We start from the raw sequence: 120942 nt of genomic DNA, 5'->3' as shown, positions 1-120942 counted from the left end.
CATACCTTGTCGGGGCGCATCCCCCAGCTGCGGGTTCGATCCCCAGCCGGAGGCGGGAGGCAGCCAATGGATGATCCTCTCATCATTGATGTGTTGATGTTTGCCTCTCTCTCTCTCTCTCCCTTCCTCTCTGAAATTAATTTTAAAAAATATTTTAAAAGCCCAGGCATTGAGGGATCAAGATGAGGAATATCTATACAAAATAAATACCAGAAATCGGTGGCGCCCTGGCCCCGATTGGAGTGTCCTGTGCACCGAAAGGTTGCCTGTTTGATTTCCAGTGGGGGCACATGCCTAGGTTGGGAGTTCGATCCCGGTGGCGAGCACATACAGGAGGCGACCAATCACACCCATCAGGCTGGTACAAGTAGGCACTCATCCCCATGTTTCTTCTTCTCTCTAAAAACCAGTGAAAACATGTCCTCGGGTGAGAAAAAAAAAAGGTGGTATTTTTACACACCAATAATGAACTATCAGAAAGAGAAATTAAGAAAACAACTTCATTTACTATTGCAACATAAAAAATAAAGTACCTACCCCTAGCCGGCTTGGCTCAGATAGAGCGTCAGCCTGCGGACTGAAGGGTCCCAGGTTCAATTCGGGCCAGGGGCACATGTCTGGGTTTCCGGCTCGGTCCCGGTGGGGGGTGTGCAGGAGGCAGCCAATCAATGATTCTCTCTCATCATTGATGTTTCTATCCTTCTCTCTTCCTCTCTGAAATCAATAAATATATTTAAAAAATAAAAAATAAAGTACCTAGGAATAAGTTTAACCAAGGAGGTAAAAGACCTGTACTTGGAAAGTTATAGGACATTGAAGAAAAAATAGAGGAAGATACAAATAAGTGGAAGCATACACCGTGTTTATGATTGGAAAAGCTAACATCATTAAAATGTCCATACCACCCAAAGCAATCTATAAATTCAACGCAATCCCTATTAAAATACCAATGGCATATTTCACAGAAGTAGAACAAGTATTCCAAAAATTTATATGGAACTAAAAAAACCCTTAATAGCCTCAGCAATCTTGAGAAAAAAAGAACAAAGTTGGAGGGATCATAATGCTTGATCTCAAACTATACTACAAGGCCATTAAAAAAGCCTGCTACTGGCATAAGAACAAACAGATAGATCTTTTGAGGCATAAATGAACTAGTATGTCTGAAACTGGTTTTTCAACTGTAGAAGAAGAGCAATATTAAAAGTTTGTATCTGTCACCAGATACAGACTGTGCACCATAGCCAGTTTCTTATATTCATTTTTGTGTCCCTCTATTAGAGTATATAGCTTATAATACACATTTAAAACATGTGTTTATTTCTCTTTTTTTGGAGGGGGGGGACGTTCACCTGTTGTTCCATTTATTTATGCATCATTGGTTGATTCTTGTATGTGCTCTAATTGGGGATCGAACCCGAAGCCTTGGTGTATCAGGAGGATGCTCTAACCAACTGAGCTATAGGCCAGGGCTAAAATATGTTTCTTAAAGAAGCTGGGAAATCCCAACAGGCTGGGAACTCCCAAGAACCTGGGCTTTCTTCCTCTTTCCATAGTGGCAGGGCATGGGACATAAACAGAACACAGCAAAAAACCTGCAAGTGGCAGCTCTGAGAGCTGGTGATCTAACAACTTGCTGTGTCTAAGATATTCTATGGCCACCCACAATCCCCAAATCCGTCAAAACCAACAGTGCACGTGTAAAACTGAAGGTGTATTGTTTGTGTATCACAAGGGGCTATGTACAGAAGTGACATAGTCATTTTGAAAGTATGTATGTCAAAAAAAGTGGCCATGTGGTATTTGTGAAGTTTGTTTTTACACTCCCCCAAAACACTTTTCTTTATTTTTTAAATATATTTTTATTGATTTCAGAGAGGAAGGGAGAGGGAGATAGAAACATCAATGATGAGAGAGAATCACTGATTGGCTGCCTCCTGCAAGTCCCACACTGCGGATCCAACCTGCAACCTGGGCACATGGCCTGACCAGGAATTGAACTGTGAACTTCTGGTTCATAGGTCAATGTTCAACCACTGAGCCATGCCCTCTGGGCAATATGACATGGTTCTTGCCCTTTAGGGAGCTCAACCACCATCACAGGGGACATAAAACGGACTGACAGTAGCCCTTAATTTCGTGTAGTGAATTGTATCTAACAAAGTGCTTTCACTTTTCATGGTCTCTTCACAGCAATCACCTGCAGAATATCATTATCTTTGATGAGAAATGGAGTATCAGAGAGGTTAAAGTGACTCTGGGCAAACACATCAAAGTTCTTTGGAAATAAAACAAGTTTTTCAGTTCCCTAACCTTCAATTAGGTTGCTTGCTGGGGTGTGAACCTCGGCTCCACTTGTCAGGACATACACCAGGGTTTGTCTTTTAGTTCCACTTGTCTGAATCCAGGAACTTCAGGAGAGTGAGGAAGATAAGCAGGCAAACTGCACAGTAAATGCTTATGTGTACAAATTAAAGTTTTATATACGGAGAACTCAAGTTCTGAAGGGACTAAAGATACAGAAGCAATTCAAATTTTTAGCTTGAAATTAGAAATCACAACTCAGAATCAAGAATTGACTAGCGTCTGGCTGGTGTGGCTTGGTGGTTGAGTGTCGACCTATGAACCAGGAGGTCACGGTTCCATTTCTGGCCAGGGCACAGGCCTGGGTTGTGGGCTCGACCCTCAATGGGGTTGGCGGGTGGTGTGCAGGAGGCAATGATTCTCTCTCATCATTGATGTTTCTCTCTCTCTTTCCCTCTCCCTTCCTCTCTGAAATAAAAAAATAAAATTTTTTAATTAATTTTTTAATTTTCTTATATATTTATTTTTTATCTTTAAATTCTTTATTAGTTAAGGTATTACAAATGTGTCTGAAAGGGCGAAGGTTAGGCCCTCCACCTTGCCCCAGGGTAAAGGCTACACCCTCCATCTTGCCCTAGGGTAAGGGCTACGTCCTCCATCTTACCTTGGAAGACTCTGCTAGCCACACCCAGGAACAAGACATCGACTTGCGCCTGGCCAATCAACAGAGCACAGTCCTTTCTCCTCCCCTTACTCCAACCCCCCCTTTAAAAACCATCTCTAGGCGAGGTTCTGTCTCTCAGCCACTCGGTTTGCCGTGGTGTTGGTGAGTCTGGTGGATGGGGAGCTCAAGCTAGCTTGAAATACAGATTCTTATGCTTTTCCATCGGATTGGCTGGCTCCCTGATGTGGTTTCTTGGGGATCTTGAAATCTGGGCATAACAGTGTCCTCATCTCCCCCATTAACCCCCATCCTCCCCCGCCCCCCACTCATGCTCTCAAACCCCTGTTGTCCATGTCCATTGGTTTGGCTTATATGCATGCATACAAGTCCTTTGGTTGATCTCTTCCCCTTATCCCCACCCTCCCCTACTTTCCCTCTGGGGATTAATAATCTGATTGCTGTTTCTCTGTCTTTGGATCTGTCCCTGTTCATCAGTCTATGTTGTTCTCTATATTCCACTAATGAGTGAGATCATGTGGTATTTATCTTTCTCTGACTGGCTTATTTCACTTAGCATAATGCTCTCCAGTTCCATCCAAGCTGTTGCAAAAGGCAAGAGTTCCTTCTTTTTTACCGCAGCGTAGTATTCCATTGTGTAGATGTACCACAGTTTTTTAATCCACTCATCTGCTGATGGGCACTTAGGCTGTTTCCAAATCTTAGCTATGGTGAATTGTGCAGCTATGAACATAGGGGTGCATATATCCTTTCTGATTTGTTTTTCTGGCTTCTTGGGATATATTCCTAGAAGTGGGATCACTGGGTCAAATGGGAGTTCCATTTTTAGTTTTTTGAGGAAGCTCCATACTGTTCTCCACAGTGGCTGCACCAGTCTGCATTCCCACCAGCAGTGCAGAAGGGTTCCTTTTTCTCCACATCCTCTCCAACATTTGTTGTTTGTTGATGATAGCCATTCTGACAGGTGTGAGATGATACCGCATTGTCGTTTTGATTTGCATCTCTCGGATGATTAGTGACTTTGAGCACGTTTTCATATGTCTTTTGGCCTTCTGTATGTCCTCTTTCGAAAAGTGTCTATCTAGGTCCATTGCCCATTTTTTGATTGGATTATTTATCTTCCTATTATTAAGTTTCATGAGTTCCCTGTAAATGTCGGAGATTAAACCCTTATCTGTGATATCATTGGCAAATATGTTCTCCCATGCAGTGGGTCTTCCTTGTTTTTTGTTGATGGTTTCTTTTGCTGTGCAAAAGCTTTTTATTTTGATGTAGTCCCATTTGTTTATTTTCTCTTTAGTTTCCATTGCCCTAGGACAGCCGTGGGCAAACTACAGCCTGCGGGCCGGATCCGCCCGTTTGAAATGAATAAAACTAAAAAAAAAAAAAAAAAAAAAAAAAGACCGTACCCTTTTATGTAATGATGTTTACTTTGAATTTATATTAGTTCACACAAACACTCCATCCATGCTTTTGTTCCAGCCCTCCAGTCCAGTTTAAGAACCCATTGTGGCCCTCAAGTCAAAAAGTTTGCCCACCCCTGCCCTAGGAGCATTATCAGAGAAGAAATTCCTTTGGCATATGCTTGCGATTTCGCTGCCTGTGGATTCCTCTAGTATTTTTATGGTTTCCCATCTTACGTTTAAGTCTTTTATCCATTTTGAGTTTATTTTTGTGTATGGTGTGAGTTGGTGGTCTAGTTTCATCTTTTTGCATGTATCTGTCCAATTTTCCCAACACCATTGATTGAAGAGACTGTCTTGACTCCATTGTATGCTCTTGCCTCCTTTGTCGAATATTAATTGGGCATAGTGCTTTGGGTCAATTTCTGGGTTCTCTGTTCTATTCCATTGATCTATATGTCTGTTCTTGTGCCTGTACCAAGCTGTTTTAAGAACAGTGGCTTTGTAATACAGTTTGATATCTGGTATTGAGATCCCATCTACTTTGTTCTTCTGTCTCAGGATTGCTGCAGCTATTCGAAGTTTTTTTTATTCCAGATGAATTTTTGGAACGTTCATTCTAGATCTGTGAAATATGCCGTTGGTAATTTAATGGGGATTGCATTGAATCTATAGATTGCTTTGGGTAGTATGGACATTTTGATGATGTTGATTCTACCAATTCATGAACATGGAATGTTCTTCCATCTGTTTATGTCTTCCTCTATCTCTTTTTTCAGTGTCCTATAGTTTTTCACATATAAGTCTTTTACCTCCTTAGTTAAGTTTATTCCTAGGTATCTTAATTTTTTTGTGTGTGATGGTAAATGGGATTGCTTTTTTAGTCTCCCTTTCTGTAAGTTCACTATTGGTGTAAAGAAATGCCTTAGATTTCTTGGCATTAATTTTGTATCCTGCTACACTGACGAATTCATTTATTAAGTCTAATAATTTTTTGATGGAGTCTTTAGGGTTTTCTATGTACAGTATCATGTCATCTGCAAATAAGGACAGTTTTACTTCTTCTTTTCCAATTTGGATGCCTTTTATTACTTCTTCTTGTCTGATCACAATGGCTAGTACTTCCAGTAGTTTAAATATATTTTTTAAAAGGAGGTCCAAGTTCAATTCCAGGTCAGGGCACATGCCCAGGTTACAGGCAGCCAATCAATGATTCTCTCTCATCACTGATGTTCCTATCTCTCTCTTCCTCTCTCTGGTATCAATAAAAACATATTAAAATACAAAAAGAAGAAGAAAAAAGCCACTTGTTGGTGTTTTTTTAAAAATATATTTTATTGATTTTTTACAGAGAGGAAGGGAGAGGGATAGAGAGTCAGAAACATCGATGAGAGAGAAACATCGATCAGCTGCCTCCTGCACACCCCCCACTGGGGATGTGCCTGCAACTAAGGTACATGCCCTTGACCGGAATCGAACCTGGAACCCTTCAGTCCCAGGCCGACGCTCTATCCAGTGAGCCAAACCGGTCAGGGCAACTTGTTGGTTTTTGATTGTGAAAAATCCAGCCTACAAAAAGGAAATTAAATTCCCCATGAACTTGGCAAAGCATTTAACCAAGATTTTAACACTGCAATATTGACTTTTAGTTTTATCTCTCTAGACTAGTAACAAAAACAATGTTAACTAATGTGTATTTGGTGCTTAGGATGTCCCAAGCACTGTGTTAAGCACAGTACCCCCCTCTTTAATTTTTTGGGAGAATTTCTGTGAGTTTATTTGAGCCAAACTGTTGACATATCCCCCCTTCTTTAATTTTCTCACCAACCCTGTGAAGCAAGTACCATCATGCCTCTATTAAGAAGTGGAAACTGAGGCTGAGGGAAGCTAAACAACTTGCCTAGAGTTACATAGGCAGGCAGTGGTGGAGTTCTCAGGCAAATCCAGGCCTGTCAGAGACAGCAAGATATTGAAAACCTATTTCAAGAAATAATGGCAGAAAACTTCCCCCACCTGGTGAAAGAAATGGACTTACAGGTCCAAGAAGCGCAGAGAACCCCAAACAAAAGGAATCCAAAGAGGACCACACCAAGACACATCATCATTAAAATGCCAAGAGCAAAAGACAAAGAGAAAATCTTAAAAGCAGCAAGAGAAAGAGGCTCAATTACCTACAAGGGAATACCCATACGACTGTCAGCTGATTTCTCAACAGAAACTTTGCAGGCCAGAAGGGAATGGCAAGAAATATTCAAAGTGCTGAATACCAAGAACCTACAACCAAGATTACTTTATCCAGCAAAGCTATCATTCAGAATTGAAGGTCAGATAAAGAGCTTCACAGATAAGGAAAAACTAAAGGAGTTCATCACCGCCAAACCAGTATTATATGAAATGCTGAAAGGTATCCTTTAAGAAGGGGAAGAAGAAGAAAAAGGTAAAGATACAAATTATGAACAACAAATATGCATCTATCAACAAATGAATCTAAGAATCAAGTGAATAAATAACCTGATGTACAGAATGAACTGGTGACTATAATGAATCAGGGACATAGAAAGGGAATGGACTGACTATTCTTGGGGGGGAAAGGGGAATGGGAGATTCGGGAAGAGACTGGACAAAAATCATGCACCCATGGATGAACTCAGTGGGTGGGGAGTGAGGGTGGAGGGTGGGGTGGGAGCTGGAAGGAGGGGAGTTATGGGGGGAAAAAGAGGAACAAATGTAATAATCTGAACAATAAAGATAAAAAAAAAAAAAACAAAAAAAAAATCAAAAAAAAAAAAATCCAGGCCTGTCAAACTCCAAAGCCCTGTATTCTGGGTGCTCCACTGAATTATTTTTTTAGACCATTCAAGTCTGGATAATTTTCTATGGGATAATTTTCTATGGGATCAATGTTCCTAATCCTTGACTCCTCACTCCCCACCCCATATCCTATCAAATTCATAATACCAAGACTTTCTAGTGTTAAAGATACAGGGGCTGTCATTCACTGCTGGTGGCGAGTGCATATTGGCAAGCCTTTCTGGAGAGCAACTTGGCAGTGTGTATAAAATGCTTAAAAAGATGAATTTAAGCCTGCATTTTCACTTCTAGGGATTTATCCTAAGTAGATGATAATGGATTGAGTTGCATAAACATAAGTCATAAAGATGTCTATTATAATCTTATAATAGCAAAAAGGAACAACCTAATTGTCCAATTGCTTCTAAACACTCCCTCCCCACAAAGTAAATACTATCCCAGTTTCTATCGCTACAGCTTCATTTTGCCTGTTTTTAAACTTTAGAGAAGTGAAACATAAAATATGTACTTGTTGGCTCCTGGCTTTCATTCAATATTATGTTTGTGCATTCACTTAGGTTGTCATGTGTCATAGCAGACTATTCATTTTCATTGCTATGTACAATTCCATGGTGTGAATCTACCAGAACTTTTTTATCCATCCAACTGTTGGTGGGCATTAGTATTCAATTTCCAGCCGTTATAAATAAAACTGTTCGTCTCTTGGTGAACACATGTCTACATTTGTTAGATATAAACCTAAGCATGAAGCTGCTGGGTGACAACTAATTTTTTAAAATCTGGACCAGGAGGATGTTTGCCCTGAACAATATGACCCTCAGCCCATTACGTGACGGGCATGGTTAATAATGTATGCATATGCCCTTGCTCACTGAGTTCATTTTACTCTTGTCAGTTTGGCACAGGTCCTGCAGGACAGCAACTTCCCTTAGATTTCTGAACATTATGGGGAAGGGATGTAGGCCTCAAATGTTATTAACAAGTTATTCTGGACAGGAACCAGTGGATTCAGCTGCTTTGGTCAACCTAAATCAGGTGTTTTACATGAAACATTTCCTTATTTTTTTACAAACGCTATTTTCCTCTCTAGTCAGAGAACAAAACAGGTGACTCCCCAGAGCACTTGCACCTGCCGCACCTCCCAGGGGACAGACACACACAGGTCAAAGCCCTTGCTCAGTAAAGCTATGCTCCCACCAAGGGCGTTCTGGGGTGAGAGCTCACTTAGGGGCAGGGGAAGCTACCTTTCCTAGTCTCCCAATTTGCAGCCATTCAATCGTTTTGTTGTTGTTAATCCTCACCTGAGGATATTTCTCCATTGATTTTTAGAGAGAGTGGAAGGAAGGGGGAGAGACAGAGAGAGAGAAACATATGTGAGAGAGACACACGGATTGGTTGCCTCCCGCATGTGCCTGGGGATTGAGCCTGCAACTGAGGTATGTGTCCTTGACCGGGAATCAAACACGGACCCTTCGGTCAAAGGACCGGCACTCTAACCACTGAGCAAACAGGCTAGGGCCATTCAATGGGTTTTTAACTACATGAAACCATTAAAATACAGAATTCGTTTCCCGACAGTCTGATTTCTCCAAAGGAAAGGACAGGGTCATCCCATCTCTGCAATCCCAGTACAGAACACAGTGCTTACATATGACAGAGGCCCAAGAGATGTTAAAATGCATACTGTTCGAAATGGATGGAAAAAAACCTACCGTACAGGACAGATGGTCAAGAGTAGAGTCAGTTTTTGAGAAATAAAGTCTTTCTCTGTGGAACTGAAACGCAACTTATATGTCCATCATTATAGCTAAACAACACCCACTATCGAATGTTCTAACCACTGAGCAACAGCAATGATATGGAAAATGCTACATAATTATTAGTTACCCCCCAAAAGGACAAGTCCCAAACAATTTGTGTAAAATTTTACCATTTATAAAAGAACAGTACCTACAAGTTTCAAGAGACATGGTCTGTATGTAAAAGTAGAGGAAAAGGCCTTGGAGGCTGCACACTGCACTGATAACAGGTACCCATCTCCAGAGAGAGGTTGCAGATGGTATCAAAGGGATTTAGCTTTAGCTGGAATATCTGAGCCTTTTTCAAGATTGTATTTGTGTAACTAAGTTGTGTTAAAAACTTAAGCGAGCCCTAGCCGGTTTGGCTCATTGGATAGAGCATCAGCCTGCAGACTGAAGGGTCCCAGGTTCGCTTCTAGTCAAGGGCACATGCTCGGGTTGTGAGCTTGATGCCCAGGTGGTGGGCTCGATCCCCAGTAGGGGGCGTGCAGGAGGCAGCAAATCAATGATTCTCTCATCATTTATGTTTCTCTCTCTCCCTTCTCTGAAATCAATAAAAAATTATTAAAAATTTAAGCGAATTTCTCTTTTTTTAAATAAAATAACTTATTTTTCCACTGATTTCTAAAGAGAGTGGAAGAGAGAGACGAGAGAGAAACATTGACTGGTTGCCGCAAGCCTGCAACCGAGGTACATGCCCTTGACCGGAGTCCAACTGCAACCCTTCAGTCCGTGGGCCAAGGCTCTATCCACTGAGCAACACCGGCTGGGGCCCAATTTCTCTTCTACCTAAGACTGCACTATTCTTGAAGGGAAGAAAACTAGACCTCTCCCTGGCACTGCCAGTAGAATTATCTTCTAAGCCTTGACACACGACTACTCTGTCTCCCTCAGCATCATGAAAAATGTAGGGAAAGGAACACATAAAAGTTCCTTAAACGAGTCCTGGCCGGCAGCCAGGTTCTCAGGAGGGCTTCTGTGAAGGAAGGCCAGGCGTCAAAGCCGGGAAAGATGAAAACATTTAAGAAAAGCACGCTCGCCCTAACCGGTTTGGCTCAGTGGATGGAGCGTCGGCCTGCGGACTGAAGGGTCCCAGGTTTGATTCTGGTCAAGGGCATGTACCTGGGTTGCGGGCACATCCCCAGTGGGGAGTGTGCAGGAGGCAGCTGATCAATGTTTCTCTCTCATCGATGTTTCCAACTCTATCCCCTTCCCTTCCTCTCTGTGAAAAATCAATAAAATATATTTAAAAAAGAAAAGCACGCTCATCTCAAGTAAAACTGGAAACAGTGAAGAATGTGCGCTCTCAAGGCCTGCGCACATTGCGGGCGCTGTAGGGGCAGAGCAGGGCGCGAGGACCGCCAAGCACCGGCCGGACCTGCTTTAATGAACAAGATTCAAGGGAACAGAAACAGGAGGGGCACACACGCTCCGCCAACAGAGCCTCACAAAGAAGAGGTATGTGGTGTTGGGATATTCTTTCTCTTACAACATGGGGCTTAGGCTAAATTCTGCCGCTAATGCGGGTGCGATCTCCGACCCCCCGCGCACATATCTTTGGGTGTTTCTGCTCCCCCCTCGGTGACACAAAGGGGGCTGACGAGGGGCTGAACCCAAGCGCAGCCGCTCTGATTTCTACCCCAAACCCAGGGCAGCTCCATACCAACCGGCGGCGAGCGCCCCTTCGGCGAGGCTAAGAACAGAGGCCGGCCAGTCCCACCCGGCGCCAGGGATGCCCCGGTGACCGGAAGAAGAGCGCCCACTCGCCAGGCCCCGTCACTCCCCACTCGGCAGCCAGGCACCCACGCGCGGATGGAGAGGTCCCGCGAGCACACGGGCGGGCGCCTGGCCCGTGACGTCGGCCGGCACGTGGCTCTGCCCTGGGCCGCCGCGGCGGACCAGGAGGGGCGGCGGCGGAGGGGCGGGCAAAGGACGTGGCCCAATGGAGGGGAGGGGCGGGCCTAGACGTGGCCCAATGGGAGCGCGCGGCGGGCGGTGGGGGCGGGGCCCGGCGCGCGGCGCAGGGCGGCGCGGCGGCGGCTCCAATGAGCGTGCGCCGCGTCCGGGCAGCTGGTGCGCGAGACGCCGCGGAGAGGTCGGTGGCTAATGTAACAGTTTGCAAACCGAGGGGAGTCGTGAAGGGCGCGGGTTGGGGCGCGCTGCCGGCCTCGTGGTTGCGCCCGCGCCGCGTTTGTCCCAGAGCTGGGCCCGCTGGAGCGGAGGCCGAGGTAGAGGTGGCGGTGGCGGTGGGGTGGGAGGCAGCGCGAGTGGGTCGGGAGTGGGAGCGAGGGCCGCACGGACACTGGGGCGCTTGGCCCCCACGGCTTGGTCCTGGGGCGCCCCCACGCCCTAGGGGTGGGCAGGGACCGGTTCCCGGCGCGGGGAGCCGCCGCCTTGGCCGGGTGAGGCTTAGGTGGACTTCGGGCTCGCCGGACTCGCTGAGCGAGGCACCTGACGTCCCCGCACAGCGTCCATGGCGGCGGCGGGCTGGGGCGCGACCCGAAGGGATGCCGAGGAGTAGGCAGGCCCTCGAGCATCCCGGCCTCCCTCAGCGTCACCGCCTCTCCGTTCCCTCCAGGCCCGGCCTGGCGTTCCGTCCGGCGGGGAGCTCCAGTGTGGGAAGGCGCCGGTGCGGGAGGTGGTGGAGCCGGGGGCGGGGACCTCTGGCCACAGCCCAGGTGTCAGACAGCAGGACCCGTGCAGCGGGGCCGCCGCTGCTGCCTGTGCAGTAGGAAGGGTCTGGGCCCCGTGTCCTGTCCTTGCTGGTTCACCTGGGGCTTTGGGCCCTTCCGGGCGTGATGGGCGGCTTAGTCCTCATCAGGGGGGAGAGGAGGGCATGCAGGCTGCTCTGCCCCGGGTGCGAATGGAGTGGGTATGAACCTTAAAGCGTCTCTGGGGATGAGGTTCTGTCTCCTTCGCTCAGAGCATCCAGTTACAAGCGTTGTTTTTCTACTCCCCAGGGGCAGAATGGCAGCCACGGGCAGGACGCAGAGGAGGCGAGCTGGTTGGGCCTTGATGGCTCTGCTCTTGGCGGACCTGTTGGCACTGAGTGGTGTGTACCCGGCAGCGGGATGGAAGGAGGAATAGATGAGTGAAGGGTGAATGAGACATGGTGGGAAGGGCCGATGAGGACCCAGGCCTTTCCTTTATGTCTTTTACTATCTCACCTTCTCCTTGGAAAAGTGTGCGCTTTGATGAGAGGCGCCTCAGGAAGTGGGGGGGCGGGGAGAGGGACTAACTGACAAATGGATTTCCCCTTCAGACATGCTGGCAGTGATGTCAGTGGACCTGGGCAGCGAGTCCATGAAGGTGGCCATCGTCAAACCTGGAGTTCCCATGGAAATTGTCCTGAACAAGTGAGGGCAGCCCCAGTGCCTCGGGGGTGGGGGAGGTGGGGGTGTGGGGAGTGTGGGCTCTAAGCTGCTGTGTTCTTCGAAGTGCCCACAGCAGACTTAAGTGTGTGAGTGCTTGTGTGTTGTTGAGGCTCCTGGGGCCACACCCTGCTAAGGGAACCTGGGCCCAATGTCTGTTCCTCAGAGAATCCCGGAGGAAAACCCCAGTGACTGTGACCCTGAAGGAAAATGAAAGATTCTTTGGAGACAGTGCAGCAAGCATGGTGAGCTGGCAGCCCACTCCCTTCCCAGAAGTGGTGAGCAGAGGGGAGGAGGTGACAGACCAAGGCCATTCCCTTATCAACTCTGCTGTCAGAGGGAGGTGATGGTGGGCTTGGAGCCTAATGCTCTGCTCCTTTTTACTTCCTCTCAGGCCATCAAGAATCCAAAGGCTACGCTGCGTTACTTCCAGCAGCTCCTGGGGAAGCAGGAGGATAACCCCCATGTGGCCCTTTACAGAGAGCGGTTCCCAGAGCATGAGCTGGGCTTCGACCCGCAGAGGCAGACTGTGCGCTTCCAAATCAGCCCGTGAGTGCTCTGCTGGAGAAGCGGCCTTCCCTTCGTGCCTGGCTGTCCTCGCCTCTAACTCCCTCCCTCCCTCCCCCAGGCAGCTGCAGTTCTCGCCTGAGGAGGTACTGGGCATGGTTCTCAATTACTCCCGTTCCCTGGCTGAAGACTTTGCAGGTGAGCAGCCAAGATGAGGCCAATGGTGGCCAGGTTCCCTAGGGTCTCAGATGGGGACCATTTTGTCTCCCAGGGAACATTTGGCTCTGTCTGAAGACATTTTTGGTTACCCAACTGGGGAGCTGCCACTAGCAGTGAGTGATTCGAGGCCAGGGATCCCGCCAAACACCCTACAATGCACAAGACAGCCCCCACCACAAAGAATTATCCGTCCAGTCCAACATGTCAGTCGTTCCAAGACTGGACAACCCTCGCCTAAGGGACGAAGCTGGTGGGAACCTTGCTCTGTTGCCCTCTGTAGAGCAGCCCATCAAGGATGCAGTGATCACCGTGCCAGCCTTCTTCAATCAGGCCGAGCGCCGAGCTGTGCTGCAAGCTGCTCGCATGGCTGGCCTCAAAGTGCTGCAGCTCATCAATGACAACACTGCCACCGCCCTCAGCTACGGTGTCTTCCGTCGGAAAGACATCAACACCACTGCCCAGGTGAGCCAGGGAGGAACTTCTGACCAGACTGCAGGGTGACTTGCTCTGAGGATGGAGGCCACATCTTGCATTTGTTAGCACAGACCTACTCTGCTCAGCCCCTGTTGGAGCCATTGGGTTTTTATTTTTCCATTAAAAAAAATATATATATATTTTTATTAATTTCAGAGAGGAAGGAAGAGGGACAGAGAGATACAAACATCAATGATGATAGAGAATCATTGATTGGTTGCCTCCTGCACACCGTAAGCTAGGGATAGAGCCCACGACCCGGGCATGCGCCCTGACTGGGAGTCGAACCGTGACCTCCTGGTTCATAGGTCGACGGCTCAACCAGAGCCACCCCAGCCGGATGGAGCCATTGGGCTTTTAGCTGAGTTGGTGCAGCCCCATGGAAGCAGGCAGCACCCTGGAGTTGGGTAAAGTTCCTGTGACGATTGATTTGATGTCTCTGTAGAACATCATGTTTTATGACATGGGCTCAGGCAGCACTGTGTGCACCATCGTGACCTACCAGACAGTGAAGACTAAGGAGGCGGGGACGCAGCCACAGCTCCAGATCCAGGGAGTCGGGTAGGTGGGCTCTGGGAGGAAGGCTGCTTGCTGAGAGACCCTCAGGTCGGGGGGTCTGCTTGGAGGGGCAGTTGCCTCACTTTCCTGCTCCTTGCAGGAATGCTGTCTGGTTACAGTGTTGTCAGTCATTGTAGGGTACTTCTGCCAAAAAGCACGGGAGGATGGAGGCAGGGAGGACAGTTTGGGAAGGTTGAAAGGCAGGGAACCTACTGACTTCTAAGAAGACACAAGGCTGTAGACCATATGTAGGATGTCAGATTCAGTCTACTCACTGTCTTACCATTCCAGTTTACTTAAATAACTTACCACTGTCATTACCTTATTTCTTGAACCCATCCTTTTCCGTCCATCTCTACTACTACCATCCTAGTTCAGGCTACCATCACCTCTAACTTGGAGCATTCCAAAGACCTTCCAGTGTGGGCTCCTTCAGTTCTTCCTCCACATTGTAGCTAGAGGGCTCTTTCCAAAAGGCCAACCTGATTATAACACGTTGCTTCAAAACCCCTTCAGTGGCTTCAACCTTTACCTGGGCTTCTAAGGCTGTGCCAGCGCGCTTGTCTCTAAACCCGAGCCTCTTGCTCTTGGAGCTTCCGCCATACTTGCCCTCGCTGGGAATTGACCATGCTCTCAGGGTCTTTCCCAGGCCGTTTCCTGTCTAGAATGCCTTTCCTCTTCACTAGTTAACTGAACCATCCTTCAGGTTTCAGCTTAAGCTCACTTCTTCACAGAACTTTCCCCAACATCTCGAAATAGCTGAACTTGCTCATTATAGATTCTAACAGCGTTGTCTGCCTCTCCTTTAAAACACGTGGAATGATGAAAATTTCACATTTATTTGATTGCTAGATTGTATACTCCTTGTCTGCAGGAACCCTATCTTTCTTCTCACAATTACATCCCCTGAGACAAATACATAGTTGATGCCTCATAAATGCAGTTGAATGAATGGGCGGGTGAACTGTCACTGAGGTGTCTCCTGTGGGAGAGTCAGGTCCCTGTGTAGGTGAAGGGGTCCTTGGGGGGCTGCTCCTACTTGCTCCTGTTGCCTTTCCTGAGCAGGTTTGACCGCACTCTGGGAGGCTTGGAGATGGAGCTCCGGCTGCGTGAGCACCTGGCTGGGCTCTTCAATGAGCAGCGCAAGGGCCAGAGCGTAAAGGACGTGAGGGAGAACCCCCGTGCCATGGCCAAGCTGCTGCGTGAGGCTAATCGAGTCAAAACTGTCCTGAGTGCCAACGCTGACCACATGGCACAGGTGCCCACATGTCGCTGGTTGAGGGCAATATTCTTCACTCAGAGGGTGGAAGACCCACTACCTAGCACCAGGCTACTTGTGCCTGGCATGGCCCAGCCCTTCTCCCCATGTCTCCTGCCATCCTTGGGAAGTCCCGTTCCCTGATTCCTGCCTGCCCGCCCAGGAAGTGGGGCCTGGGTGAGAACTCTGACATGCCTGTCCTCTCCAGATTGAGGGCCTCATGGATGACGTGGACTTCAAGGCAAAGGTGACTAGAGCGGAGTTCGAAGAGCTGTGTGCAGACTTATTTGAGCGGGTGCCTGGGCCTGTGCAGCAGGCCCTCCAGAGTGCCAAAATGAACTTGGTGAGTGGGGCATGGGAGGCGGGCCTGGGGCAGGAGGCAGGTGGGATAGTGGTGATTAGGTGGTGGGAGGAGGGAGCAGGAACATTAGAGGCAGAGTCAGTGCTGAGGAGGGAGTCCGTTACTTGCTATCCCATCTCACATTCTTTCTCCCTCTGCAGGATGAGATTGAGCAGGTGATCCTGGTGGGTGGGGCCACTCGGGTCCCCAAAGTTCAGGAGGTGCTGCTGAAGGCTGTGGGCAAGTGAGTCTGGGGCTAGGACTGCAGGGCTGAGAGGAGGGAGGCCAGGCTGGGAGCTACAGAATAGACGGTCCTGATGCTCGGGACTTCGACAGGGAGGAGCTGGGGAAGAACATCAATGCAGACGAAGCAGCCGCCATGGGGGCTGTGTACCAGGCAGCCGCGCTCAGCAAAGCCTTCAAGGTGAAGCCGTTCATAGTCCGAGATGCGGTGATCTACCCTATCCTGGTGAGTTAGCCTGTGTGCTTGGCGGCAAGTCCCCTTCCCCTCTCCACGTGTGATCTCCCCTTCTGCCCACTCTAGTCTGTTTCTTTGTTTTTCTGCCAGCCGCTGTTTCTCACCCACCCTTATCCCCAAACTTCTTGGCTTCTCCCTTGTGCCCCCTCTGCTTGCTGTGTAGGTTGAGTTCACGAGGGAGGTGGACGAGGAGGCTGGCATTCGCAGCCTGAAGCACAACAAGCGTGTTCTTTTCTCCCGGATGGGGCCCTACCCTCAACGAAAAGTTATCACCTTTAACCGCTACAGCCATGATTTCAACTTCCACATCAACTATGGTGACCTGGGCTTCCTGGGGCCTGAGGATCTTCGGTGAGGGGCTGGGGCAGGGCAGGATGGAGCTGGTGCGGGGGGAGGACTGGGGGCCTACAGGGCTAGCCCAGGGTTGGGGTTGGGGTAAGCATCTTCTCTAGAGGGTGCTGCCTTTCTCCTGAGTGTGTCCTAGGGGAGGGCCTCAGCATCCTGTGCCAGGCTGGGTGGGTTCCCCTGAACTGCTCTTTTCTCCCAACCAGGGTGTTTGGCTCCCAGAATCTGACCACAGTGAAGCTCAAAGGTGTGGGCGAGAGCTTCAGGAAGTACCCCAACCATGAGTCCAAGGGCATCAAGGCTCACTTCAATCTGGATGAGAGTGGCGTGCTCAGCTTGGACAGGGTGCGCGCAGGGGTGCCGGAGAGGCCCAGCCCCCCAGCCTTTCTAGAATATGAGAAACAAGAAGGGTTCGGAGTGGATGAGTCTTGGCTTTAAATGAAGTTAACCAGGCAGGGATGTGGTGTAGCCTTTCTTATAGCCTGTAAATGCTTATGGGCATTGTAAATGTCAGGGTCTGTACAATAGCCGAGAAACCCAGTTTTGAAGAACAGTTCTGAGGGCTAAGATCTTTCTGAGCATACATAGTGTGGAAACAATGGCCATTCTGTTGTCCAGCGGAGAAGTGCAGGCTCGGGGCAAAAAGGGACCTGTGTTCAGAGGACCCATAATCCAAGTGGGGCCGGGGGCTTGATCCAAGAGCCCTTAGAAGAAGGTCGGTAGGAGAATAAGCCAGCACAGCTACGAGTCATAGATGTGCATCACAGACCTACCAAGGCAGGAGGTTCGTGGCAAAAACACATGTGTTTCTTCCTGTTGAACCCTCTTTTCAGGTGGAGTCTGTGTTTGAGACACTGGTGGAAGACAGCCCAGAAGAAGAATCGACTCTGACCAGTGAGATGCGTGTGTGCGAGTGTGTATGTGTGTGTGTGGGGGGGGGGGGGGGGGGGCGGGAGGGGGAGGAGATACTTGTGTGCATGTTGGGGAGCTGAGCACGCCTTGCCTTTGAGTGAGGAGGCAGGGTCACTGCTGGGGTCCCCTTTGAGTCCTTGGGCTTTCTTACCCCTAGAACTTGGCAACACCATCTCCAGCCTGTTTGGAGGAAGCACCACAGCAGATACCAAGGAGAATGGTACCAGCACCATTCAGGTAAGCCCAGAATGGAGCAAGGAGAGCCTGGGAGCTGGTATGTGGGACAGGGAGTAGGTGGGTGTTCTAACTGCCTAGTGTGATAGCTCTCCCTCTCCTTAGCCCATGACCAGTAAGCATATCCTACTCTGCATTCTGAGTTGTCTCTGTGCTCAAGGTCTCAGCCCACTTCCCTCATCTCCAGACCCTCTCGTCTGACCAGGTGGCTGCAGTTGAAGCAGCGCAGTGCCTGTCTCCCTGCAGTTGTCCTGTCTGTCTTCACACTGAGAGCTCTTCAGAGCCACGGGGCCTGGCATTGGGAAGCTGATCTTTCTCCCTAGGTCCTGACTGTCCTCTGTGGCTTGTGATTTTTTTTCCAGGAGGAAGAGGAAAGCCTTGCTGAGGGGAGCAAGGATGAGCCTGGAGAGCAAGCGGAGCACCGGGAGGAAGGAGAGCCCCCAGTGGAGGACACCTCTCTGCCCCCACCCCCTGAGCCTAAGGGCAGTGTGGCCTCTGAGGGAGAAAAGGCTACAGACAAAGAAAATGGGGACAAGTCTGAGGCCCAGGTAAGCTCCAGGCTGGACCCAGAGGCGAAGGGAGCAGATCTCTGCCTGTTTCTCTTCCCCTGGATTCCTGGCTGTGGAGATAGAAGGGTCTGAGCTTGTCTTGACATCTTCATCTTTCTCCACAGAAGCCAAGTGACAAGGGGGAAGCGAGGTCTGAGGGTGTCCCTCCAGCCCCAGGGGAGGAAAAGAAGCAGAAGCCTTCCCGGAAGCAGAGGATGGTCGAGGAGGTCGGGGTGGAGCTGGTTGTACTGGACCTACCTGACTTGTCCGAGGACGAGCTGGCCCACTCGGCACAGAAGTAAGTCAAGACTGAGTGTGTGTTTGTGGGTGTAGGTGTGTGCCTTCGGAGGTGGGCAGGATGCACAGTGGTGCCTCCGGTGTGCATGCCTCTCCCCCTGCCTATCTCTCCATTTGTCCCGCAGACTTCAAGACCTGACAGCCCGAGATCTAGAGAAGCAGGAGCGGGAGCAAGCTGCCAACAGCTTGGAAGCCTTCATCTTTGAGACCCAGGTTGGTAGGGTGGGAGTCACGCTTGCCCTGGGTCCTGTGTCTGGGAGGGTCTGACTCAGCCTCCCCCTCTGTTGGCTGCACGTTTGCCCTTGGGTGCACCTCCCCAGGACAAGCTACACCAGTCCGAGTACCAGGAAGTGTCTACCGAGCAGCAGCGTGAGGAGATCTCCGGGAGACTCAGTGCCGCTTCCACTTGGCTGGAGGATGAGGGCTTTGGGGCCACCACAGTGGTGAGGGGTCTCCCAGGGCACGGTGGGTGGATGGGAGTCTCCTTCCAGGGTCGGAGGAGGTCAGAAGAGCCGGGGAATGAGGCCACACGGAAGGTTGTGGGGCTGGCTTCAGGGCTATCCTTTCAACCCCTTTCCATCAGATGTTGAAGGAGAAGCTGGCCGAGCTGAGGAAGCTGTGCCAAGGGTTGTTTTTTCGGGTGGAAGAGCGTAAGAAGTGGCCTGAACGGCTGTCTGCCCTTGATAATCTCCTCAACCATTCCAGCATGTTCCTCAAGTGAGCAGCTCCTTCGCCCTTTCTTCCTTATTCAGTCCTGCCACGCCCACTGACCTTGTTCCCATCAATTTCCCATGACCCACGCCCACTCCCCAGGCCCCACTTCCTCCTGAGCTGATTGTCTCTCCTCTGGCTTCCAGAGGGGCCCGGCTTATCCCAGAGATGGACCAGATCTTCACTGAGGTGGAGATGACAACCTTAGAGAGAGTCATCAATGAGACCTGGGTAATCCCTGTGTAAACACTTAACTGGGTACTCACCTGGCAAAGCGTGCCGTCCTGGGCAGCATGGGGGTGCGGAGAAGTGGAGGCTCGGCAGGCCTCTGCCCCCAGCTTAGCAGCCAGTTGGGAAGGCAAAGATGTTGCATTTGAGACCATGTCTGATTGTCCTAAACGAGGGTTAGAGCCAGGAGTGGTCAAACTGGAGGAGCAACAGGGCCCATTCCTGGGAGGTTAGAGAAGGATTGCTTGAGGAGCTAGGGCATGAGCTGGACTCCAAGAGTGGCCCGGGGTTTGGATAGGTGAGAAGGATTTGTCATGTGAAGAAACTTTTGGGTGTGTGGGGACATTTTTTGAACCAGAGCCCAGAAGTGAAGAGACGAGAAGGGAATAATCAGCCCTAGCTGGTTTGGCGCACAGTCGGTCTGTGGGCTAAAGGGTCCCAGATTCCATTCTGGTCAAGGGCACATGCCTGGGTTATGGTGCTTGGTCCCCAGTAGGGGGCATGCAGGAGGCAGCTGATCAATGATTCTCGCTCATCATTGATGTCCCTATCTCTCCCTCTCCCTTCCTCTCTGAAATCAATAAAAAATAATATCTTTTTTAAAAGAGAAGGGAACAATCAAGTGGTTCAGCTGGAATTACAAAGCAATAGGATATGAGACAGAAATGTGTAGTGTGAGACTCCCTTGTGGAGAGCCTTGAATGCCATTCTAAGGAGTCTGCTTACCCCTGTGGGGCTGATGACCAAAGGTGGCAGAGTGATGAGGTCCAAGGGAAGAACCTGAGGCAGTTGTGGGTCATCTGGGACAGATGTCTGCTATCTCCATTGTTAGCTCTGAGCTGTGCTGGCCTCATCCACAGGCCTGGAAGAATGCAACGCTGGCCGAGCAGGCCAAGCTGCCCACCACAGAGAAGCCAGTGTTGCTCTCCAAAGACATTGAAGCCAAGATGATGGCCCTGGACCGTGAGGTGCAGTATCTGCTCAACAAGGCCAAGTTTGCCAAGCCCCGGCCCAAGCCCAAGGATAAGAATGAAACCCGGGCAGAACCTCCACTCAATGCCAGTGCCATTGACCAGGGGGAGAGGGTCATCCACCCACCAGGTGAGGCAGGGTACCTGGCTCCAGGTGCTGCTGGGCAGAAGAAAGCCTTTCCCTCTGGAATCACATTTTTACTCTTGGTTTTCCTTCAGGCCAGACTGAAGATGCAAAGCCCATTTCAGAACCTGAGAAAGAGACTCGTGAGTTGGGGAAACTGGGAATATGGACATCGCTTAGTCTAGGGGTTGGCAAACGGGCAGGCACAGCCTGGTTTTGGACAGCCATGAGGTTATTAAAAAAAAAAATGCAGAGACTGAGTGTGGCCTACAAATCCTACAATATGTACTCTCTGCTCTTTACAGAAAAAGTTGGCCAACCACTGCTTTAGCCCTTTCTTTCTTTCTGCAGACACTAAACTGTTCCTTCCCTTAGCAGGCGGATCTGAGCCGGCAGACATGGGGCCTCTGGAGTTGGAAGGCTCTGGAGCAGGTGAGGATGGAGTGGGAGGTGCCAGGAAGCCGGGTAGGGTCTGGGGGAAATATCTGCACAGAACTGGGGCCAGTGACCTCTACTTCATCTGCTGCTGTTCCTTTGTCTCCCCAACTCCCAACAGAATCTGAACAGAAGCAGCAGCCTACAGGACAGAGGCCAGCTCTGAAGAATGATGAACTATAACCCCCACCTTCCAGTTCCACATTCCTTCCCATCCCCTTCTCCTACCACTATTTATTAAACATCTCGGGTTGGGGGAGGGCTTAGTCCTGTCCTCAGAGGCTTAAGTTCCTTTCTTGCACCTGTGACTGGAGGTGTAGATACGAGGAAGGAAGAGACATCTATCTCACCAGTTTCTTCCAGAGTAGTTCTGTGGTTACAGTTGAAATTGTTCTGTTCCCCAGTCTTATCCCCTGGTTCTGTATCTACCCGGGCCCCAAATTGGGAAAAGTCACTATTCTATCTTAAATCTTTGTGGGTAGGTAAGAGAATGGTCGTCAGTGTTGGCAGACCTGGTAGGGGAAGGAAGGATGTCCTTGGTTATTAGAGTCCCCCGTCTTCTGTCGTCACCCCTGCTCTCCTTCCCCTTCCACACGCAATCCAGGTCACACAGCAGCCAGTGTCTGCAGAGCCTTGGTTCCCAAGTTTGCTCTCTGAGTGCCTGTTCATGCTCTTTTCTCCTCTCCGCCCTTCTCTTTCCCTAAACCTCCATGCTCACTGGCTCCTCTTCCTCGGGTTTCCTTGGCTTGCAGTTGTAAGTTGGGCAGCCTCCTGCCCAAAGCCCTTCCGTCTGGACTTGCTGAAATAAATCTAAGTCAATTCTCCCGCACGCACAACGCCTAGTGGCCAGCGTAGACGGAGAAAGGGAAGGGAATCCAGCCACTTCTCCAGGACAGCCCTGTGAAAGCCCTGTAGCTCCCACCTGTGGACTCGGCCAGGAATGCCAGCATCCTTCAAGCACTGTCAGTCTGCCTCTTCGAACTAGCCTGGTACTCCATATCCCTTGACTATGTCCTCCCCTTTCTCCTCTGCCCTCCCAGCCTTTCCCTCACCCCCTGACCCCTTGGGCTGACCAAAGTGTGCTTTCTACTGTGAGTCCCTATCCCAAGACCTAGGGAAGGAGAGAACATGGTGTGAATGTAAAAATGCCACCTCTCTGAGGCAGGCCTGCGGGTGAAGGGAGAGGCTAGGATGGGGGCCCTTTACCCACTAGGCTGATGTTGGGAGCCTGGCTTCCAGTGTTCTGTCTGTAGCAGGAGCCAGGGCCGCCACCTCAGTTCCTAGATCGAGGGGAGCCTGGTTGTGTGTCCCCCCACCCCCTTTTTTTTGCCACATTGGCAGAAATGAAACCTAAGGGTCCCACCCTGTCCTGTGTGTTTGAGTTCTTTCAATAGCAGTTGAGGCTGGTTGGGCGGATTTGAGTCAAATTGTACTTTTGCTCCATTGTTAATTGAGAAACTTTCAATAAAATATTATTTTCTACAATTTTTGTGCTGTGGTTTTTAAAACTTTATTTACTGAATATAAATAATGGATATTATAGAAAATTTGGAAGTTAGAAGCTTCAATAATAAATTAAAATTATCACTAAAACATTAACATTTTGGACTTCGTGGAGATCATATATAAGTTCTTTTTGGAAGACAAAATTGGGGTTTTATTTGTCTCCTGACATTTGGACCACTTTTTTTAAAAAATAAATCTTTATTGTTCAGATTATTACACTTGTTCCCCCTTTTAACCCCATAGCTCCCCTCCACCCAGTTCCCACCCCACCCTCTGCCCTTACACCCCCCCCCCCCCCCCCCGCACCGTCCTCATCCATAGGCGTACGCTTTTTGTTGTGGGGTCAAAGGTCATACACATGGAAAATGTAGCTATTTCCATCCGAGACATGTCCCTGTGTTTGGAAAGGTCTCTCACAACTTGTTCACGCTCTACTCAGAAAGAGTACGGAGCCACGTAACGGCTTTTTAAAATAATGGGTCCTCTTATGTTTAAAATGAGGATTTTGCTACCAAAAGTGAGGAGAAAGCAACACTACAGCTGTTCTCACCCCTCTCACCCTTCGGGTGATAGTTGTGCGTGGGGCTGCGTGCTGGTTCTCGGGCCGGCTTCCCAGGGACCGTCGCAGCCTCGCAGGGGCCGTTGCAGCCTCACGCAGCCTCATAGGGGCCGTCGTAGCCTCGCAGGGGGCGCTGCATCCCACGTTGGGGGTGAAGGTGCGAGACAGAAGCTCCTCTCGCTGTCTCTCCTGCTGCTCCCTTGCGTATCGCCGATGCTGTAAGTCTCTGAGAGCAGTCTGCAGGTGCTAGACATCATACTTTAACTGGTCAACACGAAGTTTGGCATTCTGTCTTTTGTTGGGCGGCTCCTTGCTGGACAAAATCTCCAGGTGTTCTTGCTGGCTGAATATCTGGTATGCTTGCTTGGATTTCATTTTCTACTAAGTGCACAGACTGCTTGTCTGCCTTCTCCCGGCGTCCCATGTGAGACTGGATCTGATGAACCTGCTTGTTCGTTTGCTGGTACAGCGGTTCCATGTCACCGGCCCAGCCGGGTCCGGCTCCGGCTTCCTCCGAACCTGATTCTGCTTCTTGAGTGTGTCCCTTATGGATGCGAGGAGTTGAAATCTGCAGTTTGTTGGGTTGGGCTGCAAAAGCGCAGGTGGTTCCTTTTGTGCCACTGCCATAGCTTGGGTGGGGATGTAAATTGAGTAGGGCGGGGTCTCAGGTAATCACCAGGGTGGAGCAAACAGCAATGGCGTCTCCACGACTCCTCACCTCTCTGCAACTCCGCGTCTCCGAGTGCATCCCCGAGTGCCGGGCGAGCAGCTCCGCGAGAAAGCCACCCTTGCTCTCCAACCCGCTGCAAGGCTGTCCCACCTCTCCCCGTAGGGGTCTGGGACCTCAGAATCCTGCCCCAAATAAGCTCAGTGGATTCGAGAGTTTGAAACCCCTTTCGATTGAAAAAAACCACACATCCAATTGCAGCCCGCCTGGCGCACAACTCCGTACCTCTGTTCTTGGCGCCTCTGCATATCCTACTCAGTTTCAATGCTCTTCTTTCTTTCCTTCCAGTTGTAGAACTTCCACTGGGCCAGCTTTCCCATGGTTCTGAATGATAGCTGTTTTGTCTTATAGTTGGTAGTTTCAATGTTGTTGTGGGAGGCAGCACGCACAGGTCTATACCTTACGCTGCCATCTTGGTTCTCTCTGGACCACTATTTTATTTTTAATATATATATTTATTGATTTCAGAGAGGAAGGGAGAGGGAAATAGGAACATCAATGATGAGAATCATTGATCGGCTGCCTCCTGCACGCCCCCTACTGGGGATCGAGCCCACAACTCAGGTGTGTGCCGTTGATTGGAATCAAACCCAGAACCCTTCAGTCCACAAGGCAAAGCTCTTACCAACTGAGCCAAACCGGCAAGGGTCACTTTTATTTTTTAGGTAACTTCCATTTTAAAAATAACTGCATTTTACAAATCAAGAATTCATAGCGATTCAGTAATTTGTCCAAGGAATTAGGGGTGTTAGTGCCTCACCTAGGTTTGAACTTAATTCTGAGCTATTAGTTCTTGCTGTTACTACTCTGACACAGAATGTTGACACAAGATTTCCCATTCACAGCACAATTAATTTGGATTGTCCATCAGTTGTGATGGAGTCTATTTTACCAAAGGAAGATCACTCCAGTCAGTCATTTGCATGTTTAAGCAGTTGAATAATGACTATTAAGGTTATAATTTTCTCTAAAGGTTGAACAGGTCAGAAAAGTTTTGAACCTAAACATTTTTTTTAATATATATTTTTATTTCAGAGAAGAAGGGAGAGGGAGAGAGAGAGAAGCATAAATGATGAGAGGGAGTCATTGATTGGATGCCTTCTGCATGCCTCCTATAGGGGGTTGAGCCCACAACCCGGGCATGTGCCCTTGACCGGAATCGAACCCAGGACCTTTCAGTCCGCAGGCCAACACTCTATCCACTGAGCCAAACTGACTAGGGCCTACAAATCTTTTTAATAGACTGTTTTTTAGGTTCACAGCTAAATTGAGCAGATAGCACAGAGAGTTTGCATGTACAGAGTTAGGAAAAGGTTTACAGTTGTGAGCACAAGAGTTTGTTCTTATATTATTTATTGTATTTACGTTTTTTTAATTGATTTCAGAGAAGGGAAGGAAGAGAGGGATAGAAACATCAATGATGAGAGAATCATTGATCAGCTGCCTCCTGCACGCCCCCTACTGGGGACCAAGCTGCAACCTGGGCATGTCCCCTGACTGGGAATCAAACCAGGAACTCCTAGGTCTACTGGGGGATGCCAACCACCAATCCACATCAGCCAGGGCAATAATCATAGTAAATTTCATTTTTAAATACATGTTTTAACTGGGTATTTTTAGAGAGAGAGGAAAGGAGAGGGAGAGAGGGATAGAAACATCAATGTTGAGAGAGAATCATTGATCAGTTGCCTCCTGCATGCCCCCTACTGGGGATTCAGCCCCAAACCCAGGCATGTACTCTCACCAGGAATTGAACCAGTGACCTCTTGGTTCATGGGTCAATGCTCTACCACTGAGTCACACAACTGGGCATCATAGTGGATTCTTTTTTTCTTTTTAATCCTCACCTGAGGTTATTTTTCCATTGATTTTTTAGGACGTGGGCCAGGGAGGAGCCTGCAACCAAGGTACATATCCTTGACCAGAATCGAACCCGGGACCCTTTGGTCCACAGGCTGACACTATCCACTGAGCCAAATTGGCTAAGGCATCATAGTGGATTCTTACGCACGGTCTCCACATATGAGGTGTGCCAGCTGGATGCCATTTGGCATAACTGTTACACGTTTGGCACGACACAGGCTGGTGTCTTCAAAAAGGCCACCCAGATAGGCCTCCTGCACCTGCGAAAAGCTGCCCTCTGGAAGCACAGATCTGTTTGAAGTCCTGAGCGATTTATCACACCAGATACTGGAAGGGAAGTTTGCGAATCAGAAGTTCAGTGGACTTCTGATAACGTCTAATTTCAGGGAGTGCTGAGGTTCCAGGCCTGTAAACATGAGGTTTCTTCACCCCTCCAGTAGAGGGCGCATTCTGGGAGCAGCTTTGTACCACCAATTGATTTGTCTGAAATCTGCTTTCTCAGAGCCATGGTATAAAGATTTCTTTAGCCCTAGCTGGTTTGGCTCAGTGGGTAAAGTGTTGGCCTGTGGACTGAAGGGTCCCAGATTCCATTCCCGGTCAGGGCACATGCCTGGGTTGTGGTGCTCAATGCCTGGTGCGGAGTGTGCAAGAGGGAGCCGATCAAAGATTCTCTCTCATCATTGATGTTTCTATCTCTCTCTCCCTCTCCCTTCCTCTCTGAAATCAATAAAAATATATTTAAAAAATAAAGATCTTCTTAGTTATCCACCTTCTCCTTGGGGGATGAACTTGAAGAGCAATGAGCAGTGCTGGTGTTAGAGAGGGATGGCAGTGCTGTAGCTTTTCAGTCTGTCTTTGATATACTGTATTGTAGTTTGTTTATATTTCATTGAATTATCTCCATAAGCTAAAAAGACTAAGGTCTTTTTTAAATTTTAATTTATTGATTTTAGAAAGAGGAAGAATATCATCTATAATTTTCCTTCTGAATTATTATTCTAGTGGCCTGGTGCACGGATTCGTGCACACTGAAAGGAAATTAACTAGAAGAAATATTTTAATATCGCTATTCGCCCTTTCTCTATAATAGAAGTGTCAGAGATGAAAGAAAATTAGTAAAATATATATGAAAATAATATATAAATTGATTAATAAATAAACAACAACATGATATAACAAAGACATATAACAACAAAAACATGTTATAAAAAAAACACTGATTAAAACAATGACTGATAAATTGATTAACCTTATTCTAATATCTCCCTGTATACCACATTAAGAGTAAAAACACTTTCAGAGTGCTTGACTAATTTCCCTTGTGATGAAGCATTTACAACTTTTTTTTAAATTTCTTTATTGGTTAAGGTATTACAAATGTGTCCTCATCCCCCCATTAACCCCAAACCTCCCCCCCGCCCAACTCATGCTCTCATCCCCCTGTTGTCCATGTCCATTGGTTTGGCTTATATGCATGCATACAAGTCCTTTGGTTGATCTCTTCCCCTTACCCCGACCCTCCCCTACTTTCCCTCTGGGGATTGATAGTCTGATCACTGTTTATCTGTCTTTAGATCTGTCCCTGTTCATCAGTCTATGTAGTTCTCTATATTCCACAAATGAGTGAGATCATGTGGTATTTATCTTTCTCTGACTGGCTAATTTCACTTAGCATAATGCTCTCCAGTTGAAGCATTTACAACTTTAACTTTAACATCACACGCTGTTCGAACTCGAGAGAAAGCAACTAACTGACCATATCTGAAAACGGGTTCAGGTAGGAATATTCCTACTCTGTCTAGAGCAGTGGTTCTCAACCTTCCTAGTGCCGTGACCCTTTAATACAGTTCCTCATGTTGTGGTGACCCCCAATTTCATTGTTACAAATTGAACATAATTAAAGCATAGTGATTAATCACAAAAACAATATGTAATATAATTATATAATATGTATATATAATATGTGTTTTCTGATGGTCTTAGGCGACCCCTGTGGAAGGGTCGTTCGACCCCCAAAGAGGTTGCGACCCACAGGTTGAGAACCGCTGGTCTAGAGTTTGTCCTTGTGATTTATTAATAGTCATCACAAATGCTGGCATCACAGGAAACTGTCTTCGAATTAATTTAAATGGAAGGCCAGTGTCAGATGGGGACAAATCAATTCTTGGAATCAGAACAACTTCTCTTTCTGCAGGTCCTGTTAATACTTCAGCTTCGATAATACTAGGTTGCAAACTTTTGATAATAAATCTAGTACCATTACAAAGACCCCATTTACTATTAAGATTTCTCAGCTGCATGATGATTGCACCTACTTTCAATTTTAATTTATGACATGTCATTCCCAAAGGAGTAATACTATTAAGAAATTCGATGGGAAAATTTTCCTTTTTGGCATCATCTGTTGAATAGATGGAATCATCACTCAAATAGGTGTGAAAATTTCCATCAAGTATATCCAAAATTTCTTCATTTAGTTTATAAACATGCTCATTTTTAGGACAAAGAATCGCACATCATGGCCATACTTCGTTACAATTGCCATAGCATCCTGATATCACTGCTGCATATTTCTGGGACTACCCTCAAAAGATGACGTAAGTATTATCATTTTACCAATTGACACATTGTCATTTTCAGATCTAGATGTGAGATAATCCATCAAGCCACTGTATTTTTCAACTCTCAACTTAGATTGCTTTGCTTTAATAAAATTTATCCTATTTGGCTTTCATTTTTGAATATGAATCAACAATATGCTGTTGAGTTAATTTTCCTCATTTAAAATAGGATTGAACGTATCCTAGATGGGTTAGATGAAATCCATAATACTGCATTTGTGTGACTCGCATACTTACATTTCGTTTGGTGCTGGGGTCCAGCCCCAGTGGTCCAGGAGTTCCCAAAGGTGTGGACGGAGTCGGTGAAGAATGTTTTACACGGAGACAGCGTTCAGAACTCTCTAGCTCTCTTTAGTCTCCGTGGATCTTCCTGTGCCTGGCTGAGGCCACAGAGAAAGATCCTGAGGCAAACTGAGCCTTTATTTTTATAGTCAGAGGTAAACAAGGTAGTGGTTACCAAAGTTACACTGTTCTTGTGAGTTTCACTTGTTTACACTGTTCTTGTGAGTTTCACTTGTTTTTGTTCTTGTTGCACTTCCCTCAGCCCATTAGCTTCCCAGGTAAGATCTAGGGAGCGTTATAAGGTCAAGCCTAATTATGCTTAAGAGGACTGTGCCCTCTAAGCTGGGACTTGTTTGTGACTTTGCCAACAGGTCAGTCCGAGGCTTAACCCTATAGAAGCTCCCCACAGTCTGGTATTATTGTCAATTACACTGTCGTCTCTGAGTCTTAATGCAATATCCGTTCCCCAGCCTTTTTCACCATGTGGAAAAAGAATAGGATACATCATTGCATCTAATGTTGGAAACAGGATACTGATTTGTTTCATTTTAGTGGCATTCGGATTATTCAGATCTGGTTTACAATGAATGAACAAGTCCCTTTCAAAAGGGGTGTCAGCAACAGCTTTATATGCATTGTGCATGTGTGTCAACGTTTATTTTTAAATTGCCAGTGCACGGCATATGTACCGGATGGTTGGTCAGATGGTCGTATGGTCAGATAGACATATGGTCAGTCACTTAGCCTTTTATATATATAGATTAGGGGCCTGGTGCACAAAATTCGTGCACTGGGGGGGGGGGGGGTTCCCCTCAGCCCAGCCCGTCCCCTCTCACATACTGGGAGCCCTCAGGGGATGTCCCTTGGGGAGCGGGCCTAAGCTGCAGTCTGGCCTCCCTTTGTGGGAGGAGACCGGGTTGGTCAGGGGAAGGCACCAGCCCCATCACCCCACTGCCAGTCACTGCAGCCACCAAGGTGTTTTCATCAACATGGACTCCAGTCCCTTCACCATGAAAAAATGACAACTTTCTTTAGGCATTTTCAAGATGTGTCTTTCTTTCATAGGATATGACATTTCTTTCTTTCTTTCTTTCTTTCTTTTTTTTTTTTAACCTCACCTGAGGATATGTTTCCATTGATTTTTGGAGAATGTGGAAGAGAAAGGGAAAGACAGAGAGAAACATCAAAGTGAGAGGAACACTTTGATTGGTTGCCTCCTGCATGAGCCCTGACCTGGGCCCCAGCCAGGGAGGAGCCTGCAACCTAGGTACATGCCCTTGGTCAGAATTGAACCCAGACCCTGCGTTCGGCAGGCTGAGGCATTATCCACTGAGCCAAACCAGCTAGGGCAGGATATGACATTTCTTAGCCCTCCAGCAACGGACCTTCCTTTTTTTTCTCCAGGAGTGTGGTGGAAAAACCCTAGATCACCTTTTTGGATTCTTATTACCCAAGTTACTAAGAATATTACCAGTGGCATACAGGGAGCTTAGCCAATGAGCAGTCAGAAAAGGTGTTTCCTCTGTAATTCACACCGGTCGCCAGCTCGGCCCCTGCCCAGGCCTAAAGCCTCGGGGTCTGGGCAGGGGCCCCCTCAGCTCTGATTGCAGGCTCGGCCCTGGCTCAGGCCCTTCCTACGCTGCTCAGGGCCCACACGGGGCCTACCTCGAAGTGACCTGGGTGCCGATGATGTTCCCGGGACCCAGGCTGCTGGGCGCCTATGTATGCAAATTAACCGCCATCTTTGTTGGGTTAATTTGCATGCTAATCTGATTGGCTGGTAGGTGTAGTGGAGTGACACCAATTTGCATCATGGGATAGCATGGGACCAATCCTCTTCCAGAAATGAATAATCTGAGCTTGGGGATTCTGCAGTACCAAACACTGTGTCTTCGCCAGACCCAGACGGTCCCCGGAATAACCTGGGGAATGATGAAGCTGATGACAGAGGCTGAGCAATTATTGGAGCCTACTCACACTCCACACATCTCAAATAACTAACCATTGCTCTTTTGTTTTTCTTATAGTCTGTAAAATTGGAACTGGTGCAGTAAATGCACTTTGTGGACCCTGACATTCCAAAGCAAAAAGTTCCTCACCTCCCTCTGTCTTCTACATTAACCGTTTGAGTCCCATTGCGCTGCTTGGTATTTCTCGACATAAAATAAAACAAGCGCTATCACGCTGTTTGGGTCTTTTCGTACTCATTTAGAGAAAGCGCGGTTGCGCTGTTTGGGATTCTTCAACAGTGTTTTTTTAATACCCTCTGGGACTCAAACGAATCGTATGTTTTCTCGACATAAAATCTCAGCAGCGTGATCAAGCTGCTTGGGACTCAAATGGTTAAGCAAAACAAAAAAGGGGGATATGTTGGGGAGCACATGAGACTTGGTTAGAAAGTTTGTTTATCAGCATTCTGAATTAGGGGAGTGCCGAAAGCAATGCCCCTAATTATTCCTTGACCTTTCCAAACAAGTCTGTGCATGTGCAGACCCCTGGGTGTTCACTGGAATGCATATGCTTAATCTTTGGGTGTCCTTGCTTAAAGGACCCTACAAATACATGTGTCCTCCCAATATTACTTACCTTACTGATTGTATCTAAAAGATGAACTTTATCTCAAACTGCTGCTACAATAAAAGCCTATCGAGAGGGCAATTGGGGCTGTCTGATTCATTTAGCCAGGCAATCCCTTAGCCCTCTCTTTCACAGCAAATGTTATGTCAGAATAATACATTCATCTGTCACTCAGGGTCTGTTGGTCAGCCCCGGCACACCGGCCAGGCTAGTTTTATTTTTTGAGAAACCTCCATAATCCTATCTAATAAAGAGGTAATATGCAAACTGACCATCACTCCAACACACAAGATGTGGTCAAAGATGGCCATCCCCATGTGGACACAAGATGGCCACCACAAGATGGCCAGCAGGAAGGGCAGTTGTGGGCCATCAGGCCTGCAGGGGAGGGCAGTTGAGGGGGACCAGGCCTGCAGGGGAGGGCAGTTGTGGGGAACCAGGCCTGCAGGGGAGGGCAGTTAGGGGCAACCAGGTTGGCAGGGGAGGGCAGGTAGGGGTGACCAGGCCGACAGGGGAGGGCAGTTAGGGGAAACCAGGCCGGCAGGGGAGGGCAAGTAGGGGCAACCAGGCCTGCAAGGGAGGGCAGTTGGGGGCAACCAGGCCTGCAGGGGAGAGCAGTTGGAGGTGACCAGGCTGGCAGGGAAGGGCAGTTAGGGGCAATCGGGCTGGCAGGGGAGTAGTTAGGCATCAATCAGGTTGGCAGGGGAGTGGTTAGGGGGTGATCAGGCTGGCAGGCAAAAGCGGTTAGGGGCAATCAGGCAGGCAGGCAGGCGAGCAGTTGGGAGGCAGCAGTCCTGAATTGTGAGAGGGATGTCCCAGATTGGAGAGGGTGCAGGCTGGGTTGAGGGACACCTCATGTACCAGTGAAATTCATGCACCGGGCCTCTAGTGTTTTTCATAATGGCTGTACCGATCTATATTTCCACTGTCATGTAAATGTGCAAGCATTCCCTTTGCTCCACATCCTCATCGATATATATATTTTAATATACTTTTATTGATTTCATTGAGGAAGTGAGAGGGAGAGATAGAAACATTAATGATGAGAGAATCATTGATCAGCCAATTTGAGCCCGCAACCTGGGCATGTAGCCTGACCAGGAATCAAATGTGACCTCCTGGTTTACAGGTCAGTGCTTAACTACTGAGCCAGACAGGTTGGGATTCACTGATACTTTTTGATAACAGACATCCTGAGAGGTGTGAGGTGATATCTTGTTTGTTTTTTTTTTTATTGTTGTTACTCCTCACCCAATATTTTCCCCCATTGATTTTTAGAGGGAATGGAATGGAGGGGGAAAGACAGATAGAAACATTGATGTGAGAGAGACACATGGATTGGTTACCTCCCGCAGGCACCCCGACCTGGGCTGGGAATGGAGTCTGTAACCAAGGCACGTGCCCATGACCAAAATCAAACCCAGAACCCTTCAGTCCACAGGCCGGTGCTTTATCCATTGAGCAAAACTGGCCAGGATGAGGAACCAAGATGGCAGCATAAAGTATAAACCTGTACATGCTGCCCCCCACAACCACATTAAAACTACAACTAAAAGACAAAACAGCTATCATCCAGAGACATGGCAAAGCTGGCCGAGTGGAAGTTCTACAACTAGAAGGAAAGAAAAAAGTGCATTGAGACTGGGTAGGAGGTGCAGAGGCGCCAAGAGCAGAGGTACAGAGGCAAGAGCGAGGTGGGCTGCACCTGGGTGCGCAGTTTTTTTCAATCGGAAGGGGATACAAGCTCTCGAATGCACTGACTCATTTACTGCGAGACTCTGGGGACCCAGACTCCTACAGGGAGAAATTGGACTGTCTTGCAGCGGGCCGGAAAGCAAGGGTGGCTTTCTCACAGAGCTGCTCGCAGGGATCGTTGTTGCTGTGGAGGCGCGGGACTCGGGGGTGCAGAGGTACTGGGGGACGCAGAGACGTGCGAGGAGTTGCGGAGATGGCTGACGACAGCCATTGCTGTTTGCTCCGCCCTGGTGATTCTCTGAGACCCTGCCCCACTCAATTTACAACCCCACCCAAGCAGGGCAAAGGAACCGCCTACGCTTTTGCAGCCTAACCTAAAAAACTGCAGGTGGGTCAGAGAGCTCCAAAACTTCCAAACCCCAAACAAAGAGGAGAAATCTGCTGATATCACTGTAGCTCCTGCTGGGTGGACTCACACAGTAGTTGACTTGGAGATCCAGGAGCCAGGGTACCCAGTGGTCAGATACCAGATTTCAGCTCCTCACATCCATAAGGGACACACTCAAGAGGCAGACTCAGTGAGCACCAAAGCCCCACTGAAGCAAGTCCTACCCCATAAGGGTGTCTCCAGCATAGCAGTTCTTCCACTATAGACACAGCGGGTCCTCACAGTCAGCCAAAATGCAGAGACAAAGAAACATGTTACAAATGAAAGAAATGGAGGAAAGCAAACTACTGGACATAGAGTTAAAAACCACAGTGATACGGTCACTCAAGAATCTTCTACAAACCTCCGAGGAACTTAGTGAGACCTTCAAGGATCTTAATGAGAATGCCAAAAAAATGGAAAAGGACCAGTCAGAAATTAAACATACACTGACTGAATTTAAGAATAATATACAGAGATCCAACAGCAGACTAGAGGATCCCAAGAATCAAGTCAAAGATTTGAAATATGAAGAAGCAAAAAACACTCATCCTGAAAAGCAAAAAGAAAAAAGAATCCAAAAATATGAAGATAGTGTAAGGAGCCTCTGGGACAACTTCAAACGTACCAACATCGGAATTATGAGGGTGCCAGAAGAAGAGAGAGAGCAAGATAATGAAAGCCTATTAGAAGAAATCACGGCAGAAAACTTCCCCTACCTGATGAAAGAAATAGACTTAAAAGTCCAGGAAGCGAAGAGAACCCCAAATAAGAGGAATCCAAAGAGGACCACACCAAGACATATCATAATTAAAATGCCAAGGGCTAAAGACAAAGAGAGAATCTTAAAAGCAGCAAGAGAAAAACAGTTAGTTACCTACAAGGGAGTACCCATACGACTGTCAGCTGATTTCTCAACAGAAACCATGCAGGCCAGAAGGGAGTGGCAAGAAATATTCAAAGTGATGAATAGCAAGAACCTACAACCAAGATTACTCTACCCAGCAAAGCTATCATGTAGAATTGAAGGTCAGAGAAAGAGCTTCACAGACAAGAAAAAGCTAAAGGGCTTCATCACCGCCAAACCAGGATGATATGAAATGCTGAAGGATATTCTTTAAGAAGAGAAAGAAGAAGAAAAAGGTAAAGATAAAAATTATGAACAACAAAGTGACAACAAATAAATATCTATCAACAAGTGAATCTAAAAATTAAGTCAGAATAAACTGGTGAATATAATAGAAGCAGGGGCATAGAAAGGGAGTGGACTGACAATTCTCGGGGGGGAGGGGGTGGGAGGTGCGGGAAGAGATTGGACAAAAATCTTACACCTATGCATGAGGACAGTGGCGGGGGGCGGGGAGGGTGTAGGGCATGGGGTGGGATGGGAACCAGGTGGAGGGGAGCTATGGGGCGGGGGGAAAGAGGAACATCTGTAATAATCTGAACAATAAAGATTTATTTTTTTAAAAACTGGCCAGGGCAAGACATTTATTATTATTATTATTATTATTATTATTATTATTATTATTTTAAATATATATATATCTTTAATATATTTTATTGATTTTTTTACAGAGAGGAAGGGAGAGGGATAGAGAGTTAGAAACACCAATGAGAGAGAAACATCGATCAGCTGCCTCCTGCACACCTCCCACTGGGGATGTGCCCGCAACCAAGGTACATGCCCTTGACTGGAATCGAACCCGGGACCCTTCAGTCCGCAGGCTGACGTTCTATCCACTGAGCCAAACTGGTTAGGGCTATTTTAAATATATTTTTATCGATTTCAGAGAAGAAGGGAGAGAGAGAGATAGAAACATCAATAATGAGAATCATTGATCAGCTGCTTCCTGCACGCCCCCTACTGGGAATCAAGCCTGCAACCCAGGCATGTGCCCTTGACCGGAATCAAACCTGGGACCCTTCAGTTCCCAGGTGGACGCTCTATCCACTGAGCCAAACCAGCTAGAGCTGTTTTTCTTTTTAAGAAAATTTATCTTTATTGTTGAAAGTGGTAATACCAAAAAAAAAAAAAAGAAAGAAAGAAAGTAGTAATACCGATGTGCCCTTCCCCTCCCCACATTGACTCGCTCCACCCTGACCCTACCCTTCAATTTGTTTCATCAGTGTTTTGTAGTTTTTAGTGTACAGACCTTTCACCTACTTGGTTATTGTTAAATAGATTATTTTCTTAATTTCTTTTTCACAGCTTGCCTAGTGGTCCTGGCAGATCTGTCTCTTGCTTCATGCTTCAACAGTGTTTGGACAGAGAAGACCTGGGGACTCTCCATCTTCCAACCTTCTCTCCAGTTGCAACCTCCTGGAACTCTTCTCAGCTATCCCCTTACTCTGGGATGAGACAAATCCATTTTGTGTTGTGTGTTTAGCCCCTTATTGCTGACCAACCCTGAGCCCTCAGATTCATCACAGTTATTTCCCTGAGATGAAGAATGTTGTCAATTGCCTGATCAACCTGCATCCCCTGGCCTCCAAGGCCGCCTTCTTTCTCTTGGCTTCTATTTCCATGGCAGTGGTGTGACTTTGGAGGATTTGGGCCACCTCTGCGAGTTGACCAAGAAGAAGTAAAAGGGCTCTGAGCATCTCTAGAAGAAGGAGAACCAGCCTGGTGGCCATGCTTTCTTCCAGGGCTTACAGAAGCTGTCCCAAGATGAATGGGGTAGAATCCACCAGGCCATGGGAGCTGCCATGGCTCTACAGGACAACCTGAACCAGGCCCTTTGGGTCTTCATGCCCTGGATTCTGCCTTCATAGACCCCATCTTTATGGCTTCCTAGAGAGCCACTTCCTAGATGAGGAGGTGAAAGTCAAGAGGATAGGCAATTACCTGCCTAAACTCCCCAGGCTGGTTGTCCCTCACTCTGGGATGGGTGAGTGTCTCTTCAAAAAGGCTTACTCTCAAGTACTACAAGGAGCCTCCAGAGCCCACCAGCCTTTGAGGGGCCCATCGGCATCCCCTGTGTTGGGACTTCTTTCTCAGCCTCTCCCAGCAGCTATGAGGCAGCTTTTAAAAATATATATTTTTTTATTGATTTCAGAGAGAAAGAGATAGAAATATCAATGATGAGAGAGAATCAGTGATAGGCTGCTTCCTGCACGCCCCACACTGGTGATGGAGCCCGCAATCCTGGCATGTGTCCTGACCGGGAATTGAACCTTGACCTCCTGGTTCATAGGTTGACACTCAACCACTGAGCCATGCCAGCCAGGCTTAGGCAGTTTTTTAAGCACTCTGGAGCTGTCTCCCAAGCCATGGACCAAGTAGAAACAATAAAGCTTTTTGCAGCCCTAGCTGGTTTGGCTCAGTGGATAGAGCATCGGCCTGTGGACTGAATGGTCCTGGGTTTGATTCTGGTCAAGGGAACATTCTCAGAGAGTGTGCAGGAGGCAGTGGATCAATGATTCTCTTTCATCATTGATGTTTCTATCTCTCTCCCTCTCCCTCCCTATCTGAAATAAATAAAAAATATATTTTAAAAATGTTTTTTGTTGTTGTTTAAATTAACCTTTTTAGTTTGAGATAATCGTAGATTTACATGGATTTTAGGTAATAATACAAAGAGATCCATTTACCTTTTACCTAGTGTCCCCCAGTAAATGTCTTGCAAAACTGTGGTACATGATCACAATCAGGGTATTGACATTGATACTGTCAGGATACAGAACAAAATAATGTTGCATTTTAGACTCACACTCTAGAACAGGGGTGGGCAAACTTTTTGACTCGAGGGCCACAATGGGTTCTTAAACTGGACCGGAGGGCCGGAACAAAAGCATGGATGGAGTGTTTGTGTGAACTAATATAAATTCAAAGTGAACATCATTACATAAAAGGGTACGGTCTTTTTTTTTTTTTTAGTTTTATTCATTTCAAACGGGCCGTAGTTTGCCCATGGCTGCTCTAGAATGTTATATATATGGAATTATACAGTATGTAAACTTTGGGGATTGGCTTTATCTTTTTTCACTCAGCCCATTTCTCCAGAAATTCATCCCACTTGTGATACGTATCAATAGTTTTGCTCCTTTTCACTGCCACGTGGTATTGTGTGGTTCTTTTTGGTTTTGAACTGGACCATTTAATAAATTATGCTGGCCAAACTGGTTACCTATGTGAAATAATTTTTTAAAAAAACATTTTTTTCCCCATAACCATAGGCAAAAAATAAATTTCAACTGTATTAAAGGCTCAAGTGAAACAAAGCTGTTTTACAGAAGACCACATATACCATAGTTAATGTCACCTTCTGAATAAGAACGAAAAGTCCAAAAAACACAAGGGCACTTTGGCTAATCCCATACAAACAGAAAACATTTGGTAAAATACGTCAACATAGAGATGACATCGCTCGAAAATAATATTTCTAATAAGGTTCATTTCCAGACCATATAAAAAATTCATACAAACCAACAAGCCATTTGAAGAAAAAAAAAAAGGTAATCGAGAGAAAGGTCACCACAGACAAAGCCAGGACAACCAACAAACCCACAGCATTGGCGACGGCGCCTCCCCGAGAACGAGGACGCCTGGTCCCTCTGTCCTCTCCGTCACCATCGCCGTCGCCACAGTAACAAACCCGAGGAAACCTGACACTCACTTCCTCAGACGCCTGACAAGATGAAAGCAGGGCCAGGCCCCGTCACCGCCCCAGAGCGCACACGCCATCCCTCCGACACTGCTAACGGCGCCGCCCGCCCAACACGTGGACCAGACCAGTTGCCACAGCCGCTGGCACCTGCAGGTGGGCGCTTCCGCCCTCCAGATGGAGGCCTGAGGCGCGGGGTAGGCCCCAGGCAGCTCTGGCCCTTCCTCTCCGCCGCCCCAGGCGCTCCCGCGGCTGCGGACCTGCCAGGCCGCTTGACCTACCGGAGCCCGTGGACCCTGAACTCCGCACAGGCCCCGGTCCGCTCGTCCACCGTGGTGTCCGGGCCAACGCACACGCTCAGGAGGCCCCTGGACACCAGGCGGCTCTTAGCCCTGAGGAGACCCCGGCTGTGAGGGACCCCGGCTGTGAGGGACCCCAACTGTGAGGAGACCCCGGTTGGCTGTGAGGGACCCCAACTGTGAGGAGACCCCGGCTGGCTGTGAGGGACCCCGGCTGTGAGGAGACCCCGGCTGTGAGGGACCCCAACTGTGAGGAGACCCCGGTTGGCTGTGAGGGACCCCAACTGTGAGGAGACCCCGGCTGGCTGTGAGGGACCCCGGCTGTGAGGAGACCCCGGCTGTGAGGGACCCCAACTGTGAGGAGATCCCGGCTGTGAGGAGACCCCGGCTGTGAGGGACCCCAACTGTGAGGAGACCCCCGTTGGCTGTGAGGGACCCCAACTGTGAGGAGACCCCGGCTGGCTGTGAGGGACCCCAACTTGAGGAGACCCCGGCTGTGAGGAGACCCTGGCTGTGAGGGACCCTAACTGTGAGGAGACCCCGGCTGGCTGTGAGGGACCCCGGCTGTGAGGAGACCCCGGCTGTGAGGGACCCCGGCTGTGAGGAGACCCTGGCTGTGAGGGACCCCAACTGTGAGGAGATCCTGGCTGGCTGTGAGGGACCCCGACTGTGAGGAGACCCCGGCTGTGAGGGACCCCAGCTGTGAGGAGACCCCGGCTGTGAGGGACCCCAACTGTGAGGAGACCCCGGCTGTGAGGGATCCCAACTGTGAGGAGACCCCGGCTGTGAGGGACCCCAACTGTGAGGAGACCCCGGCTGTGAGGGACCCCAACTGTGAGGAGACCCGGGCTGTGAGGAGACCCCAGCTGTGAGGAGACCCCAGCTGGCTGTGAGGGACCCCAACTGTGAGGAGACCCCGGCTGTGAGGGACCCCAACTGTGAGGAGACCCCGCTGTGAGGGATCCCAACTGTGAGGAGACCCTGGCTGTGAGGGACCCCAACTGTGAGGAGACCCCGGCTGGCTGTGAGGGACCCCAACTGTGAGGAGACCCCGGCTGTGAGGGACCCCAGCTGTGAGGAGACCCCGGCTGTGAGGGGACCCCGGCTGTGAGGGGACCCCAGCTGTGAGGAGACCCCGGCTATGAGGGGACCCCGGCTGTGAGGAGACCCCAGCTGTGAGGGGACCCCGGCTGTGAGGGGACCCCGGCTGAGGAAATCCCGGCTGTGAGGCGGGAAATGGCAGGCATGGGTGCTGAAGCTAGACCAAAGATAATTGTTTTTTAAAAGTTTTGAGAGCATTAGGATTGTTTATTCTGTTTGCAAATTTCTATAATGCCTGGCTTAAAAGAAGACCATTAGCCCTGGCCAGAGCAGGGGTCCTCAAACTACGGCCTACGGGCCACATGCAAATACAAATATTGTATTTGTTCCCGTTTTGTTTTTTTTACTTCAAAATAAGATATGTGCAGTGTGCATAGGAATTTGTTCATAGTTTTTTTTAAACTATAGTCCGGCCCTCCAACGGTCTGAGGGACAGTGAACTGGCCCCCTGTTTAAAAAATTTGAGGACCCCTGGGTTAGAGTGTTGTCTGGATACACCAAGGTTTTGGGTTCCATCCCTGGTCAGGCAAATACAGGAAAACAACCAACAAATGCATAAATAAGTGGAACAACAAATCGATGTCTCTCTCTTTCTCTCTCCAAATCTACACTAATAAAAGAGAAACATGGTAATTGGCGTACGACCGCTACCATTCCCATTGGCTAATCAGCGTATCCTTATGCAAATTAACTGTCAGCCAAGATGGCGGCCGGCAGCCATGCACTGAAGCTGCTCGCTTCCTCCAGGAACTGCAGACTCCAACGTTCCCGGCCTCACTTGCCGGACTCTCAACTGCAACTCTAAGCAACTATTACTATGTTGCAAATAAGAAGCTAAACAAAACTGGCTTTCAGTCAGCCCCGGACCGCAACATTGTATCCATGTTTTCAGCAGCGAGGCCTCAGAGCTAAAGCTGGCCCAGAATAAAAAAAAAAAAGAAAAAGAAAACAAGGAGCGATTGGGAGCTTTTAGTCAACTGCCAGCGGGAAAACAGCCCTCAGCCCCTCAGCCAGCCTGGCCAGGCACCCCAGGGGGACCCCCACCCTGATCCAGGACACCCTTCAGGGCAAACCAGCCGGCCCCTACCCGTGCACCAGGCCTCTATTCTATATAGTAAAAGGGTAATATGCCTCCTGGCACCGGGATCAGCGGAGCAGTGAGGCTCCCGGCACTGGGATCAGCGTGACAGGGGGCAGCGCCCAAACCCCCTGATCAGCCCTGCTCTGTTCCTGATGGGGGGGAGCTCCCCAATCCCCCGATTGCCCTGCGGCTCTGTGTTTGACAGGGTGCAGCGCACCAACCCCCTGATCGGCCCTGCTCTGTGTGTGACAGGGTGTGGCGCCCCAACCCCCCGCCCCTACGGGCCCTGCTCTGTGTGTGACAGGGTAGAACCATAACCTCTCCATTGGCCCTGCCCTGAGTGTGACAGTGGTGGCGCCCCAACCCCCTGATCGGCCCTGCTCTGTGGGTGATAGAGGGTGGCGCCCCAACCCTCCTCCATGGGCCTTGCTCTGTATGTGACAGGGTAGAGCCATAACCTCCCCTTTGGCTCTACCCTGAGTGTGACAGGGTGCAGCGCTCCAACCCTTGATCCACCCTGCTCTGTGTGTGACAGGGGGCGGTGCCCCAGCTCCCCTATCGGCCCTACTCTGTGAGTGATAGGGGGGAGCTCCTCAACCCCCTGATGGACCCTGCTCTGTGAGTGACAGGGGGCAGCGCCCCAACCCCTTGATTGGCCCTGCTCTGTGAGTGACAGGGGGCAGCGCCCCAACCCCCTGATGGGCCCTGCTCTGTGTGTGACAAGGGGCAGCGCCCCAACCCCCCTGATGGACCCTGCTCTGTGAGTGACAGGGGGCAGCGCCCCAACCCCCTGATCGGCCCTGCTCTGTGAGTGACAGGGGGCAGCGCCCCAACCCCCTGATCGGCCCTGCTCTGTGCGTGACAGGGGGTGGCGCCGAAACCTCCCCATTGACCCTGCCTTGAGTATAACAGGGGGAGGTGCCCAACCCCCCAATCAGTCTACCCTGAGCATGACTGAGGGTGGCATTGCAACCTCCCGATCCGCCCTGCTCTGTGCATGATGGGGCAGCGCCCCAACTCCCCAATCGGCCCTGCTCTGAGCCTGACCAGGGGCTGCACTTAGGGATTGGGCCTGCCCTCTGCCACCCGGGAGCAGGCCTAAGCCAGCAGGTCGTTATCTCCCGAGGGGTCCCAGACTGTGAGAGGGCACAGGCCAGGCTGGGGGACCCCCCCCCCCCCCCCCCGCCGAGTGCACAAATTTTTGTGCACCGGGCCTCTAGTTAATAAATAAAAAGTAAATCTATTGGTCTATCTTGCACTTTGGATCTCTTACCTATGCGTGCTTTTTTTGTTGTTAATCCTCACCCAAGGATATTTTTTCCATTGATTTTTTAGAAAGAGTGGGAGGGAGGGAGGGGAAGAGAGAGAGAAACATGGCTGTGAGAGAGAAACATCTAGTATTGGTTGCCTCCCACACGTGCCCACCAGCCAGGGAAATGCATGCTTTTTTAACTTCATGCATTGGTCATTTGGAAAAGACCATTGCATCAGAACTTGGTCTTTCTGTTGAGTGGTGATCAATGAGCCCACTTGCTCAGTTGGGTTACAATTTTGCTGTTTAACAGCTAACAGCAAAAGTCAGTTGATAACTTGGTGCTTTGGTTGCTGTTTGATATCTTCCAGCACTTATTTCACATTTTGATCAGCAGTTTTATTGTTACTGGCAGGAGGATTGACCTGAAAAATTACTAGAAGCAAAACATCCTTGATGACCTTGTTTTTTCTAATATTTTTATTAATATTTAAAAAATATTTTGGGGTTATTTTAATATGTTGATTTTAACTCCTTGTCCCACCAATGTACCTTGTCTATTATAGGCTGTTCAATTTGTTTAATTCATTTTTGTAATGATTTCTTCCTTAAGTTGTCTAGACTTTCCCCCTTGAGCTCATATTCCCCTGGGATATTTGCCATCTTGGCTGGCAGACTTGTGAGGAAGGGCTAATGCTCAGGTCCTAGCATGTGCCCCCCCTGAAGAATTGGGCTTCTGTATGAGATATAGATCAAAGATTTTTCCAATGTTAAAATAATCCACAGTGGTACAACTCCCTTTTGGGGAGCTCTCTTGCTAGCTTAGAAGCATTTTGCCTTTCAGATTTTGAAGTGGCAGAGTAAATGCTAGGATCCAGGCCATCTGCCTGTACCTGTGTTGAAAGTTGATGCCCCAACCTGTTGACATTCAACTGGTTGCTGTTTTCTGCCCTTAAGTAGTAATAAGGGCAAGCAATGAACTGTCTTACGTAATGATGTAATATTGAGGGAGAGCGAGTTACAGACCTAAAAACTCTCCCCTTCCCTATTTCCTATCCACAGTTTATGGCAGTGATGGCGAACCTTTTGAGCTCGGCGTGTCAGCATTTTGAAAAACCCTAACTTAACTCTGGTGCCGTGTCACATACAGAAATTTTTTGATATTTGCAACCATAGTAAAACAAAGACTTATATTTTTGATATTTATTTTATATATTTAAATGCCATTTAACAAAGAAAAATCAACCAAAAAAATGAGTTCGAGTGTCAGAGGTGATGTCATCTCATTTTCTTTCCTTATTTCTCTATATCTTGGGAAATAGAGAGTGAGAAAACTAGCATGTGAGTCCCTACTATGACCTGATCATTAAGATGTTTTACAATGTTTTCCTTCTCCTTCTCCTTCTCCTTCTCCTTCTCCTTCTCCTTCTCCTTCTCCTTCTCCTTCTCCTTCTCCTTCTCCTTCTCCTTCTCCTTCTCCTTCTCCTTCTCCTTCTCCTTCTCCTTCTCCTTCTCCTTCTCCTTCTCCTCCTCCTTCTCCTCCTCCTCCTCCTCCTCCTCCTCCTCCTCCTCCTCCTCCTCCTCCTCCTCCTCCTCCTCCTTCTTCTTCTTCTTCTTCTTCTTCTTCTTCTTCTTCTTCTTCTTCTTCTTCTTCTTCTTCTTCATCTTCTTCTTCTTCTTCATCTTCTTCTCCTCCTCCTCCTCCTCTTCATCCTCTTCCTCCTCTTCTTCTTCCTCCTCCTCCTCTTCCTCCTCTTCCTCCTCTTCTTCCTCCTCCTCCTCCTCTTCCTTCTCTTCTTCCTTCTCCTTCTCCTCCTTCCTCCTCCTCCTCTTCAGCTTTTTTACTTCATTTTCATAGCTATGCTGAAGTGGGTTATATAATTCATATTTTATTTTAGGGAACTTAAATGAGAGAAGATAGGCAAATAACAACATAAGCTGTGGCTAAGAGGAGGTTTGATTGTACCTAAGTTGGTACTGCAGGTATGAAGCACTGCTAAACTCTGTTTCTGGGCAATTTTCAGGGCCCTTGTCAGGTGTCTCTGCCCTTAAACTGTGGCTGAGGGAAACTCCTCCAGACTTTCTAGATCTGGTTGATGTCAATTCTGAGATCCACTCCCTTCCCCTCTAGCCAACTAGTAACATCAGCAGTGGCTCAGGCAAGATTCTATATTCCCATTGTCTCTCTCTACTAGAAAGTTCTCTGAAACTATAGCTCTGTCCACTTTCTGCTCTGTCTTCCATCTATTGCTCCTCAATGGCAAACTAATTTGTAGCAAACAGCATTTTGATTGTTTCACTTTCCTCAGCTCAAAGTCCTTAACTCTGTAAAAATGTTTGTGTAGCCCAGCTAGCATGGCTCAGTAGTTGAGCATATGAACCAGGAGGTCATGGTTCAATTCCCAGTCAGGGCACATGTGGGTTTGATCCCCAGTGTGGGACTTGTAGGAGGCAGCCGGTCAATGATTCTCTCTCTCATCATTGATGTTTCTATCTCTCTCTCTCTCTCTCTCTCCTTCTCCCTTCCTCTCTGAAATCAATAAAAATATATTTTTAGAAATGTTTATGTAATAACAGAAAAAAATCAATATATAAAATGTTTATATGATGTGAGTGATTGCTCATCTACTAATTTACAGAGTATTTGTTCTGAACCAAACATTACCTATGTAGAGTGGTAAAGGGGCCACAGTCTATCCTCATGGAATTTATGTAATTGGAGAGGCTGACAACTAAATGGAAAACTTCAAGTCAATGGGAAAGATTATATTTATATATTCTAAGATATATATGTACACACATATGTATACACAAAAGAATAAAATCAGAAATGCTCTATTATAAGTGGCAATCTTCAACTGGCATTTAAAACTTCTTTTTGGTTTTTTCCAAGTTTATGCTAATAATAATGTATAACATGAATGATGGAAAACATTTAAAAGCCCAGCTGGTGTGGCTCAGTGGTTGAGTGGTGACCTATGAATCAGAAGGTCATGGTTCGATTCCCAGTCAGGGCACATGCTGGACATGTGGGCTCGATTCCCAGTAGGGGATGTGCAGAAGGCAGCTGATCAAGGATTCTTTCTCATCATTAATGTTTCTGTCTCTCTCTCCCTCTCTGAAATCAATAAAATATTTTAAAGTAAATAAAAGTTAAACATATAAGGACTCCCACTGACCAAATGTGAGACAACTAGAAGCCTGGTGCACAAAATTTGTGCACGTGTGTGGGGGGTCCCTCAGCCCAGTCTGCACCCTCTCCAATCCGGGTCCCCTCAGGGGATGTCCGAGTGCCGGCAGTCAGACATACCTCTTGCAATCCAGGACCGCTGGCTCTACCCTTGTATTAGTATAGATTTGAGCAATAATGTAGATAATAGTGGCCACAGATTACAATACATCAAATACAATGGTACTAATCTTTTGTTGTTGTTAATCCTCACTTGAGGACATTTTTTTCACTGTTTAGAGAGAGTGAAATGGAGGGGGAGAGACAGAGAAAGATAGAAACATTAGTGTGAGAGAGACACATAGATTGGCCTCTGGCACATGCCCCAACCAGGGCCAGGGATTGAGCCTGCAACCGAGGTATGCGCCCTGGACTGGAATTGAACCCAGGAACCTTCAGTCTGGGGGACAATGCTCCAACTCTTGGGCCAAACTGGCTAGGACAATACGAATCTTTTTTTTTTTTTTTTAAGAATTTTCTTTTAAGTCCAGTTGCTCTTTTTTTTTTTTTTTCTTAAGTATTTTTATTGATTTCAGAGAGGAAGGGAGAGGGAGAGGGAAATAGAAACATCAATGATGAGAGAGAATCATTGATTGGCTGCCTCTCGCCCATACCCGCAACCCGGGCATATGTCCTGACTGGGAATTGAACCGGTGACCTCTTGATTCCTGGGTCAGCACTCAACCGCTAAGCCATACCCGGCTGGGCAATACTAGTCTTTTTAAAGAGAGGAGGGGGAGGGAGACAAGCTCTTTACAGAAGATTATCAACTCATAAATATAGAAGGAATAATATATTGAGAAAAATCCCCATTTGCAACCACCATATTAATAAATGGATTCAGGGCGACCGCGAAGGCTGTCAGAGCTGGTGAGTGGCCAGGCTGAGCTGCCATGGAGCGACACCGCTGGCTGCCGCTGGAGGCCAACCCCGAGGTCACCAACCAGTTTCTCAAACAATTAGGTCTGCATCCTAAATGGCAATTTGTTGATGTATATGGAATGGATCCTGAACTCCTTAGCATGGTACCAAGACCAGTGTGTGCAGTATTACTTCTCTTCCCTATTACAGAAAAGTATGAAGTATTCAGAACAGAAGAGGAGGAAAAAATAAAATCTCAGGGACAAGATGTTAAATCGTCAGTATATTTCATGAAGCAAACAATCAGCAATGCCTGTGGAACAATTGGACTGATCCATGCTATTGCCAACAATAAAGGCAAGATGCATTTTGAATCTGGATCGACCTTGAAGAAATTCCTAGAGGAATCTGTGTCAATGAGCCCTGAAGAACGAGCCAGATACCTGGAGAACTATGACGCTATTCGAGTTACTCATGAGACCAGTGCCCATGAAGGTCAGACTGAGGTACCAAATATAGATGAAAAAGTAGATCTTCATTTTATTGCATTAGTTCATATAGATAGGCATCTCTATGAATTAGATGGACGGAAACCATTTCCAATTAACCATGGTGAAACTAGTGATGAAACCTGGGCATGTTTCCTGACCGGAAATGGAACTGTGACCTCTTGGTTCATAGGTTGATGCTCAGCCACTGAACCACACTGTCTGGGATTTTTTTCTTTTTTAAATGGGAAACTGCTTTCTCTTTATTTAGGCCTTAGGGAGAAAATTCACTTTGATCACATATTACCTTTTTAAAAAATCTAGTTTTACATAGATAGGATCAAATGATCAGAGGCATAATTTCTTCTGTAAAAACTGGCCTAATTAAGCTCTGGCTGCTGTGGCTCAGTTTGTTGTCCTGTGCACCGGGACAACAAACAGATTTTATGTTTTTATTTATTTCAGAGAAGACGGGAGAGTGAGAGATAGAAATATCAATAATGAGAGAGAATCATTAATAGGCTGCCTCCTGCATGCCCTCTACTGGTGATTCAGCTGGAAACCAGGGCATGTGCCCTGACCAGGAATCGAACCATGACCTCCTGGTTCATAGGTTGACACTCAACCATTGAGCCATGCCAGCTGGGCAATGTACTACATCTTCTTTTATCCACTCATCTTCTGATGGGCATTTGAGCTGTTTCTAGATACTGGCTATGAACATAGGGGTGCATATATCCTTTCTGATTGGTGTTTCAGATTTCTTAGGATATATTCCCAGAAGTGGGATTGCTGGGTCATAGGGAAACTCCATACTGTTTTCCATAATGGCTGCACCAGTCTGCATTCTCACCAGCAGTGCACTAGGGTTCCCTTTTCTCCACATCCTCGCCAGCACTTGTTGTTTGTTGATTGATTGATGGTATTCATTATGACAGGTATGAGGTGATACCTCATTGTAGCTTTAATTTGCATCTCTGTGATGATTAGTGACATTGAGCATTTTTTCATATGTCTATAGGCCACCTGCACGTCCTCTTTGGAGAAGTGCCTATTCAGGTCCTTTGACCATTTTTTATTTTATTATTGTTTTAAAATTGATTTTAGAGATAGAAAGAAGAGAGAGAGAGAGAGAGAGAGAGAGAGAGAGAGAGAGAGAAAGAAACATTGATTGGTTTGGTTGCCTCTTGCCTGGGTCTGGACCCGGAATCAAACCCACCAACTTTTGCTGTACGAGACAATGCTTCCAACCAACTGAGCCACACCAGCTAGGGCTCCTTTGCCCATTTTAAAATAGGATTGTTTGTTTTCCTAGTGTTGAGTTATATAAGATCATATATATATATATATATATATATATATATATATATATATATATACATACACACACTGAATGGCCAGATTATTATGACCATCCCATCAGTACTTCCTTGGGCCACCTTTTGCCTTCAATACTGCGGCAATTCTTCTTGGCATTGACTCCACGAGAGGTTGAAAGGTGATGCGAGGAATCTGACACCATGCCTGATGAATAGCACTGTCCAGTTCTGTGAGATTTGATGGTTGTGGAACATGCTGCCTGATGGCTCTTTTAAAAAAAAAAAAAATTTTTATTGATTTTTTACAGAGAGGAAGGGAGAGAAATAGAGAGTTAGAAACATCGATGAGAGAGAAACATCGATCCACTGCCCCCTGCACACTCCCTACTGGGTATGTGCCCGAAACCAAGGTACATGCCCTTGACCAGAATCGAACCTGGGACCCTTCAGTCTGCAGGCTGATGCTCTATCAACTGAGCCAATCCAGTTAGGGCCCTGATGGCTCTTTTAACTTTGTCCCACAAATGCTCAATTGGATTGAGATCTGGTGATTGTGGGGGCCACCTAAGCAAGGTAAAGTCTCCCTCATGTTCTTAAAACCACTCCTGCACAATATGAGCACCATGGCTTGGCGCATTGTCTTGTTGGAAGAAGCCATCTCCATTGGGATATGCCATCAACATGATAGGATGAACTTGATCAACAACGATACTTAGGTATGTTGTGCTATTCAGACATTTATAATGATCTGGCCCTCTAGCAACTTCAGCGCGAAATTATAGCTAATTTGCGTACAAACGACAGGTGGTCATAATAATCTGGTCACTCAGTATGTATATATATACTTAATTAAGGGAAGGGAGGGGGATAGAGAGATAGAAACATCGATGAGAGAGAAATATCAACTGGCTGCCTCCTGCATGCTCCCACACTGGGGATCGTGCCTGCAACCCCAGCATGTGCTCTGACTGGAAATCCAACTGGTGATCTCTTGGTGGATGCTCAACCACTGAGCCACGTGGGCCGGGCTAGGTACCTTATATTTTGTTTTGTTACAATGGTAAATACGATTGTATTCTTGGTTTCTCTTTCTGAGAGTTCCTTATTGGTGTATAAAAATGCAAATTCGACTGGCGTGGCTCAGTGGTTGAGCGTGGGCCTAAAAACCAGGAGGGTTGGATTCCCAGTCAGGGCACATGCCCGGGTTGCAGGCGGGCTCCCCAGTGCAGGAGGCAGAACCAATGATTCTCTTCATCATTGATGTTTCTCTCTCTACCTCTCTCTTCCTCTCTGAAATCAATAAAAACACGTTTAAAGAAAAGAAGGCAGAATTGTCCAGCCCTAAGGAGCGCGTCCTCGCCCAAGGACGTGTGACTGGCAGGGTTAAGTCTGAACCTTGGGGACTGGACTTGGCTCTCCGAGGCCCCGCCTCGCCAGGGCGCAGGCGCAGACTCCGCCCGGTTCTGGTAGGTGGTGGCGCGCGGGGGTGCGGCGGCTCCTGCAGGCGGAGCAGGAGAGGGAATCTCAGGGCCTCGTCTCCTTTGCTGGAGCCCCAACAAAGGTTGCCCCGGTTTCCGCTACAACCCGAGTTGTTCCTGTGGTTGGGGAGGTGGGGGGACAATTCTTGATTCTGGGGACCAAGGAGGCGCCGCCCGGGACCAGCACGCGCCGACTCCTTTACGTGCATCAGGTTGAGCCTCCGCGCCTCCGCAGCTCCCACACCCGGCCCGATCCCACGCCAGCCGGTGTCGGGGTGCAGGGCAGCCTGAGGTCATGGGCTGGGCAGGTGCGAGCGCCCGCCTCTCCCTCCCGGAAGCCCGCTGGGCGCCCACGCGGGGCCTCGGTGAGGTCTTCTGCTCCGCTGGCTCTACTCCTGCTCCAGTTGCTTTTCAGCCGCGCGGAAAAGCGGAGGGGGGGGGGGGGGGGGGCGGGGGCCTGGCTGCGTGGCTTCGGGGCAGCTCGGCACTGCCGCTGGAAGTCCGGGGGTGCGCACCCCGCTGCAGCCCCCAGCCAGCCCGACGGGAACCGCACCCGTACCTACCGGCGTCACAGGGTCAAGGGGACCGGAGGCCGCTGAGTGATCCTACCACTCCAGCCCCTAGTGAGGCCTTCGGGGCGACACTGAGTCCTGCACTAGGAAGTCCTCCTTACAACTCTGCAGCTATCAAAGTTCTGCCCCATGGGTGTGACCGGGCTTGAGGTCAGTTCTGTAAGCCTTGGAAGTGGTGGTGTTGGGGTGCGTGTCCGATGGAGTGTGTAGAAGCTCACCCAGCGCCCAGGGCAGGGCCTAGCACCCAGTAGACCCTAAGTAACCCTTTGCGGAATGAATGGAGCCGGCAGGAGAGGGCTGCTCTGCTTGCTGCTTCCTCTCGCTGCCTCCCTGGCGCTTGCAGACAAAAGTAATTAGGGCGAGCCTTTAATCACCGCTGATTGCACAGGCAGAGGAACAAGGAAGCGCAGGGAACAGGAGACATCCTGGGGACAGAGGGTGCTGGCCTGGCTCACGGGCACTGCCTCCGGCCCCCACAGCTTGGCCGTCAATCTGTTTTCTTGTCTCCCTCAGGACACTGGGTTCTCTAGGAGCTGCCCCAGGCTTAATGATTGTCCAGAAGGTGGCTATAAAGAGAGCCTGGGAGTCTAGGTGGAGGAGGGAGCAGAAAAAGCCCAGCTCAGCAGATCTGGGCCCCGAGGGAGCTGCAGGCAGGAGCCGTGGTCAGAGGCGCCCTGTCCTGGCCAGCAGGGCTCGCTGGCTTCCACCATGGCAGCCCAGGGCTATGGCTACTATCGCACTGTGATCTTCTCGGCCATGTTCGGAGGCTACAGCCTGTACTACTTCAACCGCAAGACCTTCTCCTTCGTCATGCCCTCGCTGGTGGAGGAGGTCCCTCTGGACAAGGATGACCTGGGTGAGCCCTCAGAGCAGGTGGTGGGCCAGGGCCATCGGGCCCGCAGGACCAGATGAGTGTGTGTGGCAGTGTGGTGTGTACAGCCTTGTGATGTGTGTGGAGCATCGGCATAGCAGAGGTGAGGGCACAGCAGAGGTGAGGGCACAGTCTCCATGTGCCGGACGGAGGCGGAGAGCCATGTACATGGGTGTGGGTGAAGGACTGAGTATGACCCATGCATGTCTGAGGCAGGCTGCTAACCTGAGGTGTCTGTGTGCCTGTGACCCACGTGTACCCCAGCGGCACTGTTCATGCTGAATGTGTTCAGGGGATTTTGAGTCTGGTTGCCCATCTAGCCACGGCGCTGTGAGCAGGGAACTGGGAGTCGGCACCATGGCCTCGTGTGGCCCAGCAGGTTACCTTTCGGGAGGAAGATGGTCCCTGGCTCCATTCTAAAGCCTTCGCCCCATGTTCAAAGGTGGGGCAGCAGAGTGGCCGGAGGCTGGGGATTGGCACCCAGGGTGAGGGGGAATCAAGCGGATGTGAATCCCAGGGAGGGTGCGCCTGTCCTGCCCCTTCTTGCTTCCAGACAGCTGTCACTGGAACTCTCCAAGAGGCTGAAAGGTCATGGGTCAGCCGGGGTAGCGCTGACAGGAGGCAGGGGGAGTGGCGGGTCCCCAGCACAGGTCAGGGTCCCGGCACAGGTCCTCCTCGTGCTCCTGGAATGAAGCTGTCTCACCCTGCCCAGCATCTCTGCCCACCTGACCCCAGCTTCTCCCACCTCTCCTGTGCCTCTGCCCTGCCCCTGACGCCCCAGGGGCCCTGTTCCCTGCCCCTCCCCTGCAGGGCTCATCACCAGCAGCCAATCAGCAGCCTACGCCATCAGCAAGTTTGTGAGTGGAGTGCTGTCTGACCAGATGAGCGCTCGCTGGCTCTTCTCGTCTGGGCTGCTCCTGGTCGGCCTGGTCAACGTAGCCTTTTCATGGAGCTCCACAGTGTCTGCCTTCGCTGCCCTCTGGTTCCTCAATGGCCTGGCGCAGGGCCTGGGCTGGCCCCCGTGTGGGAAGGTCCTCAGGAAGGTGAGTGTCTCCTTCCAAGGAGCCTGTCTGTTGGCCCTGAGGATCCGAGGAGCCTGGGGACCGGCGCCTCCACCTCCACCCGCGGCGTTTCTCAGGAGTGTCAGTCTGGCTCCTATCGCTTGTCAAGGTATTTTAGGAGCCTGACATGGTGAGATCAGGTGGCAGAGGAGGGAAATGGCCCTGCCGAGTAGAAGCACCCTCTCCCTCATTCCTGTAACGTGAGCTTCTGGGTCTGTCCCACTTGATCCCCTCCTTCTGTGTGGACTGTAGGCTGGGCACCTACTCTGTCTCCCTCTGCCCCACAGTGGTTTGAGCCATCTCAGTTTGGCACTTGGTGGGCCATCCTGTCAACCAGCATGAACCTGGCTGGAGGGCTGGGCCCCATCCTGGCAACCATTCTGGCCCAGAGCTACAGCTGGCGCAGCACGCTGGCCCTGTCAGGGGCGCTGTGTGTGGTTGTCTCCTTCCTCTGCCTCCTGCTCATCCACAATGAACCTGCCGATGTTGGACTCCGCAACCTGGACCCCACCCCCTCCAAGGGCAAAAAGGGTGAGCACCCACCTAGGCCAACCCCTTTTGTCCTAATTTGGCAGACTTTCATTGAGGACTGGCTGTACGCCTGGCCTGTGCTAGCTAATGGTTGTAGGAGTTGGAATGGTGATGGAGAGGTAGGGAGTGAGTAGATAAAACTCCATTCTAAACACAATTATCAGACAAATGGCAGAGCCCATGAATGCTAGGATTCATATTATATCCTGACCCTTCCTCACAACAGAGCCAGGCTTCTCTGTCCTGGGCAGCAGCCTAAGCTGAAGTGGCTGGGGTGCTTTCCTCCATCCGCCCTGGTCCTGTGTCGTTCACTGGCTGAGGCTTGCAGTGAGGGGAGGGCAGAGCAGGGGTGAGGGGGCCTCTGCTGGCCCTGGGCTCTGGCTGGACTCTGTCCTGTGGCTGGTTAATGAGTGGTGGGCGCTCCCTGGGGAGGGCAGCAGAAGCAGAGCCTGAGGCCTGGCCTCCTCCCCCAGGCTCCATGAAGGAGGAGAGCACCTTACAGGAGCTGCTGCTGTCCCCCTACCTGTGGGTGCTCTCCACTGGCTACCTGGTGGTGTTTGGAGTCAAGACTTGCTGCACTGACTGGGGCCAGTTCTTCCTTATCCAGGAGAAAGGACAGTCAGCCCTTGTGGGTAAGAGGAGTGTTGGGACAGTGGTGGGCATAGAGCAGAAACCAATGCAGGGGGTGGGCAATGCAGGCCCGGCTTCCCTTCACCTCCTTTTCTTCTTTCCCTGAGGCTGGGCACTATGCAGGCAGCTGTGACCAGTCACCCTTGGGGACCCTCTGGGACAACCCCAATGTGCAACACCCACCCTTTCCCTCTCCCCACAACCCCGCTGCAGGTAGCTCCTACATGAGTGCCCTGGAGGTCGGGGGCCTTGTAGGCAGCATTGCCGCTGGCTACCTGTCGGACCGGGCCATGGCAAAGGTGAGTGGGCAGAAGGGACAGGAGGAGGATCCCTCTAAATCTTCCCAGCCAGAGCCTTAGCTGGTTTGGCTCAGTGGATAGAGCAGTGGCCTGTGGACTCAAGGGCCCTGGGTTCAATTCCGGTCAAGGGCACATGCCCAGGTTGCAGGCTCGATCCCCAGTAGGGGGCGTGCCGGAGGCAGCCAATCACTGACTCTCTCTCATCATTGATGTTTCTGTCTCTCCCTTCCTCTCTGAAATCAATATATATAATCTTCCCAGCCAGAATGGGACAGGTACCAGAGGTGGGAGCCCTGGGCACAGGCAGGTTGGCATGTGCTGGTTTAGGCCGATGTGGAAATCAGGTCCATGGGGAAAGGGTTTTTAAAAATATATATATTTGCCCTGACCGGTTTGGCTCAGTGGATAGAGCGTCGGCCTGTGGACTGAAAGGTCCCAGGTTCGATTCTGGTCAAGGGCATGTACTTTGGTTGTGGACACATCCCCAGTAGGGGGTGTGCGGGAGGCAGCTGATTGATGTTTCTCTCTCATCAATGTTTCTAACTCTCTATCCCTCTCCCTTCCTCTCTGTAAGAAATCAATAAAATATATTTAAAAAACAAACAAACAAACCTAACACTCTTGAGTGCTTAAATGGGCCAGGTAATATTCTTTAAAAAAAAACACCCCTAACCGGTTTGGTTCAGTGGATAGAGCGTCGGCCTGCGGACTCAAGGGTCCCAGGTTCGATTCCGGTCAAGGGCATGTACCTTGGTTGCAGGCACATACCCAGTGGGGAGTGTGCAGGAGGCAGCCGATCGATGTTTCTCTCTCATCGATGTTTCTAACTCTCTATCCTTCTCCTTTCCCTCTCCCTTCTTCTCTGTAAAAAAAAAAAATCAATAAAATATATTTTAAAATAAAAAAATATGTATTTTTTTATTTCAGAGAGGATGGGAGAGGGAGAAATAGAAACATCAATGATGAGAATCACTGACTGGCTGCCTCCTGCACTCCCCCTACTGGGGATCAAGCCCACAACTCAGGCATGTGCCCTGACTAAGAACTGAACCGTGACCTCCTGGTTCATAGGTCTATGCTCAACCACTGAGCCACACCAGCCAGATGGGAAAGGGTTTTAACTTATGTCAAAGTGAGTCAGAATTTCTCTCAGCCTAGCAGTGAGCTTCTCACCACCCCAGCAATGGGCTGGGGAGGGTGGTGCCATTTGCCAGCACATGTCCCGAGCTGGCCTGAGTGGAGGAAGGGACTTGTGGAGTTTGGCCTCAGAACGGCAGAGGTCCCAGTGAAGGGATTGCTAAAGACCTGTCAGCAGAGGCCTGTGTCAGAGTCCAGGGTCTGGGGCCTGACGTTGCTGGGACTGTCTCCACAGGCAGGGCCGTCCACCCATGGGAACCCTCGCCATGGCCTGCTGCTGTTGATGATGGCGGGCATGACAGTGTCCATGTACCTCTTCCGGGTAACCGTGACCAGTGACTCCCCCAAGGTAAGTAAGGGGCTGGGCCAGGGCAGGCACGGAATGAGGAGGAAGCAAGGGCCACGGACGCACTCTCCTCTGGCTCAGTTTCCCTTTCTGGTTCTGTTTGTGCCTGCGCTCCTCTCCTCTGCACTTTGGTGCCCTCCCTCCTGACTCTGCTCTGGTTTTCTCCTCCTCCCTCTGCTCCTCAGGATGTCGCTTTCTGGACTCTGGCTCTTCACCCTCTCGCTGAGCTCACAGGCTTTAAGGAGCACGAGGTGCCTTATCTTTCTGTTTCTCACCTTTGTCCTACCCACTCTGCCTTGCCCAGCCAGTCCAGCTCGCAGGAGCCAGCGTCTCATTCAGAGGCATGGCTCCTGTACCTCCTTCACCCACCCACCCACCCGGCCCCAGGGCCACTCAGCGTGGCAGCCACTCCTCTGGCTCTGCACTGTCAGTTGTGTTGGGAGTGGGGTGAGGGGGTCCCCGCCTCCTCTCTGGTGAGGAAGGCGGGCGTGCCCAGCCTCTCAATGCTGCCCTGCACTCCCTCGCAGCTCTGGATCCTGGTGTTGGGAGCTCTGTTTGGTTTCTCCTCTTATGGTCCCATTGCCTTGTTTGGAGTCATTGCCAATGAGAGTGCTCCTCCCAACTTGTGTGGCACCTCCCATGCCATCGTGGGACTCATGGCCAATGGTAAGCGGTACCCTCTAGTTTCTACCTCACCCCCACATGGGCCAGTTAGAGGCTGGGGGCGCCCCACTGACTCGTTTCACAAATGACTCTGCTCTTCCCTCCTCCTCCCTGGCAGTGGGTGGCTTTCTGGCCGGGTTGCCCTTCAGCACCATTGCCAAGCACTACAGCTGGAGCACAGCCTTCTGGGTGGCGGAAGTGATCTGCACAGCCAGCACAGCTGCCTTCTTCGTCCTGCGAAACATCCGCACCAAGATGGGCCGAGTGCCCAAGAAGGCCGAGTGAGAGGGCACGTTCCAGAGCACCCTCTCGCACCTGGCTCTTCGCCCCACAGGCTGGGAGGGGAGGGGCCTGCTCTGGCCGGCACTGCACCTGACTTCCTTCTGCTCCTTTCCCCTGGCCCAGGTGGCACTGGAAATGATCAATGGCTAATGAGATTCCAGCTCCCTGTCCTATGCTCTATTTAAAAGATAACCTTTGTTCTAGGACTCCATTAGCTTCTATTTTCTGCCTTCAAACAGGAAACGCCTACAGCCAGGGAGTCTCCTACACTCTTCTCTCCTGGGCCCTGCCTTGCCCCCATCCCATCCCATCCGTCCCCACCAGGGGTGAGGCTCTCCTGCACCTGCAGGCCACCATGGCCCTGCCTTCTACCCCAAGGCCTCTCAGCGGGGTAACTGCTACTGCCAGCTCCTCAGGGTCCAGGGGAAGAGAGACCCTCACTCTCATCATTATCCTGGGAACCGCCCCCCCCACCCCCCGTATGGGCGGGAGGGTAGGAAGACTTGTTATAGGTTTAGCCAATGACCCAGGTCCAAAAGATTAAAGCTAGATTTGATACTAAACACTGACAGTGAGTCCGTCCTCCTTTCAAAAGGAATATGTAAACCAGGCAGCTTTCTCTGGAAATACCCTTCTGGGGCCTGCTCTTTCCACCCTAAAAGTGAGACCTAATTCCCTGGAATGGGGAAGCGGACACGGACTCCTGTGAGTTTATGTCTCCTTCGCCTCAGTTTAACTTTGTATATTTAATTCTGCGACCACTTCAGAGGTGGAGCTACTGGGTTTCACGCAGATTAGAGAAGTGAGTGGAGGGAGGCAGTGGCTGAGCGCAGTCAGAAAGCCTCAGCTGTCGGTAACTGGCTCTGAGACTCCCGCATAGAGCACCTGCTGAACCGCTGGTCTGTAACAGAGCCGAGCCCCTGTGGCCTGAGTGAGGATTAAATGAGATAAAGCAGCAATGCAGTAAAGCCTGGCTGTAAACACTTGAAAATGTTCCATCATCATCATCACCACTATCATCACCCTAGGAAGTCAAGAGCAATTATGAAACTAGATCCAAGGCCCCATGTTCATTCATTTAATGAACACATTTATTTTTTATTAGAATATCTCCCCAGAATTTCCTTATCATGTCTGTCTCCCCTCCTGGGCCTTTCCCCCAAAACCATCAATTAGGATCGCAAACACTGAGATCAAAGGAATGTTTATTACAGCACTTATGGCCTACCTCCTCCATAAGTACAATCTGTAGTGGAAAGCAGGACCATGACAGATACGGGAAAGAGAATAGCAGGAAGGCTCAGGGATTAGTACCCTCATCGAACTCAGCCCCCCTCCCCCGCTCCCTTTCAGGTGTACTAACAAGGTGCCTGGGACTCCCACTGGAGAGGACGCAGTAAGACCCCTGCTACAGGATCTCAGAATTTAGGAAGGCAGCGGCGGGGTGGGGGATTGTTGCAGGTTCAGCCTATGACCCAGGTCCAAAAGTTCCAGCCTTCTCTGCCACCTCCAGGGCTAACTTCAGGTTCTGTTCAAACAGCTCACACCTACACCGGGCCCAGGAGGCACATGTAAGGACAAAGTGCGAGGCTAAGGCTCTCTCCCCACTTTGGGTGCAGAGGCAGAGCCAGTGAAGTGCCTGCTTGAAGGACATACTTTCCAAGGAAAAGTCATTGGTTTTTAAATAAGTAAAAGGCTACTCGCTCGTTTTATTTTTAAAAAGCCCTATTATACTTCAAAGTGACTTTGGAGAAGAGCACACAGGTTGGGGCAAGAACTTGATCTGGGGAGTGGGACTACCTACCTGATGGGCATTTCCAGGGAGTAGAATGGATTCTTGAGAGCAAAGTCTGAGTAAATCTCATAAATCTTTCGGAGTAGAGCGTCTATTCCAGCTTGCCTAGGGTCTGCCAGCACCACAAACTTGATTCCTGGAGAGGGGCCAGGAATGGTTACCAAAGGGTAGAGAAGGCACAAACGTCATCCTGTGTTTGTATAGCACTTCAGTTTTGCAAAGCACTTTCATCAGCCCATTTTTGTTTTATCCCTAATTGCTCCACAGAGCAGAAAGGCAAGATTTTAAATCCTTAAGTGAGACCAAGAGTTGAAGTGACTTTATCACATCACTCAGCTGACTGAGATGAGGCTTTGAGTTTTAGCTCTATCACTTACTTCTGGAATTGGGGGTCCCTCAGCAGAAAGTGCCAGGCAGGGGACAAACTCAGGCAATTTTCAATTATCTGCATTAAAAGGGAGCGAAGCAATGGAACTCATGATCCAAAGGTCACCACTTGGCATTCAAATTTCATTTTGAAACAACACTCACACCTTCCAAAATGTGTGCAACATGAGATAACATTAAGGAGAGTTTTACGTGTGCACAAGATAACCAGGGCTGAGCATACTGGGTGGTGTGGACAAAATCAGCGTCAGATTAAATATTAACTAGCTTTGGATTCACAAAACAAACAAACAGATGTGTCCATGCCACTGCCCCAGGAAAAGCCACCCCATCCCACTGCTTCCCAAAGCTTTGGTCAATCCCTTCCCCAACCCCTCCCACTGCATCCCCTTGGCCTATCTGGAGACGCATACCTGTCAGGGTCTGGAAGCAGTGCAGCTTGAATGTGTCTGTCTCCAGCATCTCAATGCCTGAGCTGCCCTGTTCAGGAGACAGCTGGGAGCCGATTGCGAACAGCCTATTTGCAAAGGAGGCAAAGCTGGGGATGCACCCACTGCTGTCAGGGAGAAGTGCTTCCCCAAACCTCCCACTGAAGTGATCCTCTCTGCTGAGGAGTTCACATTACAGCTGGAGGCAGGCAGGACGGCCGCGGGAACAAAATTTCTTTAAAGTTCACTCGAATTCTGCAAGGATTTTACAGCAAGCCCTCAAATAACATCGTTTATTTAAACTGATGAGATGCTGTAGGAACTTTTGTTCATATCAATTGACCTGTGGCAAAACAGGTTTCATGATACAATTGACACTTAAACAACATGGGTTTGAACTGTGCAGGTCCACTTATACACCATTTTTCCCAAAAAATATATAGTCGGCCTTCCTATCCCAGGGTTTCAAATACAAGGATTCAACCACCTCTGGATCAAAAATAGTATTTTCAATCCATAGTAGGGGATTCCTGGATGTAGAGGGCCAACTGTCTGCATTGTTGTATGCTGTTTTATTTATTGATTTATTTTTAGAGAGAGGGAGGGATGGAGAAAGAAACATTGATTTGTTCCAGTTATTTATGCAATCACTGGTTGATTCTTGTATGTGCCCTGATGGGGATCGAACTTTCAATCTTGGCATCTGGGCGATGCTCTAACCAACTGAGCTACCCAGCCAGGGCCTGTTCTACCCAATTTTATACAAGGGACTAGAGAATTCACAGATTTTGGTGTCTGCAGGGGTCCTGAACCAATCCCCTGCCGACACCAAGGGATGACAGTAGTTGTTTTGGAAGTCAAAAGTTATTTGTGTCGGGCTCACACCCCTAAAACCCTGTGGTTCAAGGTCAACTGTACCTCCTTTTGCTTACTGCTGCAGAACCCACTGAGGAGGTTAAGTGAGGACTTATTGTATATCCATACTTTGCTATACAACATTTTACATTAAGAACTTTGGGTAGAGTTAACACTGGGGCCCACCATGTGACTCAATGGTTGAGCGTGGACCTATGAACCAGGAGGTCAGGGTTCCATTCCAGGTCAGAGCACATGCCGGGGTTGTGGGTTCCATCCCCAGTAGGAGGCGTGCAGGAGACAGCCCATCAATGATTCTCTCTCATCATTGATGTTTCTCCTAGTATCTCTTTCTCCCTCTCCCTTCCTCTCTGAAATCAATTAAACTTAACAATGGGAATGTTACTTACCCGAGGCTAGCATACCCACCACAGCTCATACTGTGGTTGAGAACAGAAAAAGATCCTAAAAATCTTTTAGATCAACTGCCTTACTATGAACATGGCGAAATTGAGGTTCAGAGAAGCTGACTTAAGCGACAGCACACCAATGCCAGTACTACCTAAAACCTGGCCGAACTGAATCAGTTGTTCTTTTCCTAACACAAGAATCAACGACTTAAAAGTAGAGAAAGGTAAGCACTGCCGCTCAGGAGACCGCCTGCCCACGGAGCAACACCAACCCGCCAGCCTAAGAGCCCAGGGCAGGCAGGAGGCACTGGGCAGGGTTGGAGGACTTACGAATGGAACATGGAGGCCAACATGAGCTTCTCATTGGAGGTGAGGCGGGGCCGGCCGAATCGCACGGACACGGGGTAGTTAGCAGGGTTGCCGAGGTACTCCAGCACCTCTTTGCCATCGGCCGTGTACTTGCCGTTCACGTCCTTGCCATTGATGGCCAGCACTGCGTGGCCCACTGCAGAGGAGCGGCGAGGGTCAACGAAGCCCCATCCCGTGGGTTCCGCCAAGGGAACAGGGACGCGACCCCAACCCCAGGCAACCGCCGCGGGACCCCTCCCGAGCCCAGCCCCAGGCCACCGCCGCGGGAACCCCCCACCCTCCTGAGCCCAGATCACCCCGGATGCCGTCGCGCTGGCCGAAGGCAACTAGCACTCGCTCGTCGTGTAGCTTGAGCAGCAGATCAAGTGGGTAACTGAACGTTTTCTCAGCCTCGGCTCGTGGCGCGTAGCTGTCCAGATGGTAAATCAGGCCGCCGGCTTTGTTCACCACGTACACACTGAAAATGGCCATCGCTGCGCCGCGGCGGCGAGCCGGGCACTGGGCAGCCTGGCGGGACCGCAGTCACTGGACCCGTCCGCCCTCACTTCCCCGCCCGCCGCCGGCTGCGCTTGCGCACTGAAGGCTACGCGCGGGGGCGCGACGCCGGTTAACTAGTTGCCTGGATTGGTAACGGCTTTTCCGGCTCCTTCCGGCTCTTAGTGCCAGGGCTGAGCAGCGGCTGCTTCTTAGCCAGCGGCACAGCTCGACGAGGCAGGCTGGGTCCACGCACAGGAATCGGAGCCCAGCGGCTCAGCCCGCTTCCGCTTCCGGCTCCACTGAGGGGCGGGGCCTCGGGCGCCCTCCGCGGGCCCCGCCCCTTGCCCCTTGCCCCGGAAGCGCTCGCAGGCGGGGACGGCTTCTGCGCCTGGTGGGGAGCGGCACTTCCTCTCGGGCCGACATCTTGGCGAGGCAGCAGCGCGTCCGTGCTCTCCGAGTCCCGCGATGGTGAGTCCAGCGCTGCGGCCCGGACGCCGGCGGCGCTGTGTCCGCGCGGTGGAGGCTCCGCGGGAGGGACCCCTGGGACTGCGGGCTGCAGCCTGGGGCGGGCGGCCCCGCTCACCACGTGCTCCGCTGGGGACCGGGCCGGGCCGGATCGGGTGCGGTAGTGGGGGTCTGGGCCGCGCTAGCAGCCGACGGTATCCCCATTTTTCTTCAACAGCCGCCCAAGGACGACAAGAAGAAGAAAGATGCTGGAAAGTCGGCCAAGAAAGACAAGGACCCCGTGAACAAGTCGGGGGGCAAGGCCAAAAAGAAGGTAGGAGTGAGCCCCTCTTTTTTTTTTTTTTTATATTTTAATAATTTTTATTTCTTAAAGTGTTACAAAGAGTATTACATATGTCTCCTTTTTTCCCCCCCTTGACATTCCCCCGGCCCCTACCCCCCGCCCCCCCCGCCCCGTGTCTTGTGTCCATTGGTTAATCTTATATGCATGCATATAACTCCTTCAGTTGGTCTCTTAATTCCCCCCCCAACCCTCCCCAGGCTTCCCACTGTAGTTTAACATTCTGTTCAATGTTGCTCTGCTTCTGTATCTACCCCTGTTCATCAGTCCATACTGGTCCCCTTTATTTGTCCCAACCTCACTGGAGTAGTCTCAACCGGAGTGAGCCCCTCTTAAGAGTAAGGGAAACGGGCGCCCGTCCCAGATGGCCGTATCAGATGGCGTTTAGCATTGTGGGGTGTAGAGTCAGACTGCTAGAGCTGAGGCGCCTGCCTCCATCCTCGCTTTTCCTCCTCATTTGAAGAACGGGGTGTGGTGCATGCTACTTGGAAATTCAACAAGTGTGCTTAAAGACATTTGTTCTGGTGCCTCGCGTGTAACATTCTGAAGAGTCCAGTGGGACTTAACCTATACCCCAAAGTCTAATTTATGTGATGCCATTAAAGGTTACCAGGGTCTCTCTTACCTTATATCCTGGCTAATTATTTGAATCTTACTTTGTAGAGTTTCTGCATATTCTGAGTTTCCAGGCCCAGGAACCTCAGTCCCGTCACCCTGTCCGCCCTGCCAATACAGGGGTTGTCTGGGAGAGCGAGGGGGATTCTATCAGGAGCACTTACCCTTCCTTTTGTTTTTGTGAGCAGAAGTGGTCCAAAGGCAAAGTTCGGGACAAGCTCAATAACCTGGTCTTGTTTGACAAAGCCACATACGACAAGCTCTGTAAGGAGGTTCCCAACTACAAGCTCATAACCCCAGCTGTGGTCTCCGAGAGGCTGAAGATTCGCGGCTCCTTGGCCAGGGCAGCCCTTCAGGAGCTCCTTAGTAAAGGTGAGAGGGGAATATTGCACTGAAGTGGTTTTGCACATTATTTTTAAAACATATTTTTATTGATTTGAGAGAGGAGAAAAAGAAACATCAATGATGAGAATCATTGATGGGCTGCCCCCTGCACACCCCACACTAGGGATGGAGCCCACAACCCAGGCAGGTGACTTCCTGGTTTATAGATCGATGCTCAACCACAGCAGCTGGGCTGCACAGTGAATTGTCATGACCATGTTAGCCACCTTAAATCTTTTAACTGGAATTTTTAAAAAAAAAGGCTTAGGCTAACCAGTGATGGTTATTAATATGATTCTGGCATGTCATTTTTGTGCTCTGGCCCTCGAGGCAGTTTGGTGGCACTATGTGTAGTGCCTAATGTGGAAGAAGTGCTGTGAGGGTGGCCATCTTGAGCAGAGATGGTGGGTCCCTAATTAGGTTATCACCCAGAATGTAGGCATGTCTGTTACTAAATTCATGCTCAAATTCAGCAATTCTGTTTTAGGAAGGGGTATAACAGCATTGCTATATGAAAGCCTTGTTCTTTCTCCTTAGGACTTATTAAACTAGTCTCAAAGCACAGAGCTCAAGTGATTTACACCAGAAACACCAAAGGTGGGGACGCCCCGGCTGCTGGAGAAGATGCATGAACAATAGGTGAGCAAGAATCCAGGGGCTCACAGTGCAGGAAGTATGTGTCCTCTTTATAAGGCCATAGACTAATGCTTTTTAATTTAATTTTTTTTTTTTTTATAGATCTCACCGGCTGTACATTTTGAAAAATAAACCTTTATTAAATCAGTAAGTGGGTATGTCTTTTTCCTAAGCTAGGCAGTCACAAAAGGTAGCGGGCGGGGCTGGATTTGCTGACATGGCTTCTAAGCCTTATGAAACCATTTTCTTTGACTGCTGTTTGTTCCTTGTTGCAGCTTCAGTTTTGAATTGATGCCTGAAAGGAAATGAAGGGTTAACAGGGCAAAAGGATAACATTTCCAAAGGAGTGGTGGTGGTGGTGGGTTGGGGTCCTGACCCTGGACCCAAACCTGGATTGCCAGCGGCGTCCATTGTTCCAGACCCGGCCAAAAGAGGGCAGCCAGCCTGCACTGGTGTTGGAGCTGTGGTCAAAGTTGGCCCCAACTCTGTCTGGAGGGAGTTTCTTCAATTTCTGTTTTTCCTCTATAATGATAAGTAAATGATTTTATTTGAGTAGGAAGATTTAAAGAGCCCCCACTGCCATTCTTGAGTTAGTTTGCTCACTTTCTTTAAGAAATTCTTCATAGGAAGGTCCTATTTGTTGGTTCCCAGAGCTGTGTTCCTCATCTTGGGCCATCCAGGGCGGTGTGGCACCTGGAAAAGACCTGTTAGTTACTTTGAGAATGACCTGTGCTGCATGTACCAACACTTCTTTTATTGTTGAGGACTACTACACTTTCCATTTGTTGAGGCATATTGTTTTCAATTTGGGGCTACTATGACCTTGTGTATAAGCCTTTCTTTACTCTTGGAATGGCTGGATCATAACATGTTTAACTTTAAGGAATTGCTTGACTGTTTTCCAAAGTGGCTGTGCCATTTTACATTGCACCAGCAATGAGTAAGTTCTTCCAGTACATGCCCAGTCTTTCATGTAGCCATTCTGAAGAACATCTTTTTATATGCCTTTATTGAGTTTTGAGTTCTTGATATATTCAGGACCCAAGCCCTTCATCAGATGGTTTTCTTTTTCTTTTCATTCCCATCCTGACCCCCATACCCTATGGAAATCATCAGCTTGTTCTCTATGTGGGTCTGTTTCTGTCTTGTTTTTTTTTCAGATTCCACATATAAATGAGATTGTATGGTAGTTGTCATTTTCTGACTTATTTCACTCAGCATAATATTCTCTAGGTCCAAATGGCAAGCGTTCGTTTTTATTGCTGATATACACATCACATCTTTCTCCCTTTATCTATTGATGGAGAGCTACATTGCAGTTAGTGCTTTATCTTAACTTTATTTCTCCTGGTGGACCGTGCTTGGTGCAATACCAGGCTGATGCATGGAGTGGATGGAGCAAGTTCCTATTCCATCTCCCTGCTCCAAAAGTCCATCTGATATATTGTCCTCAGATAAAGGTCAGATAAAGGATGTATCTGTATTAAACTGGTCGACAGTAGATACTATGCCCTGGCAGGGTAGCTCAGTTGGTTAGGTTGTGGATTCCATCCCAGTTGGGGCACATATAAGAATCAACAAATGAATGCATAAGGAACAACAAATCGATGTTTCTCAAGAAAAACACAGTTATTACACTTGATCTTAGCCAGAAGGCCAAGAAGCCACTCAATTTTGCTTTAAAAAAAAATTACCTCTTACAGTTTGAGAAACACTTACCTGAGTGGATGTTACCAAGTCCTGGTGTGTCCTGTAGTTGGAAGTGGAAAAAAAACACCCTAGATATAGAAAGCCAAGAGATAATAGGATACTCACAGCTAGAGAAAGGGCAAACTTTCTAGGAGGTGGGTGGAACCAATGCCACAATGCTAATTCTGTGCCCTGTTGATGCTAATTCCTAAGAGCACAGTGAACCATTGCAAGTCCAGTCCACAAGAGACTTACGGTCTTCATAGAGAAGATGTGCCTGCTATATGCCAGGTAAACAAAACCCTTTTCTCACAACATACATGTTGGGAAAGAGAATAAGCACAAGTTACATTCACAGACTTTTACATGGTACTACGTCCATTTATAAGAGATGACTTCAGATAAGCCTTCCAGGAAGTGTGACATTTGAGCTAAAACCTGGAGGTAACTAGGTGATGAGGAAAAGAAAGCATGTTTAAGGCAACAGCAACTGCATGTGCACAAAGGGAAGAGCACAATATAGCTGGGGTAAAGACTAAAGAGAGGCCTGGCTGGTGTGGCTCAGAGGTTGAGCATTGACCAGGTCACTCGTTTGATTCCCAGTCAGGACACACGCCCGGGTTGTGGGCTCAGTTCCCAGTGGGGTACTTGCAGGAGGCAGCCGATCCATGATTCTCTCTCATCATTGATGTTTCTATCTCTGTCCCTCTCCCTTCCTCTCTGAAATTAGAAAAAAAAGACAAGACAGCAGGTGGTGCGATGATTTTTTGTGTGTCGGAAACAGGAATGCAGGGGGGAGGGCTAGGAACTATTTCAAGAGACCAACAATGGCCCTGGCTGGTTTGGCTCAGCGGATAGAGTGTGGGCCTGCGGACTGAAGGGTCCCAGGTTCGATTCCAGTCAAGGGCATGTACCTGGGTTGCGGGCACATCCCCAGTAGGGGGTGTGCAAGAGGCAGCTGATTAATGTTTCTATCTCATTGATGATTCTAACTCTATCCCTCTCCCTTCCTCTCTGTAAAAAATCAATAAAATATATATTAAAAAAAAAAAAAAAACCAACAATGTACTGAGGTCAAATGGACATACTTGATAGGATTGGAAGATGGAGGGGAGAGGATCTGCATCTAAGCCTATTGGAAATGCAGGAGGGGTTTAATTACAGATGCCTGTGGGACACCTGGGAAGGTAATAAACTGGACCAGTGGCTTCTCCAGATGATATAAGTTGGGTGTTGGTACTCCTAAGTGGTGGTGGGACAACAGGTGTGGATGGAGGGTGAGAAACACTACTAGAAAACAATGCGGCAAGAAAACCCTGCAGTGCAGACTGGGTAGGAAACCTGGGAGAGATGGGTGTCTAGGGAGCTGAGGGGCATCTGTGCTTTCCTGGCTTGCTTGTCCATTGTACCTGATGACCAATGAATGTCAGAGGTTGTCCTGTCTCCATCCAGTCAAGTTCTGGGGCAGGTGGCAGGTCCAAATATGAGGGCCACTGTGAGGTGGAGGTTATTTGACTGAAAAGGACAAAACAGGAGCCAGGCTGGCAAATGAGGTCCTTGATCATGAGGACAGCAAAGATGCGATTTGTTCCCATATCCCAGCCAAAAGTTACAGAATGCTGCCCTAGCTGGTTTGGCTCGGTGATAGACCATCAGCTTGTGGACTGAAGGGTCCCAGGTTTGATTCCAATCAAGGGCACATGCCCAGGTTGCGGGCTTAATCCGCAGAAGGGATCGTGCAGGAGGCAACCAATCATCACTGATTCTCTCATTGATGTTTCTACCTCTTTCTCCCTCTCCCTCTCTGAAATCAATAGTCCTATATAATAAAAGAGAAACATGCAAATCAGTCATCCCTTCGCTATGCTCAAGCCATGCCCACCAGCCAACTGGAGCGATATGCAAATTAGCCCGACGATGGCGGCAGCCGTGGAGCTGGAGGCTTGGGTTGCCCCAGGCGACCTACGGAGGAAGGAGGAAGCCAAGCTTTCCGCCTGCCCTGGCCTCTGCTGAAGGAGTGGCTGGGGGCCTGGGTCACAGGGAGCGGGGCGGGCGCCAGGCAGCCGGGAGCGGGGCAGGAAGTGCTGCGTCGCCATGGCAGAAGTTCCCACCCCGTAGCTGCTTGCTCATTCACTTACTCGCTCATTCATTCACTCATTCACTTACTCATTTATTCACTCACTCAGCAAACACTCCCAAGTCCCTGGCGCCAGGCACTGAAGGTGAAGCAGGATAAGACAGAGCTATGTGCTCAAGATGTTAGTAATTCAGTAGGGCGAAGCAAGCACATGAACGAGACGCACTGTACTGGGTTTGGTGAGGGCTGTAACTAACGCCAACTTTGTTCTCTTGATAAAAATGGGGCCTCAGGAGCCAGGCTGCCCCAAGCCTGTAGGCCTGCGCCTAGGCCCTGAGTGGCCGGGGTCCCGGAACATGACAGAGGGTGCAGGTTGGGCTGAGGGATCTTCCCACCCCCCCCCCCCCCACACACACACACACGAATTTCATGCACTGGGCTACTCGTACATATATATATATAAAAGTTATAGAGTCTATAACAGGTCAAAACTCTCAACAAGATTCCCCTCCAATCTTACCTGGTTGTCCCTTTCCAGCTTCCAGGTGCCGAAGAGCCCTCTTCTGGGTCTGGCACTGCCTGAGACTGAGTTTGATTCAGGAAAAATAAATGTGTCTAGGATGCTTAAGAGTCTATCTAGGCCATGCTCCCACCCTCCAGCAGGAAACAAATTGGCATATGGAGGGTACTGCCCATCTTGCAAACACCCCCTCCCCCTCCGTCTCCCAGCCCTCCCCACATCTTCTCCACTGATAAGGCCTGACCCCTAGTGGACAGGTAAGGGAATTCAACCAGAGCAGGTGAAGCATGGAGTCCATGAGTTTTAGAGCTGATAGGTGAAATGCTGGACCTGGGAGAACCAGGAATCAGTGGATTTGGATACTGCTCTGGCTTCTCCAAGGGAAACCAACCTCTAAGATGGACCGAACCACCTCCTGCCGGCTGTGCTCCACCTCTCGAATATGAGCTGCCATCTGTGGGAGAGAGGTTGCTTAGATAGGTACAAGATCATGGGGCTGGGTCCCTTTAACTTACCTCTTTGATCACCTCGTCCTCTTTTTCCTCATAGGAATCCAAACCTTTTACCATGGATTTCTTGAATCTAAAAAGAAAAAGGGCAAGTCAGCCCAGAACCTCAGGCCCTGCCAATTGTGAAAAGATCCTCAGTAGATAATGTTTTCTTTAAATTTTTAGTAATTTCAAACTCACAGAAAGAAAATAGTACAATGAACACCTGTGCACTTCTCATCCAGACTCACTGTTAACATTTTTTCATACTGGCTCCACTTCTCTTTTATACACACATTTCTTTTTTGCCAAAGCAAAAATGGATTTTAGACATCATGAGACAACTCTAAATACTTCAGCATTCATCTCCTGAGGGCATCTATGGAACCATGAAACCATTACCACATTTATGAAAATCAATTACTCTTTGATATTCAAATTATCCCATATGTGGCTATTGAGACCCTCTTCAAACCAGCTCTTGTCCTCTGGACCACTCCATGGCTCACCGTGTACTTTCCCTGCTCCAGCCTGAAATCAACTGTTCTCCAATGAGATCTGGTTTCTTGCAGTGGAAAGTCATATTTAGAAACAAAGAGCTGAGTGTTAGTCAAGTTCTTACTGCTCCACAGGTGTCACCTACAGCTCTTTCAGAGGATAGAGCTCCGATTTCCTTAAATGAAAATTCATACTGATACCTCCCAACCAAATCCCTCCATCCTACTGGTCTCTTTCTTCTGCCATACTGAAATCCCCGGCTCCCAACAACATCAATAGACAGTTTACTATTGAACAACATGGGGTTAGGGCACCAACTCCTGCACAGTTGAAATCCAGGTATGACTACAGTTGGCCCTCAGCATACGCACTCGCAACTGGGGAGTTGGCTCTTGAACAACATGGGTTTGATCTGCGTTGGTCCACTGAAAACGTGTATAAGTGGACCCATGCAGTCCAAACCCATGTTCAAGGGTAAACTGTATTTAAAGTTACTTTATCCTACAACACACACACAAAAGTATCAGAACACCAATATTACTATTAACAGTAAAACTAGGCACAGCTCAAGATTTCTTTTCAGTTCTTTAGTCCTTAGAAAATATCCTTCAAAGATGTACAGTCAGAATGTTGTGTACAAAAGTTACTTGAGGCCTAGCCGGTTTGTTTCAGTGGATAGTCCCGCCTGTGGACTGAAGGGTCCCAGATTCGATTCCGAGCAAGGGCATATGCCCAGGTTGTGGGCTCAATCCTCAGTAGGGGGTGTGCAGGAGGAGCCAACCAATGATTCTCATCATTAATGTTTCTATCTCTCCCTCTCCCTTTCTCTCTGAAATCAATAAAAATATGTATTTTTTAAAAAGTTACTTGAATTCTTATTCTTTTGTGATTGTTATCAATTTGATTTATAATTAGGGAAATTTGTCTTTGCAATCAATTTTAGGATCTGTTTTCTAACTGAAAAAAAAAAAATTTAAATCCTCACCCAAGTATATTTTTTCCATTGATTTCTAGAGAGTGGAAGGGAGGGAGGAGGGAGACAAAAACATCAACGTGAGAGAGACACATCAACAGATTGCCCCCCACAACATATCCCCACTGGGGCTCAGGAACATGCAACCAAGGTACATGCCCTTGACCAAAAATCGAACCCGTGACTCTGGTGTGCGGGCCAACGCTCTAACCACTGAGAAAACAGGCCAGGGCTCTAAATGAAATTTTAATTTGTGGGGGAACAGCTCTCCCACGGTGCCCTAGCAGCCCTGCGTGTAGTCGCACAGGCAAAGCCTTGAACTGCAGTTTGTCAGCCTTGACTGAATGCCTGTGTGATCCCAGAACACAAGAGTTCAGGAGGCCTGGAAGGCACTGAGGCCATCTCCACCCTCTCTTCCCTGGGAGGCTGCCATGAGACAGTTTCTCACCAACCCCCAGGTTCCGATGAGGTTCTGATGAGGTCCAGGCTTTCTGCCCTGCCCTCACAGAGCAGAGCTGCAACCTGAGAGCCATGCAGCTGCACCTTCAGCCGACACCTGGCTCCCAGCCACTCCCCACATTCATGCTGAGGTCCCCCAGCCCTTTCTGTTTCAGTGCGGTCCTTTCTGGCAAGCTGGACAAGGACCTGGGAGGCTGGCACTTTGGGCTTACTCCCTTTGCTCTCTATGTAAGTAATAAACTGTCTAAACCTAAAAGCGGCTCATTTTATCATTACTGGTCAATCAGGCTCGGCCTTGTCTGGTCTTACGTGTGGTCTTAAAATGTACAAGATTAGCCCTGGCTGGTGTGGTACAGTGTTGGAGCATCAGCCCATGCACTGGAGTTGCAGGTTGTATTCCCAGTCAAGGGCATGTGCCTGGGTTGGGGGTTCACTCCCTGCCCTCTGGTGGAGCACGTGTGGGAGGCAATAGTTGATGTGCCATCCATGTTTCTCTCCCTCCCTCCCTCCCACTCTCTTTGAAAAGCAATGCAAAAAATATCAAGTGAGGATTAACAACAAAATTTATACAGTTAAAAGTCAAAACTATCCTCCTATATAATAAAAGCCCAGCTACTGAATGGCAGAACGAGCAGAACAACCAGTCGACCAGTTGCTATGATGCACTGACCACCAGGGGGGCAGACAATTAATGCAGGGGCTGCCCCCTGGAGGTCAGTGTGCTCCCACAGCGGCCGATCCCTGCAGGCCACGCCCCTCACCAGTGCATGAATCCTGTGCACCAGGCCTCTAGTATTTAAATAAATTCCAAGAGTCTGTCCTCATAATTCTCAATCATAAACTTTTCTGCTTAACTATCCTTCAAAAACCCTATGTGGCTGGGTAATGAGACGTGAGTGCTTTTTGGCCTCAGATTCCCATCTCCTAGCCTGAGCCACAGGTGTGAAAGCAGGTAGTGGGAATTAAGCATTTCTTTCTTTTTGTTTAAGTGTTGGGTCTTTATTTTATTTATTTATTTATTTAATATATTTTTTAATTGATTTCAGAGAAGGGAGAGGGAGAGAGAAACAACAATGATGAGAGAGAATCATTGATTGGCTGTCTCCTGCACGTCCCCTACTGGGGATCCTGCCCAAAACCTGGGCATGTGCCCTTGACTGGAATTGAACCCAGGACCCTTCAGGCGGCTCTATCCACGGAGCCAAACCAGCTAAGGTGGATTTAAGCATTTCTGATCATTCCCTCATTATCCTTCACACTGAGTAGAAAGGAATAATAGATACCAAGAGATATCATGAGTTTTTCTGTAAGGGCTCCACATTCATAATCTCAATATGGTCCCAATACAAGTGGTGTCGTGCGGCTGCCTGTGACCTTTCCTGGAGGCAGCCAGCACTCACATTCCCTCTGGGCTGACCAGTTTCCCGCACCTCCGTTTCTAAGGGTCCTCCAGAGGCCGAGAGGGTCTAAAACTATTAAGAGTGGGTACTGGGTCTGAAATCAATAAGAAAATATAAAACAAAAAAAAAAGAGTGGGTACTGGGTGGGCACTTGTATTCATTGTGCCACACTTAAGTAATTGATTAGAGTCAACCTTTACTACCTATTCTCTATTTGCTAAATCCCATCCCCAACTAGATTATAAACCTCTCAAAGACGTGTCTTATTTCTTTTGTGTCCAATATAATACCTAGAGTAATGAGTCCTTTGAAGACAACAGACACTTATACATTCTTTACTAAACTTTCCAACTAAGAGGAAGCTCTAGTACTTGACACAGGCCCAGAGAATTCACATTCTGCCACTTCATCCTTCATAAGCAGCGACTTACTGTGCATACTCTTGAGGGGAGATGAGAAACTTCTCTTTCATCTGAAACTCAGCCTTGTTCTCCCACCAGAATCGGTTTGTTGCTTTCTTATGCTCTGGGCTGGGAATAGAGAATATGGATCATCTCAATGATAGATTATAGACTATTGCTCAGATATTAGCCAGGCGCTAGGTAAGTAATGCCAGCTGACATCTGGCAAGGCTGGCAGGGAAATAGTCACATCTTCTAGCTGTCCGGTCTCCGTCCTCAAATAACAATGCGAGAACCCGAGGAGGTGAGTGACGGGAGGTGACTTCGAGCTGGCCGCCCTGCTGGCTTTCCCAGCGAGACCCCCCACACCGCTGGGGCCCTGCAGCCCTAGCCTAGGGGAGGCTACCTCTAAGGGTGGCCATCCAACCCCGGGTCGGATCCTCCTCCCACGTGTGCAGGCGGACAGGCCCGCGGAGGCCCCCGGCCGGACCTCACCTGGCCAGGTGCTCCAGCAGCCCCCCGTGCAGCACCGTCAGGCTTCCGTGGCTGAGGTGTGTGCGCACCTCACAGCCGCAGCACAGGCACCAGCAGCGCCGCTCGTGCTCGGGCACGTACCGCTCCACCTGCGCCGAGCGGACGGCCTTGCGGGCGGCCTCCACCTGCGGGAGAGGCGGGATGACCGGAGGAGGCCAAGTGGGAGCCCGAGTGGGGCCCCCGAGCGAGACGCCCCCAATCCCATCGGGTCCTCACTGGTCTGCCCGCCCGTCCCCAAGCCGCCCGCCCGCACCTGGGGCAGGAGCCGGTCCAAAGCCGCCTGCAGCTGCCGCCGGTGCTTGCGGCTGTAGACGTGCCCGCGGCCGCAGAAGAAGGTCTGGCGGCACAGAGGGCAGCGCTGCGCGGGAGCCATCGGCCCGGGGCGTGGGAAAGCGATGCCCGGCAGGTCCTACGCGACCTGTGACCCCTCACCCCTGGGGGCGGGGCGGGGCGGGCCCGTCTGCGGCTGCGCGGCCCCTCCCCCCGGCTCCCCTCCGCTCATGCGCTGTGGGCCGTCAATAGCCCGTGGTGCCGCCCAGCCCGGAAGCCGCCAGAAAAAGGAGCCACAAAAGGCCGGGAAAGGGGATGGCGTGCAGGTGCGGGGAGGAGCTCGCCAGCAGGCGGCACTGCGGCCGAAAACCACACCCACCTCGGGGTATTGACGACCCCTATTGGGCGACGCAGCGGACCTGACCTAGTAACGCAGGGTGCTCACGTGGGTCCAGCTCCGCACGAACTGCCGCAGTGATGCTCACGGAACCCTATATGGCTGCCGCTGTTTCTTAGAATGCTCTATTTACTTACTAGAGGCCCGGTGCGTGAGATGCTCAGCCTGGCCTGCGCCCCTCGCAGTCGGGGACCCCTCGGGGGCTGTCGGGCCTAAACCGGCCTGGGACATCCCTCTCGCAGTCCCCCTCTCGCAATCAGGGACGCTGCACGTACTGGTGACCATACTTTTCGTACAGGTGAAAGGCATCTTGCTGCTGTATGGGCAGCTACATTTTTTTGCCCTGATTATAAAAAGTAGTACGTAACATGATCCTTCTGAGGCAGTGGTACCATTTTCCCCACCTTATGGGTGGAAAAACTGAAGCAGAGAGAAGTTAAGTAACTGGCTTTGTCACACAGTTATAAGTGTCAGAATCAGGGCTGACCACAACATGTGCAAGCCAGAGTCCATGCATGTCATCGTGCATCATCCTGTTTTTTCAGTGTTCGAGTAGCCTTGGCAGGTTTTGATTTTTAAATCTAAGCGACTGTTTCCAATATATAGGGTAGGGTCCCTAGGCTTGGTTGGTGATCAGGGCCATCTGTGGGGCGACCGGCGGGCAGGGCAATGGGGTGGGGGGTGTCCCGTTGGCACCCGCCTTGGCTGGCGGCCTGGCGCCTGCTGGCTGGCCCTCCCCTCCCATGACCCCCTCCCCCCCCACACCCATCGCAGCCATCGGGTCATCTCCCCGGGGGGTTGTGGGGGCAGACACTCAAGCTGGTTAGGGGCAGCTCCTGCTTGAGCGTCTGTCCCCTGGTGGTCAGTGCATGTCATTCCGCTGGTCAGTTGATTTGCATATTGGGGTTTTGTTATATAGGATTTTAGAGAGAGAGAGAGACCGAAATTGGCTGTTTCTTGTGTGTACCCTGACTGGAGATCAACACGCAACCAACTGAGCTACGGGCCAGGGCTGCGGTGTACAGTGTACTATTGTTATGGGCATTTTACAGGCAGGAGAACTGAGGCCAGGCGAGGAAGGAACTGTGTAAGGTTGCAGGGGTGCTAAGCAGGGGAGGCAGCACCTTGAGCCCGTGCTCTTGAGCACCTCGGACTATGAGGAGCACAAGCAAAGGGCGGCCATCATCTAAGACGTGATCACAGCCATGCCCAGAGGGCGTTGTGAGCATCACTCCTGTGAAGCGGTAAAGGGGAAACTGTAAAGGGTACAAAATCATTCCTGAGGGTGAGCAGAATTTTCAAGCTGTACACGTGTCAGTCCAGTGAAATTTTTATTCATTCTTTGCAAACCCTTCTCTTAACATCAGCAGCCATCCTGTCTGTCCTGCTCCTAAGCCCTAGGGTGGGCCGAAGGTGAGCTGCTTCTTTCCAAGGCTGAAGTCCTCAGGTCCTGACCTCCGCTCCAGAGTTCCTCCACAGAAGCCTGGGGCCTAGCGCAGACCTGACTTAAAGGATGAGCAGGCAGAAGTGGCCCAGAGTCACAAATCCCTTAGATTTGTTAGGAGTACGGAGTACTCACCTGGTGGGCTACAGTGTCTGCAGGTATATACACAGTCAACTTTACATAATTCCATTTTTTTTTTTAAAAAAAGAAGCTGGAATGGCTTCTTTGTTGTTAGAAAACCCCTATTAATGACGTCAGACTATGCCCAGAAGAAGAAACAAAACTGGTGCACAAATATAACGAAATGCCCAACATTGCTGGAAATAAGAGCAATGTAAAGTTAAAGCAACAATTAACAAAGACTTTAAAAACGAAACATGATGCTCGTGAGGCTGCTGTGAAATTGGCACTCTCAGTACTGATAACCGAGGCTCGGCTCAGCCTCTGGGGAAAGCGCTGCATCAAGAGCCTTAAAAAGCTTCACATCACTTGACAGAGTGATTCTCATTCTGGGAAATTTATTTTAAGGATATAATACTAAAAGAGAAAATGACAGAAAAGAGAAAAGATATCAAACTTTATTTACAATAGCAAAACATTAGAAATAGCTTGAATGTCCAACAATAGCAACATGGTTGAGAAAACTGGGTCATAATATTGGAATATTATGCAATTGGTTCTGTAATGTTTATTGTCCTACCACTTACTACCTGTATGAACATGGACCTGTTACTTAAGCTTTTTTTTAAAATATATTTTTATTGATTTCAAAGAGGAAGGGAGAGGGGAGAGAGAGACAGAAACATCAGGGATGAGAGAGAATCATTGATCAGCTGCCTCCTGCACACCCCCAACCGGGGACCAAGCCCACAACCTGGGCATGTGCCCTTGACCAGAATTGAACTCGGGACTCTTTAGTCCACAGGCCGATGCTCTATCCACTGAGCAACACCAGCTAGGGCATGTTACTTAAGCTTTTAGTGCATCAGTATTTTTGTTGGTAATGAGAATAATCTCTTAGGTTATTCAGAGTATCACTTAGGTAATACTGTCTAGATCATTGACTGGTAATGTGTTCAGTACATTTTAACAGTCGTAAAAAATGTTTATAGCAATGTAGGTAAGTATTTATAATGTGAAGATGGAATATAAAACTATGGTATTAGAAAAAATGTATACAGAAAAACAATATTCATTTAAAAGACTGTGCAAAAGAAAAAATATTGGGAAAAATACACCAACATATTAATATAGTTGTCTGTATGTAAAGTAATTTTTTCTAATAAGACTTTCTGTGTTTTCTAAAAATTTTTAAATTGATTTTAGAGGGGGGGGGAGAAAAAGAGAGAGAAAATCATCAATTTGTTCTACTTATTTATGCTTTTCATTGCTTGCTTCTTGTATGTGCCCTGACTGGAGATGGAACCCTTAACCTTGGTGTGAGGCTCTAACCAACTGAGAAATCCTGCCAAGGCTTTTAGGTTTTCTATAATAAATAGTATAAATGAAAAAAATCCAATAAACTTAAGTTGAAGATTGTACAACCCAGTAAATATACTAAAAATATTGTACCAGAACGACCAGGGCACATACCTAGAATGTGGGTTCTATCCCTGCAGCACATACAGGAGGCAACCAATGGATGTATCTCTCTCACATAAACGTGTCTGTGTCTCTCTCTCCCTTCCTCCCTTTCTACTAGTAAAATCAATAAGAGTTCTTTTTCTTTCTTTTTTTGTTAATCCTCACCTGAGGATATTTTTCCATTGATCTTTTAGAGAGTGTGGAAGAGAGGGAAAGACAGAGAGGAACATTGATGTTGCTGGGGTCCAGCCCCAGCAGGTCCAGGGGTCCCCAAAGGTGTGGACGGAGTCGGTGAAGAAGGAAGGACACGGAGGCAGCATTCAGGTGATCATCATAGTTGGGTTCCTCAGCCAGGTTCTGTTGCCAGGTTCTAGTCAGGTTCTCTTGCCAGGTTCTATCCAGGATCTCCAGCCATGTTCTGTCTAGGTTCTCCAGCCAAGTTCTGTAGCCAGGTTCTGTGTCTAGGTTCTTCAGCCAGGTTCTCTCGCTAGGTTCTGTCTCTAGGTTCTGTCTAGGATCTCCAGTCAAGTACTGTCTCTTGGTTCTCTCTCTAGGTTCTCTGTCTAGGTTCTGTCTCTAGGTTCTGTCTCTGGGTTCTGTCTCTGGGTTCTGTGTCCTGTTGTCTTGTTACATCTGTATTTATACCAGTTGATTCCAATCCTATCAATCTCTATTTCAAAGGTTAGGGCGTTTCTTATATCCATTCCAGGGAGTAAAGATTATGTAGCTTAAGCATGATTGTTTGTAGTTAAAGTGATTAACTACCCACCTGGCACTTAGTTAAGGGGTTTTATCCCCTCCCTAACTTCAGGGAAAAATCCCTACCTGGGGAAACAACCTTTCTCGGAGAGGTGACCTTGGTTAAAACACATAGCGCCAAGAAGGTGAGCAAACATATTAAGAACAGTATGCCAGATATGCCAGGTCCCTTGAAACAGCAAGGATGGACCGGCTCCCGGCAAATTCCCCCTTTTTTATTTTTTAAATGATAGCGCATGCAAATCAGTGGCCACCTCTCAGATTGGGCTGTTTAAGACTCGGAAGAAGACTGGCAAGCAATGACAATAAGCATAGCTATAAACATAGTAGATGAAGCGCACAAGGAGCCTTGTTTCTGTAGAAGGTTGCTGGTCTCTTCAGTCAAGGGATTTCAGCTGTCCTCAAGTCGGTGGTTTGGTTGTCCTTGTTGATCTGGCTAGCGGGCGGCATCATTGGCGACAGGCTTCCCAAAGTGTCAACGAGTTGAAGGGCTGGATCATGGGTCCACCAGGGCTGTGCTTGATGGTGATGTCGGTGTCTGGGGAGGAGTCAGCTGTGCCCTCTGGGTCAGCTGATATGGATGATACCAGGGAGGAGGAGGATGAGGAGATGGAGGGTGGTGTGACATAAGGTTGGATTAGACAGTCTGGAATCCACACAGGTGACTCTGCATCCTGTGGAAATATACAAGCATCTCCTCTCCCCCAGGTTAAAAGTACATCAGGTCCCTTCCAGGCTCCTGTAAGTAAGTTTTTCCATTTGACGAAATAAGTGAGTTTCTGCTAAATGAAAGTTTCTTTTGCTGATTTACTCAGAGTCCTCAGACTTGGCTGAGAGAGTAGCTTCCACTTCTTGCTTTCCTACCATCTGTTGGGCCTCAGTTGTTAACTTCTTCAGCTGATCCTATGTTGGCACCTCAGTCCCTTGCATAGCCTTCCTTTTCTTCTTTTTTCCACTTTTCTGTCATCGGAGCAACTCTAAGTCTTTGGAACGATGAGACAAGGAGCTTCTCTGGGTCCATTGTGGTGATGCACATAATGCATTTACTCAATCCAAGGCAGGCATTAAAAAGAAAAACCCCAAATGCTCTTTTGTATCCATTTTAAGAGTAGGATTGGCGCTTTCCGCTATTACCTGAGTCCTGATCTATCACCCCAGGGAGAGCTTGCCAATCCTGTACTTTTCCAGGGTGGAAAGGCTGCAGTGGGGTTAAGGATAAGGCTCCTTGGGCCTACCTTCTCCCATGCCTTTACATTTACCTTTCCGGCACCTTTCCTTCCTCAGAAAAGCATGGATACACTTCTTGTATAAAACATTCCATCTGACTGGGAGTAACCTTAACTCCTCTGCTAGCAAGCATATGTGTTAAAAGATCAATACAGAGTCTTCTTTCTTTAGATTCAGTATGGCACATCTTCTCAATCTAAGTTCTGTACTATCCACCTTCTTACCCTACTTATCCTCTATAGGGGGGTCTGTAGCACCCTGGTGGAGTCCTATCCGTCCCGAGTGTGGGGGTTCTCAATGGGGGGGGGCTTACCTAGGGGAATCCTGTTCCAGGGGTTCCCAAAGGTGTGGACGGAGTCAGCGAAGACTATCCACCCTCTTTCTACGGTGGAGTCCTATCTGTCCCGAGAGTGGGGCTTACCTAGGGGAATGGGGGGCTTACCTAAGGGTCCCTGTTCGGGCGCCAGTTGTTGGGGTCCAACCCCAGCGGGTCCAGGGGTCCCCAAAGGTGTGGACGGAGTTGGCGAAGAAGGAATGACACGAAGACAGCCTTCAGTTGATCAGCAGCCTAGCCAGGATCTCTAACCAGGATTGCCAGCCAAGTTCTGGCTCTAGGATCTCTTGCCAAGTTCTGTAGTCAGGTTCTGTTCAGGTTCTCCAGCCAGGTTCTGTGTCCATGTTCTCTCGCTAGGTTCTGTCTGTAGGTTCTGTGTCTAGGTTCTCTCTCTAGGTTCTGTCTAGGATCTCCAGCCAAGTCCTGTCTCTAGGTTCTGTCCAGGATCTTTGGCATGTTCTCTCCCTAGGTTCTCTCTCTAGGTTCTGTCCTCTTGCTAGGTTCTGTCTCCTGTTGTCTTGTTACATCTGTATTTATACCAGTTGATTTTAATCCTATCAATTTCTAGTCCAAAGGTTAGGGCATTTCTTATCTCCATTCTAGGGAGTAAAGATTATGTAGCTTACTCTTAGTTAAAGTGATCAACTACCCGCCTGGCACTTAGTTAAGGGGTTTTATTCCCTCCCTGACTTCAGGGAAAAATTCCTACATGGGGAAACAACCTTTCTCGGAGAGGTGACCTTGGTTAAAAGACATAGCGCCAAGAAGGTGAGCAAACATATTAAGAACAGTATGCCATATATGCCAGGTCCCTTGAAACAGCAAGGATGGACCGGCTCCCGGCACGATGTGAGAGAAACATGTAGATTGGTTTGCCTCCTGCACGCTCCCTGACCAGGGCCTGGGCCAGGGAGGAGCCTGCAACCAAGATACATGCTCTTGACGGGAATCAAACCCGGGAACTGAAGGTCCAATGCTCTCTCCACTGAGCCAAACTGGCTAGGGCAATAGAAGTTCTTTAAAACAAAGAGAAAAGCTTTTCAAGTGTGGGAACCTGCCTTGTTCATGTCTGAATCCCTACAACTAACATAAAGTGGTCTTCTATACATGTTTGTTGAATTAAGTTACTATGAACAATAATTTCTGTCACATTTAAAACCATATCGAGCATACTGTTTGCTGTTTGTTTTTTTACTCCAAAAATGTATTGTGGATATCTTTCTATAAATACTATCTATATCCTGATGACTATCAAATGTATTTATACCTTCAGCTCAGATGTATCGTCTCAACTCTGATTTATATTAGTAACAATTACCTACTTGACATAACCACCCCGATTTCTCAGATTCTAAACAAAACTGCTTAAAGACCTGCTGCTCTTACAGGTTTTCTCTCATCATTCACCCCATTACTCAAACCAAAAATCTGAGTCTTGCCTGGCCAGTGTCATTCAGTGTTTGATCGTTGACCCATGCACCCGGAGGCCACTGGTTTGATTCCCCGTCAGGGCACACGATTGGGTTACGGGCTTGATTTCCCCCTGGGGGCGGGGAGGCATGCAGGAGGCAGCCAATGGATGTTGATGTTTCCATTGCTCTCTCCCTCTCCCTTCCTTTCTCTCTAAAATCAATAAAAACAAATTAAAACAAAACCAAAAAAACCTGAGTCATTTTTTTCTCTTCCAGCATCCAGTCAATACTACCTCCAAGATTCATCATCATATCAGCATGCTTCTCTTCATTTCTACTGCCACTGCCCAGGCACACCTGGCCTGCTGCAAGCAACTCTCCACAGGTCTTTCTGCTTCTGTGTTGGCACCCTACAAGCCACTGTCAGTGAGTGGCTAGATAGGATCTTATTTTTTATTTTTTATTTATTTATTTATTTATTTATTTATTTATTTTAAAATATATTTTATTGATTTTTTACAGAGAGGAAGGGAGAGAGAGATAGAGAGTTAGAAACATCGATGAGAGAGAAACATCGACCAGCCGCCTCCTGCACATCTCCTACTGGGGATGTGCCCGCAACCCAGGTACATGCCATTGACCGGAATCGAACCTGGGACCTTTCAGTCCGCAGGTCGACGCTCTATCCACTGAGCCAAACCGGTTTCGGCAGGATCTTATTTTTATTTTTTTTTATTTATTTTTTTTTTTTAAATATATTTTATTGATTTTTGACAGAGAGGAAGGGAGAGAGATAGAGAGCTAGAAACATCGATGAGAGAGAAACATCGATCAGCTGCCTCCTGCACACTCCCCACTGGGGATGTGCCCGCAACCCAGGTACATGCCCTTGACCGGAATCGAACCCGGGACCTTTCAGTCCGCAGGCCGACGCTCTATCCACTGAGCCAAACCGGTTTCGGCGGATCTTATTTTTAAAATCGATTGGTCGCCTCCCGCATGTGTCCTGACCGGGGACTGGGAATCGAACCCAAAACCTTTTGGTGCACAGGACAATACTCCAACCAACTGGACAAGTGGCTAAGCATGATTTTTAAAATAAAATCAGGTGATATCATTTCTTCAATTATTTCCCACTGTCCTTGACACCTTTTCTTCCCAGCTTCAGCCTGGATGAAAACGGTGGGAGGACCCATTTTGGGTTTCACCGCGTCCCTGGCACCTGGCAAAGGGCCTGGCACATTGAAAACTGAAAACAAATCATTGTTTTTTTTTTATTAAATTTTTATTGTTCGGATTACATTTGTTCCTCTTCCCCCCCCCCCCCCCGCCCCCCGCATAACTCCCCTCCTTCCAGTTCCCGCCCCACCCTCCGCCCTCACTCCCCACCCACTGTCCTCATCCATAGGTGTACGATTTTTGTCCAGTCTCTTCCCGAATCTCCCATTCCCCTTTCCCCCCCAAGAATAGTCAGTCCATTCCCTTTCTATGACCCTGGTTCATTATAAGCACCAGTTCATTCTGTACATCAGATTATTTATTCACTTGATTCTTAGATTCACTTGTTGATAGATGCATGTTTGTTGTTCACAATTTGTATCTTTACCTTTTTCTTCTTCCTCTTCTTAAAGGATATCTTTCAGTATTTCGTATAATACTGGTTTAGTGGTGATGAACTCCTTTAGCTTTTCCTTATCTGTGAAGCTCTTTAACTGACCTTCAATTCTGAATGATAGCTTTGCTGGATAAAGTAATCTTGGTTGTAGGTTCTTGGTATTCAGCACTTTGAATATTTCTTGCCATTCCCTTCTGGCCTGCAAAGTTTCTGTTGAGAAATCAGCTGACAGTCGTATGGGTATTCCCTTGTAGGTAATTGAGTCTCTTTCTCTTGCTGCTTTTAAGATTCTCTCTTTGTCTTTTGCTCTTGGCATTTTAATGATGATGTGTCTTGGTGTGGTCCTCTTTGGATTCCTTTTGTTTGGGGTTCTCTGCGCTTCTTGGACCTGTAAGTCCATTTCTTTCACCAGGTGGGGGAAGTTTTCTGCCATTATTTCTTCAAATAGGTTTTCAATATCTTGCTGTCTCTCATCTTCTGGCACCCCAATAATTCTGATATTAGTCCGCTTGAAACTGTCCCAGAGGCTCCTTACACTATCTTCACACTTTCGGATTCTTTTTTCATTTTGCTTTTCCAGTTGGGTGTTTTTTGTCAAATCTTTGGTTTGATTCTTGTGCTCCTCTGGTCTGCTATTGGGTATAATATTCTTTATTTCAGTCCGTGTATGCTTACTTTCTAATTTCTTTATCGTAGCATCGAGGGTCTCATTAGTTTTCGTGAGGCTCTGCTCAAGTTTATAGCAAGCCCTCAAAATTGCGATTTTTAGCTCCATATCCTCCATTTCTGTCATGTTTTTTTGTCTCTGAATCTTTTATGCTTTCTTGGTGCACCCCCTTGTGGTCTTTGTGCGCAGTCTTGTTCTAGCCAAGCCTTAATTGTTGTAGTTAACACTAGAGGGATTTGACCACCAGGCCGACTGGCTGTAGGAATCAGCTGTGTGGAAAACTTCAGTCCTCTGGGGAGGCGCTATTCCAGCCTTTGCCTGAGGCTATCTGGCAAATGGCTCTGCGCAGGGCTTGGGCGGGGCGGGCTCAACAGGGCGGGTGGAGGGAGCAGCTATGGCCGCTCTCAGTCTGTCCCCAGGGACTTTGCCTCTCTGTCCCCACAACCGCTGCAAACCTCGGAGGGACCGTAGCCAGACAGTCCCGCTTCTCCCGTTTGAGTCTGGGTCCCTAGAGACTCGCCCGGATCTGTAGCCCAGAGTCTGAGACTCCCTCCTGATTGAAAACGACAACCGTGCCCTCAGCCACCAGCCTGCTTTGCGCGCGCACCGCCACACCACCGTACCTTTAAATTTTCCACACTGCGCCTCCTCTGAGCCTCGGTTTGCTGTTGTTTTTCCTTCTAGTTGAAGAGTCTCTCCTCAGCCAGCCTTCCTGTGGTTCTGGTTGATGTCCATTCCGTCTTTTAGTTGTATTTTTGAAGTGGTTGTTTATGGCGGCATAGCCGGTGTTTACCTATGCCGCCATCTTCGATTCTCTCCAACAAATCATTGTTGAATGAGCGAAAAACAGGACGTGAGGGTAGGAGTATACTATTCGATTGGAGGTGAAGCGGGGGATGGCAGATTTTTCTCAGCATCACTTTCCCACAAAGGCTGTGTTGTTTGGTTCTTTCTTGCGGAACTGTCGCTCTTTTGGATGCACTTGTGACTTAAAGCAGACATTGGCCAGAATGTGGACAGGGATAAGGATGTGCAGAGTGCAGATGAAGTGGACAGATTAAGGCCAGAGCAGATGATGCCCTCTCCTGCGTGGGAGTGGGATAGACCAGGGAGGTAGGAGAGGGGCTCTGGTTGCAGAGTGCTGGGTAGGCCCAGAGTGAATGGCACTGATGCCCTGGTCCCTCCCCCCATTCTTCCAGGGGATGCCACATAAAACTAGCATCCAGCCCTGGCCGGTGTGCTCAGTGGTTAGAGCGTTGCCCTGCAGACTGAAGGGTCTCGGGTTAGATTCCGGTCAAGGGCATGTACCTCAGTTGCAGGCTCGATCCCTGGTCTCAGTGGGGGTACGTGGGGGAGTGAACCCATTGATGTGTCTCTTTTGCCTCGATGTCTCTCTTTCTGTCTCTCCCTCTCCCTTCCACTATCTCTAAAAATCAATGGGAAAAAATATCCTCCGGTGAGGATTAACCAAAAACAAAGAACTTAGCATCCAGACAGTCCAGGTGGAGAAAATCAGCACAAAGCATCCGCAGGCAGATTGGGGAAAGGTAGTTCTTCACTTGCTCTAACAGGCGTCTGCGTGTGTCTATTCTTTTCCTTGGCACCAGTCACTTCTCTTCCCATCCCCTCCCTGCTCTTTCCCACCTCCTTGACATGCCCTTGTGCCTCTTAGAAGCATCATCACCCCCGCCCATCCCACCCCACCCTACCTCCTGCAGGGCAGGGCTGGCTCTGAGCCCTTCTGAAGTACTAGCTGTTATCTAGACCTGGAGACCAGACCCAGTGCTCCCCTCCCCTGAGGAGTCCTCCCCACCCCTCCAGAGCAGGCTGCTGTCTTCTCTGTGCTTCCAGAGAACATGGACCTGCCTGTTAGAGAAGCTGCGAGTGACAATTCACAGCAAACTGTGCACTCTTACTTCCTAGGCTCTGGGGTTTGGACACAAACCTGACTTATTCCATTGTCTTGTTCTCACTGATTGCCAGTGTCAGTGTGGGTGGTGCCTCTGAGACAGGGGCTTGGTGGAAAACATTATTTGGTTTCCTGGTTCTCTCTCCCATCAGCCTCAACACCCTAGGAATTGAGCCAATTAAAAAAAAATCTTTAGTGTTGAAATTATTACATATGTCCTCTTTTATCCACCCCCACCCACCACCCCACTGTCTGTGTCCATGGGTTATGTATATATTAATACAAGGTCTTTGGTTGATCACCTCCCACCCACCCATCTTCCCCCACCTTCCCTCCGAGATTCCGAACTCTGTTCCCTGCTTCCATGTCTCTGGGTCCCCTCTGTTCATCAGTTTATTTTGTTACTTAGATTCCACATGTGAGTGAGATCATGTGATTCATGTCTTTCTCTGATTGGCTTATTTCACTTAGCATGAAACTCATTAATTTCAAAGAGAAAGAGAAAAATCAATGATAAGAATCATTGATCAGCCCTAGCTGGTTTGGCTCACTGGATAGAGCGTCGGCCTGGGGACTGAAGGGTCCCGGGTTCGATTCCGGTTGAGGGCATGTACCTTGGTTGCAGGCATATCCCCAGTGGGGGGGTGTGCGGGAGGCAGCTGATCGATGCTTCTCTCTCATCGATGTTTCTAACTCTCTATCCATCTCCCTTCCTCTTTGTAAAGGATCAATAAAATATATTTTAAAAATTTTAAAAAAGAATCATTGATCAGCTGCCTCTTGCACACCCCTACTGGGGATCAAGCCTGCAATCCAGGCATGTGCCCTGATTAGGAATTGAGCCCTGACCTCCTAGTTCATAGGTTGACATTCAATCACTGAGCCATGCTGGCCAGGCTGAGCCAATAATTTGTAAGACCATCTTTACCACCCTGAAATGAATCTTACTGATAAAATATGTTATGCCCAGATTTCAAGATTCCCAAGAAACCACATCAGGGAGCCATCCAATCCGATGCAAAAGCATAAGAATCTGTATTTCAAGCTAGCTTGTGCTCTCCATCCACCAGACTCACCGACACATCGGCTAGCAAAGTGGCCAAGAGAGCGAACCCCGCCCAGAGACCGGTTATATGGGGGGGGGGTTGGAGTAAGGGGAGGAGAAAGGACTGTGCTCTGCCGATTGGCCAGGCGCAAGTCGATGTCTTGTTCCTGGGTGTGGCTAGCAGAGTCTTAGACTTCCGGGAAGAAGCTCCTTGCCAAACACGTGGCCAAGGTAAGATGGAGGACGTAGCCCTTACCCTGGGGCAAGATGGCCCTTACCCTGGGGGAAGGTGGAGGGCCTAGCCCTCGCCCTTTCATTCCCCCCTTTGTCTTGGAACTTCCGGCTCAATCATGAGACGGACTGCTTTTCAATTCCACCGTTGCTAGAGGCCCGTACTGGGCATATCTTAACAAATGGTCTGGTGGAAGGGGAAGAAACCATTTTAGCTTTAACAACTTCTATTGAAATAGGATTTTTCTTCTTAAAATTCCTCCATGGCTATCAAAAAGCCAAATCAAGATTAATTTATCTACTGTCCTGATGTTTGCATAAACACAACAAGAATGGTAACTGACTACCTTTGCTGGAATCTCATGGTTGAATCTTAATGTGCCCCGTAGGGCCAGGAAGCCACACCACCCAGCTGCCATCAGGCCCGCCCGCAGTATCTGCTGAGTTAGGTGAATCCCTCACCTGTAGCAACTCCACCTGAGCCCACGCTCCAGGCTTTAAGGCCCATCTCAGTAGCCCTCCTACTTGTTGCGGCCCAGAGTGTGTGTGGGTTCCGCAGGGATGCAGAGGCATCCCTACTGCTCCCCTTCTACTCTTACCAACCGCCAGTGATGGTAGGGCATCGGCCTGACACTCCAGCGCCAGCCATCTTCAGGGCTTCCAAGCAGGATACCAGGCTTTCTTCGTGGCATTCTTACTGGCTTCAAGTCTTTAGAGCTCAGACAGGGCTCTTTAAAACATGATACTCCAGTCAAAGTTTTCCATTAATAAAACCACTATTAGGAACTGGTCTTACTGAATCCATGCAAAGAAATGTATTGCCATGTTAGCATTGCCAAATTTCGGAGGAATTACATAAGAAGAAAGACATACTGATCTACTCTAAGATTTTCTGACTTTCCTTGCCAATTCCTTTTAATTGTTGGCATTAAACTTTCTTTCTATGTATAACCATGCCTCAGACCTTCTATTTTAAACAGGTCTTTTCCAGCTTACTACCCTTGACATGGGCATGGTCACAAAGGTCTGCAAGACAGTATTACGGGCTCCCAACTATTAGCTGTCTTTCAACAGAGACCAAAACCTGATGGGCACTGTTCCCTGCCCAGGTGGGCACCTGCCCTCTTGGCAGCTAGGCACCCTTTACTTTTTGGGGTTCACCCCACATAGTACCCTTCCAGGACAGCCAACATACATTCAAACCTGCAAGAGAATTAAAGGTCAATATAACACATAAACATAATATAGGCATCATGGCCGCTTCAGGCAGCCGCATCTTCTGCTACTAAACATGTGATACTAAAGTCTATTCTTGACCTTCCTATGAATTGTCCTTGTCTTTTTGGAGCCATGTCCATGAAGACGCAGGCATTATCTAAGTCTATTCAATGTTACCAGCATCGGGCAGGTCGAGCACGCCGTAGCAGGTTGCGTTGATCTCGATCGACGCTCCATTTGGTGATGAAGTCTTTCCAGATCGCGGATGGGTCTGCTGACCAGACGTGGGTGTGATGGACCCAGGTCACCACGCTGTCTATCTATTTTGAGAGCGGTGGGGGTCGTCAGCACCAAGGAGTAGGGTGTAGGGACCTTTCCATCGAGGCTCCAGGTGATGCCTTTTGACGTAGACCCAATCTCCTGGTCTGTGCTGATGAGGAGTTGAGGTTGGGCCAGTCTCCTGGGTGGCGCCGAGGCGCAGCCAAATGTCCTCGTGCGCCCTCTGGAGCCCTCTCAAGAAAAGAGACAATTCTTGCAGCAAGAAAGTCAGGAATGATAGGGGGTGGGGCCTGCCAAACATGATAGGAGAGCCACCCATTCCCCGCCTATCTTTACAGATTCCCAGGCCCATTGTCTTTCTTAATCAGTACTGGCCTGTTTTATCTAATTCAGCACAGGCAGGGGGAAGGGCCCATTAAATCTTTGCCTTGAGGAACTGTGAGCCCCATCCTTAAATGTCCCAATCAGACTAGAATTCCAAAATCCCAACCCAGCACAGAATATCACATAGAAAATCAAGGTTCCCAGTAAACAACAGAGATGCTTATAAACATCAAATAAACATTTACACTTACACCTTTTCAGTGAACAAGTATTTTTACAGCCTTGGGCTCTTGAGCAGATAACAGGGACACCGCCTGAGTCCCCTGATGGGGGCCTGACAGGAACAGATGTGGGGGTCTTCCCTTTCCCACATCCCAGGACAGGATTCTTGACCTATGTCTTATTTAGATAGAAACGGTATTTATTACAACTTTACTTTAGAAATTGGATTCAAGCACACTTCCTGCTTCATAGGTGATTTGAACTTAAAAGTTTTAAGTTTCCAGCCAATAAGCCTGGCATAGCTGCTAAATTTCAAAATGGTCACAATTTTTCTGCTGGGGCAAACCCCATAGCTATTCACATGTAAATTTGACTATCAACTTCCTGGTGGTACTTGCCTCAGGGCGGGAAATTTTCTCCGCCACTTTTTAAGGCCAAAACAGTCTCGGGTTTTTATTCTGTACACAGCAAAAGTTCAGGTTCAGCTCAAAACTATGCGCACTCGTTTCTAAACTGGCCTTTTCCCTTTACACGTGCACAGAAATCCCAGATGCATTTTAAAACTTTTACATTTAACTTCTATGATCTAGCTGTGGCGACCTCCCCCTGGACCCGACGCTGCCAGGGGCCTCGCCGCTCCCGCCTCCCATGAGCTACGCGCTGGCCCCGCCCCCCCGCGCTCCACCAGGCTCCATTCGCTCGCCACAAGCCCAGGGCCAGCCGGCCCGCCGCAGCCGAGCCGCCTGGGCCCGCGGCACGGCCGGGCTCCAGGGCGAGGGCTCCGGTCACCGCGCACCGCGCTCCCGCACGCCTGCCCCCGACTGCAGAGCAAGCGGCTCCTGCGGCCCGAGGCACAGTGATCCCTGCTCATCTTCCCTGCCTGGGAGGCGCACGGGCGGGTGGGGACCCCTCCCCTGCCTTTACACTCACATACTTTCACCAGACATTCATTCAGAGTTTAAATAATCCATTCAATTCCTAACAACTTCCCAATTCCTGAGGGAGCTCTAAAGCCTCCCGCAATCTCCTTGAACTGATCAATCACAATAGCCAAAGGAGCAGTCTGAGTCCCTCCCATAACATCCGTCCAGTAAGTCCACAGAAAACAAAAACACAGACAGACAAACAGGGCCCCAAAGAACAGCCTTCCAACTCTATGGAAGCAACTAGACGATGGCATTATGCCAAACCGTCTCAAATCCACGAGAGGAATACACATCTCTCATGAGAGGAATACACATCTCTCCAAATCCGCGAGAGGAATACACATCTCTCATATCCTTGAGGAGAATACACATTCCTCGTGGGGAGCAGAACGTCTTCTAACTCTCCCCCGCCTGTGGTCGTACACAGCGCGTCCGCCTGGACCCCTCAGCCACCGATTCCAGAAGTGAGCTCACACAGGACAGTTACACAACACACAGACACTTACCGCGGCCACGCAGATTCTACGAATTGAGGATCCCTACATGGTCTTGGGAATCCCGGACGAGCCCCCAAATGTTATGCCCAGATTTCAAGATTCCCAAGAAACCACATCAGGGAGCCATCCAATCCGATGCAAAAGCATAAGAATCTGTATTTCAAGCTAGCTTGAGCTCTCCATCCACCAGACTCACCGACACATCGGCTAGCCAAGTGGCCAAGAGAGCGAACCCCGCCCAGAGACCGGTTATATAGGGGGGGGTTGGAGTAAGGGGAGGAGAAAGGACTGTGCTCTGCCGATTGGCCAGGCGCAAGTCGATGTCTTGTTCCTGGGTGTGGCTAGCAGAGTCTTAGACTTCCGGGAAGAAGCTCCTTGCCAAACACGTGGCCAAGGTAAGATGGAGGACGTAGCCCTTACCCTGGGGCAAGATGGCCCTTACCCTGGGGGAAGGTGGAGGGCCTAGCCCTCGCCCTTTCATAATAAACTACCTACACATATTATTTTATTTTTTATTTATTATTATTTTAAATATATTTTTATTGATTACAGAGAGGAAGGGAGAGAGAGAGAGAAAGGAACATCAATGATGAGAGAGAATCATTAATCGGCTGCCTCCTGCACACCCCACACTGGGGATCAAGCCCACAACCCAGGTATATGCCCTGATCGGGAATCGAACTGTGACCTGGTTCATAGGTCGATGCTAAACCACTGAGCCATGCCAGCCGGGCCACATGTAATTTTAAAAAGAGCAATATAGCCCTGACTGGATTGGCTCAGTGGATAGAGCGTCAGCCTGTGGACTGAGGGGTACCAGGTTCGATTCCGGTCAAGAGCATGTGCCTTGGTTGCGGGCACATCCCCAGTGGGGGGTGTGCGGGAGGCAGCTGATCGCTGCTTCTCTCTCATCGATGTTTCTAACTCTCTATCCCTCTCCCTTCCTCTCTGTAAAAAATCAATAAAATACATATTTTTAAAAAAGAGCAATATAGTCTGGCCGGCATGGCTCAGTGGTTGAGCCTCGACCTATGAACCAGGAGGTCACGGTTGGATTCCAGATCAGGGCACATGCCATGGGGCCTGAAAGAGGCAGCCAATTAATGATTCTTGGTTAGCATTAATGTTTTTTTTTAATATATTTTATTGATTTTTTACAGAGAGGAAGGGAGAGGGATAGAGAGTTAGAAACATCGATGAGAGAGAAGCATCGATCAGCTGCCTCCCGCACACCCCCCCACTGGGGAAGTGCCCGCAACCAAGGTACATGCCCTTGACCGGAATCGAACCTGGGACTCTTCAGTCCCTAGGCTGACGCTCTATCCAGTGAGCCAAACCGGCCAGGGCAGCATTAATGTTTTTATCTCCCTCTTCCTCTCCCTCTCTGAAATCAATAAAAATATATTTAAAATAAAAAATAATGGAAAATATGATGATTCTTTTAAAAGTAAAATAAATGGAGCAATATAATGCTCTCATTGTAATAGAACAGAAAAATGAAGGGAGAAAAACTTACAATATCCAATGGATAAACTAGATTTGAAAGCATGAGTTGGAAATTGGCACATACTTCTAGTGATAGCTTAGATTTAAGAGATATTTCTTTAAATGGCTATTGAAAATACTTTTTCTTTATACTGGCTACCTTGAAATAATAACTAAATATTTGTTTATACATACATTGTGGGAAGTCATCCACTGTCTTCTCTACCAGAGGGGTGTGGACAAGGATCCCGGAAGGCTGGTGATCCTTGAAGCCCTGGCGGGCTGTGCACCCACTGTTAGTCCAGACAAAGGTAGCTGAAGCAACTTCCCCATTTATTATTAAGTAAATCCTTGCTGATGGGCTAGTCTGCCTGTTACTGGAAATTGCCGGCCTAAGGGCTATGCTATGGGTGTATCCCAAACCGATAAAAGGTTGGCGAGGCCTGAGCACCAGTGGAAGTCCTTCCCCTTGAGTTGGACTTGCCCGCCTGGCCCCCCAATATTTCCAAATTATTATTTCTTGTCTTGTCTCTTTCATTTGTGTGCGGCCCTCTTCCAGATCCTGAACCCTAAACCACGCGGGACGTGGAGGGAAACTGTTATGCCCAGATTTCAAGATTCCCAAGAAACCACATCAGGGAGCCAGCCAATCCGATGCAAAAGCATAAGAATCTGTATTTCAAGCTAGCTTGTGCTCTCCATCCACCAGACTCACGGACACATCGGCTAGCCAAGTGACCAAGAGACCGAACCCCGCCTAGAGACGGGTTTTAAAGGGGGGGGTTGGAGTAAGGGGAGGAGAAAGGACTGTGCTCTGCCGATTGGCCAGGCGCAAGTCGATGTCTTGTTCCTGGGTGTGGCTAGCAGAGTCTTAGACTTCCGGGAAGAACCTTCTTGCCAAGCACGTGGCCAAGGTCGTAGCCCTTACCCTGGGGCAAGGTGGAGGGTGTAGCCCTCGCCCTTTCAGAAACACTCAACAATACATGTGGAATCCCTGAGTACAACAGACCCAAACCCAGCGTCACCAACACAGGCTGTGGTGCTGGTGACCTAAATGCGAGGGCAGCTTTGCTATCAGTGATTTTTCCAACATGGCAGACAACTCTTGGTAAAATTCCAAACCAAACAGTACAGTCTTCATTTTACACAATAGTTGCATTCCTGGGAAATCCCGTGTATATTAAAACGATGCAATCCTTTCTGCTTAGGTGCTTGGCTCAGGTCAGTATAAATGGCCTGAGTTATGGGAGTCAGTTCTTCAGGGTGAGAAGTTGCCTCCTACTTGAGGCCATCTGACATTCCTGGGTCTGACTTCCAATGTCCACAACACCCCCAAACCCTCTGGGCAGCCGTATCCCCCACCCCCACCCCCGCCCCTGCCCAGTCAGGAAGTGCCCCTGGGCCGGCACGTGTCCACTTCTGGTATGTGTTTGGGAGTGAACACAGGAGCTTGGCTCAGAGGCGGAGGTGGCCAGGGTGGGAGTTGGTATGTCGCCAGACTGCAAATCCAGCAAACGGCCTTTCTTCAAAGGCAGGGATGCTGGTCTGGGAGGGCATGGCCCTGCCTTTCCAGGAACCCCACGTTTCAGAGACCAGGGAGTGGCAGTCAGGTTTCACAGTGAGGCAGACTGCAAAGGATTAGGGGGGAATTAGTGGACAGGAAATGAAGTTTACTCCTTAAATAGGACTATAATCACTATCACACTCACAGACATGACAAGAAAAATTGTGTATACTCCTGAAGGCGGCTTTACGGATTAAACCTGCAAATGTATGTCAATGATGTCTAGTCTGTTGTAAGTCCTCGATGTTAATATGCTGGACACGGGACTTCCACTTTCCCTCATTCTATTTAGATCTTAAATCAAATCTGCATTTTTAGTATCTTCATTTTGCATACAAAAGATACCAAAGTTCAGCCTGGCCGACGTGGCTCAGGGGTTGAGCATCGACCTATGAATCAGGAGGTCACGGTTCGATTCCCAGTCAGGCACATGCCTGGGATGCAGGCTCCATCCCAGTAGGGATCTCATCATTGATGTTTCTATCTCTCCCTTTCCATTTCTCTCCGAAATATATATATTCTTTTTTTTTTGTCTTTTTCAAATTTTTCATCTTTTGGTTTTTTTTAATTAAATCTTTATTGTTCAGATTACATTTGTTCCTCTTCCCCCCCCACATAACTCCCCTCCTCCCAGTTCCCGCCCCACCCTCTGCCCTCACTCCCCACCCACTGTCCTCATCCATAGGTGTACGATTTTTGTCCAGTCTCTTCTCGAATCTCCCATTCCTTCCCCCCCCCCCCCCAAGAATAGTCAGTCCATTCCCTTTCTATGTCCCTGATTCATTATAATCACCAGTTCATTCTGTACATCAGATTATTTATTCACTTGATTCTTAGATTCACTTGTTGATAGATGCATGTTTGTTGTTCACAATTTGTATCTTTACCTTTTTCTTCTTCCTCTTCTTAAAGGATACCTTTCAGTATTTCGTATAATACTGGTTTAGTGGTGATGAACTCCTTTAGCTTTTCCTTATCTGTGAAGCTCTTTAACTGACCTTCAATTCTGAATGATAGCTTTGCTGGATAAAGTAATCTTGGTTGTAGGTTCTTGGTATTCATCACTTTGAATATTTCTTGCCATTCCCTTCTGGCCTGCAAAGTTTCTGTTGAGAAATCAGCTGACAGTCGTATGGGTATTCCCTTGTAGGTAATTGAGTCTCTTTCTCTTGCTGCTTTTAAGATTCTCTCTTTGTCTTTTGCCCTTGGCATTTTAATGATGATGTGTCTTGGTGTGGTCCTCTTTGGATTCCTTTTGTTTGGGGTTCTCTGCACTTCTTGGACCTGTAAGTCCATTTCTTTCACCAGGTGGGGGAAGTTTTCTGCCATTATTTCTTCAAATAGGTTTTCAATATCTTGCTGTCTCTCATCTTCTGGCACCCCTATAATTCTGATATTGGTGCGCTTGAAGCTGTCCCAGAGGCTCCTTACACTATTTTCGTATTCTTTTTTCATTTTGCTTTTCTGGTTGGGTGTTTTTTGCTTCTTCGCATTTCAAATCTTTGACTTGATTCTTGCGATCCTCTGGTCTGCTGTTGGGTGTCTGTATAATATTCTTTATTTCAGTCCGTGTATGCTTAATTTCTAGTTGGTTCTTTATCATAGCATCGAGGGTCTCATTAGTTTTCGTGAGGCTCTCATCAAGTTTATTGGCAGCTTCTAGCACATTATTGCAAGCCCTCAAAATTGCGTTTTTTAAAAATAAATTGCGTTTTTTAGCTCTATATCCTCCATTTCTGTCATGTTTTTTTGTCTCCGCATTTTTTATGCTTTCTTGGTGCACCCCCTTGTGGTCTTTGTGCGCAGTCTTGTTCTAGTTAAGCCTTGATTGTTGTAGTTAATACTAGAGGGATTTGACCACCAGGCCGACTGGCTGTGAGAATCAGCTGTGTCTGCCATGGGAAAACTTCTGTCCTCTGGAGAGGTGCTAATCTAGCCTTTGCCTGAGGCTATCTGGCAAATGGCTCTGCGCAGGGCTTGGGCGGGGCGGGTCGCAGGGGATCAACAGGGCGGGTGGAGGGAGCAGTTATGGCTGCTCTCAGTCCCGTTCCCAGAGGCTCTGCTTCTCAGAACCCCAGCAACCGCTGCAAACCTCGGAGAGAAAGCTGCCCTCACGTTCCAACTGATGCCAGACAATCCCGCTTCTCCCGTTTGAGTCTGAGTCCCTAGAGACTCACCTGGATCTGGAGCTCAGAGTCTGAGACTCCCTCCTGATTGAAAACGACAACTGCGCTCTCAGCCACCAGCCCGCTTTGCGCGCACCTCCGCACCTTTATATTTTCCACACTGTGCCTCCTCTGAGCCTCGGTATGCTGTTGTCTTTCCTTCTAGTTGAAGAGTCTCTCCTCAGCCAGCCTTCCTGTGGTTCTGGGTGATGTCCATTCCGTATTTAGTTGTATTTTTGAAGTGGTTGTTTGCGGCAGCAGTCTCCGGTGTTTACCTATGCCGCCATCTTGGTCTCTCCAGCACCTTTATATATATATTCTTTTTAAAAACAGATACAAAGTTCAGAAAAACTGAGAAAACATGAAGAAGATACCATGCAGGAGGCCAGCCACCTGCTGAGCTGGGAGTCACAGGTACAAGGCCAGCATGTTGAGGTGCAGGTGACCACTGAGAGCTGTCAAGTGCTCAGAGTCGATCCAGGCCATGATCAGCCCACCAGCCTCCTGGAACAGGGAGGGTCCTGACGAGATGACACAATGGATGGAGAGTCGCAACCGTTGATTTCGCTTCCACTGTGAGCCAGGCTCAGCATGAAGCTGTGCTCCATCCCCTGGTTTTCCACTCGGGCACAAAGAGAGAGGCATCGTGAGCTCATCTTCCTGACCAGAGCTGGAGGTGATGGAGGAGAGGTGGCCAGGGCGGGACTTGGTATGTCGCCAGCTGAGGGAGTGCCTGCCTGAGGTGGGTCCTTCCGAACAGACCCAGAGCTGTGGCCAGCAGGCAGGGCGGGGAGGGACGAAGGGGAGACAGCCTCAGCCCCAGCTGCCTGCAGGTCCGGGGAGGCCCTTGACCAGGGGAGCCATTCTCTCAATTCAAGCACCACCCCTGCTACCTCTAGGAGGTGAGATGCCCAGGCCCCTGGACGGGTGTCTGAGGGAGAGCCGTGTTTCTGTGCAGGCCTATCAGCAACGAGGGGAAAGCAGGAGGGAACGGGACCGGTCAGCTCAGCCCTGGGGAAACCCATTACCTTCAGGCACTGTGCTAATGTCTGTGGCATCCAGATACAGCTCTGAGCCTCATTCCTTTCTTCTTTAAAAATATTTTTTATTGATATCAGAGAAGGGAGAGGGAGAGAGAATAGAAACATCAATGATGAGAGAGAATCATGGATCAGCCGCCTCCTGCATGCCCCACACTGGGGATCGACCCTGCAACCCGGGCATGTGCCCTGACCGGGAATGGAACTGTGACCTCCTGGTTCATAGGTTGACGCTCAACCCCTGAGCCACGTGGCCGGCTGACCACGTTCCTGTCTTACTTGCTCCCTATTCCCCTCAGACCTGAGGCTGGTAGCGGGCCCAGCCCTGAGCATGGCCTCCCGGGCCCAGGAAAGTCACACTTGGCTGGGTCTGCAGCCGCTAAAGACTGGGGCCCACGCGTGCTCTGGCTTTTGCTGAGGGTGTGGTGAGGGCCCTCAGTGTTTAAGGGGGAAAGGACCCCGACTACTCCCTTTTCCAAGAAAGTGTTTCCTCTCATCTTTCTTGCTGCTCCTGGGTGGGTGGTGCTTTTGGGGGTCTTTTACAGGGCTGCCTGCTACAAGCTAGCATCTCCCAAGACGATCGTCATCACCCAGAAACATGGGAATTGTGTCCGACCGGCATGGAACCAGGTCAGGGCACTGTGGGCTTGATCCCCAGTGGTGAGCATGCAGGAGGCAGCTGATCAGTGACTCTCATAATTGATGTTTCCATTTCTCCCTTTTCCTTCCTCTCTGAAGTTAATAAAAATATATTTAGAAAGGAAAAGTGGGAATTGCACCAGGATCCCAAAGACGGTAAGTATTTTCTTTCTTTGAGGAGAGGAAGAGTATGGGACCCCTTTGCTGCACACCAGGCCACTGCCCCACTGCCTCTGGGGCATCCAGCAGCTCTGAGGACACCCCATTCCCAACCTCAGAGTTCACCTCCCCTTTCCCCTCCCCCCTCCTCAGAGACCACACACACACACACACACACACACATGGCTGCTGCAGGGAACTTTAATATGGCACAAGCTGCCTCTCCGTCATGGACTTACAGGTCAAAGAGGAAGGGCATCACACCTGTAAGAGAAGAAGAGTCAGAGGAGCCCGCCGCCCTGCAGGTGCTGCTCCGAGCCTGGAACCCTCACAGGTGGTCTTTCTCTGAGTGTGAGGAGCTCCTCAGACCTTTTCCTAGAGCAGAAGAGCCTCAGAATCTGCATCCTGGTGTCCAGCAGAGAAAAAGCCCCTTTTGCACACCATCTCTCATGCCAGGCCCAACACTGTGGCCACCATGTCTTCAGGCTGCTGGCCTGTGAGTAGCACCAATGGCATCTGAGCTGTTTCCCCATCAACTCCCTGGACCCAAGTCCCACACTTGTGGGTGGGTCCCACCTAAGGCAGCACCCTCCCCCCACCCCATCTCAGACCTGCTATCCTCTCCCCTTCCTCCCATGGCCTGTTTCCTTCCTTGCACATCCAGCCTCAGGCCAGGATCTTCAGACCCTCCCCCCACACACACACACATACACACACCGTGAGGCGGGGCCTCGCACCTGGCTGGCTCATGCACTGCTGGATCCTTTCCAGCTGCGCGGAGGACAAGGCCCGGGCCTCCTCCTCAAAGCGGCGGCGTCCCTCCTCCGTCAGCTTCCAGAGGCAGGCCCCGGCCTGCGTGCTGGCCCGCACTTTCTCGAAGCTGGCTCGGAAGCAGAGGTTGTGGCGGATGGTGTTCTTCCAGCCCTCGGGCGCCGTCCGGAAGAAGGGGAAATGCTGTCTGAGGACAGGGCCCCGTGAGGACAGGCTAGGCCCGCCCTGTCCTTGAGCATGTCTCCCCAGGGGCCAGGACCCTCAGCCCTCCCTCCAGGGGAAGGCTCTTTGCTGGTTGTGCCAGTGGCAAAACCTCTATATGGTGGGTATAGACCCTCATCTTGTAAATGAGGCCCTTTCCTGCCCCGACCCTAGGATCCCTAGCCTCCCTCCCTCTGAGAACTGGGGACCTTGAGTTGCAATAGCAACGGAGTGTAAATTAGGCCAACTCCTGGAGGAGGCACCTGGTCAAGGAGGGATACCACTCGAGGATGAATATTCTGAGGCTCTTCTGCTCTAGGAAGAGGTCTGAGAAACCCCACACGTGTGTGTACATGACCACCGAAGCTCTCGGTGAGTCCCTTCTCAGTGATGTGCCCCGGGGTACCGGGAGCTGTGCCCAGCAGTACTGTCCACAGCGAAAGCATGGGGGAGACTGTTGCGGAACCCAGACTTTATACTAGATGATCTTTAGAGGGAGGTGGGAGAATTTGTCACCCAGGGGAATTTATGTTTTAAAGAACTAAGATGATACCTGGCCAGCGTGGCTCAGTGGTTGAGCATCGACCAGGAGGTCATGGTTCGGTTCCTGGTCAGGGCACAGGCCCGGGTTGTGGGCTCGATCCCCAGTGTGGGGCGTGCAGGAGGCAGCCAGTCGATGATTCTCTCTCATCCTCGATGTTTCTCTCTCTCTCTCCCTCTCCCTTCCTCCCTCAGCAGCTCGGAGGGAGAATCAATAAAAATATATTTTTAAAAAAAGAACTAAGATGTAAAAAGAATCGAGTTTTCGAATGTGAGGGCGGATGGAGGCGGATGTCTTCCCTACATGTGATATGTGGACACACATCTAGGGACAAGCCAGAACCAGGGCCTGGGGAGGAGCTGAGAACACACCTGTCCTCTTGGGTCTGGCAGCAGCCAAGGGCTGGGTGGACTGGAAGGTTGCAGACCGGGGCCCCGCCCCTACCCCTCCTCACGCCCCGCACGACACATACCGGGTGAAACTGTAGATCTGCTGCACGTTGAGGCCGCAGGGGGGACTGTTTCTTAGTGCCAGTGCTATGAGGTGGAAGTAATGGAGCGGGGGCCGGGGCCAGGGCCTCCCCTCCTGGCTGGTGGCTTGCCGGAGCCTCCGACTCTGGAGGGGGGCCCTTTTGTGAGGGGACAGGAGAGCCACAGAGGAGCGGTCGTGCTGGTCCTTAGCCTCCTCTTCTGTGAGCTAGAGGAGTAGAGTAGGAACTGGTCCTGACTCCATGGCCTGTCCTCGGGTGCAGTGGCAGGAAGGGGCCATGGTGCAGGCCATCATATGGACTGGTCCCCAACCCAAGGGCACAGCTGGTTTCTGAGCCCATGAACCCTGTGGTCCCTGAACACCAGAACTCTGCGATGCATCATCCCTTTGCCCATCCCGCCTGCAACCCCAGAGACCCCCACCTCTGAGCTGCTGGGGGAAGAAGGGAGTTGCTTCCGAGGGGGAGACTGCTCCCTGGAGGACGCAGGCAGCAGCTCCACGGCGGCATCGACCTTTGAGCGGTGGGCACAGTCTTCCTCTTTCGGGGGCAGCGGAGGGGAGGGGAGTATGCTGGTCAAGCCCTCCCCCTTCCTGGGCTGTGAGACCTCCAGCTTTCCAGGGGGAAACACGATGTTGGGGTTCACCCACATCCACAGGTTGGGCTCAGTGTCTGGACCTGTGCAGAGAGAAAGCAGTTTGGGCGCCTTAGCTCATGGCGTTGGAGGTCCACCCCAGGCCTTGGAGCCACCACACCAGAGCACTCACTCCCACACTCACCATCTTCATCAGGGGAGGGGCTTTTCCTCACAGGCAGCTGTGGTGGCTCAACCACACGGAGTCTGTATCTGGCAACTGGCAAAAGACAGACAGAAGAGGGTCAAAACATCCCAGGACTTCCACTGTGGGCCCAGGGCCCTGGGCTCTGAGGCTTGTGGGAGGGCCGTAACCCCTGCGTGGGGAGATGTGACCCCATATTCTACTAGTTTTTCCTTCCTTCTCGGACCTCATACACCTGTGCGTTCTTCTCTTCTCACACTGTACACTGTCCCTGAAGGATCAGATGAGCGCCTGTGGCTTCAGTCACCTTCTATAAACTCAAATCTTTATTCAGACTTCTCTAGCTCTTTGTTTTAAAAAAATATTTTTAAATTGATTTCAAGAGAGGAAGGGAGAGGGAGAGAGATAGAAACATCAATGATGAGAGAGAATCACTGATTGGCTGCCTCCTGGACGCCCCCCTTGGGATTGAGCCCGTAACTCCAGCATATGCCCTGACTGGAATCAAACCTAGGACCCTTCAGTCTGCAGGTGGACACTCAATCCACTGAGCCAAAGCTGCTAGGTCTGAACATCATTTCTAAAACTAAACTCCAATTTATTTTTTATTTATTTTTTAGAAGCCGTTTTTTTAAAAAATACATATTTTATTGATATTTTACAGAGAGGAAGGGAGAGGGATAGAGAGTTAGAAACATCGATCAGCTGCCTCTTGCACACTTCCTACTGGGGATGTGCCCACAACCAAGGTACATGCCCTTGATCGGAATCGAACCTGGAACCTTTCGTCCGTAGGCCGACGCTCTATCCACTGAGCCAAACCGGTTAGGGCTAAACTCCAATTTAAAAATAAATAAATAAAACTAAACTCCATCTTCCTCCTGGATTCCTGTTTCAGCACGTGGCCCCCACCTCTTAACCAGCCTTTCAGGCCAGGTACTTGGAAATCGCTCTTGACTCTTCTCTGTCCCGCACAGCCACAGCAAATCAACGGTCAAGTCTGATCATCCTAGTCCAGGCCATAATCCAAATGGCCCATTTATCAGTTTATCCTCTTTTCTTTAACTGATCGTATTACAGTTTGAATGATCGCCCAAACATGTAAACCCAATCTTGTCAGCCTGCGGTAAAGCTTTGAAATGGCTTTCCATTGCCTTTGGGCCAAATCTAAAGATACTCCTTGAGAATGTCCAACATTCCTCCCAGGCCCTCCACCATCTCCCACAGACCACACTCTCGATCCCAGGCCTTCCTACAAGCTGTTTCTTTAGCCAGAAACACTCTTCCTTCTTCCTGTTTGCACAGTTCATTGCTATTGTGGACGAAAGGAGCCACGTGCTAAGCTGACAGCTCAGGGGAGGCCGCATGGCGGGCTTGCAAACTCAGAGACCTAAAGTCACCACAAAGGATGGTCTGAAATTACACTTGAACTAAAAGCAGTGATGGTGGGTAGTCACCTCCTAGGCTGGTATCTTCACTGACCAGGTCAACCTTTCCCTTAACTGAGCCTTTCTGTCTTTTTGCATCAATGATAATATATCCTTGAAATGTCTGGGTAACTTGTAACTTCCCTTTTTCCAGACCCCTTGGGGCACAACCTAATGTGCTGGGTGCCCAGCACTGTTATCATGTTAATTGTTGACTGTTAGCTATCCTTTACTTTTTATTCAATCACAGATGTTTCCCACTTTCCTTTCTCCCGCCTGCCTAGTCTATTGCCAATGGATTTCATGTCACCCACCTTCCTCCCTCCTTTGATTGCAATGTGTAAATACAGGTGTAAGCCGCCTTCTCCGGAGCATGATCCCAATCCGTCAGATTCTGCTTCCCGGCAATTGTCAACAGTTTGGCTCAAATAAACTCACAAAATTCTTTCCAGGTTGGAATGTTTTCAGGTTGACACCATCGGGCTTCTCCACCGCTTCCCCGAACCACATGGGCCGGGCTCTGTTGTGCTAGATCCAATAGTCAGCCCGCGGCTCACCAGGCCTCAGCAGCATTCCTCTCAGCTAGCCACGCCTTCCTTGAAACAGTCACTTCCGGTGGGTGGTTTCCCAAGATCAGTCTCAGTTTGGATTTTCAATGGCCCTTTCCTTGGGTTTTGCTGGTTATCTCTCTTCTCTCCAATCTCTTTACAATGTGATGGCCCCAGGGCTCATCCTTGTTCCTTCTCTTACCTCTATACCAGACTTTCAAAATCCATACCTGCAGCCACACCTCCAGAACTCCAGACATATAGTTACCTGCTTACTCAACATTTCTACTTGCATATGGAAAAAGCATTTCAGCTCAGCCTGTCCAAAACAGAATTCCTAGTTTCTTCCTAAACCTGTTCTACCAAAGCTTCTCTCAGTAGAAAGCAACTCCATTCTTCCACTTATTTAGCCAAACACTTGGGAGGAATCACCCTCTAACCTCTCTTACACCACACATCCCCTCTATCATAGACCTAGCTGGTTCTACCTTCTCATCACATCCTCTACTACCATCCTGGTGGCCCAGTCTAGCATCATCTATTGTTTGAATAACTATAATAGCTTTCCAGTAACTAGTCTCCTGGTTTCTAGGATCCTATAATTTGTTTTCTTTGTGTGTGTGTGTGTGTGTGTGTGTGTGTGTGTGTGTGTTAATCCTCACCTGAGGGTATTTTCCCATTGATTTTTTTTTTTAAGAAAAGTATTTTTAATGATTTCAAAGAAGAAGGGAGAGGGGGAGAGAGAAACATTAATGGTGAGAGAATCATTGATTGGCTGCCTCCTGCATGCCCCACACCGGGGATAGAGCCTGCAACCAGGGCATGTGCCCTGCCCGAGAATTGAACCCTCATCTCCTGGTTCATAGGTAGAAAGTCAACCACTGAGCCACACCAGCTGGGCTCCAGTGATTTTTAGAGAGTGGAAAGGAGGGGGAGAGATAGAGAGAAACATCGATGTGAGAGAGACACATCGAATGGTTGCTACCAGAGCTGGGAATCTAGCCTGTAACTGAGGTATGTGTCCTTGACCAGAATTGAACCCGGGACCCTTCAGTCTGTAGGCCAGTGCTCTATCTACTGAGCCAAACCAGCTAGGGCCTAGTTTCTTTATATGTACAGTGTACCCACAGCACAGCAGCCACAGTGATCTTTTCAGAATATAGATCATGCCAGATCAGCTACATAACTTGTGGAGCTCCTTGTTAAAAATTTATTAAAAATAACGACAGTTACAGCAGTGCATTGAATTAAGTATAGTCATCCTATGCAACCACACAGGTCACACGCTCATGAGCTGGTGACTGTCTCCTCTGCTCAAAACCTTCCAAACATGCCACACCTCACTCAAAGTCAACCCAATGTCCTTAAAGAGGAAGGCAGCTCTTCCTACTCTCCATGCCACACCTGTGAGCCTCCTCTTCATTTCCTTCACCCAGCAGCACAGGCCTCCTTACTGCTCCTCATACCCTTCAAGCACATTCCTTCCTAGTGGCTTTTGTACTGGCGAATCCTCCTGCCTGGGAAACTCCCTCTAAATGTGGTTCTCTTGGCTCCCTGTCTCACCTCCTTCCACTCGATGCTCAAATATTATGTTCCCAATGAAGCCCAAACTGGTGCCACCACCTCCCTGCCCCCCATTCCGGAGCCCTTCTTACCGTGTCCTTTCCCCTATCCCAGGCATCACCTCTTAACACACGAGTGAGCACATAACTATGGGTTGTCTGTTCCAGGGGAACGGAAGCTCCATGGCAGTGGTCTGTTTCTTTCATTATGGATCAGGAACTGTGCCTAGCAAATCGGAGGTGCTCGCTAAATATTTCTCGAATCAGTGACCACAGGGAACGGCCATCAGCATTGCTATATGGTGGCGAAGAGTTGGAGGCGATCTGGTCTCCTTACTCAAGGGCAGAGTGAGCATCTGCAGAGGGTAGGCTACTGCACAACAGTCACACACAGGGGACCAGGTCTAGTTAGCAACCTGAATAGCTCTCCAAAGAAATGTGATATCACCTGGCCCGCGTGGCTCAGCTATGAGCCAGGAGGTCACGGTTCAATTCCCCATCAGGGCACATGCCCGGGTTGTGGGCTCCATCCTCAGTGTGGGGCATGCAGGAGGCGGCTGATTCTCGCTCATCATTGATGCTTCTCTCTCTCTCCCTCTCCCTTCCTCTCTGAAATCAGTAAAAATAGATTAAAAAAGAAACCCCTCTCTCTACCACATGAGAACACAGCAAGAAGAGGACCAGGACGAGCCTTCACAGAAAATAAGGGGGAAACCGTGAGCATTATGTAAATGAAGGTAACAAAGGAATGCTAAACAGCTGTTGAAGAGACTAACACCATCGCCTGGGCTGGGCAAACACAGGGGCGGCCAGGGCAGGGCAGGGCAGGTGGGGCGGTGACCGAGGGGAGCCGGTGAGTCCGAGTCCTTGGCCCCGACAGGTGGCCAGGGCTCACCGGGACGGGAGGCGGTCGCCTCAACTCCCTGCCCACCGACGCCGGCCTGCCCTCGGCCAGTGGGGCGCCCTCTAAGCGCCAGACCGTGGGCCCCAGGCGGGACACAGCCACGGGCGGGGCCGTCCTCACCGTCCTCTCACGGGAGAAGCGTGGCCAACCCTGTGCGCCCCGGCGCAGGGCGAGGGGCGGCCTGGAAGGTCCCGTCGGGCGGGCCGAGCGCAGGCGCCCAGGGCGGGGCGGCTCCGGGCAGGGGGCCTCCAGCTAAGGGGGCGCGGCCCCCACCCCAGGCTGTGGTGGGCTCGCCCGACGGGCCCACAGCGGGCCCCCTGGCCTGCCCCACCCCCGCCCACCCCCCGGACCCCCGCAGGCTCACGGTTCTGCTCGGCCGGGGGCAGGTGCGCGGTGGTGCCGGCCAGGAAGCACTCGTTGCCCATGTCCCAGTCCCGCAGCCCCGGGACCTGGCCGTGGAGGCCGGCCCAGAGGTCCAGGCGCTGCAGCCGCAGGTCCACCTTCGGAGCAGCCCGTGGGCGCGAAGAGGCCGAGGCCCGCGCAGCCGCCTCCAATCCCGCGTGATTGGGTCGGGGCGGCCTCGGCCCGCGCCCCCGGACCCACCGCACCTGCGCTCCGGCCGCTGCGTTTGCACAAACCTCCCTCTGCTGAGTTCGTCTAAGAATGACTCCGAGACAGTATTAACTTCCTACAAGTTCCGGTTGGTTTTAAGGCTTATCCGAGATCGAGTCTGTAGAACATTGTGGAGATGGGATTAAATGGTGCTTTTTTAAATTTATGGATTTCAGAGAGGAAGGGAGTGGGAGAGAGCGAGAGCGAGCGAGAGAGAGAGAAACATCAATGATGAGAGGGAATCAGGGATCGGCTGCCTCCTGCAGGCCCCACACTGGGGATCCAGCCCACAACCCAGGCTGTGCCCTGACCGGAATTGAACCCTGATCTCCTGGTTCATAGGTCCACACTCAACCACTGAGCCACGCTGGCCAGGCTTAAATTTTGTTTTTAATAACTTAAAATTTATAGAAAAATCCTAAGAATACTATAAAAACTCCTGTATACCTAAATATTGTAATTTAGCAATTACACTACTGACATTTAATCACATTTAATTTTCTTTTTCTATATACATATATAGTATTTTTTCTGAGCTGTTTAGGAGTATTTGTAGCCCTAACCGGTTTGGCTCAGTGGATAGAGCGTCAGCCTTCGGACTCAAGGGTCCCAGGTTCAGTTCCGGTCAAGGGCATGTACCTTGGTTGCGGGCACATCCTCAGTGGGGAGTGTGCAGGAGGCAGCTGATCGATGTTTCTCTCTCGTCGATGTTTCTGGCTCTCTATCTCTCTCCCTTCCTCTCTGTAAAAGATCAATAAAATATATTTTTTAAAAAAGAATATTTGTAGACATCATGCCTCTTTACCATTAAAGACTTCAGTGTGTATCTCCTAAAAACAAGGATATTGGCTTACATAACCAGGAAATCAGAAATGAGAACATTGTTGCAATAATATCCTTTTCTTGTTGTTGTTAATCCTCACCCGAGGGTGTTTTTCCATTCATTTTTAGAGAGAGTGGAAGAGAGGGAAAGACAGAGAAAAAACGTCAATGTAAGAGAAACACATCGATTGGTTACCTCCTGTATGAGCCCGACCAGGGCCCGGGCCAGGGAGGAGTTTGCAACCAAGGTACGTGCCCTTGAGTGGAATCGAACCCAGGACCCTTTGGTCTGAAGGCCAACACTCTATCCATTGAGCAAACCAGCCAGGGCCCAATAATATTCTTTATATAAATTTGGTTTTGACCTGGCCGAGTAGCTCAGTTGGTGGAACTGTCCTCCCAATGCACCAAGGTTGCAGGTTCCCTCCCAGGTCAGGGCACATACAGTAATGCAACCACTGAATGCATAAATAAATGAACAAATCTATGTCTTCCCTCCCTCCCTCCTTCCCTCCCTCTATTTCTATAAAAATCAATTGAGAAATTTGTTTTCTGGCCTGGCCGGTGTAGCTCAGTGGTTGAGCATTCACCTATGAACCAGGAAGCCACAGTTCGATTCCTGGTCAGGGGGTGGTGGTAGAATGCACAGGAGAATGATGAGCCAGCTCTGAGGGAGGAAAGTTTAACCTTTACTTTGCAGATCAGCTGGTCCAGGGGAATTCTGGATCCACAGCCTGAACTGAACTCGTGGGGAGGCTCTGATCTATATGTCTCCTCCTGTGGTGGCCCCTGAGGGTCCCCGCAGCTCCACCCACGTCAGCTGTGGCAGGCCCTGGGGTTAGGCTCTGCAGCTCCACCCATGTCAGTCAGAGTGGACTATAGTTTTAACCAGATACTGAACTAGGGTGCACCCCCCCTACCCCCACCCCATTTTCCTTTTCAGGTGTGGCTCACTGGATAGAGCGTTGGCCTGCAGACCAAAGGGTCGGGTTCGATTCTGATCAAGGGCAGGTACCTCTGTTGCAGGCTCCTCCCTGGCCCTGGTGCTGGTTGACAAGCGTACAGGGGGCAACCAATGGATGTGTTTCTCTCTGTCTCTCCCTCTCTCTTCCACTCTCTCTAACATCAATGGGAAAATATCCTCCGGAGAGGATTAAAAAGATTTTTTTAAGTGAATGAGGTAACTGCTCTTCTCCCTCAGTTACCTCACTGTCCTGCTCTTGTCTCTGTCCCCCAGGTTAAACATCTGCTCCCTCCTCCTAGGGCAGTGATGGCGAACCTTCTGAGCTCGCGTGTCAGCATTTTGAAAAACCCTAACTTAACTCTGGTGCTGTGTCACATATAGAAATTTTTTGATATTTGCAACCATAGTTAAACAAAGATATTTTTGATATTTATTTTATATATTTAAATGAATGCCATTTAACAAAGAAAAATCAACCAAAAAAAAGAGTTCGAGTGTCACCTCTGACACATGTGTCATAGGTTCGCCATCACTGTTCTAGAGCCACTCCAGCCTCTTCTCCATTCCCCTACTTCCAAGACTGGTCTCCTCCTGGTGGCCCTCTGTCTCTCCCTAGTAAGAGCCTCCAATCGCTTCCCCTGTCCCTGCCAGCTGGCACCCGTGCCACCCACCCACAGGCCCTGTGGCCTCTCGGTCCCCTCATGGCGCACCAGCCAGGGCTGGGGGCTCGCTGCAGAGGGTGCACAGCCCTACAGCTAGGTGTGGGTCTGAGGACTCTGACTCCTGAGTTCCCTCCTCTGGCCCCTACCTGTCTCCTCAGGAGCTGAGCTACGGGGCGGGGAGGGGCCTGGAAGCCCGGTCAGCCTCGACGCAGAACCTGTCGCCTCAGGCCAAAGTGGGGGCCACAGACGGAAACACGTGCAGCAGAGGCAGCAGCCAACTTAATTAATTTATTTTTTAAACATATTTTTTATTTATTTATTATTTATTTATTTTTTAAATATATTTTTTTAATTGATTTTTTACAGAGAGGAAGGGAGAGGGATAGAGAGCTAGAAACATCAATGAGAGAGAAACATCGATCAGCTGCCTTCTGCACACCCGCTACTGGAGATGTGCCCACAACCAAGGTACATGCCCTTGACTGGAATCGAACCTGGGACCTTTCAGTCCACAGGCCGACGCTCTATCCACTGAGCCAAACCGGTTACGGCTAAACATATTTTTTATTAATTTCAGAGAGGAAGGGAGAGGGAGAGAGAGATAGAAACATCAATGATGAGAGAGAATCATTGATCGGCTGCCTCCTGCAGGTCCCCTCCTGGGGATCGAGCCCACAACCCAGGCATGTGCACCTGACCTGGAATCAAACCAGGACCTCCTGGTTCATAGGTCGATGCTCAACCACTGAGTGACACCGGCCGGGCTTTATTTTTTAAAAAATATTTTTTATTGATTTTCAGAGAGAAAGGGAAAGGAAGAGAGAGAGATAGAGAGAGAGAGAGAGAGGTGAGAGCAAAATATGGATCAGCTGCCTCATGTACACCCCCTGTTGGGGATCAAGTCCATAACTTGGGCTTGTGCCCTGACCGGGACTTTGGGGCACAGGATACCCAACCAACTGAGCCACTTTATTGTCGGAGCTCAGTGCACTGGGTGGGGGCGCGGGATTGTTGTTGGAGGCAATTAAGGAAGTGAAAGGGGAGGAAACTCCATTCTGACAGGAGCAGGGTGAGGAAGAGGACAGGGAGAGCTGGGAAAGGGAGGCCTGGAGACAAGGGGTGGAGCAAAGGGAGGAGGGCGAGGGGAGCTAAGGAACCAAGGAGCCAGATCAGTGATGAGGACGGGGAACAGGCCGCTCGTCAGGAGCAAAGGCCCAGCTTTGGACCGGAGAGCTGGCCAGTGCTGACCTACTGGCCGAGCCCCCTGTGCCCACTCGGCCTCCTCACTTCCGGGCGCCCAGTGCCAGGGCCACGATGAAGCCCACGACCAGCAGGAACATGGCGACGGACAGCAGCACCGTGATGACCACCATGCCCCCCGTGCGGGCCATCCCCAGCCCAATGGAGGCCCCCTTGCGTCCTGTGGGGGGAAGCCGGGAGGTCTGAGGGCGCTCAGCTTGCTGCCTCCTCCAGCCATTCCACCAGGCGCCCTTTCATCTGCCTATTCATCCAGCATCCAACGGCCATCCAAGGGATCCAGACATCCACCCAGTAACCGTCGAGGGAGCAACTCCTGCGTCACTCACGGAGGCTACAGAAATCAATCGCACCCAGTCCCCCCACAGAGAACCTTCAGTTCAGCAGGAAGATGAGTCCACACAGTGAAAATGTCCAGGGCTGGCCCTGGCTGGGTGGCTCAATTGGTTAGAGCGCTGCCCCAATACGCCAAGGGTGCGGGTTTGATCCCCAGTCAGGGCACATACAAGAAGCAACCAATGAGTGCATAAATCAGTGGAACAACAGATCAATGCCTCTCTCTCTCTCATCAATCAATTAAAAATAAATAAATAAAATAAAATGCCCAGGGCTCGGTGCTAGGATAGAGGGGGGCAAAGGAGCTATGGGAGCCCCAGAGGGGCTGGCGGTGCTGGGAAGGGTCTGCGGCTGGAGCTGAGAGGGAGTGGGTTACTCACGCGGAAGGGTGGACATGGGGACCTCTCGGCTGGACTCAGTGGCTGTCCCCTTCTGCACCCGGTAGGAGACGCTTTTGGGGGCGGAGGGTTAGGAGAGAAAGGAGAGAGGATCCTCAGGGAGCGTCTGGGACTTGGGAGAAGAGGGACATCAGCCAGGTCTCCCCATTTGCCTCCACGGTGCCACCTCTGGGAGAGGCCTGTTCTTTTTTATTCTTTAAATATATTTTTATTGATTTCAGAGAGGAAGGGAGAGGGAGAGAGGAACATCCATAAGAGAGAATCACTGATTGGCTGGAGAGGCCCGTTCATGAGCCTTTAGCTATGCCCTCTCCCCCCAAGGTGACCACATCCCACCACGACCGCCACCTGCCAGGACCCGGCACCCCCTCGCTCCCCCGAGGGCCCAGGCCTGGACCTGGCACCTACTAGTATTTGGTTCCTGGGGCCAGGTTTGTCACCTGGTATGCCCTGAGCCGGGTGACCGTGAAGCCAGCCCCGCTGTCCACCACACTCACCAGCTCCCTTCGCCCACGGCAGGGGGGCACCACAAAGCCAGCTGTCACCACTGCGGGGGAATCGGGGTGAAAGGCCGTCAGGCTTCTGGAGGCCCCGAGGAGAAGGGGCAGTTGACAGTGTGGGCCCAGCAGCGGGGTCGGTCGAGGGAAGGCGCGCGTGGGAGCAGGCATGCTGGGGGCGCTCTGGAAAGGGCCCGGGACGCCAGGGACAGGGGAGCAGACCTGTGCTGTCATTGGCTCGCCGGACCATCAGGGTGGCGTTGCCCCCTGTGAGGTGGCAGGGGGGCAGGGCAACCAGCAGGCTCTCCGCTAGCGCAGGGCACAGCAGGCCGGAGAGGCTTGAGATGTTGAAGACTGCTGAGGGGCCAGGAGGAAGTTAGGTGGCCCCCCCACTGTCAGACCTGCCCACCCCCCCTTAGTTGCCTCTCCCACCCTGCGGGCCATTGGCAGAACATGGAACATGGACCTTTGCTGGTCCGACCGCCAGGTGGCAGGCGTGGGCTGCAGAAGCTGGGTACCCTACAAACCTGCAGATCCAGTGGGCCCAGCCTCACCCCTACCCGGCCTCGGACCCTTCCCAAGGCCGCTCTGCCTCCTGGGCCAGGACAAGGACAGGACTGTGCACTGGGCTCAGTGGCCGATGGCTTCAATGACCGATGACCAGTCACTGCCATTGCCAGTCCCCACCCCCGACTGACCAGATGAGCCCCCCTTTCTGAGTCTGGAAGGCACAGGGGGGCACCGCCCCCATCCAGGCCCAGCCCCCCTCCCCCCAAATGGCAGAGACCTGCAGCCCCCGGGTCCAGGACAACCATCAGGACCAGGGTCAAGGGCAAGGTCCGGCTGGGTAGCAGGGATGCCATAGCTGGGCCGGGAGCTGGAATGGATGCTGGCGGCTGGGGCTTCCGGAGGCAAGTGATGCCTTGCCCCTGGGGCTGCCGGTTTTGTCCTGGGGCAGGAGGGGCTGGACAGGAATCTTGTCCAACCTGCCCCTTGGGCTTTCCAGCCTGGGGGGCGGTGGGGGGCAGGCAGACAGGTTTTTCAGGATGGGGAGTGGCCCTCAGGCCCAGAGTAAGCATCTTGGTGGCTTAGTCAGCTGCAGAGGGGGTGGTGGTGGTAACTAAGGTAGGGGGAGGGGTGGAAATCCCCCCTTCTTCTGGGCCCCACACCTGGAAGGGCACCCGTGGTTTTGCTGCCTGTGCGTCTGGAGCCCAGCCTGCGGAGGACGGCTACCCTCGTTGTGGGAGGTCTCCGAGGGCAGCGAGCTCTGGGGGTGCCCTGGGCTCAGGAAGAGGGGAGCAACTCCCAGGGCTCCTGGCAGGCCTTGGCTGGGCAAGAATGGAGGCTGGTCATGGGCCGCAGCGCCAAGGGCTCTAATTCTGGCCCGGCCAGCCTGGGTCAGTGGTTGAGCGTCAACCTATGAACCAGGAGGTCACAGTTCGATTCCCGGTCAGGACACAGGCCCAGGTTACAGGCTGGATCCCCAGTGGGGGGCGTGCAGGAGGCAGCCAATCCATGATTCTCTCATCATTGATGTTTCTATCTCTCTCTCCCTCTCCCTTCCTCTCTGAAATCAATAAAAACATATTCTACAAAAGGGGGCTCTAATTCTGAGTGTTCCCTGCGGCCCAGGTCCTGCTGTGGGAGCGTATAGGGAGGTGGTGCTGGGAGTGTAAGGGGAGGGGAGCAGGGGGCGCCAGGGAAGGCTTCGGAGAGGCCAGGGAGGCGGGCATGGACCAGTCCCCAGGGTGGCGTGGACATGGGCAGCCATGCTCAGCAGCCTTGTTGAACTGTTTGAGAAGAAACAAGACAAAGAGACCTGGTAAGAGAAAATGAAGATGAGTCGCCCCTCTGGCTGCACCCAGACCCCTGAGGATGGAGCCCGCAACTTGGGCATGCGCCCTGGCTGGGAATCGAACCGTGACCTTCTGGCTCATAGGTCGATGCTGAGGGGGACAGAATGGTGAGCAGAGGGGAGCACTGGGGACGCAGGGCCGCGGGCTCCAACATTTGTCCTCCCGCGTCCTGGACAGTGGGGGGCACTAGCTCCCCTTTGTGGACGTGGAAACTGTGGTCACTGTCAGGGGGGACGGAGACACCCACAGAAGCTGATGTGTCTGTCTATCCTCGCCTGAGGGTATGTTCTTATTGATTTTAGAGAGAAAAGGGGGAAGGAGAGAAGGAGAAACATCGATGCCAGAGAGAAACAGTGAGCAGCTGCCTCCCCTACTCGCCCTGACCAGGCATGGAACCTGCAGCCGGGGGATGTGTCCCGACTGAGAATCCAACCGGCAACCTTTTGGTCTGTGGGACAACACTGCAACCCACGGAGCCAGGGCTTTCTGTATGTCCTTTTGCTGCATGAACCCTTCTGTCTCTCCCAGTCCCAGTGCGGGTCAGGGTCCTGGCAGGAAAGCGAGGGACGGTGGGCTGTGCCCTTACTCCTGTGGTGGGGAGGGGAGGGGCACAGCCTGGGGTGCAAGCAAGGGTGACAGTGAAGAGTGGATCGGGGGACCTCAGACCAGTGCTCCTCCAAATTTAATGTGCATCTGCTCCAGGCATTTAAAAAATATATATATTTTTATTGATTTCAGAGAGGAAGGGAGAGGGAGGGAGAGAGAAACATCAATGATGAGAGAGAATCATTGGTCGGCTGCCTCCTACACACCCCACAATGGGAATGGAGCCCACAACCCGGGCATGTGCCCTGACTGGGCATCGAACCGTGACCTTCTGGCTCATAGGTCGATGTTCAACCACTGAGCAACACTGGCCGGGCAGGCCTTTTGTTAAAATGCAGGTTCTGGTTCAGTGGGTCTGAGGTGAGGCCTGAAGTCCTGCATTTCTAACAAGCGTCCAGGTGACACTGGTGATGCCGGTCTGAGCGGCTCCCACTCGGAGTTGCTAGACGCTCTGTGGGCTTATGTGCCGGCACCCCCCCCCCCCCCCCACCCGCCCCGGCCTCTCTGATGGAGACCAGGGCAAGTTTCCCCGTCTCCTGGGACAGGCTGCCTTCCTGAAGAATGGAATTGTTTTTCTCACACCGTGGCCTTTGTCCTCTTTTAGATCAGATTCTACCATCGTTGTACAAACGGAAGGAGGATCTTTGTACCCTGAGTAGAACTTCAGAGGGAGGAAACCGACTAGAACTGACTAGTTCTCAACCTGTGGGTTGCAACCCCTTTGGCGGTCGAAGGACCCTTTCACAGGGGTCGTCTAAGACCATCCTGCATATCAGATATTTACATGACGATTCATAACAGTAGCAACATTACACTTATGAAGTAGCAACGAAAATAATTATATGGTTGGGTCACCACATGAGGAACTGCATTTAAAGGGCCAGAAGGTTGAGAACCACTGGACTAGAAGGCGGGACTCCAGGGGGAAGGGGACCTTCCTGGGGCTCTTCAAATCGGGGGTGTCCCTGAGCCAGGAGGACGCTTACTCTAAGGCTTGGGAAGTGTCTGTCTCCATGTCAGTCACAAACCAGGGAGCAGAAAGGGGAAGAAGTTGGGTTTATTGCAGGGTGGGTTGTGTCGGGCCCACTCCAAAGCCCCAGCCACATCTGAAACTATGAGTGAGACAGAGTGGGGTAGGGGAGGCCAGAGCTTGGACCAGCATTTGAAGGGATAAGAGGGCCCTGTAGCTTTAAACCCGCCCTTTTTCTTCCAACCCCCGCCCCCCCCCCCCCAACCCTGGCCCTCCCCAGGTTTCTGGAGGAGCTGAGAGTTGTGTCTTCTCCCTGCCCTGCCAAGCTGCTCACTGGTGGCTCTGGAGGCTGTGCTTTGTGGTCTCCATGGAAACCATTAGTTGCTAAGCAACTGGAGCATCATCTGTGCTGAGCTCTCACATCTAATTATCCCATCACAGCAGAGGAGAAGGGTTTGGGGAGCTGAGAGGAGGGGAAGCCAAGCTCAGGAGTGAGAGGATAACTCTCGTAGCCTCTTAGCTGAGCAGACTCCTTGGCTACACGGAGGCCCCTGGAAGCCACAGCCCCCGCCGCTCCGGAGAATTTTCTCTGGGCTTGGAGTCAGCAAACTAGAAGCACAAGTGCCGGTGTCTCAAGCCTGGACCCACGCTCTCTAGGCTGTCTCCCTGCGCTGGGTTCTCAATCCTAAACTCCCTCAAGTTCCCTCCCCGCCTCTTTCCTTCTAAGTTCCATATTCAACTTAACAAATATGTATTGAGTATCCGATATGTCCCTGGCCCTGTGCGAGGCACCAGGGATGGGCAGGTCAGACAAGTTCTGCCCCCAGGGAGCTCCCAATCTCCCTCTGCTGCTTGGACTGGCTTCCTCCCAGCGCAGACCCGCTCTTTCTGAACGACAGCACTTTTTTTTTTCTTGACTCTGGTCGTTTTGCGGCTGTAAGACCTCAGCTGAGAGCCCAGGTCTGTGGGCAGCACTGCGGTTTTCTCCCCCTAAAGCCACCCTCTGCCCCCAGGGCCTTAGCAAAGTGGGCCCATGGGCTCCAGGGGCCTGTCAGCCTCTCTTAGGGGTCTCTTGCTGATGAGTGGTGCCATAGGCTTTAGGTAAGTCACTCTGAACCTCCATTTTCTCACCTAAAATGGGAAGACTCATTCCTTCCCATTCCTCTAGCAACATATGACAGGTGTAAAAAATAAAGGTGCAGGCCTGGCTGGTTGCTCAGTGGTTAGAGTGTCAGCCCGCAGACCAGACCAAAGGGTCATGGGTTTGATTCCCATTCAAGGGCATGTACCTCAGTTTCCGGTTTGATCCCCAGGCCTGGTCAGGGCACGTGCGGGAGGCAACCAATCGATGCCTCTCTCTCATGTCGATGTGTCTCTCTCTCTCTTTCTCCCTCGCCCTCCTTTCTCCCTCCCACTCTCTCTAAAAGTCAATAGGAAAAAATATCCTCGGGTGAGGGTTAACACGCGCACGCGCACGCGCAGGAGAAATGCGGAGGTCATCGCCCTGATCTGTAGGACGCACTGGGAGCGACCCTGGGCTGAGCCTGGAGGTGAGACGCAGTGCTCACCAGAAGTTGGTCCCGTGGGACATGGCAAGGCCTCTGTCCTAGAGACCTGAGGCTGGGAGAGGCCATGAGAATGACAAATCTCCGTCACTCAGTTGGAAATGACACGGGTGCTCCATTTCCTTCTAATGTTACCCACGTCTGCTTCCAGCTTCACAGCTTTGGCCAAATTACCCATGTAGCTACCCTGAGCGGCAGTTTCCTCATCTGTGGGAAGGGTAGACAGTCTGTCTCGCCCGGATACTGCGTCTGTCACTCAGTTAATTTATGAAAGAGTGTCTAGCACAGGATCTGGTTCAATAAATATTAATTTGAATAGTTAATCTTCTCCTTTCCTTTTTATTAACCCTTCGTGCAGGTAGGACACAGAGGCAACTCATTATTTCCCCAAAGTTATAGAGTGAGTAGGGAAGGAGATGGCATAGAAGTTAGAATCTGCGTCGACCTGTGAACCAGGAGGTCAGGATTCAATTCCCGGTCAGGGCACAGTGCGGGCTGTGGAGGAGGCAGCCCATCAGTGATTCTCTCTCATCATTTATGCTTCTATTTCTCTCTCCCTCTCCCTTGCTCTCTGAAACCAATAAAAATATGTTTTTTGGGGAAAAAAAGAAATTAGAATTTGTGTCCCCAGCTGTGTCACTGGTACAGAGGGAGGTGGGTGGGTAGGAAAGGCAGTGGGTTTGGAGGGGTGCCAGGGATGGGACTAGCGGTGCCCTGTACAGCAAGCGCGCCGCGGGTCTGGGCGCACAGGAAACGTCTTGCTCAGTGAGCGTCTGCTGAACAGTAACTCTGTGCGGGGTTGCTGGTGGTAAGGTACAGAGATGATAAGACACCATTGCTGCTTCCAAGTTGCTGAGTCTTAAAAAGTGAACCAGAGTTAGCCTGGTTGATATATGGAAGGAGAGAGTCTGAAAAGGGGGAGCAGCCCTGGTCGGGTGGCTCAGTTGGTTAGAAGATCATCCTGATGCACCAAGGTTACAGGTTTGATCCCCAGTCAGGGCACATACAAGAAGCAACTGATAAATGCTTAAATGAGTGGAACAACAAACCGATGATTCAGTCTCTCTCTCTCTCTCTCTCTCTCTCTCTCTCTCTCTCTCAATACCCTGGGGACACACCCTGGCTGGTTTGGCTCAGTGGATAGACTGAAGGTCCTGGGTTTGATTCCCGTCAGGGGCACATGCCTGGGTTGTGGGCTCAATCCCCAGTGGGGGTGTGCAGGAGGCAGCTGATCAATGATTCTCTCTCATCATTGATGTTTCTATTTCTCTCTCCCTCACCCTTCCTCTCTGAAATCAATAAAAATACATTTTAAAAACTACCCTGGGGCCCTGATCGGTTTGGCTCAGTGGATAGAGCGTCGGCCTGCGGACTGAAGGGTCCCAGGTTCGATTCCGGTCAAGGGCATGTACCTTGGTTGCAGGCACATCCCCAGTAGGGGTGTGCAGGAGGTGGCTGTTCGATTTTTCTCTTTCATTGATGTTTCTAGCTCTCTATCCATCTCCCTTCCTCTCTATAAAAACAACAGCAAAAAAACCCCCAAACCAACCCTGGGGATGGAACCTAGAGGGGCCAGCATAAGACTTAGAAATGTAAATTATGTTGACACCTTCTGGAACTGTGAACTGTACATCTTGGTTAAAAAGAAGTATTCAAAGATGGACATGGTAAGCCTGGCTGGCTTAGCTGAGTGCTTGAGTGTGGACCTATGAACCAGGAGGTCACAGTTCAATTTCCAGTGTGGGGCATGCAGGAGGCAGCTGATCAAAGATTCTCTCTCATCATGGTGTTTCTATCTCTCTCCCCCTCCCTTCCTCTCTGAAATCAATAATAATAAAAAATAATCCTATATTATAAAAGCTTAATATGCTAAGTGGACACTAACTGTTCATTTGACTGTTTGACCAGTCACTATGATGCACACTGACCGCCAGGGGGCAGACGCTCCGACCAGTAGGTTAGCCTGCTGCTGGGGTCCAGCTGATAGGGACTGGGCGAGAAGGGCCGGACACACCCTGGAGCCCTCCCAGGGCCCCTCCCCGGCCTCTAAAATACCTCTTCTAATTAATTTCCTTTCAATGTGTACAAAGCCGTTAGCGGGCCTCTAGTAATGATAATAAAAAAATAGGCCTGGAGAGAGCTCAGCCACTGGCAGGGTCGCTGGTGGCTTTGCAGGCTGTGCTGAGGAGCTTGGTTTTTACCCTGAAAAACAAAAAACAAAACAAAACAGAAAGCTTTTAAGGTGTTTTAATTGTGTGAAGATCTTATGGGAACTGGAGAGAATGGAATGGCAGCAAGGAATGGATTGGCACATGGTACCAGGGTTGGTCTGTGGCCAGGAGCACACAGCCGAGGTCACAGCGAGGTCACAAAAAGCACTGCATCTTGCTCCTGACTCTCACTTGGATGCCTCCCTCTGGAAGACCTGGGAGCACCTCTCTGGGGAGGACCACATGGCAAGGGGTAGAGGTCTTGCCCGGGAGGAGCCACGTGCATGGACAAGCTCAGAGCGTATCTTCAGACCCTGCAAGGCTTCCAGGCTGTGGTCCAGGTGGTCAGCTTTGCTGCAACTCCCTGAGACGCCCTGAGCCAGGAGCACCCAGCCAAGCCTCTTCCAGATTCCTGATGCCCAGAATAGTGTCTGTTTTATAAATCGCCACATTTGGGGGGTGAGTTGTTAACATCCTCTGGACATTTTCATGATTGAATATGTGAGTCTGGGGCAGAGAGAGGTATGGGATAAAGAGAGAAAAGGTGAGCCCGGTTGGCGTGGCTCAGTGGTTGAGCGTTGACCTATGAACCAGGAGGTCACGGGTTCGATTTCTGGTCCGGGGTTGTGGGTTCCATCCCCAATGTGGGGCGTGCAGGAGGCAGCTGATCAATGACTCTGTCATAATTGATGTTTCTCTCTCTTGCCCTCTCCTTTCCTCTCTGAAATCAATAAAGTTGTTTTGTTTTGTTTTTAAGAGAGAGAGGAAAGGCGGGCAATGGCTGAAACCCTGAGTGTGGACGAGTCCTGGCAGAGAGCAGGAGAGAAGGAGACACCAGGACAGGGGCCTGAGAGACATAGTGTCTGAGGGACAGATGGAGGGAGGGGAGCGATGAAGGAGGATGAGAATGAGGAGGAAAACAGAGGGAGTGGATGGAGAGTTTCCAAGGGAAGTGTCACGTGACGTGAAGTAAGGACTAAGCACTGTCCACTGGGCTGAGCATCTTGAGGGTCATGCAGCTCCTTCGGAGCAGCTTCCTGCTGGGGAGGAAGGCAGAGGCCAGAGCCACCTGAGAGGATGTCCCGGTAGAGCTGTGCAGCTTTCAGGAAGCTTGGGCAGGAAGCGAAGGAGATGCCTGGAGAGGAACTGGGGTCCAGAAAAGGCTCATCCATTCTGTTTTCAAAGTCAAAGATGCAGGAGAGAGGGGTGTGCAATGATGGAGAGGCTTTTGGAGGAGGAAGAAAATGGGGTTCAGATCAGAGGTAGAGGCATTAGCCTTTGCCTTAAGAACCACATCCGCTTTAAATTATACACTGAGTGGCCAGATTATGATGACCACCTGACGTTTGTAGGCAAATTAGCCGTACTCTGCATCTTATGGGATATGGAAGCCGAAGGCCTGTTCGAACACCTTTGCTGTCTGCAGTTACCAGATAAAACGTCTCCAATTCGCACAGGAACACAAGGATTGGACAGTCGAGCATTGGAAAAAAGTCACGTGGTCCGATGAATCACATTTCCAGTTGCATCATGCAGATGGCAGAGTGAGAATTTGGCGGAAACAGCATGAAAGCATGCACCCCACATGCACGAGTACAGCCCTTCAAGCTGGTGGGGGCAGTGTTATGGTTTGGGGCATGTTTTCCTGGCATGATTTGGGCCCTTTAATTCATGTGGAACAACGTCTGAATAGCACAACATACCTAAGTATCGTTGCTGATCAGGTTCATCCTATCATGTGGATGGCGTATCCCAATGGAGATGGCTTCTTCCAACAAGACAGTGCGCCATGCCATGGTGCTCGTATTGTGCAGGAGTGGTTTCAAGAACATGAGGGAGACTTTACCTTGCTTAGGTGGCCCCCACAATCACCAGATCTCAATCCAATTGAGCATTTGTGGGATGAAGTTAAAAGAGCCATCAGGCAGCTGGTTCCACAACCATCAAATCTCACAGAACTGGACAGTGCTATTCATCAGGCATGGTGTCAGATTCCTCGCATCACCTTTCAACCTCTCGTGGAGTCAATGCCAAGAAGAATCGCCGCAGTATTGAAGGCAAAAGGAAGTACTGATGGGGTGGTCATAATAATCTGGCCACTCAGTGTATATATGTATATCCCATGTTCAAAAGCTGTTAAATCGCGTTGTTTACCCATATCTTCAGAAAAAAATCATTTCTACTGTCGTGGTAAACAACCTGCTTCCCTATTTATAATGGTCTGGCCCTCTAGCAACTTCAGCGATAAATTATAGCTAATTTGCCTACAAATGTCAGGTGGTCATAATAATCTGGGCACTCAGAGTGTGTGTGTGTGTGTGTGTGTATATATATATATATATATATATATATATATATATATATATTGATTTCAGAGAGGAAGGGAGAGGGAGAGAGAGAGAGAGAGAGAGGGAGAGACAGAAATATCAATGATGAGAGAGAGTCATTGATCTGCTGCCTCTACACGCCCCCACTGGGGACTGAGCCCAAAACCCAGGCATATGCCCTGACCAGGAATCAAACCGTGACCTACTGGTTCCTAGGTCGATGCGCAACCACTGGGCCACGCCGGCTGGGCAGGAACAACACTTTCTAGCAGAGAAAAAGGGGGGCAATGATGCAGAGAAAGGTCACACTTTCTCGGGGGAGAGGGGTGAGATAGGCTGGGGTGCAGGAGTAAGTGAATGGAGCTCCCCCCGGAAGGCCTTTGCCTTCTCTGGGAAGCAGAAACTCCAGGGGAGAAGGTTTGGGGCCTGAAAGGGTGAGAGAAGAGTTTGGAATCACTGCGGTAGGAGAGGAAGATTCAGCCACCAAGAGCCTTGAATATCACTGGTCCTCAGGGCCCTACTGCATTAGTCAGGGCTCTCCAGAGAACTAGGACCAACAGGATGTGTATTTATAGAGATTTATTTTAAGAAATTGGCTCCTGCACTCGTGGCCGCTTGGCAAATCCGAAATCTGATGGGGGAGGCTAGCAGGCTGGAGACCCAGGGAAAGAGCTGCAGTTTGGCCCTGTCTGTGTTTGCTCCATGTGTAGAGCATCAGCCTGTGGACTCAAGGGTCGAGTGTTCAATTCCGGTCAAGGGCGCATAGCTTGGCTGTGGGCTCCATCCCTGACCCCGGTCAGGGTGTGTGGGAGAGGCAACCAATTGGTGTGTTTCTCTCACATCGATGTTTCTCTCTGTCTCTCTCCCTCCTTTTCACTCGCTCTAAAAAGCAATGGAAAAATATCCTCAGGTGACAAAGAGTTGCAGTTCACGTCCAATAGCTGCTGGGAGGATGCCTTCTTTGTTTGTTTTATTAGGGTCTTCAGCTGATTGGACGAGACCCACCCACATTATGGGGCAATCTGCTTTACTCAAAGTCCACTGACTTAAGGTTAAACTCACCCAAAACACACCTTCCAGATACACCCAGAATGTTTGACCAAGTATCTTGGCGCCGTGGCCTGTCAGTTGACACATAAGATTAACTGACCTTGCTACTTGGGAGTTTTTTCCAATTACTCAACAGTTTGGATAGAGAAATTATAATCTTGTCAGGTTGTATTGACTCAGAGTTAGGGTTTTCAAGGTTTGGAAGTTGAGGGATTGGCGAGAGTGGATGGAAATGCGATTGAGGCTAGTTATGAAGAGGAGTGACAGAGGTGATGGGGGAGCACTAGGGGTGCTCAGGGACGTCAGGTGGGATAAAGGTGAGACCTGGAAGAGCAGGGGCCTGTGGACGGCCAGGAGGGGGAGTGGTGGTGTCTACACGGCTGCTGAGGAGAGAGCCAGGCTCCTCATTGCAGCTGGGTGATCCACAGAAGGGCAGACAGGGGGCAGCCCCTGGTGTCTTGTTGCTGCTAATCCTCACCCGAGGATATTTTCCATTGATTTTTAGAGCGTGGAGGAGAGACAGAAAGAGAGAGAGAAACATCGATGTGAGAGAAACACATTGATTGATTGGTTGCCTCCGGCACGAGCCCCAACCAGGGCCTTTGACCCGAATTGAACCCGGGACCCTTTGATCCGCAGGCTGATGCTCTATCTACTGAGCAAAACCAGCTAGGGCGTTTTTTGTTGTTGTTGTTTTTGTTTTTTTAAAAAATTAATTAATTATTTATTTTTTATTCTTCATTTCACTTATGTGGTGCATCACCTTGATTGATTGTGGATATTAAACCAGGAATAAATCCTATTTGATCATAGTGTATGACTTTTAAATTATATTGCTAACGTTGGTTTGCTAATATTTTGTTGAGGATTTTTGCATCTCTCTTTATGAGAGATATTGGCTTATAGTTTTTTGTTTGCTTTTGTTTTTTAAATCCTCACCCAAGGATATGTTTCTTTTTTGTTTCTTTTGTTGTTGTTAATCCTCACCTGAGGATATTTTTCCATTGATTTTTAGAGCGAGTGGAACGGAGGCAGAGAAACACAGAGAAACATCGATGTGAGAGAGACACATGGATTGGCTGCCTTCACATGTGCCCCGACGAGGGCTGGGGACCCAGCCTGCAATTGAGGTCCGTGCCCTTGACTGAAATTGAACCTGGGACCCTTCAGTCCGAGGGCTGACGCTCTAACCACTGAGACACTCGGCCAGGACCAGCCCTGGTGTCTTGAAGGACTGGGCAGCTGACATGGGGCCGCTGGAGAGAGGCAGCAGCCGGGCTCTGTCAGGGCCCCTGCGGCCCCAGGGACGGCCTTGCAGAAGGGGCACCTTGTGAGCCATGCCTTCTCGCTTTTCCTAGAGAAGCCAGAAATCGGAATTTTTAGGTAAAATATTCTTATTTTCAAATTTAAATGGATATACATGATAAAAATGCAGCTTGTGAGCCAAACAACATCTGTCCCCAAGGCCAGCTTTGACATTGGGACCTCAGGCTGTGCCGTCTGGCACAGGATGTTGGGAGCTGTTGTTTTTTCTGCCAGATGAGCAAAGAGGAAGGATATTTGAGGCCAAGGGGCTGGAGGTTTGTAGAAGCAGCCTGGGGACAGCGCAGGGGGACAGAGCCCTGGGAAGGAGGGATTGCAATGGGAGGAGTGGGGTGTGGATGTGAAGGAGCAACTACCCTGCAAAGACCTGGCCCATCGTGTTTCCCATAGGGAGAGGAGCCTATGGCGGGGTGTAAGCAAGGGAGGGGCCTAATTCAGTTTGGTTGTAGAAGGATTGTGGTAAGAGAACTGGGTTGTGTGATAATTAAGGCTCTTAATACCTGAAGGAGAGCTAATCCATACAAGAAGTAATGATGACCGGAATTAGCATGAATTATTTTATCCAATCAATGTTTATTAAATGCCTTTCCACTAATTACTACTAAGTGCTGGGTATTCAGAGGTGAATGAAATGCTCTCCCTGAAACTCCGGTCCAGCGGGAGGTATTGAAGAATCCACTACTACCCTGCACCAGGTTTTTAGTAGAATTAATAACAGCTGCAATTTATGGAGTGCTAACCCCACGCCAGGCACTGTGCTAAATCCTCCATGTATTTTCTTGATTAATCCTCATAACAACTCTGTAGGGTGGGTACTGTCATTGATAAAATGAGGAATTTAGGTTAGAGAAGTTAAAGGACTTGTCAAAGAGGCTCCTCACCAAAGGAGCCACTTACCTGAGCTTGGGGGGTCCCGAGGGCTTCCTGGAAGAAGTGGTAAGTGAAGACCTGACAGTTGAGTAGCAGTTAGCAGGGTGAAGGCAGAAGAAGGGGTGGAGACTGTTCTAGGCTGAGAGAACTGCAAAGGCTCAAGGTTAGAGAATGGACACATTGAGGGTGTAGAGGAGTATTGGGGGACGTCACTGGAGGAGTTGGGACCAGATGAAGTGTGGGGCGCGGGTGCAGTGTTTTGGCCAGGTTCAAGCCTCAGACTAATGAAGGGACAGGGTCCTCTCATTGCCACATGCAAGTCCCAGTTGGAGAGCAGGGCCCTCCCAGCACAATCATAGCCAACGGCTGTGGTTGTAAGCTTGAACCTATGGTCCGAACAAGTAGCCCCACG

The 120942-nt window shown here is 49.7% G+C and overlaps 7 protein-coding genes and 1 pseudogene across 10 annotated transcripts; 4 read left to right on the top strand and 4 right to left on the bottom strand.

Annotated features, from left to right (window-relative positions):
• Window positions 1–10974: 10974 nt before the first annotated feature.
• On the top strand, window positions 10975–22494 carry HYOU1 (hypoxia up-regulated 1). The gene is given in 27 exon segments (XM_070426202.1): window positions 10975–11066; window positions 11068–11094; window positions 11960–12051; window positions 12262–12355; window positions 12537–12615; window positions 12765–12919; window positions 12999–13075; window positions 13377–13558; window positions 14016–14131; window positions 15194–15386; window positions 15595–15729; window positions 15888–15970; window positions 16063–16195; window positions 16368–16555; window positions 16756–16894; window positions 17383–17443; window positions 17619–17698; window positions 18058–18243; window positions 18369–18541; window positions 18666–18753; window positions 18861–18983; window positions 19124–19257; window positions 19398–19482; window positions 20340–20580; window positions 20670–20717; window positions 20953–21006; window positions 21131–22494. Coding segments are annotated over 27 exon segments (3120 nt in total). The 3' UTR covers window positions 21193–22494.
• A 23068-nt stretch (window positions 22495–45562) lies between these two features.
• LOC139018531 (ubiquitin carboxyl-terminal hydrolase isozyme L3 pseudogene) lies at window positions 45563–46382 on the top strand (annotated as a pseudogene).
• Window positions 46383–49467: 3085 nt separating this feature from the next.
• SLC37A4 (solute carrier family 37 member 4) lies at window positions 49468–55936 on the top strand. Of its 2 annotated transcripts, XM_070426196.1 has the most exons (10): window positions 49468–49703; window positions 50067–50409; window positions 51235–51467; window positions 51773–52016; window positions 52490–52648; window positions 52860–52945; window positions 54318–54431; window positions 54614–54679; window positions 54956–55094; window positions 55210–55936. In XM_070426196.1, exons 2-10 carry the CDS (start codon window positions 50262–50264, stop codon window positions 55374–55376), a joined length of 1356 nt encoding a protein of 451 aa, XP_070282297.1. In that variant the 5' UTR covers window positions 49468–49703; window positions 50067–50261; the 3' UTR covers window positions 55377–55936. The 2 variants fall into 2 exon arrangements, with proteins under 2 accessions (XP_070282297.1, XP_070282299.1); XM_070426198.1 differs by lacking the exon at window positions 54614–54679.
• Window positions 55937–56561: 625 nt separating this feature from the next.
• On the bottom strand, window positions 56562–60365 carry TRAPPC4 (trafficking protein particle complex subunit 4). The gene is made up of 5 exons (XM_070426200.1): window positions 59914–60365; window positions 59579–59753; window positions 57969–58072; window positions 57178–57304; window positions 56562–56920 (listed from the first exon to the last, which is right to left on the bottom strand). Exons 1-5 carry the CDS (start codon window positions 60086–60088, stop codon window positions 56842–56844), a joined length of 660 nt encoding a protein of 219 aa, XP_070282301.1. The 5' UTR covers window positions 60089–60365; the 3' UTR covers window positions 56562–56841.
• Window positions 60366–60453: 88 nt separating this feature from the next.
• RPS25 (ribosomal protein S25) lies at window positions 60454–62685 on the top strand. The gene is made up of 5 exons (XM_070426201.1): window positions 60454–60562; window positions 60777–60872; window positions 61703–61886; window positions 62436–62537; window positions 62637–62685. Exons 1-4 carry the CDS (start codon window positions 60560–60562, stop codon window positions 62528–62530), a joined length of 378 nt encoding a protein of 125 aa, XP_070282302.1. The 5' UTR covers window positions 60454–60559; the 3' UTR covers window positions 62531–62537; window positions 62637–62685.
• On the bottom strand, window positions 62650–71995 carry CENATAC (centrosomal AT-AC splicing factor). The gene is made up of 11 exons (XM_070426199.1): window positions 71827–71995; window positions 71535–71698; window positions 71070–71168; window positions 67336–67402; window positions 67212–67274; window positions 66821–66885; window positions 65633–65738; window positions 64254–64284; window positions 63138–63227; window positions 62924–63056; window positions 62650–62829 (listed from the first exon to the last, which is right to left on the bottom strand). The coding sequence occupies exons 1-11, from the start codon at window positions 71944–71946 to the stop codon at window positions 62766–62768; spliced, it is 1002 nt and encodes a 333-aa protein (XP_070282300.1). The 5' UTR covers window positions 71947–71995; the 3' UTR covers window positions 62650–62765.
• A 23174-nt stretch (window positions 71996–95169) lies between these two features.
• FOXR1 (forkhead box R1) lies at window positions 95170–102630 on the bottom strand. Of its 2 annotated transcripts, none has more exons than XM_070426964.1 (6): window positions 102570–102630; window positions 97765–97839; window positions 97410–97663; window positions 96971–97194; window positions 95723–95943; window positions 95170–95249 (listed from the first exon to the last, which is right to left on the bottom strand). In XM_070426964.1, the coding sequence occupies exons 1-6, from the start codon at window positions 102628–102630 to the stop codon at window positions 95221–95223; spliced, it is 864 nt and encodes a 287-aa protein (XP_070283065.1). In that variant the 3' UTR covers window positions 95170–95220. The 2 variants fall into 2 exon arrangements, with proteins under 2 accessions (XP_070283065.1, XP_070283064.1); XM_070426963.1 differs by lacking the exon at window positions 102570–102630 and adding an exon at window positions 99506–99740.
• A 3367-nt stretch (window positions 102631–105997) lies between these two features.
• UPK2 (uroplakin 2) lies at window positions 105998–108637 on the bottom strand. 2 transcript variants are annotated; one of them, XM_070426965.1, is made up of 5 exons: window positions 108541–108637; window positions 107976–108110; window positions 107665–107803; window positions 107239–107309; window positions 105998–106685 (listed from the first exon to the last, which is right to left on the bottom strand). In XM_070426965.1, the coding sequence occupies exons 1-5, from the start codon at window positions 108614–108616 to the stop codon at window positions 106549–106551; spliced, it is 558 nt and encodes a 185-aa protein (XP_070283066.1). In that variant the 5' UTR covers window positions 108617–108637; the 3' UTR covers window positions 105998–106548. The 2 variants fall into 2 exon arrangements, with proteins under 2 accessions (XP_070283066.1, XP_070283067.1); XM_070426966.1 differs by having other exon boundaries at window positions 107976–108107.
• Between the last annotated feature and the right edge of the window lie 12305 nt (window positions 108638–120942).

The sequence above is a fragment of the Myotis yumanensis genome, unplaced genomic scaffold (genome assembly GCF_028538775.1).
Source record: "Myotis yumanensis isolate MYYU_CA2020_CCGP unplaced genomic scaffold, mMyoYum1.0.hap1 SCAF_10, whole genome shotgun sequence".
Taxonomy (NCBI): Eukaryota; Metazoa; Chordata; class Mammalia; order Chiroptera; family Vespertilionidae; genus Myotis; species Myotis yumanensis.
Note: the sequence above shows the minus strand (reverse complement) of the source record. Positions and strands in the feature narration are given on the sequence as shown.

Coding starts and splice junctions, on each gene's coding strand:
- SLC37A4 (XM_070426196.1), top strand. CDS start 50,262: ATGGCAGCCCAGGGCTATGGCTACTATCGCACTGTGATCTTCTCGGCC. Junction 52,017..52,489: donor CCCCTCCAAGGGCAAAAAGG/GTGAGCACCCAC, acceptor CTCCTCCCCCAG/GCTCCATGAAGGAGGAGAGC. Junction 54,432..54,613: donor TGACCAGTGACTCCCCCAAG/GTAAGTAAGGGG, acceptor TCTGCTCCTCAG/GATGTCGCTTTCTGGACTCT.
- TRAPPC4 (XM_070426200.1), bottom strand. CDS start 60,088: ATGGCCATTTTCAGTGTGTACGTGGTGAACAAAGCCGGCGGCCTGATT. Junction 58,073..59,578: donor TTGGCCTCCATGTTCCATTC/GTAAGTCCTCCA, acceptor CTTTGCAAATAG/GCTGTTCGCAATCGGCTCCC. Junction 56,921..57,177: donor TCCCTGGAAATGCCCATCAG/GTAGGTAGTCCC, acceptor GGCCCGGTGTAG/GTGTGAGCTGTTTGAACAGA.
- RPS25 (XM_070426201.1), top strand. Junction 60,873..61,702: donor GGGGCAAGGCCAAAAAGAAG/GTAGGAGTGAGC, acceptor TTTTGTGAGCAG/AAGTGGTCCAAAGGCAAAGT. Junction 61,887..62,435: donor TCAGGAGCTCCTTAGTAAAG/GTGAGAGGGGAA, acceptor CTTTCTCCTTAG/GACTTATTAAACTAGTCTCA.
- CENATAC (XM_070426199.1), bottom strand. CDS start 71,946: ATGGCTCCCGCGCAGCGCTGCCCTCTGTGCCGCCAGACCTTCTTCTGC. Junction 65,739..66,820: donor AGCTGGAAAGGGACAACCAG/GTAAGATTGGAG, acceptor TGTCCTTTTCAG/TCAAATAACCTCCACCTCAC. Junction 63,057..63,137: donor TGAAGAATTTCTTAAAGAAA/GTGAGCAAACTA, acceptor TTATCATTATAG/AGGAAAAACAGAAATTGAAG.
- FOXR1 (XM_070426964.1), bottom strand. CDS start 102,630: ATGGGCAACGAGTGCTTCCTGGCCGGCACCACCGCGCACCTGCCCCCG. Junction 97,195..97,409: donor CTTCCCCCAGCAGCTCAGAG/GTGGGGGTCTCT, acceptor CTACTCCTCTAG/CTCACAGAAGAGGAGGCTAA. Junction 95,250..95,722: donor GCAGTGCATGAGCCAGCCAG/GTGCGAGGCCCC, acceptor CTTCTCTTACAG/GTGTGATGCCCTTCCTCTTT.
- UPK2 (XM_070426965.1), bottom strand. CDS start 108,616: ATGGCATCCCTGCTACCCAGCCGGACCTTGCCCTTGACCCTGGTCCTG. Junction 107,804..107,975: donor GCGAGCCAATGACAGCACAG/GTCTGCTCCCCT, acceptor ATTCCCCCGCAG/TGGTGACAGCTGGCTTTGTG. Junction 107,310..107,664: donor GCCCCAGGAACCAAATACTA/GTAGGTGCCAGG, acceptor CGCCCCCAAAAG/CGTCTCCTACCGGGTGCAGA.